At 42.7% G+C, this 118,462-nt stretch overlaps 1 protein-coding gene across 3 annotated transcripts; it reads right to left on the bottom strand.

Annotated features, from left to right (window-relative positions):
• Positions 1–8,855: 8,855 nt before the first annotated feature.
• ATG10 (autophagy related 10) lies at positions 8,856–113,315 on the bottom strand. 3 transcript variants are annotated; one of them, XM_075271350.1, is made up of 9 exons: positions 113,271–113,315; positions 92,291–92,421; positions 79,242–79,355; positions 49,952–50,090; positions 31,002–31,099; positions 11,694–11,782; positions 11,442–11,531; positions 9,725–9,764; positions 8,856–9,498 (listed from the first exon to the last, which is right to left on the bottom strand). In XM_075271350.1, the coding sequence occupies exons 2-7, from the start codon at positions 92,408–92,410 to the stop codon at positions 11,444–11,446; spliced, it is 648 nt and encodes a 215-aa protein (XP_075127451.1). In that variant the 5' UTR covers positions 92,411–92,421; positions 113,271–113,315; the 3' UTR covers positions 8,856–9,498; positions 9,725–9,764; positions 11,442–11,443. The 3 variants fall into 3 exon arrangements, with proteins under 3 accessions (XP_075127451.1, XP_075127462.1, XP_075127443.1); XM_075271361.1 differs by having other exon boundaries at positions 9,729–9,764; XM_075271342.1 differs by lacking the exon at positions 9,725–9,764.
• Between the last annotated feature and the right edge of the window lie 5,147 nt (positions 113,316–118,462).

Here is a 118,462-nt window from a genome sequence, read left to right as displayed (position 1 = left end):
TGCTATTTAGACCCATATAGGATAGACTCATGACAGGACCCCACAAAATCATGTTTTGGTTTTTTTTTTAAATTGATCATCTTACACCACATATCTTGAACTATGTTGACCTAGGAAGAAAAGTGAAGTCAGACATCAATTGGTTTCAGCATAATCTTCTCCTAATTGTTTGCTCCTATGTGTTCTCCTAATATTCTGCCTCATTAAGGCCAAGTGTCCCATGTGATGTTCCTCTGACATACAATATCAACAACACTCATTTTATTATAAAATTCTATGACCGGTACTTTTACTTTTCTGTTTATCTTGATCCTCTGAGTTTTTAAGGGAAAAAAAATCTATAAAAAAAAGATATATTATAATTGAGCCAAATAACAAATTCAGCCATGCTTTAAGGCTACAGCTGGTGTGAATATCATGTTTACAGTACTTCTAGGAAATGTAAAGCCCAATTGTAATGTATTTTGTGCCAAAATTTCTAGCATGCGTCAGCTTTTAGATTCAGTCCATTTGGGTTTAATTTGTAAATGTTTGATTAACCAATCACGACAAATAAATTGTAATGACTATGTCTGCATGACCCGGCCGTCTCCATGAGAACATCTGTTCCACTTCATTTGGGTTGTAGCCATTGTCAGCTGGTATTTTGGGATTGGCCGAGCTGTATTAGTGGCCTCCTCTATCGCCAGCCATCAACACGCAGCAGAGTGACAAACAATACTGGAGATATAGTATGAGCGGTGCGTCCGACATGACATGTTTCTCCAGTCTAACATCTGATTTCCCCGGAGTTGATCTCAGATGTAGACGGAAGACTTACGGGTTTGTCAGACTACATTTTGGCCTGCAATCTTGGAATGAACAATAGGGTAATGTTAGGATATGTACAAAATGTGCAGAAACTAACTGGTGAAATGTGGATGCAGCCTTATAGAAGAGAAGCAATAGAAGAAAACACTGGAAGTGCCTGTTATTCTACAATGGTAAACAATATCCAAAGGAAATTAGATTATTAATTCCAAATGTTCTGGCAAGATACCGACCTGGGCTTTGCCAAAACAACATTGGCAAACGATTGAAGCCCCATGAATAGAAAGCAGCCTAATAGCTTAATGTAATATAGTGTGTTTATAGCTAAGAATATGAATAGGAGTCAAAATGTAAGAATGGATTACAGGGCCAAAGATCAATAAAATGTTTAAAAGGATACTACACAAGTTATTGTCCATAAGACACTACCGTACATTGTTTTCTGCATAAACACCCAAGGTAAACAAGTAATGCAATCTGTAATAAGCATAAAGAAGAAATGGAATGAAATATATTAGTTGGGAACTAAGTTTTACAATTGCCCTTCACAAGTTCCAGAAAAAAATTCCATGCGGAATAAAGAATGTGCCGCAGATTTTCATTTAAAATCCATAACATATTTATTATTGCCTTGGATTCTGCATGGGAAAATTACAGTAAGAAGAGAGGTCCGTGTGTGGATCTGCTGGCCAGTCTGTACTATCTGCGGATTGCTGATGATGATTTTCTAACAATATAAATAAACATTGCAGATTATCCATTCAGTGTGAACATACCCTGGGGCAGATAGATGATATTACCCTATAGTGGACAGCAGACAGACAGAATCAGTATGTTGTGGAAATCTATTTTAGAAGCAGCAGCACAGCCAGCCTTGCACATGAGTTGCACCGGTGTAACAGGCCAGAGTATACCCTCAGGCCAGACTATACCCGGGGTTAACGTGGCCTAGGCTAGATTATACTCCGGGTATATTTTGGCCTAGGCCAAATTATGCCCCGGGGTGTAAAATATCCTAGGCCAAAGTATACCCCACCAGGCCAGATTATACCCCCCCGGCCAAACTGTAACAGGCCAGAGTATACCATCAGGCCAGACTATAACCAGGGTTAAATTGGCCTAGGCCACTTTAACCCCAGATTCCATGTTAGATAGGTATAATCTGGCCCGGAGGGGTGTAGTTTGGCCTAGGCTATTTTACACCCCGGGGTATAGTTTGGCCTAGGCCAGTTTATACCCAGTTATAGTTTGGCCTAGGCCAGTTTGTACCCCGGGGTATATTCTGGTCTAGGCCAAATAATACCCGGGGTTAATCTGGGACAGGGTTACTCTGGTCTGTTACACCGGATCTACAGCAACATAATGAATGGTAAAACATTTTAAAAAATACTATTTAGCAAGTTGTTTAAGGTCCTGAGCTTGCAACCCAGGACAGCTACTGAAAAAATAAATCATAGAATACAATTTTAATAGGAAATTGCATGGCTCAACTCCTACCCAAATGGTACTTGGCTTGAGACCCACAAAGGAAGCAAAAAAAATAAAATAAGAGTAAGGGTTAATTCACATTGAGTTTTTTGGCGAGGATTTTGATGCTGAATCCACCTCAAAATTCGTCTCAAAAAAAGCAGAAAAAGGAACCCATTGAAGTCAAGGGGAGGCTTTTTTTTCATCACTGAAATTCCACACCAAATTCCTCACCATTTTCCTCCGTGTGAATGGACCCTTACAGTTTACATAGCCTTTAGGGTGCAGGAAAATGGTGCTGAATTTGGTGTGGAATCCGTGTCAGATTCAGCGCTGAAAAAAAAGCCTCCCATTGACTTCAATGGATTCCTTTTTCTGTTAAGGAACCCTTAAGGCCTTGTGGAAACGTCTTTTGAGCATGATAGACCCCAAAATGGAAGAGACATCAATGCTGCCCAAAAAATACACAGTGGCAACGCAACGCAGTTTCTCCCTCAATGCTTTTCACAGAAAGTTTGCAGAGGTTTCCTTTATAGACTTTCTGCTTCAATTACACCTGTAGGGGAAACCATCAGCATTTCCGTAGGTATAACTGACATTCTGCGATTTCTAAAACCGTAATGGTTTTGTAAACCACAGCGTGTCTGCTGCACGATTTTACCGCACTGTAAGGATGGGACTCGCTAGAATCCCATGCACTACACAGTGACTGTAAAACGATGTGGAAAAATCCATGTGACGTCCTGAACTTAAACTGGTCTAAACATATATTTTTTAGTATAAAATAGCTGCAAATATTTTCATAGCAAAATACAGTAGATTGTCTTGAAACCCTCATGTATAAATATACACATTTTAATATTTTGTGCACACGGTATCCCCCATTGCATATTAGTTGAGTTAAACCACCATTTATTCAGTTCCTGGAGGCCGGAGGCTGGATAGAATCTAGTACTTAGTAGGGATAGAGGACTATGCCTTAGCACCACCCCTGCCATGCTTGATGGATGGACGATGTGGTATGCTTTCGATATTTTGTAGTAACGTCTCTGTATTTGTACATCCAGGAAGGCGTTTCTTGATTATAGACTTTGACAATGATATACCTCCTTTAGGATGTTTCTGGCTAGACTACATGTTCTGATGGGGTTTCCCAGGTCATTTGGTGTTGCAGAGAACACTGTACATTTCTTCTTTTTAAGAATCGAGACATTTTTGATGTTTTTATTCTCTTTATGAAAAGTTTGCTTTGTTCAGTCTGATAGCGGCCTCCCACATTTGGTCCACATAACAATTCCCATAAACTGTTCACAAATGCAAATTTAAAGGAATTTTCCTAGATTATATTTTAATGTCTGCAGCAGGGAAGGGTTAAAAAATAAAAATGCAATGGCAGCTGCATCCTCCCCTTTGTTCCTGTGGTGGGTCAACCGTTGCCTCCGCCGCTCTGTCTGTGTATAGTGTTGAGATCACACTAATGGAATGATAGTAGCAAACACTGAACTCAGCAGTATACAGCTGAGAGCGCTACAGCGGTCCCATCGATGTAACATCACTACTTCAGCCGCCCTATATACAGACAAATTTATAATCCTGGGCAATCCCTCTAACATTTCAGACCTTTATCTCCCTAATCTGAGGCAACTGGCCATACAGGTATTAAAACTGCTCATCAGTCATCTGTTCAATTACTTTGGAGACTGTGAATGTATAAAAATGGCTGCAAAGGAGTCTGTCATGCCCCAAACCCCAAACCAGAATTAGTGACACATAGGTGCCTGTAGTAGCAGCAGAAACACACCTCTGTAACATCCATGAATAATACAGAGATAATCATTATTTTATGGACACGTCAATCAGCCGGCAAGTGCATGAGGGACGGGGTCTGATCAGCCAGATTTGCCTACAGACAGCTATGTAATTCATAACTAAAGGAATTAAGCAGCAATTCTAGATGAAAGCCTTATCATTATCAACTGCCTTGGCAAATCTAGTCTGCCCCCATTATACTTGGAGGGTGATTTGTGTATCCATAAAAAGCTTCCCATGTTTATTACCACAAAAATATGTTTATGCTCCTATTAAAGATACCTACACAGCACTATTATTGATTTGAGAGCAGTTAGGTCAGTCAGACTCCCTTTACACCCCTTGAATTTAAGCTGAAGACACTTTAGACAATACTCATTTGCAAACTGAAATAATAGAATTATGTTCTACAAATTTACTGTTCACTCTTTTGTTACTAAGGAAGTCTGTCCATAAATACATTCCCTTCCATCTTGCTTATTTTAGTGAGTGTAGAGGGCTGTTCTTTTCTCTCTTCACACAGTGAATGGAGAGGGGAGGGGTTGATTCTTCTCTCAGCCTGAACAGATATATCTGCTAACTATTGTTGTATAGAAAAGACTGAGGATTCTGAAAATCTCACAATGTAAGAAAAGTCTTCTGTGTATCAGTATCTACTTCTGGCTGTTATAATAAATGCAATACTAAATATGTTATGGATGTGGTTACAGATGGGATATTAGTCACAAAAAACAGCAGCTTTACTGACTGTGCTCAAAGATTGATTTTTTTCTTGTATTTTATCTGCTTGGATGCATGTACAGTATTTGCCCTGTATTTGCAGTCCAGTGTTGTAGGACTTTTAGTTACTTGGCTATTAGTTTGCAATTGTACAGTTATTCCTGGCAGAACAGTATTAGTAATAGGCAGGAGAGGGGGCAGACCTACTGTACATACCCTCAGCCTGAGCCAGAGATATAAAATGTGTTTCAGCCATAATGTGATTATTAGCAGCAGAACTGATAGGTCATAATGTATGAAAGCATATACAGTCATAGAACCAGCAACAACTTGTCATGAAAACTCAGGTACCCTTTAAGTGAATGGGGCAGTTCTGCAGTTCTCTGTACAGCTGAGTGGCTAGGAGATCAATTATGCATAAAAAAAAAAAAACTATGTTCTACAGTTCAACCTTAGCTATGCGCCTCTTCATAACTAGGATTGGTGGGGGGTCCTAGAGTGACAACTACTACTGTGGCATGTCCTAGTGTAGCTATATACAGTATAATCTCTTTATAAAGTGGAAGCAACCTTTGCAATCTGTAACGTATATATTATACTTACTTTGCTGTAGCCACATGCCAAAAATCTGTGTGATCATTACGGCTAATCATTGCCTCAATGCTGTTGCCTGCATGTACGGCATTAGAGTATGACTACAGACATGGATGTAAGAGCATATCCTCTCTATAGCAAAGTAACCTAAGCCTATCTACGGCCTCTGGCACGGTGGCACTGGAGCAGTGGGAGATTAAACACATAGTTGCATATTATACATTTCAGAGCTAAAGCAATGAAGGAGTAAAGATTCATGAATCTGTAACATGAGCCATTAATAATGGACCTTTTTTCCAGATATTTCACTGACACGTCCACAAAATGCAGGAAACTAGAGGGATGACAGAAGCTCCTGCTTGCACAGAAGCGGTAATCTGACATGTCGATCTACACACGCCTGCCAAGATATACAGGACCTTGCAATGAAATACTTTATTTTGACATAAAGTAACTTTTTCGTGATGAAAATTTCTGAATTGGCCTCTGGAAATGAAACATGGGCACAGTCCCAATGACCTCAGACTCCTGGAGAGCACCTGGGATTTTTTCTTTCGTGAATTTCATTAAGCTTCAGTTTTTGGCTTCCAAGTATAATGCTGCAGATTTAATTATCACAGAATGGCGCTTCTGATTTGCTGCCAATCAGTTCTGCATTTAGACGCCTGTAATAGGCACCATAGCTTCTAGTGTTTCAAAGGAGGCTGAGGGAATGTAGTCATGCCGAGCGACTAAGAAGACACAAATACATTAATGGGGTTGTCCGGTTCTTTTCCATTGATGATCTATCCTCACAATAGTTCTTCAATAAGAGGTCATTGGGGGCCAAAAACTTGGCACCCCCTCTGATTCACTGTCTGAAGGGACTGCGAGCAGTGTGACCTCTTCACCCACTGTCACCCACCTTCACCCATCATTCATTGTCTTTTTAATGGCGGCTGTGCAAAGTCATTACAGCCTTGTCCAATTCAGTTCTATGGACTTAGGGCTCGTTCACATCTACGTTGTCCTCTCCGTTGTGCAGGTTTCCGTTTCCTGCATAAAACAGAGCAGGAGATGGAAACCTGCAGGAGTCTTTCTCACCCATTCAATTGAATGGGTGAGAAAGCTGTCCGGCCGTGAGCGGCGGTGAGCGTTTTGCGCTCTCCGCTGCGAAACCGGGTTTTTTAATCCGGACACAGAGTCGGACATGCAGTACTCTGTGTCCAGATTAAAAAATCCGGTTTCGTGGCGGAGAGCGCAAAACGCTCACCACCACTCACGGCCGGACTCGGTCTGTGCTTTGCGTCTTCTGGCATGCAGAAGACGGAAAGCACAGAACGGAAGGCTGAACGCAGGTGTGAACCTAGCGTAAGACTGTAAATACATTGCATGGTGACTATGAATCAAATGGCGCAGTATATAAACGTTGAACATGTGATGAGAATTGCACAAGCACTACAGGTTCTTCTTACAGATGACCCATCTTAAGGATAGGTGATTGATTAAAATTATCTGAATAAGTTCTTTAAAGGGAGTCTATCACTGCCCCCAGCTACTTCAAATCGTTCCTATAGTGCAGTAGATGTAGTTAGCAGAATAAAATTATGCCTTTCTTATGTTTCACAGCCCCAGGAATGCAGAGAAAAAGCACTTTTATTTTTTATTCAAATGAGGAGCTTGGAGCACGGGGAGTTTTTTTTTTTCTTTTTCTGGGCACTGCTGCATCATCACTAAACATGCCCATCCTGCATTCAGCTCATCCCAGGATTGACTCAAACTGCCCAGGGGGTGGAGCTGGATACAGGATGGACATGTTTAGTGATGATGCAGCAGTACCCAGAAATAGAAGAAACCTCCCCCTATGCTCCAAAATCCTCATTTGAATAAAGAATAAAAGTGCTTATTCCCTGTATCCCTGGGGCTGTGAAACATAGGAAAGGTATTGTTTTTATTCTGTAAACAGCATGTATGACACTTTGGGAGCAACTTAAAGGGGTTCTATCAGCAAAATCATGCTGATAGAGCCCCACATATGCGTGCATAGCCTTTAAAAAGGCTATTCAGGCATTGGAAATGTTATATTAAATTACCCCCCCCCCCCCCCCCGGTTTAAAATAATAACCTAAAAAAGAATGTGCTCTACTTACCGAACGTGCACTCTGGGCGGGCATTCAGGGTGTGTCTTCATCTTCATCCCCGCCTCTTCTTCCTCCGATGTCCTCCAGTCCCGTCTTCCTCCAGTGCTCGCGAACGGCCAGTGATAGCCGGGGCGCATGCGCAGTAGCCGTAGTAGAAGCCGCATGCTACTGCGCATGCGCCCAGGCCGTTTTTTCATACCAGTGTCCGCGAGCGAAGCTGGAAGAAGACGGGACCGGAGGACATCGGAGGAAGAAGAGGTGTGGAGGAAGATGAAGACACACCCTGAATGCCCGCCCAGTGTGCACGATCCGTAAGTAGAGCACATTCTTTTTTAGGTTATTTTTTTAAAACGGGGGGGTGGGGTAGTTTAATATAACATTACCGATGCCTGAATAGCCTTTCTAAAGGCTATGCACGCATATGTGGGGCTCTATCAGCATGATTTTGCTGATAGAGCCCCTTTAAAGTAGCCGATGGCAGTGATAGACTCCCTATACAGGGGTTAATTTGAGATTAGAAAACAATGTAGGGAAGTTTATGGTATTCAAGTTGATGTAGCTGAGATGCAATGTCAGATACAACCTTTGAACAAAACTGGTGCTGTTTCTGGAAAATGATTGGCCCTGAATGAAGGGAGAATACTGTAAATGTATATATTTAACGCCGTAAACCCCTTGTAGGAGGGAGATTTCACACTTCCAACATGCATTAGCGAAACCTGAATTGTTTAATGAAAAACTATTTAAAAAATCCATCCCATACATAGCTGTGAAAGTAGACAAACAGGATATTATCAAACTGTCACTCAGCACCCTATGAACACAGTGTAGCTTCACGCACTGTGGCGGTGCCAGGTATTGCAGCTCTTTGAGTTTAGTCTCATTTAAGTGAATATAGATGAGGGAAGAGCCTTCCAAAAGTGAATTAAGGAGGTGGGACAACATCATAGGCACCCAAGACTCACTGACGCTGGGTTCACACCAGCGTCCGGGTCTCCGTTATCAGGTTTTCGTCTTCTACATGCAGAAGACGGAAACTTGTCATGCCGAGTCCGTCCGTGAGCGCTGGTGAGCGTTTTATGCTCTCCATGGCGAAACCGTTTTTTTTAAACCGGACACAGAGTACTGGATGTCCGACTGTGTCTGGTTAAAAAAAAATGGTTTCGCCGCAGAGAGCATAAAACGCTCACTGGCGCTCACGGCCGGACACTTTTCAAACCCATTCAAATGAATGGGTTTGAAAGATGCTGGCAGGTTTCCGTCTTCTGCCCTGTTTTGTGCAGGAAACGGAAGCCTGCCGAACGGAGTCCTGGGCGCAGATGTGAACGAGCCCTTATGTGCGTCGGTAGCATAGACTAACCCATCTGTTCTGATGCCACACATTACAGGAGAATTGATGAAAATGTTAATTCTGGACACTTTCCTTAAGAGGTCTTATGGAGTCAATGCCTTACAAGGTCAGAGCTGTTTCAGTGGCACAAGGGAGATCTAGAGAATACTTTAGGCAGGTGGTTTTAATGTTATGGCTGATTGGTGTAGGAGTGGTTTAGTGAGAACTCAACGCTGATTCAGCCTGGACTTCTAGCAACTTTGTGTCGAGCACATAAACAAAGGACAGACTGGATCCTCTTTCGGTGAATATTATATTAAGTTTTTGAGCTTGTACCGTCTTTTACCACTACTCCGACCTTCACTGATGTAAAGTCACCAGATGGTCATAAACCGTAAGAAACCAAGCTGGCTCCACCATTTACTGCATTTTCATTTCATCAGCAGTTATTTTTATGTAACCTTCTTCTCTTATGTTACATTTCAACAAAAGCCTTTCTTCACAAAAACTTCTGTGATTCTTGTTGTAATAAATTGGTTCTCTAAAAAAAAAACTTGAAAAGATCCATCAGTAACCATTGTACTCCATTTGAAGGCAGCCTATGATCCAGAAGAGAACACAGCACATGAAAAGAGTCATCCAGGAGACCTGTAAAAAAAATGAGACAATCGTATTTTCCACCAAAACATAGTCATCTTCTTAACCTCATCACTTTACTTAGGATAAGTCAACAGTAAATCAGCAAGGGATTGGCATCCAGGTTTTTTTGTAGTTTGTTAAGTCCTATACAAGTGATTGGGAAAGACCAGCAAAATAAGCCACAAACACTATACATGGTGTGACTGGTATTTAAGGAAGAGGCCACAGCTCTCACCTACATGTGATCAACAGGATCCAATCTGATATTGATGTCCCTAAGGAAAGATCATCAAAATACACATTATTAAGTTATTAAATTGATAAATTCATATATATATATATATATATATATATATATATATATATATGATAAGATAAACCTGTAATAGTCCCACAGTGGGGAAATTTCAGAGTATATATATATATATATATATATATATATATATATATATATATATATATAAAATGTAAATGTAAATTATATGCATTATAATGTATTTAAAGGGGATTTCGGGGCAAACAAAGGTTTATTTTTATTTTTTAAAAAAGGTCTGTAAGTGCTGTTAATGGGTTGATACATTTACTCAAATAACTTTTGCAGTGTTTTGAGTGATTTCTGGGTGTCTCGGGGAGCTCCTGGTATCTTCTGCATTTGTTTACATAGGTTCAGCTTCCTTCTATGTAACTTCCACACTAACCTTTCTAACCTCTCCCCCCTCCTGTCTCCCTCCCAAGTACCCCCTCCCTGTCTCTCTAGCTATCCCTCTAATAGCTCTTCCCAACTATCTCATCCGTGCCCCCACATCGTCATACCTTATCTTCCTTCCACTCTTACTACTGCGGGATGGCCCACCCTTCTTTCCTGACTGCTGGCACGTGCTATAGACCCAGCACTGCTCTGTAGCCGATGATCCACCTCTACTGTGCAGGCATGGGAGAGGCATCAGGGACCTGTGCAGTAGAGGTGAATTATCGGCTACAGAGCAGCTCTGGGTTTATAACACGTGCCAACAGTCAGAAAAGAAGGATAAGCTGTCATGCAGGAAAAAGCCTGGAAGAAAGAGGATAGGTAAGTATGATGGAGTGGATGGGGGAAGTAGTAGTGACGCTCCGTTTCCAGAAACTGGAAAAGGATTGTCACTGGCTAACCAGAAAATTTCCCTGGACGGTTACATAACCACCCCAGGAATATGGATAAATATACATTTTTGAACAAGTCTATTATTTAGAAAGTATGTGTGTGTGTGGGGGGGGGGGGGGGTTGTTTAGATTAGTGTAGGGATTTAATTTTATCCGGGACAGCCCCTTTAATGTAACCCCTTATGGGTTCAGCTAACTTAGTCTAGGTTCACACCTTCATCCGTTCATGGATTATGTTCCGAAACCGCTTGAAAAAAGGAGAGGGAAAAGCCCTGCAAGCAGGACTTTTCTCTCCACATTTTTCGGACGGAAACCCGATGGACCCCTTTATTAGTCTATGGGGTCTGTGGGTTTCCGAGGCAAACTGCTTTTTAAGTGGACTGGGTTTCAGTTTTTCGGGTCCCCAAGCAGAGCTGAAGAACAGAGACCTAAACACAGTGGTCCTTCCAATCACTTACTATAGACACCATTATATAACCATAATATCTAGAGGAATAAGTGCCATTGTAGCAAATGTCAGCAGAATCCCACTGGAAACGGCCGGGGCACATTCCCATGATGTACATTTATGGTGCTATATTCTTACTACATATCTAGAGTGTCTGAAATGTAAGGATTAAACAAGTCTTTGCGGATTGTGTACTTGCTTTAGGTACTAAAAATACCCATGTAGAAGTGTAAAAAAACCCTGTACATTGTATTACGAAAATTAGTACAAAGTTAGTAACAAGTCAAGTTCAAACACTAGAATGTGACAGGTTCTCTTTACTATCCTAGCCAGAACTGTGCAGAGTTAAATAGAACAGATTTACCTTCACACCGTTTTTCCGTAACTCAGTGGTAAAGACAAACCAACCACAGGTCCTACTGTACTAAGCCACGTAGTGATGTAATTCCCTTCTCTGAAAACAAAGCAGCAGCCATTAGTATATTACTGGTATTGTCATTTACTGTGATATATTGTAGAATGCACATAGATAACGGTATTAACATTGATGACTATAAAAACATTGGGATATGAAGAATGGGTATATCCCCTATAGAATGTGAAATGTTGCTCTCACCTGCCTGTGCCCCCTTGAATAGATGACATGAATTCATTGGTTCGACAAGGATGAAGTACAAAAAATGGTTGACCAAGAATCGGATGCTCCTAAAGGTAAAAGAGACATTCATGGATGATAACGTCTGAAATACCGCCATTCAATAACTGAGAAAGCAGGAGGGGGAGGATAAAATAAAATGTTCTGTAGACACATTGGTCTCAGAAGATAAAGTAACTTCACACACAGAAGAGATCTCATTGAATAAATAAGATGTATGCAGATTTCCAGGAGATCCCTGTATTTGTAGTTCTTGGGTCTCCCAGTCTTTTGGACCCCCATCAATCCAACATTAAACATGCTCTTCAGCGACTAGATATGCCCCATTAAAGGGAGTCTGTCACCAGGATGAAGCTTATTGGGACTTTACATTACATTACATTGCATTGTACAATCCCTATACTTGTATAACAGGCTGCGAGCACTGATCACTGTATACTTGCCAGGTCTCCGTTGTATAATACAGCCTGATCATATTTAAAGGTGTTGTCTCAACTCAAGGATACTATTTAAACTGATAGCTTATGTAAATGAAGATTTTTCCTAAATATATTGCTTTATGTGGCCTTATTCCTCCCATTGTTTATACAGCGTTGTTATAACCATGGACCTATAGGACAAGTGATGTCACTTACTCACTGCCCTTGCAGGTAGGACAATCGTTCAGCTAATTGCAGGTTGCTGATAAAGTCTGTTACCTCTCTATGTAAACACACAGATAACACTGAGCTCATTCTGCACAAGCATGTGCATATTATCTGATCTGCAAAATCACGGCAGCAAAATAACGCCGCGTCTACGATCCTCACTCCCATTGAAATGAATGGGAGCTTTTGCGGAGCGCAATCTGCCGAGACGTGTATACGTGCCAGATTGCACTCCACTTTCCTCCGTGTGAACTCACCCTTAGAGAGGTGAGACTCAACTGAATGTAAGACATTTTTTCCCATGAAAATATGTGCCTCTGTTGCTGAGATATTTATTCATTTTACTATATGCAAATGATCAATCTGGAGCACAGAGTGTGGCTTCATTGCTCCAAACTTCTACACTCCACACAGCGCTAATACACCCTGCTTCTCTCTTCCCTTCTATGAGTGCCAGGGCCAGGAAGCTATGCTGAAATATCACCTGGTCCTGTGTTCTTATCTTTAAACTTAGTGTATGGGGGGCAACACGGTGGCTCAGTGGTTAGCACTGCAGCCTTGCAGTGCTCAAGTCCTGGGTGCAAGGAGTTTATATGTTCTCCCCGTGTTTGTGTGGATTTCATCCCATTCTATAAAAGACATACGATAGGAAAAAAATGTACATTGTGATCCCTATATGGGGCTCACAATCTACATTAAAAAAAAAAACCTCAGTGTATGGGTAAGTTCACACATTGTTAGGTGTCGAGGAATTTGGTTAGGAAAAAATCCACTTCAGTAATTAGGAAATGGTGGAGCGTTTTTTGAGGTGTTTTTAGCTTTTGGTCTTCTTCCTCCAGCACAGTGTATGGACCTTGGAAAAACTTCTAGCAGTTTTTGATGCGGTCAAAAAATGCATCAAAAACCGTGAGGATGTTTTTCCGCCTTCCATTGACTCCTGTTGTTTTTTTCAGGTGGAGTCCACCTGAAGAAAGGTGATGTCACTTCTTTTTGTCGCTAGTGGAAAAAAAATCTAGCAGAACCCATTGAAATCAATGGGAGGCTTTATTTTCAGCGTGGAAAATTCCACACCAAATTCCTCACCATTTTCCTCCGTGTGAATGGACCCTTATATTTCTTATCCAATAAGAAATTGCAACTGGTCTTATATTCGGGAGATGTCTTACTTTCGGGGAAACACAGTATTATATCCTTAACCCCTTCCAGCTGATGCCACTTTTTGACTTCCTGACCAAGCTCGATTTTTCAAAACTGACATGTGTCACTTTATGTGGCAATAACTTTGGAACGCTTTAACTTACCAAAGTGATTTTGAGATTGTTTTTCGTAACACATTGTACTTCATGTAAGTAGTAAATTTTGGTTCATATGTTTTGTGTTTAATTATGAAAAAGTAGGAAATTTGGTGGAAATTTTGAAAAATATGCATTTTATAAAGTTTGATATAATGTACATTACATACAGATAGTCAGACCGCCAAAATTATATCATAAATCTCATGTTCCAGATCTCTGCTTTATGTCGGCATCAAACTTTAGACACCCTTTTATTTTTTACGGACATTAGAAGGTTTACAAGTGAAACAACAATATTAAAATTTTCAATAAATTTCTAAACCCCATTTTTTAAGGTACTAATCCAGTTATGAAGGGGTTTTGAAAGAGCCTTGTTTTAAACACCCCCATAAAGCACCCCATTTTCAAAACTGCACCCCTTAAATAAGCCAAAACAACATATACCTAGTATTTCAACCCTATAAGTGCTTAACAGGAATGACGCTAGGTTCACAGTTGCGTTCAGCACTCCATTCTGTGGTTTCCGTCTTCTACATGCAAGAATACAGAAACCACAGACCGGGTCCAGCCGTGAGCGGCGGTGAGCGTTTTATGCTCTCTGCTGCGAAACCGTTTTTTAAAATCCGGACACAGAGTACTGCATGTCCGACTCTGTGTCCGGATTAAAAAAGCCCGTTTCGCGGCGGAGAGCATAAAACGCTCACCGCCGCTCATGGCCGGACAGCTTTCTCACCCATTCAAATGAATGCGTGAGAAAGAATCCTGCAGGTTTCCATCTCCTGCTCTGTTTTATGCAGGAAACGGAAACCTGCATAACGGACACCTGGGCGCAGATGTGAACGAGCCCTTAATACAAAAAGGAGGTGAAATTTTCAAATTTGATTTTATTTTACTAATATTTTTGTTTAGCCCTAGAATTTGCACATTCACAAGGGGTTAAAGGAGAAAACGCATCCCACAATTTGTTAGGCAAGTTCTCCCGACTACCATACTACCCCACTTGTGGGTGTAAACTAATATATGGACGCACAGCGAGACGCAGAAGGGAAGGCGTGCAAGGAGCTTTTAGAGGGCAGATCTGGCTGTGATCAGTTTCAGGAACCATGTCGCATTTACAAAGCCCTTGAGGTGTCAAAACAGTGGAAACCTCTAGAAAGTGACCCCACATTGAAAACTGCACCCCTCAAAGAATTTATCAAGTGATGTAGTGAGCATTAGTAACCCCGAAGTGAATGTGTAAGCTGTGCAGAGTAAATTGGGTACACCAAATCCCATTCTATTTTCACTAGCTCCTATGACAAGGACGGGGAAGAGGGGCATTCTGGGGGGATCAGCGCTGCTGTATTATCTCTCATAAGCTCTAAATATGGGGTGTCCCCTGAAAACACCCGCACAGCTTATACATTTCCTTCTAGTCGGAGCCACTTATGTCCTAATTATTTGGTGACTTTTGGTGTTTTTGTCTTCACATTGTACAAGCTAGATTATTTTTATTTTCTGGCAATGTGGCCATATGAGGGCTTGGTGTTTGCAGTATTAGGTTAACACCCGCGATCGGACCTGGTTCCGACCGCGGGTGTTACAAGGCATTGTCAGCCGTATGTTACGGCTGACACTCGCAAGGCATTGTGCGCACACAGATTCTGTGTGCGCACCATGCAGCCGTTGTAGTACTACGGCGGTTTGCGGGAAGTCCTTCCGGCAGCGCCGTACTATTACGGCGGATGTCAGGAAGGGGTTAAAGTGTTTATCCAGTTTCTTCAAATTTATGCCCTATCTATTGCCCCTTTCCGGTGTGAGCAGCAGGGCTCACTGGGCTTACTTTGAATCAGTGGCATAACTACCGCCGTAGCAGCAGAGGCAGCTGCCACAGAGCCTGGGACATTAGGGGCCCTGTGACAGCCGCTACCGCTGCTAACATTATACTTGGGGATACTTGGGGGTCTTTTCGGACCCCCGAGTATAATGATCTGTGGCCCAGGAGAAGTAAGAAACATAAAAAACACTGTTACTTACCTCTCCACGATCCGGGCAGGCTTTGGCCTAGTCATCTGATGTCTCATGACCCCGGCCTGCGTCCCGGGTCATGTGACGTCTGACGTCATTGAAGATGGACTACTTCGGAGGCCGACAGCGTAGGAGCCGGGAGATAGGTGAGTAACAGAGTTTTTTTTATGTTTTTCTCCCCTTGGGTCTCCGATTATTATACTCTAGAGTCTGAAAAGACCCAGAGTATAATAGTTGTTTATGGGTGTCCACAGTAGGGCATAATACTGTGTGCAGGGGCCACTATGGGACATAATACTGTGTGCAGGGGCTACTATTGGGCATAATACTGTGTGAAGGGGCCACTATGGGGTACGATACTGTGTACAGGGGCCACTAAGGGACATAATACTGTGTGCAGGGGCCACTATGGGGCATAATAGAGCACACAGGAATGCGTAGGAGGGGTCGGTCGAGGTCTTCAGCGTCGGTGTTGGTCGGGGGGGGGGAGTCATGTCAAAAGCTCGCCACGGGCCCCGCCATTCTTAGTTACGCCACTGCTTTGAATAGTGGTCATAGTGACTACTACGATTGTCCCATAGATTTGAATAGCAGGGCTTGAAACCTCCAATGCGCCCATACTCACCTACCACAAGAGAGAGGGTCCATGTCCCCCATGAGAATAAAGCGATGGTCACACATGCAAATTGCAGCTTCATTAAACCAAGACTGATAATGATAGCTGAACACTCAGATATCTATGTCACTCCATTTAAATAAAGAACAAGTGACCCCAATTCTCCTGATTAATGGGGGTCCCAGTGGTAGGACCACAGTGATCAGTCACTTATTTCCTAGTCTATGAATGTTATGGTAGGACAACCGCCTTAAAGAAATGTTCACAAGCTTGGTAACTGTCCGTTGACTATATAGGCCTTGGTCGGCAATACGATGACTATATAGGCCTTAGTGGTCAGCAATTAACTCTGGAAGGACATACCATTACATGCAGAGTTATTAATAGACAGACATCCCATAGAGAAAACACTGTCCCGACTACTGAACATATGTATACTGTATATGGCGCTTCCCATAGGCCGAATTCTTTTGCTACTTAGCAAATTTCTCATGAGTGGTGTGACTCCTAGCAGTCAGATGTGGATAGAGGGTAACTTGTTGTCACCGGAATGCCCCTTTAAGTTCTTAGCAGGCTAACCTTCTATCAGCGGTGCATGTGAATGTGGTATTATATAACCTCTCACATTCTCAGCCAGAAAACAGCAAGGCATAGTGTTAAACATTCACTACAACTGCAGACTCCACATTCAATTACAATGCAGTTAGTCTGCGAGCAAATCCCTGGCCAAATCAAGGAGGAAATCAAAGTAAATGCTGTAGATTATCTACAAAATCTGCAGCAGACTTGCTTATGACAAAACCTTAGCATGTGAACATGTCCTAAATTGAAGACATTTCTAAAAATTCCAGCCGATTGCTCTGTGCAGTCATGAGTGGATGCCGCCACTAGAGGACAGAATTGTTCCATGCTGAGAACTCGTCATTGTACTGTGGGGAGATTAAAGAAAAAAGAGCATTTATCTGGATCTTCTTTATAAACTGGAAAAAACATGACGTAAACTACAATTACATTAACCCCTTGGTGACAGCCTGTTCTCAGCTTTAAGGATGAAGCCATTTTTTGTGTTTTTCTGTCATTTCATAGCAACGTCCTTTATTTTTCTGTCAATCTACCCCTATAAGGGCTTGTTTTTTGTGGGATAAATAGCATGTAAGGGCACTATTTTGGGGGTACACAGATTTCAATGATTAACTTTTTTTAACTCTTCCTGGAAGGGAATAGGAAAAAAAACAAGCATTGTAATGTTATAATGTGTGCCGTTCACCGTGTGGATTCATGAACCTATTAGACTTATTAACTAAAGAATTCTACAATTTTTAGTTACAATACATGAATGCTAATAAATTATGATGTATCCATCAAGGTCTGTTACGCAAATGGCATATGTGATCGAGGTTTTCACTCTTAATAAAGTCAACATTTATGTATCCAATTCTTCTCGGATCTGTTATTTAAATCCATGTGAGCTTCTGCCCATATAAACATGAACCCTACCTAAAGCGAAACAGTCTACAGCAGTGACCCAACTACAACACATCGGAACAATGATGCACCATGGACCACAACCTTCTACTCAACCATGGTCAAAGCCTGAAGCTGTCACGTAACTGATATAGGCCATAAGCTGTCTATACATGTAAATCCATATGTGGTATAAATTTATATAAAAAACCTATAAATGTGCTCCCACCAATAGATACCATATATCACAGATACAACTCCCATCCATCCCTGATTCAGAAGGACAGTCCAGGACTCTAGGTCCTGTCCCGCTGTCCAGGTCGGTGGGAGGTATGTCCTTAGGCACAATGTAGTGACGTCACTTACATTGCACCTGCAACTCCTTGAATGCTCCGGACCAGAAACGGCTGACAGCACAGCAAGGGAACAGGGAAAGGTGAGTATTAGAGGGTTTTTTAAAGTTTGATTGTTACCAGGAAAGGGACATAATGGGGGCATGGGGGAAACTGCAGAGAAGTTTTAAACCATGAGTTAGCTGGAGGGGGAAATTAAACCATGGGGGTATCTGGAGGGGGAAATTAAATTGTGGGTGTGGCTAGAAGAGGGAATTAAACTGTGGGGCAGCTCGGGTGGAAAATGAAACTATGGGGTCAGCTAGAGTGGAGGCATTGAACTGGGGGCAACTGGAAGGGAAGTTAAACTTGGGGCAATTGGGGGAATTAAATTGGGGGGCAGATGGAGGGGGACATTAAAATGTAGGGGTAGCTGGAGGGAGACATTATGCTGTGGGGGAAGCTGGAGGGTGCCACACATTCTGCCCTTCTTCGTGCCCTTTGAAAGTTGGGATGTATGTAGAATGAAGGTCATGGCTATTTTGTCCTTGCTTGTACATCCTGGGTTTGGCTCTTTATTGTGATGTGAGCCTTTTGTATTTAACCCGAGGTGTTACTGGGATGTATTTTACAGCAGTAAGTCAGTCTGAACTTGCACATACATATTTGTTTACTGTCTTGTACTACAAAGGGATAAACTTGTGATTGTAGAACTGTATATTCCATACATTAACTGCTACATTTTAGGGATAAGCACAACCTTCTACTTTATCTTTTTACTGTTTTTATTTGAATATGCCAGCCCCAATAACATAAAACCAAACAAGAGGAAGATGAGACTCCACGGACTGTTATACCCCAAACCACCCGCCCCAACTCACCCCACCCCACCTCCCCATATAGTGGTCACCAACTAAGAGGAAGATGAGACTCCACAGACTGTTATACCCCAAACCACCCGCCCCAACTCACCCCACCCCACCTCCCCATATAGTGGTCACCAACTAAGAGGAAGATGAGACTCCACGGACTGTTATACCCCAAACCACCCGCCCCAACTCACCCCACCCCACCTCCCCATATAGTGGTCACCAACTAAGAGGAAGATGAGACTCCACAGACTGTTATACCCCAAACCACCCGCCCCAACTCACCCCACCCCACCTCCCCATATAGAGGTCACCAACTAAGAGGAAGATGAGACTCTACGGACTGTTATACCCCAAACCACCTGCCCCACCCCACCTCCCCATATAGCGGTCACCAACTAAGAGGAAGTTGAGACTCCATGGACTGTTATAGCCCAAATCAGCCACCCCCCACACCCCCCATACTCTCCCCCTCGACTCCAACTCCCCCCCCCACCCCACCCCACACACACACACTTTGCTAGCTTTGGCAATGCCAAATACCCATTCGGACGTGCCAATAAAGCCTATTTGATTTGATTTGATTTGAAAGAGGGTGGCGGCAGAGCCCCACTTCTGATAATGTGACTTGTGGTTGGGAAGAGGCTGAAACCCCCAGGTCCGTGATCAAGAGTTCACTTGATCAGGTAAGTGAATATAAACTCCCCGCACAACCCCTTCAATTGTATTTATCTATGATATATGGTTTTTATTGTGTACTGGTGAGGGCACATTTATATGTGTTTCTGTAGCTTGGGTGGTACATCCCGGTAAAACAGTGGGAATTTTCAGTGAAATTGTAGAAATTTATATAAAAGTAGTATTCTTTACAGGATGGCTTCATATATGGAATGTTTGTTTTTGACTCACATATTGGTAGGTACATAATATTAGAGAAAGGTAATGTCTATAAAATAAGAAGTTTACTCATTCATATGCCATGTAGAGTAGAGATGGCAATGCTGATCCTCCAGATATTCATGAGTTTCTTGTTAATCAGCATCTAAATGTAAATCTGAAAATGATCCCCAGTTGGACTTTTTTATCATATTTTTGCAGCAATAACTTCAGATGTTGAAAAAAAGTATTTGCTTTGCTCGTCATCAGATTTTTCCAGAATCATCAGGCAGCTCATCATGTTCCTGGGAAGCAGCGGTAAGTACTTACCAAAAGTGGTCTAAAGGACAACCGGTGAGTACTCAAGACACATTGATAAGTATGGGGTGCAAAGGCTATTCTATGACAAATTACTGTGAAAGTTAACACTCCACATCACCCAAGTTCGCTATTAATAGTGCTCATTCTGAACACAATAGGGATGATTTACCATGGGGAATATCATATGCTAGTCTTATAAGCAGCCATGTCAGAGTGAAATGAGCTAAAACAACACCCACATCTAAGGTGTCCATACACCAGAAATTGAAATCTACGCCAGCCACTAAACCATTATTTGCACCTGTAAATTTGTTGGGATGTGACACCCCCAAAACCCCCCTGCCCACTTTTAACAAAAGTGACTAGTGCCGAGATATGGGGGAAGGTCTCATTTATGGCCATGCTCTAAAAATTGCTACTTTTTAAATGGTCATTTTATATATTATACATTGCTAAATATCCTATTACACATCTGAGTGGTATGTTTTGCTGCCTACAGCCACTGCTATGTCAATCTGAAATATAAGTTCAGTAACAATAGGTCTGGCAGCCATGTTTAAAGTCCCAACATCTGCTGCACATGGAATCGAATGTAAGATATTGCATTAAAGGGTCCTAAAAGCATAGTTCTATTTTAACACCTTAAAGGGGTTGTCCAGTTTCAGACCAATAGTAACAGTCCAATGTTTTTGTTTGTATAATAAGAAGTTATACTATTTTTCAATATGCATTCTGTATCAATTGCTCATAGGTTTCTGGATCTCTGCTTTTTCATTGTTTACGTTCAGTGGATAAAAAAATCAGTCTATGGTCATGTGCTATACAGTCCATGGCCATGTGATATACAGTCCATGGCCATGTGATATACAGTCCATGGCCATGTGATATACAGTCCATGGCCATGTGATATACAGTCCATGGCCATGTGATATACAGTCCATAGTCATGTGATATACAGTCCATAGTCATGTGATATACAGTCCATGGCCATGTGATATACAGTCCATGGCCATGTGATATACAGTCCATGGTCATGTGATATACAGTTCATGGTCATGTGATATATAGTCCATGGTCATGTGATGAACACACAGGTGCACAGTATGTTCTAGTCATAGCTCAGTAATTAGACATCTGCCTGGTAACAAGATGTGTGTCCAACACATGAGCATGGACTGTACATCACATGACCATGGACTGTACATCATATGACCATGGACTGTATATTACATGACCATGGACTGTACATCACATTACCATGGACTGAATATATCATATGACCATGGACTGTACATCACATTACCATGGACTGCATATCATATGACCATGGACTGTATATCACATGACCATGGACTGTATATCACATGACCATGGACTGTATATCACATGACCATGGACTGTATATCACATGACCATGGACTGTATATCACATGATCATGGACTGGACTGATTTTTAACCACTAGGAGTAAGCAGAATGAATGACAATGAGCAGAGATTTAGAATACCATAAAGAGTTGATACAGAAGGTATATTGAAAGTGGACACCCCTTTTAATGCAGATACTCCTATGTTAATAGGTCAATGGTAACAATAAAGAATAGAACGCCATAATACAGATGATGAAGGAACCCAATAGTACAGAAGTAGTGACAGCAGTCTGGATAGAGGGAAGTATGTCAGGAGATGGCTGAGCACTAATAAATCTATATCCACTCTAACCAGCGCTGCGATGTGCCTGCAATGATGCTCTGCTCTAGTTCAACAAAAGCAATGAGTTATTTGCTTGCCTGTGGGAAATTTATGACCTACAAAAACTATGTTCTGCTATCTGATCTGTTTTCTTCTCTGTCACATTCTTATGATTTATAATAATAGGCATCAAAATAAAGAAGCAAATAAAGAATCAGCGTAAGGTGAAAACATGACTGACATAAACGACACAATGTGTCCAGAAGAATAACAAAGACACCTGATTTATCAGGCAGCGCGAGTGACACGAATGAAACACCACTGTCACTTTCTCTCGCGGATCGGGGATATTTAACAAGACACGCAGTCACATTTGCTGATTCCTCACTTCTGCCCATCACTACTGCCTATTAGGCTATAATGTAGCAGTTACACCTCTATTACCCTCTTCTACCTGGGTGTTTAGCTCAAACTTTTTATTTATTCTGCATCTTTTTTGTACCTTTAAAGGGAACCAGTCTCCAAACAATATAGGATAATCTATAGGCAGCGTGTTATATAGCAAGGGGAGCTCAGCAGACCGCCATATCATTTTTTGGGAAAAGATTGTGTATAACTTGTCACTGAGGTCTTTTGCTTTATCTATGCTCAGAAACAATCATCTAGTCATGGGGTCTGTTCTATCAGTGTCCCTATAAGCCCAGTTATATACAGAGAGCTGTGAATTACTAAGTAGGACATCCCCATTACTAGATGGCTGTCTCTATTCATACAAAGGGCAAACCTTCGCCACTAGACTATACATTAATCTGCTCAGATTCTCCTGCTCTATAACATGCTGTCTGCAGACTTGCATGTTTTAATTAGGTCGCCTTTAAAGCGGTTGTCCAGGCAAAAATGTTATTTTTTAAATAGGCTGGGGGAGGTGAAAATTTAAAAAACAAACAAAAAAAACATACCTTTCTCTGGTGCTCCGGTGCCTCCCGAGCGCTTTCCATTTATGCCGGTTCGTTGTTGTCTTCCAGCAGAAGTCCCCGCCACACATAACCACTGAGGCCAATCAGTGGCCTCAGCAAAGGAAACGTGACGCCACTACCTGTGGCATCCTGGGTCCGTTCCTGAAGCTGCTGAATTGGCCTAAGCAGTCATATGACTGCTGAGGCCAATAAGCGTCTTCAGAAGAAGGGATCCGAGATGTCACAGCCGTTGAGGAGTGTCGCTACAATAAGACAGCTGAGCAGCAGGACTGGGCCACATTGGGAAGACACCAGAGCACTAGGAACAGCCATCTTTAACCTTTGATTCCCTTCTTCCTTTACTTACCTTGGTCACTTTCCTCTGCACCCATGTCCTTATTATACACAATTGCCTTAAACTGAACACCATATTGCATGTGTGGTCTGACTAATGATTTGCATAGAGGCAAAACTATATCCTTATCATGAGCATCTAATCCCCTCCACTGTATTACAATATCATTCTCTATGTTCACTATGCTACAGAGCTTATTATCATTGGCTAAGGCTGCATTCACACTGAGTAACGCTGGCGTTTTTTGTGCTTATTTTTGCACATAGCGCCGCATATACACGGCGTTAACGCGGCGCTATGTGCAAAAATAAGCACAAAAAACGCCAGCGTTACTCAGTGTGAATGCAGCCTAATGTGGAGAGTGTACCCTGAAAACTCTCTACCAGGTCAATAAGAATTTTAAAAAAAGAGGGCCAAGTACTGGCCCCTATGGCACCCCACTAGTGTATCATTAATAACCATCCTTTGTTTCCTATCCATGGCCCATTTGTTAACCAATATACACATATTCCTATTGTATATGCCAGCCTTCTATATGGTACAGTCATCAAAAGCCTGTAAGAAGTCAGAATATCCACAGACTCTCCGGATTCAGTAGAACTGACCGCTTCATAGAAGCTGACCAGATTAGTCTGTCTGGACTGATGTCATATAACCCCATGCTGATATTGTCTTATGAGGTTATTATCATTGCGATCCTGTTCAGGTAGGATTCATCTGAATGATATCATTTACTGTATATACTCGAGTATAAGCCGACCCGAATATAAGCCGAGGTCCCTAATTTTACCACAAAAAACTGGGAAAACTTATTGACTCAAGTATAAACCTTGGGGGGAAGGGGGGGGGGTTGCTGGGTGCTGGGGAAGGGGAGGGGGTGTTTTGGTTGTCTGTCTGCCCCTTCCCTGAGCTTGAGGACTGAGTTTTTTTTCCCCCACTTGGAATTCAGTCTGGCTGAATATAGGGTATCTGCAGTGCTCCTATTAACCCCTTCCTGACAAAACAGGAGCACTGCAGATCCCCTATATTCTGTAGACCGGGCACTTTCAGACACAGGATACCTAATGTGTATGTGTCTCAAAGTCATTTTCTACTTTTATATGTATTCTAGGGAAAGGAGGGATTTACAACTTTTATTTACTTTATTTATTTATTTTTTTTAAAGCTTGTTTTTTTCCCCCACTATTGTATGGGAGATTCTATACATTACTATTGTGGCTGGTCATAGACTCCCCCCCCCCCCCAAAAAAAAAAAAAAAAGAAAGAAAAAGGCTGCCAGGTCTCTGCTGTATTATACAGCAGACCCGCTGCTAATACCCGCAATCAGTGTCTGCTCTGTTCGCAGGCATTAAAGCCCCCGATTCCTCGATCATAGCTAATCGAGGTGCCATTTTGACAGTGGTCCCATTCCTATGACTGCCAGGAACCTATTGAAGCAACTTGTCATACAAATACTGATATTTTGCCATGCATTATTATGCAATTTGAATAAAAAGTGATCAAAACAATAGACATTCCCCAAAATGTTATGACTAAAAAGTACATCAGGTCCTGCAAAAAAGCCATCCTATGCATCCCTGTACACGGAAATATAAAAAAGTTACGGATGGCAGAGTATGGCAACTTGAAAAAAAAATTACAATACTTTTTTGCAAAGTTTTAAATTTCTGTTAAAGGGATTAAAATGTAAATAAAATGTATACTAAAAATGTGGAGTCATACCAAAACATAGAATACAGTTCCCGTGTTTTTTATTTTCTTGCAGAGCCTGTAGGAAAGATGCACAAATGCACTTTTTCTCCAATTCCACCCCACAGAATAATAAAAGGTACCCAGTACTAACATTGCCTTGTTTTGCCCCTTCCACTTTCTCTCTTCTCCTATGCCCATTCTATTCCTATTCTTATTATTCTTCCCTTTCCTCCGGGTTGTTGACTATTAGTTTCTTGTATGTGCATTTAGTACCTATTATGTTTGCATTTTCTCTGTTGCTTTCCTGTTTTGTACAGGATGCAATGTATGTGCTTTCTTTTTCTACCATTATAAAGAACAATTTGTCCTGTAAACATTAAGCCCTCATATGGCTCTGTGAACAGAAAAATTGAAAAAAGTTGTGAGGTTTGGAAGGCCGGGAGTCAAAAACAAAAATCAAAAAAATGTCACTGGCAGAAAGGGGTTAAGATTTGTGTTTATTAATTGAAAAAAAATGCAAAATAAAAAAAAATCTAGAGAATTGTATGCACTGACACCTCCTTCAGCCACATCAATGCAAAAATAATATGCACAGAGTTATACAATCCAGAATACTGCAAAAACAATTTGCCCGGTCCTTGAGCCCAAGATGGTTTTAAGGGATTAAATTAAACAAAAAATAACCAGTAAAAACACCTCCAGTGTCTACAATTTCTACATTGTCTATTTTCAGCTGTATTTCTTTGATTTTTTTTATTATCTATGCTAGATTAATAATTGGCTATTATGGGCGACTGCTCCGTTCTCTTTTCTACTCTTTGAGTCTGTGAGAATCTGGATCTTTTCTTAATAATTTTTCCTGAAGACAATTACAAAACTGTCGTCTGATATCAAGAAATAAATGTGCTTAAAATGCTTAAAATTCATTCCAGTTCCCGTAGCTTGTCCTCCTTACTGGGCCTTTTAATAGACATGCTGGAGAAGTTATACTGGTAGAACACAACAGACTGTGCAGGGAAGTGAATCGGGGAAATTACAAGTGTTTGCCTATGCTACCATCTGCTGTTCATGTCACTGCATCTCCATCTTGTAGCCCAAATGCCTGATGCTTCTGTAGAGTACAGGTGCTTAATACTGCACACATTCTGCAGAAACGGATTCCGAGCAAAACACACAATGGAAACTACTCCTGTAATACTACGGCCGGGAAATGAATGGCTAGCTGTTAGGCTGGGTTCAAACGGGAGTTTTTTGGACTGAATGTGGTCCAAAAAAACGGCTAGCCGCAACTGGATGCCAGTGCAGTGCATACAGTGCACCAGCATCCAGCCGCAGCACTCCACTCCGGTTTAGGCCTAAATGATTGGGCCTAGTTGGGAGGGAGTTTCGTGAGGAGGACGTCCACGGCTGAATCCTCCTGAAGAAAGGGCATCTCACTTAATTTTCCTGCGAGTGGGAACAAACTGCTCGCGGAAAAAGGAAATGACCAGCTCACATTGATTTCAATGGGAGGCGGTTTTTTGAACCGCATTCTGACGTAGATTTTGCATCAAAATCCGGCCCAAAAAGCCCATACATAGCTATCTGTGGTGAGATAATGTCTCCAATGACCAGACATAGTAAGGGTCCATTCACACGGAGTAACGTGCCACGTGATCTGGCACGTATACGGCGTGTGAGACTTTGGACGCCGTAAAAGCTCCCATTGATTTCAATGAGAGCCTGGATCGTATACACCGCGTTATTTTGCGTTACTCCGCGTGAATGGACCCTAATATCGCACACATGGTGCTTTATAGTACTTAAAGCAAGATTTTCTTCCGAAAACAGCACTACAATGGTTGTGTCTGGGATTGCAACTTATCTCCACTGACATGAAAAGGGATGAGTTGCAATAACAAAAACAACCTTCATATGGCGCAGCCATCTTTGTTTTTTTTGTTTTTATATTGTTGTTTAGACATGTTTTATCTGCAAAACGTCTAAAAAATAGTCAAACATTCTTATATTCAATATTCAAATATACGTGGATCCGTTTGGGATTCCGTTCGTGGGGTCCACTTGAAGACTCCACGAACTGAAACCTAATCCCGTTAAAAAAAAGTGGTAACCCGTGGAAACTAGATTATAGACATACACTATAATGGGGTCCGCCCGCTTTTGCTTGCAGGACTTTTCTCTCCACATTTTTTAAGAGGAATGATGGATGTGCAACGAGTGCATGTGTGAACCAAGCAATAGAAATATATATGTTTTTTATTATTTTTACAACTGGAGTCAAAAGTATTTGAGGAATCAGGACAGCATTAGGCCAGAAGACATCCCAAATGTTCATAGAGCAAAATCCAGCGACAGCTTTGAGAACACTGAGAGCTTGGCATGTATCCTCTGTGTGAACAGGAACACTGCTGTGTTTCTGCAGACCTTGTGATTCTACCATTGTCAGTGAAGATCTTTGCTTGTGTTTGCTGACGCTGCTGTAAGGCTATGTTCACACAGCGGAATTTGCATTCCATATGTGAACATTACGCGTGGCATTCTGCTCCGGATTAGGCCCAAATGAATGGCCTAATCGCGAGGGATCCTCGCGCTGTGGAATCTGGGGCAAGAACTGTCATCTCGCTTCTTTTTTCCGCTACTAGTGCAGCAACCCGGCAGAGGGGATCGAAGAGTGCGGAATACGGTGACACAGGCTGTGCCACCTGCTAGGCCTGGTGTGCTACTCTCACACTCCAAATCCTACACGAGGTTGTGCAGCAAATGGGGAATCCTGCAGTTCTTGTCTGTCCCCTGGGCACTCCCAGTTGGAGAGGAGACCTCTCGATACTGAGCTGTGTGGATATTGTTCAGGGGGGTGCCCTGATGGTGATGCAGGTACGACTCAGGAGTCCAGCGGTTGAAGGATAAACCAAATAACTTTTATTGAACAATGCCAACAGATGTTCCAGCAGCCTTGCAGGATGGTTACAGCATACAGTTCAGCGTACAAAGTCTGAATCTTAAGAGTTTAGCCACGGTAATATAGACACTGAAGTACTTGATGTACTTTTCTCCTCTTCTCCGCTCGTACCACTGCCTAACTAAGCAGATAGGCGAATGTAAGGGGCAATGGGTCCTGAGCCTCCACAGTACCTCTGCAGCTCCTAATGACACGGACAACAATGTCTCTCGGGAACTCCCAAAGTTCTCTTTGATCTCTAGCTTCTAGGATGAGTTCTCTGGCTGTCTCGCTCAGCAAGGTGACTGATGCTAGAGCTGGACTTCTGGACTTTCCTACCACTGGATTAATTGCCGAGCTTCGTAACCACTTGACTATCCGCTGAACCTCTAAACCGCCGGACTAACTCTCCTACAGCTGCTAGAGAATATAAACCCTTTCCTTAAACTTGAAAAACTATGGCCTGTGATTGGTCAAGAGGTAGTGTGTATGCATACAAACAACAACAAGATGCAAAGATAAGTGCAAATATACAAGGGAAAAAACACATGTTTAGCAATTGACATTAAACATGGAGGACAAGACAAACAAGACAACCCTGAGGTACATGTAACAAACACAAGACATATAGCAGCATTGCTCTGGGATGCTGCACTAGCTAGTGGAAAAAATAAGCAAGCGTCTTCCATTGAAGTCAAAGGGAGCCGGTTTTGGCAGTGGATTTTGAGGTGGATTCCAAGTCATAATCCTCTGCCAAAAAACTCAGTGCGAACTGACCCTAAAACTACTGCCAAACTGCAGTTCTTCTGTACATGAAACTACCTCCAGTAAAGTGTCCACTGACACTAGGTTCACATCTGCATCGTGGTGTTCGTTGTTCTGATCTATTAGAGAACCAGAACAATGGCAGGGTGGACCACTAAAACAGTGGACAGATATACCTCCTAACTTTTATGGTATTCGTCGGATGAAAAAAATTGGAGTTACAGCACTTTTTATGTCCTGCGTTTTTCGATGGACACTGCGATGGAGTCTCCAAACGGGGCCTCTGACACAGATGTGAACTTCGTCTTATACAGTAAACTTCTGAATAGATGGGTGCTCGCCCATTACATTGGCGCACTTCAAATGTGCAATCGGAACAAAGTGTGAACTTTCCCTACTATGACCCAAATTACGATTATTTAACGTTCCGAGCTCCCCCTCTTCCTATTTATAATAGACGTTTCTTCTCTCGTTAAAAATCATCAGATTAACGAATTTTCTATAAAACAAGGTTACTTTTATGGGGCTTCGTTCTTTCACAGCACACAGTGGGGCCTTTACTAGGGCTGATACAAGTGTTCTGTATGTGCATTAACAGGATAATCATTCTCATGGTAGACATCACACTTCAGCATGTGCAGCACCGCTTCATGAAGAGTGTCAAGTATTTCACAGCAGAACCAACGCCTGTAAATCCCTTATATTTCCTCTTTACATTTCCCTGGACTCGCACATTTTATTGTTCTTCTAAATAGCACAGTGGTCTTGGACGCCAAATGCACTTGTTCTCAGGAAATACTACAATCCGAAGACAAACAAAATAATTGGAAGTTTGGGTGGAATTTTTTGCAATATAATTTGGTGATTTATAGAGTATTCTTCATAAGGACAAGGCCTTTTAGATTTCTAAATCTTCCACATGCACTAACAACACAGCTGTCGAGGACAAGATAGCCATAAGGGGTCTTTTTTCATGAGAAAGTTGTAAATTTTAATGAAATTGCTTTGGGGCAAAAACAATGCATCAAGTGTCAACCACTAACACACCCTAGACCTTTATGGATGTTTTACATGAAGCCATAAGCACCAGGTGTATTACAGCAATAAGTACTGTGTGACCTCCACTGCCGCCTCTAGACGGTGCTGCGCGTTATGTCACAATGCTGAAAAACTTTTTCAGCGTCGGGTACAGCGAGCCTTGGAGGTGGCAAGGGAGGAAGGCTTGGACGGGAGCGTGGATGGGTGAGTACATTATTGGCCACTATATTTTACAATGATACAATAGGTAGTAGCCTAACATTTAACTGTGGGGGCCAAGAGAAGAGGGAGGGGATCAAATCCTGTGTTGGGGACAAGAAAAAAGAGGGCCATATACTGTGTTGGGGGCCCAAAAAATGGGTCATATACTGTTTGGAGGCCAAGAAAAAAATGGGTAATATACTGTGTGTGGTCCAAAAAAGGGTGCTATATAATGTGTGGGAGCCACAAAACAGGTGGGCCATATATTGTATGGGGCCAAAAAAGGGGCCATATTATGTATTAGGGATAGTAAAGGAGGTGTTATACTTTGTGGGCCAGTAAAGGGATGGTTATAGAATGGGGGTGTCAGTAAAGGGGATTTTTTTGGTCAATAAATAGAGGAGCCCATCGTGCAACCAAAGATGGCATTATTTATTTATTTTTTTGGGAGGGAGCTTTCTATATTTTACCTAGATAGATGTAGAAATGCTAGATTCACCCCTGAATATACGGGCTTGTTTTTGTACGATGAACTATATTTTCCTATGGCATAATTTGGGGAAACATGTGAACATACCCTAAGGCTGGAAGCTAGCCTATGAGACTCAGAATAGGTTACAGCTGAAGGTAGAACTTTAATAACTGACAATGCATTGGCACCCCGCAATCCTATTAAGACACTTAAAAACACCTGGTGTTGCAGCTGTGGCCTATAGGAGGTTACATAGCTACACTTGGTGTTATCACTACTCACAGCCTTTGCACCATGATCTCATCTGTACAGTATATTGCTACTGACATCCAATGATGATGCAGGATCCATCATTATGTTGTAATAGTATGACATTGAGTGCTACACAATACACAATACAACATCATACATAGTCTGTTGGATAATTGGGATTCTATGGATCTGTTAATCATATGGCCCGGGAGCTTTCCCAGTGCATATGGATAATAGTTTTAAAAAATGTAGTTTGAAAGTAGCGTAAGAAAAACTGTACACAATAGGCCATGCTGAGACTCAGCTGTGTACAGTGCAGCACCCTGTAGTACTTCTTTTTTTACCCATTCATTTCAATAGGTAAAAAAAGTCCCAATAATCCAACCTGTGAAAAAATAGAGCACTCTCTAGATTCCACATGGCCGACGTTCTCAGTCTTGTGAATAGGGACTTAAGAAGACAGAAAAAAACTGTTAGTCTTACTTGTTGAGTAATAGTTTCCCATGGTCCGTGCAGAAGCCGAGGTTTATAGCTGTCATGTACCCTGTCCCATATTGCATTTAGTGTTAGGGGTGTTCCATCTACAATAAACAAAAACATAACATATAACAAAAAAACAATAGTAGGGTTTATGAGACAACTACATAGGAAAACCTGGACTTGTTTATATTAAAACTACTAATGGTACTCAGTGTAAATGTGCCCATATGGTTAAATAGGACCTTTCACCACTTTTGGGCACATGCAGTGTTATATACTGCTGGAAAGCTGACAGTGCGCTGAATTCAGCGCACTGTCGGCTTTCCCGATCTGTGCCCGGTGTAAAGAGCTTACGGTGCCGGTACCGTAGCGCTTTACAGTCAGAAGGGCGTTTCTGACCATTAGCCAGGAACGTCCTTCTGCCTCGCGGCGCCAATCACGCTGTGCTGTGGAGCGGGGAGGAACGCCCCCTCCCTCTGCTCACACAGCTCGTCCATAGACGAGCATTATCAGGAGCGGGAGGGGGGAGTTCCTCCCCGCTCCACAGCACAGCGCGATTGGCGCCGCGAGGCAGAAGGACGTTCCTGGCTAATGGTCAGAAACGCCCTTCTGACCATAGAGCACTACGGTACCGGCACCGTAAGCTCTTTACACCGGGCACAGATCGGGAAAGCCGACAGTGCGCTGAATTCAGCGCACTGTCAGCTTTCCAGCAGTATATAACACTGCATGTGCCCAAAAGTGGTGAAAGGTCCTCTTTAAAACATACTGGGAAATAGAGACACACATAATACATTCATGTTAGACTTCACTGACAAACTATACAGCACTGAAGTAAACTTCATATACAGCCGATCTTGGGACTTGAAGAAGCTTATTTAGTATAGGCCCCCCTGTTCCCAAGGAATGATGCAATGTTCTGAAAAAAATTGTAGCCAAAATATTTTCTAACAAAGCAACTGTGTAAAAAGTCTTGATTAAACATATACCATTTTGTGTCCACAGCTACATGGCAGAACTATGTGTGTACAAGGGATCAGAGGACAGACAAAGCCTGTGTATACTGACTGCACACTTATTCTCTTCCTTAATCACTTCAGGATTGGACCAATTTGTGGTTCAGGACCAGACACATTTTCGGGTTTTTTGTATGTGCGGTTTTGAGGACTGTAACATTTTTATCATTTGCATTATTCAACTAATTTCTGCTTCTTTTGTCGGTGACACATAGGGCTTTATCTTTATGTTGTTTTTATTTTTACATGTTTTTTCTTTTTTTATATCCAGGAAAATATGAAAATTTTTTATATGTTTTTTGTTTAATAGCACATAGTGTTACTAAAAAACTTTTTAAGGCTAGGGCCCCATGGGCTGTAAACTCTGCGCCGCGGGAAAAAAAATTGCGATGTTTTACAGTAACTGCAAAGTGGATGGGTTTCTTGTGAATCGCATGCCCACTTTTGTGGTAAAAACTGCAGCACACACACGCCATGATTTCCAAAACGGGCCCAGTTTTGGAAATCGCAGCATCTCAATTATATCTATAGAAACGCCAGCAGCTTCCCCATAGATATAATTGTAACAGAAAGTTCCTGGTGGAAAACTCTGCAAACTTTTTTTTAAAGCGCTGCGGGAAGAACCGCATCTTAAAAGACCCTTGGGGATATCTGATCACTGTTTTTCTTGGTGGGGGAGGCTGATTTCCCCTGTATCTGGAGATGATAAAATTAGCCCCAGTTGCAGGAGGAATACAGCCTACTGCTCATAACTACAGAACTGATATGTGTCCCAGCAACTTTAACAGACTCTGTTACCAGCAGATCATGTGACTACAGGGTCAGAGGGGTGCCACATCATGGCGGCTCCCATAGCCCTTTATACAGTGCTCTTTGAATGTTGTGTACACAGTGAATGGGAAGGCAGGGACAGTAATAGATTGTCCCTGCCTTCTCTAGGGAAGCTCCCATTTCTGCAGCTGCATGATCTTGTGCAGCTGCTTAAAACTGCAACGACATACTGGTACAAGCGTCCATGAATTGAAAAAATCCAGCATCTATTCCTTTATATAAAACGTAACTTTTATTATGAAAAAGTTTTCCAGAGCATAAGCCGCTCCATAAAATCAAATACAAGTATGCATGATGGCAGAGATGAAATGACGTCTGACTGACGCGTTTCGGGGCGTTATTGTAGCCCCTTAATCATAGCCTTAATCAGTAGATATACTGGTACATCCTTACTGAACAAGAGTGCTACTTCTTGACATATATAGTCTATGGTGGTTAAAGGGAAAAAAAGGCAAAAAAAGATCTGTTAGTGCTATTAATGGATTAATAAGTACACTTAAATACTTTTAGCAGTGTTTTGAGTGATTTCTAGCTTTCTCTGGGAACTCCTGGTATCCTCTGCATTTGTTTACATGGGTAGCTTCTTGCTCTCTTAGGGCCCCTTCATACGGAATATATGCTCGCTGATTCTGAACGTGTAACACGTTCCGAATCAGCGGCGTTAAAACAGATCCCATTGCTTTCTATGGGAGCCGGCATACGTGTGCTCCCTATAGAAATGAATGGGCTGTGATACACGCATATCGTATTGAAAGCAATAGGGAAAAAAGCAGCCCATTCATTTGTATGGGGAGTGCATGTATGCTGACTCCCATAGAAAGCAATGGGATCTGTTTTAACGCCACTGATTCGGAACGTGTTACACCTTCAGAATCAGCAAGCGTATACTCTGTGTGAAGGAGCCCTTATCCTACAACTACCATGATGCATTGCTCTTCACTTAGATCCCCTTCTCACTCCCTCCTTCCCTTCCTCTCTCACACCTTCTACTTGTTTCCCTAGCTAGCTCATGGACTATTAGCCCCACCTAACTAACAAACTCAGCCTGTTATGTCAGTCCAGGTAGCTGCAACGGGGCTAAGGAATAGCAGTAGGAAATCTCGCCCTGCAATACTCCCACTAGCTATCCCGGTCCCTGCCTCACGGGTGTGGGTCGGCTGTTCTCAGGCTAAGCCTGACCCCGACGGCTCCTCTCTCACTGATACCGTAGGCCTAGAGGGAAGTGGGAGAAGGAATGCCCTATAAGATCTCTAGGGACTGGAGACTAAAAGGGGGTCACCGCTAACGAACAAGTGAAGCTGCTACTGACAGGGACTGACAAGGGTGTGCGCTGACTAACAACACAAGCAGCACACAGGAAATATGTGGGAAAGGATTCCCCCAAACCAATATGGGAAGGAACTTTACACTAGGAAACAAACACAGGGAAACTGAGTAGAAATCAAAGGATAAGGCAATTCACTCACACAGTCAATTATACACAGAGGGAGGATTGGTGAACACAGAAGGGAAAACACACACACCAACTTGTTCACCCAAAACCTCCCAAAAACCAACCACGGAACTTCCTCTATCCCAGATAACCACCTACTCCTCCTGCTAAGGCCTAGCTCTGCAAAAGCGACACTCAGCACAGAACCATGGGAGGCATGGGTTTAAATACAGAGTAGAGACCACTCCTCCCAGGTGCAAATGGGAGGACAGACTAATCAACCAGGAAATAAAGCTGCCTACCAGCAGTGCGCGCGTGCAAGTCAGAAGGTGTGCACCAATACTCACGACAGGACAACCCCGCAGCGCCAGGATGCCACCCCAGACACTGCGCAGCCAAAAACTCCCCAGGTAAGAAAAATAGAAAGTAATGAACCTAAATACTCCTAACACAGCCCACCCCATTATACTTACCTGTCTTCCTGTCCTGGAGATCACTTTCTTCTGTGCACTCCGGATTTATTGCGCAATTGTGGGAGGCCGAAGCCTACTCAATAGAGCTGGAGTACCAGCATACCGGCTCTATTGCGCAGGTAACAGCAGAAGTGAAGGAAGTGATGTTTCATTCCCAGAAGATTATGACATGTAGACAGGTAAGTATGATGGGGTGTGCGGGTAGAAGGGGAGTGGGTTAGTATTGATGACTTTCCATTTCTGTTTTACATGACCGCCCTGGCGATCTGGGCAAATATCTATTTTTTTTTTATAAAGTAAGTTAGAAGTTAGCTGAGGGGAGGGGGTTTAGTTTAGTAGTAAGACAATGGAGACAAATTGACATAAATATGTATATCTCTAACTATAGAGAAAGGCATGTAGCTAAAGGCTCATGGACGTAGTGACAGGAGTTCAACTTGGGCCTTCTGTCCTTGTTATCACACCCCAATCCTCAACTTTCTCCCAATGCGCACCTGTCTATCCCTGCTCAACAACAAGACAGTGAGTGTGGTAGAAGCTCGGCCCAGAAGAGTGCATAGAATTTTGCAAGGCTATTTATACCCTCTGCATTACCAGTGTGACAGCTTTTGTGGGAGTGTTTCTTTACAGCAACGCTAGACATGGCCATGATGCAGTCAGGATATGGATAAAAAACTTGTCGCCAAGTCAACTGCTACTGACTTCTATTAGATCTTAAACAATTGATTGCTTATTGGGAGTCTGTCAGCAGTAGATAGGTTATAAACGTAATCCTAGTCCCTATACAATAAAGGAGCTTTCAGCTGAACGCGCTATGAACTAGACAGCAATATCTCTTAGCAGCATGCCTAGGGCATGGGAACCTGGAACAGCATTATTATACATGTAACTCCTCTGAGCTCCTCAATCTCATTTAGTTTAGGAACAGGAAGCTATTCCGTATTAGGGCTGAACGAACGTCTTACTTATATATACTATTGTCTGGATTTCTGGCATGGCCAAGAAACTAAGTGAAGAGTTGCAAAAGGCCACAAGCCTATATAATCACAATGCCATATTATATGAATGAGTATGTGGGTCGACAACTATAGGATTCTACTAGAGTTGCTTTCAGTGTAAAGTGAGGTCTGGACCCCCGGTATAGGGACAAGTTGCAGCTGTGACCAATATAGCTAAGCCCCTTGGTTACAAACAGAATATTTGTAAGCAACACTATTTGCAAACATGCTTCTTTATTTTTTTAAAAAAAACTGCATTGAAGCAGTCAAAAATTTTCAAGTTTAACTTGGAGGTAAATAAAATTTTATTTCTGTTTCCCATTGTTATTAGGTTGGAAAATATTGTATTGCTGCAGAGAGAAACTAATATTTTTTGCATCAGCAGATACTCATTAAACAGGACCCCTTCAGCTCTCCTGAATGTTTTAGTAAAGACTTACATACTGCATATTACAACAGAAGAAAAAGAAATAACCCTCTGTGTTGTGCCCATCCTATTATTTGTCCTAGGAATTTATGAAAAAATTAAGAAATGAGTGTTACCAGTTGAGGACATTTCCCTACACTCACACAATTCATACAATATAATACAACTACTGCCAGGTATTCCATGAACCATTGGAGGCTTTTACTATTGTATGGGTATTTTCACATGCAACACATCAGTTGCAAATATTTCTTGCATGATAATCTGTATGGAGATGTTTTAGTGGCAAGTGCATGGATTTCTCCAAGCTCCTTTTAAATGAAAGGAACAGTCGCAGAAATTTTTATAGAAATATGTTGTATTATAATACATATAGGGTTTGATTACATACATACATACCATACATATAGTGTTTATTCATACAGCATGTATACATAGGGCTAAATCCAAAACACATTCCTGCCCTCTTATTAGCTGTAAAACACCATATAACAGTGTACAGGGAAAACATCCACTCACATCATTGCATATTTTAGACAGTGAGACAAAACTAGAAAACTCCGGCAGTGACTCATGCAAACAGGGGAGGAATATACAAATACCATGCAAACCGTGACCTTGCTAGATGAAACCCATAGCGCCGCTGTAACAGTAACAGCATTAACCTGTATACTGCTGCGGCTCATTGCATTATGTATATTGTGGAGCATATTGTGTTCTATGGAAAGCCTTCATTCTGAGTCTATGACAATTTGTATTTGCGTTTCTATGTTATCAAATAACTGATTTGATTCAGACCCAATTAGACAAGCACCTGTAATAACAAGACGCTGGAAGGAGCTCGCAGCAAATGTTCCGTTTCACTGAAACTTGGTGTATTCTTTGGCCTCCAGATGTCTATAATTAAATATATGTGTAAACATTAATGTTCTGCAGCTTCCACTGGGAGTCTCACATGCCACACTGGCAAGGTGTAAGCTGGAGAGAAGCAAAGTTGCTCAGCTGTATGAAGCAGGCGGCAAGCAGGCACGAAGGAACATTTGTTGCAGTGCACAGTAAGGGGAGCTGTTGGCACACCGGAGAGACTCAGGCGCTTCTTCGCCTCATCTATACAATTCAGGCCTAGATACAAGCAGTCATGTTTCAACACCTCCGACTCCCAGATGCTGACAAGCTAAACAAGTTGTTTTGTCTCTGGGAGCTTTTCGGTGGTGATTAACTGCTTACAGTGAATACTAATTAAATGAAGGACTCCCAGGTTCATGGAATTTGTGTTTTCGGGGGTTTTTACCATTTTTATTATTTATTCGGTGTTTTCAGAAACGTCTAAATAATACAGAAGCTTCTTTAAATTTTGTTGCTACTGCACCCAAATTAGTGTTTAGTCTACAGATTCTGGTGGTCAATTCTTCAGGTCCTTCTTTGAATATTCAATTTTAGGTTCCGGAATAATTTTACTGATTTTTCCAGCTTGTTTTTGTTGCGGAAGGCCACAAAGAAATGAAATAACAGATATTAGGAATGTATCTTCTAGTAGATTCAGACAGGAACAGGTGCGGTACAAGTAAAACTGAGAAAATACTACAACCATATGTTAGATCATTTATGAAGGCGTCGGATGATACACGAACAAGGCAAATGAGGACTCGTGATAAGCTTGGATGTAATTTGCCTATTTTTGCATCTTCAGTGTCTGTCTTCCAGGGAGCTTATAGATACATGATTCTAGATAGGAAAGTCTGTGCAGGATAGGAAATACTAATTCTCATGGATTTATCTAGCTTAGGAAGGACAAAGCGTTTCTTGCCGTATAGAAGCTAGTGTACCTTCATTATGGCAGCTGTAAGGATGCGCTGCATTTTCTAATACAAAGACATAATGAAATTAGGGGCAGAATACAATCCCCTGCACACACATAAGAAACGGATGTATTTCGTGTGCACAGGGTAACACCATAAATCACCATAAATCATCAAATTACTTTCGGAGCATTATGTAATGTCCTACCATCAGGGTCTGACACAATAATGGACCTCAACAGTCCAGTAGAAGAAAACCCAAACTCAAAGATCTATTTCTTATTGGTGGATTAAACCTTGAGGATAGGTTTTGTGTTCTTCTTTCTCTATATACCGTATATACTTGAGTATAAGCTGAGTTTTTCAGTTTTTGTGCTGAAAAAGCCCCCCTCGGCTTATACTCCAGTTAAGCAAAAAAAAAAATTTTTTTTTTTTTTTTTTTTGGGGGGGGGGGTAATATGACTAGCTGCAATAGTAATGTATAGAATCTCCCATAAAATAGTGAAAAAAGGAAGCTTTAAAAAATATAATAAAAAAATAAGATAAATAAAAGTTCTAAATTACTCTTTTCCCTAGAATACATATAAAATTAAAAAATGACTCTGAAACACATACACATTAGGTATCCCTGTGTATGAAAGTGCCCGGTCTACTGAATATAGGGGATCTGCAGTGCTCCTGTTCCAAGGGTGAACCATGGCTTTCTGCCGCCTGAAGCAGACGTCAGAAAGCCGCCCCCCCCCCAGGAGGGGGCGGGGCTGCGCACAAGGGGGCGGGGCTGAGCAGAGGGGGCTAGGTCGAGCGGAGCGAGCGTCTTTAGCAGGCAGAGAGCAGGCACAGAGAGGACCTGCTCTCTGCCTGAGAATGAGGGGCGGCCGTTGGAGCAGCGCTGCTCCGGCGGCCTCCCCAATCCACCGCTCAGTGACGGTGACCCTAAGCCAGTCCAGGACAGCTTGTCCTGGACTGGCTTAGGTCAGCAAAAATGCCGCCCTACCTGTGGCCCTGGCATAGCGCCGCCTGAAGCGGTCGCTTCAGGTCGCCTCATGGGAGGTGCGGCGCTGTCCTGTTCCATCGGGAAGGGGTTAATAGGAGCACTGCAGATCCCCTATATTCAGCCAGGCTGAATTCCAAGTGGGAGAAAAAAAACAGTCCTCAAGCTCAGGGAAGGGGCAGACAACCAAAACACCCCCTCCCCTTTCCCAGCACCCAGCAACTACTGCACCCAAAAAATCCAACCATTTTAATTTTTGAAGTTTTCCAGTAGCTGCTGCATTTCCCCCCCTCGGCTTATACTCGAGTCAATAAGTTTTCCCAATTTTTGTGGTAAAATTAGGGGCCTCGGCTTATATTCGGGTTGGCTTATACTCGAGTATATATAGTAATAATAAAACTAAAAACAAAGAAATATTTCTTTAACCATATAGAAACTCCAACATGGTGAGCTAAACTAAGGCAGGGGATATATATAGTCTTTATGTAAGCTTTATGAACCAGGATTGGATCCATACTGAAGGAAAATCTGAGACTACTATTCTCATTGTGCTTTTAAGGTTAAGGCCCCACGATGCAGAAACACAGCTTTCTTTGTTGCAGATTTTGTTGTTAGGAGTATTTAGGTTCTTTACTTTCTATTTTTCTTACCTGGGGAGTTTTTGGCTGCGCAGTGTCTGGGGTGGCATCCTGACGCTGCGGGGTTGTCCTGTCGTGAGTATTGGTGCACACCTACTGACTTGCACGTGCGCACTGATGGTAGGCAGCTTTATCTCCTGGTTGATTAGTCTGTCCTCCCATTTGCACCTGGGAGGAGTGGTCTCTACTCTGTATTTAAACCCATGCCTCCCATGGTTCTGTGCTGAGTGTCGCTTTTGCAGAGCTAGGCCTTAGCAGGAGGAGTAGGTGGTTATCTTGGATAGAGGAAGTTCCGTGGTTGGTTTTTGGGAGGTTTGGGTGAACGAGTTGGTTTGTGTGTTTTCCCTTCTGTGTTCACCAATCCTCCCTCTGTGTATAATTGACTGTGTGAGTGAATTGCCTTATCCTTTGATTTCTACTCAGTTTCCCTGTGTTTGTTTCCTAGTGTAAGGTTCCTTCCCATATTGGTTTGGGGGAATCCTTTCCCACATGTTTCCTGTGTGCTGCTTGTGTTGTTAGTCAGCGCACACCCTTGTCAGTCCCTGTCAGTAGCAGCTTCACTTGTTCATTAGGGGTGACCCCCTTTAGTCTCCAGTCCCTAGAGATCTTATAGGGCATTCCTTCTCCCACTTCCCTCTAGGCCTACGGTATCAGTGAGAGAGGAGCTGTCGGGGTCAGGCTTAGCCTGAGTACAGCCGACCCACACCCGTGAGGCAGGGACCGGGATAGCTAGTGGGAGTAGTGCAGGGCGAGATTCCCTACTGCTATCCCTTAGCCCCGTTGCAGCTACCTGGACTGACATAACAGTACACTCAGCCGGTAAAAAAAAAAAAAAAAAAAAAAAAAGGTTCGTTTGCATTATGACGGACCTGAAACAGTTGTACCAGGCGGTGCAGCAGATTTCCACTGAGATGGAGGGGATCAAGCTACGAATGGATGCCATCCAAGCTTCTGGCGTATCTCAAGTACAGCAGTTGGCTCAACACACAGCCTCTCAGGTGGAGGGCATACAGAGGCAGGTGAGTAGCGCCCCTGTGGGTCGGCCTCTGGAGCCAAAAGTCAGCTTACCTGAACCCTTCCGAGGTAAGAGGTCAGATTTTTTCCGATTTCAAAAGGACTGTCTTTTGTATTTCCGGCTACGGCCGTTTTCCTCCGGTTCTGAGGTACAGAGAGTTGGGATTATTATTACTTTATTGAGAGATGATCCCCTCATCTGGGCACATTCGTTACCAGCCGACTCAGCTTGCTTACTAACAGTAGAGGCGTTTTTCTCCACAATGGGGTTACTGTATGACGACCCAGACAGGGTACGCACGGCTGAGTATAACCTACGACGTGTGGTGCAAGGGGATCACGCTATAGAGAAATATTGCACAGAGTTTCGTAGGTGGGCAGCAGAAGTACACTGGAATGACCCCGCTCTACTTAGTCAGTTTGAGACAGGGCTCTCAGAACAGGTTAAAGACCATCTAGTTTCTCACCCTGTTCCGGGAGATCTAGATGAGGCCATGCAGCTGGCAATTAGAGTTGGACGGCGCCTCCGGGAGCGTGGAGACAAGAGTCCTGGGGGGCTTAGCCCTCCTCAATTCTCTGTTTTTAGAGAGGACCCGGGGGACCAACCCATGCAGATTGGGGCCACTGTGCGAAGTGCTAGACCCAAGAGTGAAGGGTCCCGCACAGTACGCTGTTTTGTGTGTGGAGGGATGGGACATGTAGCAAGGGTATGCCCCTCCAGAGAATGGTTCGCCAAGGAGAGTAATAACCCCAGGTCTATTGAGGGTAAAGGGAGAAAACCTACTAAGGAGGGAGGTGTGCATATTTCCTGTACTCAGACTGCCGGGTTGACCCTTGAAGGATGGGTAAATGGGCAGAAGTGCCGGATTTTGGTTGATTGTGGTTCGGCAGTCAACCTTATTGACTCAGAGTTTTGTGAGCAATTAAGGGTGAGTCCTTTGGTCTTGGAGTCTCAGATACCGGTGTGGGCTATTGATAAGACCCCTCTACAGCAAGCTGTCATCTCCAAACAGGTGGAGGGTTTGGAGTTTATTGTGGGTGGCCACAGGGAAGAGATTGACTTGTTCTTGTTGTCTAAGTTACCAGCACAAGTAGTTTTGGGGTGGCCCTGGCTGAAGCAGCATAACCCTATTATCAACTGGGAGACCGAGTCAGTAGTTTCTTGGGGGCAGGGGTGTAATGGTCGATGTCTGCCCATATCCGTTATGTCTTTGTCTATAGACAATTTGCCTCAAGAAATATGTGAGTTCAGGGAGGTCTTTGAGGAAAGGGCAGCCAAGACATTACCACCACATCGCACCTATGATTGCTCGATTAAATTTATACCAAATGCAGTGTTACCCAAGACAAGGTTGTACAATCTCACTATTCCGGAGAGGGAGACGCTCAAAGAGTATATTGAGGGGAGTCTAGACGTGGGGCATATTCGCCCATCTAAGTCCCCAGTAGCAGTGGGGTTTTTCTTTGTAAAGAAGAAAGATGGAGGGTTGCGCCCTTGTTTGGATTTTAGGGAGATTAACAAAATCACGGTGCGGAATCCCTATCCCATTCCGTTGATCTCGGATCTATTCAGCCAGATTACGGGAGCCCGCTGGTTTAGTAAAATAGATTTACGTGGGGCGTATAACTTGCTGAGAATCAAGAAGGGGGATGAGTGGAAAACAGCGTTTAACACACCCCTAGGACACTTTGAGAATCTTGTGATGCCTTTCGGTCTAACCAATGCGCCTGCGTTTTTTCAGAATTTTATTAATGATGTACTAAGTGCCGTCATAGGGAGGGGGGTTGTGGTCTATCTGGACGATATACTCATTTACACCCCGGATTTGGAGACTCATTGGGAGAGAGTGAGAGATGTTTTAGATCTCCTGAGGGTTAACCAATTAAGTGCTAAGCTGGAGAAATGTGTGTTCGCGGTCAATAAATTATGTTTCCTTGGCTATATCCTATCGGACAAGGGGTTCGAGATGGACCCTGAGAAGGTCAGGGCAGTCTTGGAGTGGCCGCGACCCGAGAACCTAAAGGCGGTCCAACGGTTCTTGGGGTTCTCCAACTATTATCGCCAGTTTATCAAGGGATTTTCTGAGGTTGTGAAACCTATCTCGGACTTGACTAAGAAGGGGGCTGACTGTGCTAAGTGGTCGCCAGAGGTGCTAGCTGCGTTTGAAGAACTGAAGAAGCGATTCTCGTCCGCTCCCATTTTGAGACAGCCGGATGAGAGGTTGGCCTTCCGAGTGGAGGTGGATGCCTCCTCGGTGGGGGTGGGAGCAGTACTTTCTCAGGAGTTCGAGGAGGGTACGCATCCCTGTGCCTTCTTTTCTAAGAAATTCTCTGCCTCTGAACGGAATTATGACATCGGAGATAGGGAACTACTAGCAATAAAACTAGCGTTCGAACATTGGCGTCATTTCCTGGAGGGGGCCAGAAGGCCAGTCCAGGTATTTACTGACCACAAGAATTTGATTTATCTTGGGTCGGCGAAGAGATTAAATGCACGGCAGGCCAGATGGGCTCTATTTTTTGCGCGGTTCCATTTTAACGTGACTTATGTGCCGGGTTCAAAGAATGTTAAGGCTGATGCTTTATCCCGGTATATGTCGACTGAGGAGGAACGAGAGATGCCTGCCACTATCCTTGGGGATGGAGTGGTGGTAGCAGTATTGGGCGCGAAATTGGAGAAGCCCTTGATCGAAGCGCAACACACTGCACCTTCCAAGATACCTAGAAACAAGCTTTTTGTCCCAACTACTCTCCGACAAAGTCTCCTGAGGGAGTGTCATGAGTCGGTTCTTGCTGGTCACCCGGGGGTTTCAGAGACCATGAGATTGGTGTCTAGGAATTTTTGGTGGCCAGGGTGGAGTAGGGATGTCTTGCAGTTTGTTCAAAATTGTTCGGTCTGTGCAAGAGCCAAGGCGTCGCATACCCGTCCCCACGGTCTTCTACATCCATTGGAACCTCCTAAGGCACCTTGGACTCATCTGTCTATGGATTTCATCACGGGCCTTCCGGTGTCTAAGGGTTTCACGGTCATTTGGGTAGTCGTTGACCGCTTCACGAAAATGTGCCATTTGATCCCGTTTTCCAGGCTGCCATGTGCCAAGACACTATCAGAAGCGTTTATTAAAGAAATTGTAAGGTTGCATGGTCTTCCTGAGGAGATCGTTTCGGACAGGGGACCGCAATTTGTGTCTAAATTCTGGCGGGCTTTTTGCAGCAGGTTGGGAGTTACACTGTCGTTTTCCTCCGGGTTTCACCCAGAGTCTAACGGACAAACAGAGAGGAAGAATCAGGATGTGGAACAGTTTTTGAGGTGTTTTGTTCGAGAGAACCAGAATAATTGGGCTGCCTTTCTCCCCCTGGCAGAATTTTCCCTAAACAACCATGATTCCAATGCCACAGGTACCACACCTTTTTTTTGCTCCGGTGGTAGACATCCTGTATTCGGAGTATTTTCTTCCATTTCTTCCCCAGTTCCGGAGGAGGAGCAATTTTCTAAAAAGCTGCAAGGGGTATGGTCCCGTATCCGAGAGAATCTGGTGCGGGCGTCGCACCAGGCTAAGGTCCAGGCGGATCGGAAGAGAGGAGAGTTGCAGTTCTTCCCTGGTGAGATGGTTTGGTTGTCCACCAAGAATATCAGGTTGAAGGTTCCTAGCAAGAAGCTGGGTCCCAGGTTTGTGGGTCCTTTTAAGATCATCAAGATGGTAAATGAAGTGGCGGCGCAGCTGCAACTACCTAAAAGGTGGAAGATAAACCGGGTCTTCCATGTCTCCTTGTTAAAGAAGGCCAAGAAGGGAACGTCTCCAGTTAAGGTTCCACCAGTTTCTGAGTCCGGGGAGTATGAGATATCCCGAGTTCTGGATAGCAAATATGTTCGGGGGAAGCTACGGTATCTGGTGGCATGGAAGGGATACGGTCCTGAGGATAATTCTTGGGTCCTGGAGTCGGATATGTCAGCCCCCAGACTCGTGGAGAAATTCCACAAGGAGTTCCCGAAGAAGGATGCTCCTAGAGAATCCGGAGTCTTCTCCTTGAGGGGAGGATCCTGTTAGGAGTATTTAGGTTCTTTACTTTCTATTTTTCTTACCTGGGGAGTTTTTGGCTGCGCAGTGTCTGGGGTGGCATCCTGGCGCTGCGGGGTTGTCCTGTCGTGGGTATTGGTGCACACCTTCTGACTTGCACGCGCGCACTGCTGGTAGGCAGCTTTATTTCCTGGTTGATTAGTCTGTCCTCCCATTTTCACCTGGGAGGAGTGGTCTCTACTCTGTATTTAAACCCATGCCTCCCATGGTTCTGTGCTGAGTGTCGCTTTTACAGAGCTAGGCCTTAGCAGGAGGAGTAGGTGGTGTTCTGGGATAGAGGAAGTTCCGTGGTTGGTTTTTTGGGAGGTTTGGGTTAACGAGTTGGTTTGTGTGTTTTCCCTTCTGTGTTCACCAATCCTCCCTCTGTGTATAATTGACTGTGTGAGTGAATTGCCTTATCCTTTGATTTCTACTCAGTTTCCCTGTGTTTGTTTCCTAGTGTAAGGTTCCTTCCCATATTGGTTTGGGGGAATCCTTTCCCACATTTTTCCTGTGTGCTGCTTGTGTTGTTAGTCAGCGCACACCCTTGTCAGTCCCTGTCAGTAGCAGCTTCACTTGTTCGTTAGGGGTGACCCCCTTTAGTCTCCAGTCCCTAGAGGTCTTATAGGGCATTCCTTCTCCCACTTCCCTCTAGGCCTACGGAATCAGTGAGAGAGGAGCTGTCGGGGTCAGGCTTAGCCTGAGTACAGCCGACCCACACCCGTGAGGCAGGGACCGGGATAGCTAGTGGGAGTAGTGCAGGGCGTTCTAAAAACTTCTCACCAGTATGTATTCCTACATTACCGCGGCTGCTGGTGGCAATTCCTCCCCCTTCACCCAGGTCCATGCTGTACACTGCTGTCTATAGTTATGCCATGGTATATACCCCTCACTTCCAAACAAACATGTGGATAGAATACGATCACAAAAACGGACTGGTTTTTGTCCCAGACGTCAATGGAGAGCAAACCATCTACATGTGGTTATTCTACACCAAGAGTCCATACTCTCTGGCACCTGAGCTGAGATTGGCATTTCAGACATATTTTCTTGGCACAGGGCTCTTATATTTAAAACGCTGCTGCTCCAGGTAACCCCTCTCTCTCGTATGTAGACAGAATTGGAGGCGAAGAAGCAATAAGGGAAAAAACATGATACATGGCGTCCTAGTGTCCCGGCGGTGAGCTAACCTAGTCAGACGGCAATAATTACCTGTTTAATACGTTTTTGTAACATGGAGCAGATGCAAAAGTAACGTATTATATGAACATACTGAACATACTAAAGTAGGCGTTTGTTCAGTTCAACATGGGTGGCTAGATTTGTATAGGGGTATACAATAAAAAAAAAAAGTGGTATGCTCTGCACCCACAAAAGGTGGCTTATTGAAGATCACTCTAAGTATTATCCTCAGTCAAAAATCCTATTTACCAGCGAAGAATCATCTTTGCACTAAAAAGGTCATGGACGAGGATTGCATTGAAATGGAAGTTTAAACAACCAGTTCATTGGTTACAGTGTGAATTATACAATTTTCATGTAGGGGGTCAACTTCCTTACGGATATTGCATGGCACACTGACTGCTTCATCTTTAAAGGGGTTGTCCCATCTCAAGGATCCTATCTATAGTTTATGTGAATTTAAGACTTTTCCTAAATACATTGCTTCATCAAAACTGCTTTGTTTGTTTGTTTATTCACTTCATTGTTTACACTGCTTTTCCATAACCACGGACCTGGGGATGATCTTATCTCTTTGCCCAGGACAAGTGATCCCTGCTCTCAGGAGAAGCTGAGTGCTCAGGACTCAGAACAGCTTGTATTTCTGAGCTGTTTATCTCCCAGATATCAGTCTGCTGATTAAATTTTGCTGATAAGGGCTGAGACAGGGAGTATGTTACCTCTTTATGTAACACAGACCTAAAACAGAGTTTATTGTAAGCTGTCTCTTGTTCCTGTAGCACGTAAATTTGGGATTCTCATCACCTATCAAATCCAGCTCTGCTACATCAGGTTCATATTGTGTATCTTGTAGTGATACTGTGCTAATTTATTTACACCCATCCCTCATTACTGACTGCAAACATGTACTGATATGAAGAGAGATAGCAGAGCTGGCTTTGTCTGGGAGACAGCAAGTGAAACCCTGCCCACCAATGTACTGAGAAAACCAAGAAGTGAACAGAGCATATAGCAAGCAGGTTGGTGAACAAGCCTGTTGGGAACACCCCTTCAACTTTTTTTTAAAATTTCGGCACACCGTACATAAAAAGTTGCTGATCCCTACTCTACACTATAAGACCCCTTAAATATTTATCATATCATTATAATATACAGCACAGTCATACTTTAATGCAAAGAGTGAGATATATTTATTTCCATAAGAACTCTCTGTGCCTCCATGAGCTCTCATCTAAATGACGGTCATCTTTTGTGTTGTCTTTCGCTCCTCCTGCCAGCGGAGAGTTAAGACTTTGAAAAGAACAGTAACTATAGCATTAAAATGCCAACAGAGGTAATCTGAATAGTGATCATGACCTGCGCTGTCATTGAAAGCAAGCTGCTTCTTAATGGCACGTACTGGGGAAATTATTAGTGTGATATCGCTCAGGGCTGCTTGAAAACAGGTGATGGGTTTAACCTGAATTAGAAAAACTCTTAGGGAGACGGTAACATGCATTTTACCAAATTACCTCCATCAGAATTCTCTCATTTTTTATTCCAGGCCTTTCAAAAGCCATAATATTTTTTATTTTTCCAATGACAGAACCATCAATGGAAGCCATTTTTTCAGGAGAAATTCTAACCCATAAGGATAGCATTTAATATTCCTTACAATGTACTGGGAAGTTAGAAAATAATGCCGAAGGGGGTGGAAAAAGAATGAAAGAAAGATGTGAATACTGTGATGTGAATACTGAATGCAGATGAGACCCGGGCCTTACCTAAATTCTGCAGGTCAGCACGATTACCGCTATACCATATTTATACAGTTTAGGTTGGGTTATAGTTTAACATCATAAAAAAATTCAAAACTTTGGAAAAAAACTTTTTTGTTGGAGTTTCCATGTTCACCTGTAACTTTTTATATTTTTATTTATGGGGTTATATACGATGTACATTTATTTATATCATGTTAGTACACACAGCCCAGGGCATTTTAGGGTAAACTTGTCCTGTCGACTATGGCAATTTCCTACACTGCGCTCTTTGCCTTGGATTAGAGTCATCTTTATCAATTCTCACCCATGCCTTCTATCTTATTTATTTGCATCCTTTACAGAATTTTAGTATTCTGTGTATATTAGCCCTAAGGTCTACACCCTTTCTAATATTTATTTATTAAAAGTTAACTGTTATACGGTTTAATTTTGATGAATTAATTACCCATTTTAGGTAAATGTCTGATGTTTTGATTGCTTTTTTATTAAATTTTTTTGGGAGCCAAAGCAGGGAAAAAAACAGCAGTTCGGCCATTTTGATTTTTTCCCTCCTACGACATTCACCATATGGGAAAAACTCTTTTATATGTTTGAAGTTCTGGCATTTTGAGATGCAGAGGTATCAAATTTTTATGTTTGGTAATTTTATTTAAGAACTAAGTAAAAAAGGGGGTTAATTTTGATTTTCACTGTATTATTACCCTCCCCCTTGGAGGCTTGAACCTAGGGGAAGTCTATGGGAGATTCATAGTGTACCTATTGAGGCTTGTCACTGGCAATCCTCAGTAGTTACATTCTTATAACAGGCTTTGGACCCTTCATATAGCTCCTGACTATCATGGATACCACTGGGCGCCTGTTGTGATCTCACTGTCCACGATCAGAGTTGTAGGCATTACTGCCAAGTCTCCACTGTATACGATGTTATACCATATTTATGTTCTCCCGACTATTATTATGGCAGATGTTGGGAAAGGTTAAAGACCACCATAAGCCTGAAACGTAAGCAATGAATTTGTGTCTTGTGAAGATGGATTTTATGGACGTTTGACTAAAGTCTCAGGATTTTACATAAAAAGGGTTGGCCAGGAATTTTTAATTTATGTCCTGTGTTAGTATAGGCAATAAATATATAATCATGGGGGTTTCAATAGCAGCCCCATGGTGGCAACTGCACACAGTATTATGCCCCATTGTGGACACCCAAGAACAATTATAACACTCTGGAGTCTTTTCAGAAACCAGAATATAATAATTGGAGGCTCCTAAGTATACAAACATATAAACACTTACCTCTCCTTGGCTCTGGTGCACTCCCTGCAGATGGTAGCCATCTTCAATGATGTACGAGACGTTATGTGAGCAGAGGTTTGCGTCATGATGCATGATGCAAGCCCCGGCCCACGTGATGTCTGGGACATCACCAATTAGACATGAAGCCTTCTAGAGCCAAGAGAGGTAAGTATCAGTGTTTTTTATGTTCCCTCACCTCTCCTGGCCCTCCAATCATTATACTCGTGTGTCTCAAAAGACCTCGAGTATAATGATAGCAGTGCTGTGGGGTTTATGGGCCCAGGGCCTCACTTACTTATCCCCTGCTCCTGCTCACAGCCTCCACAGAAAGGGGAAGCACCGGTGGCTGTGAGCAGGAGCAAGGATTGGTAAGTAAATAGGGCCCATTACCTGCTGGAGTTATTCCACCAGTAACGGCCTATTAAAAAAAAATCTGAAGCAGTAGTGGCTACCGCTGGGCCCCCTAATGTCCCACGCCTTGTGGCAGCCACTACCACTGCTACCCCGGTAGTTACACCCCTGTCTATAGTAAAAGACATAAGTAGCACAGACACACAATCTATGGATAATACAGTAGATCGAGTAATGTGGATTAGTGACATCTGGGATAAGTTTTCCCTTCTTTTTTCTATTACGTTTTGTAATTAAACAATAATGAAAACATCTTAAAGGTGAGCTCTGCCATATGAATATAGCTGGTGCTGCCTACCTGGGGTAACAGTGAAGATGTCAAGTCACAATGATGATACTAATGAGGGACTGTCCTTAGGTTAATGGTAATTCCTTCATTACCCGTCAGAAAAATATTACACCAGCTGTTAGTTTACATGTAGGTTAATATGATGCATAATTAATGTGATGAATTAATATAGAAGGTATATAGGAAAATGACATTATTTTTAATTATACAATGCATATTCTTTAGTTGCAAAAATTTGCCTTTAAGCAACCAATGATGGAATGATCTTCAAGCTGGTAAAGCTCCAGTGAATGGTGCCCTACTGGCTCATGGTACTACTGGTAGTGGTGCAGATATCTTACCTAAGAAGCTTGCTCTAAAGTACAGGACCGGTGCCTGATAGCTGATGGAATACAGAACATGATATTCATAGAGAATGACTTCAGACTGCAGAGCTCCTTCTGGTAGGACACAATGGTCATCTTCTTTTTCATGGTTCCCCTGGAAAAATAAATTAACAAAAACGAATAACAATATTTTGAGCATTCAGAGAATTTCTCTACCATTTTACAGTAAACTAGGTTTACACTAGAGTTGGGCTCCTAGACATTCGGGTCTGCCAAGACTGGCGGACCCCATTGACTATAATGGGGTCCACCAGGCATCTGCCATTTTAAAACTGAAAGCGGTGGAGAATAATGTCCTCCATGCAGGACTTTTCTACGGTTTTGTGTCTCCAACAGATATTGCAACACAGATGTGAACCCTGCCTTTGGCTATGATCACATTTCCATTAGGAATCTCCATAAGAATAGAAAAGCTAAAATCAGCATCAGGGATGAATCATATGATGGACACAAACAGATCCTGATGGACACCATTGATTATAATGGGGTCTGTTGGGGTTTCATTAGGTGTCTGCAATCTGCCGGCTAAAAAAGTAGGACATAGGACTTTCTCATATGGGATTTTTTGATTGAAATGGAAACTAATGGAAACTACAATGCAAATGTGAACATTATCTTAAACTCCAATTTAACTGATTTTTTTTTTTCTATGGTGTAGAAATAATTAATTAGTAAATGAATTATCAATAAAAAAACAAAACATAATAATAGTTAATTATTAATAATCTACACATTGTACAGTGTTGCTAAAAAAAATGGTGAGACTAGATTTCCACCATGGCAAATCCATTACTAGCCATTAATATACCTAAACTGTATCCATATATTTGGCTGGTATTCTTTATAAGGAGCAGGTGACCACACTTTCCAATTTGCATACATTGGGGGAATTTACTATTTCCTCTATGCCAAAAAACTAGAGTAACTAAGGAGCATCTTTGGCGCACAGCCCTTTTTGGTGACACTTTCTTCTTTCTGCAACACCTTTACCAATTTTTATCAGAAATGGATGGCACTGGGAGAGGATGAAGGAGGTCCAGGGAGGCCCTGGAAGTCAAATTCACTCTAATTCCTGCCAAAAAAATGGGCGTAGTGTTCAGTTCTGATGCACAAGATTTCCCGAAGCGTGCCACAATTATTAAGAGTCCGGCGCCTCTGGTGGATTAAAGACTGGTATAAGAAAAGCCTATCTTAATACTCCCCACCTTCCCCATCCCCAGTATGGTTGGGGCATACGTGATCAAATAAAGGGATAAAACCACCTTTCCTTACATGTATTACTACTGTATATAGAGAAGACTGCAGGGGTTACACGTCCTCCATGCACAAAGTCATGTCCCCTTTTGTTATTGCTCTGGTGGATCTACGACTGGATCTGAAAAGATGATGATAGATGTATTTTTACACTGGTTTTGTTTTTGTCCTTCCTATAATGCTTCTATCTGAGTTTTTCTGAAAGATGAGGTCTTTTAGAGATGTTTCAGTGCATATTTCTGAAGATTAAAGAGAGGAACGGATGGTATTTTTTGTATATTTTCTATATTTAGCGCTCCCTTAAGGACAAGAGAGGTCACTGAAAGATAAAAATTAGAATGTTCCGGTATCAACCAACTCATTTCTAACCTTCAAATTCTGGATACATCCTTTTGGTTGCTATGACTATTACCACTGATTCTCCACTCATTTTCTGATATTTCCCCCTTGTACGTCATTTCTCCTTTATAATGAGTGCGATATAGTAAATGAGATATTTACAGTCATTAATTTATTGTACCATCATATATTTAGACCAAATTACATTATAACGTATAGCTAAGGTATGTATAAGTAACTTATTGTATAGTACACAGTAATTGTATAAGCTGTAGCGATATGCCATGATGGTCTATGGACCGGTGGCTCTTTGACACGTGTGCACAGCAATAAAGTGTAAACTGCAATAATAAAGAAGAATCTGCTGCTGACCCTCTATCCCAAACCCATCATTAATACAGTCATTTCGCTCTGCAGGTTACAAGCAGATATCATTGGAAGCCGACGCAAGGAACAGCCAACGGATTTAACTCAACGCCCGCAGAAGGACCTGGGAACAGAACTACTGATGACATAGTCAGTGCACACCCTGCATACAACTGTATTTATTCCTGATAGATCTCTCATATTATATTAATTTACCTTCTCGTGACATAAGGTATTAGCTTCTACCACTAGTATGGATGCAAATCCAGATCTAAAACCTATGGACCTTCATCAAAGAAATCCTGTGCTTTGGCAACGTGCTGATCATTTTTATGGATAGTAGGGCTTAGCAGAGCACTTTTAAAAGTGACCCCTCGTACCCTGAACAGGGGTATGGTTGAGCGAGCGCCATTTTAAACTTTATCTGTAACCTTAGGACATGTATACAGCTGAATACAGTGCAGAGCAGGAAGCCAATGGTATAAGTTGGTGCAATGCAGTAACATCATCAAGCTTTCATGTACATGCCCTGAAGCGTATGTAAAGCCCTATTCAAATTTGCGTTTGGGTTTCTGTTCAGGGAGTCCACTTGGGATTACCTGGGAAACCCGCAGACCCCATAAACTATAATGGGGTCCGTGTGGTTTCTGCACAAACATCCAAAGTGAAAAGTCCTGCAAGCAGCACTTTTCTCTCCGCATGTTTTGTGCGGAAACCACATGGACCCCATTATAGTCTATGGAGTACAGGTTTTCTGAAGGACACCACTTTTTAATGCGTATAGGTTTCCATTCAGGGGGTCCCCAAGCAGACTCTGTGAACACAGATGTGAACCGGGCCTCACATTCTGAGACTGAATCAGTTGCAAAATCCACGGCAAGATCAAGCAGGATGCTTATTTTTGTGTCCTGCGTCAATCTCTACCTCCCCTTGAAAATAATGGAGGCAGATTTGGTGTTGATTTTTAAGCAGAATCCAGGTCCCAACATTCAGACCTCATTCCAAAAGAATCCAGAATCCTCAGCTATGTTCATTGTAGGAAAGGGATTGAGAGTTAGTTTTACTATTTTATCGGGGCACTATTGCTATATAAGTCAGAAAAAGGTGCACTCCCTCAGCCGTGAAACAGAAATGGGGTACACCCGAATGCAACTCCCATGTCAGAAGCAGCCATGTGTCATGGATGGTCATACATAATGAACATAGCTGCTTTCTGATCAAAAGTGCAGCCTCAAGTCTAGTAAAGACCATGTGCATACGAGGATAACTTGTTATTAGGGACTCACTCACATTGAGGGACTCACACATTGCATAACGGACTACATTAATTTCTGTGTGGACAGCACGGTACCAACTAGGAAGGTGAGGTGTTTCTCCAATAACAAACCATGGATTAACTCTGAGATTAAAACTCTCCTCAAGCAAAAAAAGAGAATTTTTAGGTCTGGGGACAAAGATGGCCTGGGGGCGGTTCAGAAACAGCTGAGACAATTGATCAGGGAAGGGAAAGCCAACTACAGACGGAAGATGGAGCTACAGATGGGGGAGGGTAGAATCTCTGAGGTGTGGGACAGCCTTAAGGCAATTTCAGGACACAAGGAAAAGACAAGGCACCGAACAGTAGGGGACAGGAAGTGGCTTAACGAGCTTAATCTATTCTTCAATAGATTCGACTCCAAGCAAATGCTCCCTCCACCAGCATGTCAGCTAACCGCCCTCCCCTCACACACCAAGACCCAACCCCCACCGACCTGCGGTCAACTGCAATCTGACTATCTGATCCTGCAGGAGTCTCAGGTGTGTAAGGAAATGAAGAATATTAGAGCGAACAAAGCGGGGGGACCTGATGGTATAAGCGCAAGAGTTCTTAAAATGTGCAGTGACCAGCTGTGTGGTATTATAACGCACATGTACAATATGAGCCTGAAGCTGGGGGTGGTACCTCAACTGTGGAAAACATCTTGCGTGGTACCAGTCCCAAAGAAACCCAACCCGATGGGCTACAATGACTACCGACCTGTAGCACTGACATCACACCTAATGAAGGTCCTAGAGAGACTGGTCCTGACACACCTACGCCCCCTAGTGAGCTCCGCTCTGGACCCCCTCCAGTTTGCCTACCGGCCAGGCATTGGGGTAGATGACGCCATCATCCACCTTCTTCACAGAGCTCTCTCTCACCTGGAGAAACCCGGGAACACTGTGAGAATAATGTTCTTTGATTTCTCCAGTGCGTTCAACACCATTCAGCCAGGGCTACTGAGGGAGAAGCTGAACCTTGGTGGTGTGGACCATCACCTGTCCAACTGGATCCTAGACTACCTGACAAACCGCCCTCAGTATGTGAGAGCCCAGGACTGTGTGTCTGACACTGTGATCTGTAGTACGGGGGCACCACAAGGTACAGTTCTGGCCCATTCCTCTTCACACTGTACACTGCTGACTTCAGGCACAACTCATCCAGCTGTTACTTACAGAAGTACTCCGATGACTCTGCTATAGTCGGCCTTATCACTGATGGCGATGATAGGGAATACAGAGACTTAAACCGGGATTTTGTTGAATGGTGCCAGCAGAACCAGCTCAGGATTAATGCTGGGAAGACCAAGGAGATGGTGGTGGACTTTAGTAAACGGAGAGGTGCTCCGACCCCGGTGGAGATCCAAGGAACATGTATTGAGATAGTCAGGACCTATAAGTACCTGGGCGTGCTCCTCAATAATAAACTAGACTGGGCTGATCACCTGGAGGCGCTGCACAGAAAGGGCCACAGCAGACTCTACCTGCTCAGGAGGCTGAGGGCCTTCGGAGTCCAGGGGACACTTCTTAGGGCCTTCTTCAACTCTGTGGTTGCCTCAGCCATCTTTTTCGGTGTGGCCTGCTGGGGAAGCAGTATATCAACCAGGGACAGAAATAGACTTGACAGGCTGATCAGGAGGGCCAGCTCTGTCCTGGGGAGCCCCTTGGACCCAGTACAGGTGGTGGGTGACAGAAGGATACTGTCTGTGGTGACCTCCATGCGGGGGAACAAATCCCACCCCATGTATGGGACCCTGATGGGACTTGGCAGCACTGTAAGCGACCGTCTGCTTCACCCCAAGTGTGAGAAGGAGCGCTATCGCAGGTCCTTCCTTCCAACCGCGACCAGGCTGTATAATCTACATCAGACCAAACGAAGAGCTCTCCGCACAGAGAACTAATGATTATGAGGATGACCATGAGGTCTTCCTCTTTCTCTTCTGTTTTTCCTTAGCTGCCATGGACTCCTAGTATATCTTCTCTTCTCAGCTTATCTGTGTCTACGTCTGTAACATATTACTCTGTATTATCCTGTATCTGTATTACTATGCTGCTGTAACACGCTGAAATTTCCCCAAGGTGGGACTATTAAAGGATTATCTTATCTTATCTTATTACAAGTTTTAGACATATTTCAGATATTTATTCTCGAACATCATCTTTGAGACCTGTCCCCACAAATACTAGAGCTTTAAATAAATGATATTGTCCTTATTTTGGGATCAGTTGGTTATGTAAGATCTACTCTTTTGGACAATTTAGTACACAGCAGGTAAGCGCCTGGGATAGCAGCAGACATAGTTATACAGGAAGCAGCAGGACAGCAGAGATAAATGGGCTGAACAATGCAAAGTTTATATAGAGGATGGGGACAAGATAGAAAACCGAAGAATCAAACATATATGGGTAACAACAACTCGACAGACATGAGTCACTGTCTGTGCCGGAAAACCAAAACGAAAATACAAGGTGAATGACTCTGATCAGAGAAGAGATCATCAGCCTACCACCTACCACTATATGGACACTGCACAATGGGAATATTGGTCTTTCAGGTGTTTTCTCATTAGTAACTGAACGGTGGTATTATTCAGTCCATGTATGGCGGTACTACAGTAAGTGGTCACAATGGTAAGGTATTTTTTGGCTCTCATACAGTGGTATTACATGGTATTGTATGATTGTATTACCAATTATTACAATATCATATCTAAATTATTTTATGGGTTTGTGATCTTTGAGACTTGAGCAATGCCCCATCCATAAATGTGGAAGAGAAGAGATGGTGCCACTCCAACAGAAAAGGGTATACAGATTTGTTAGAATCTAGTTGTAATGTTGTGTGGTCACACAACTGCACCGCTACCATCATACAGCCACTACATTGAACTATAAATGGAGAAGTAAAATCCTGGAATGTTTCTGCAACACAAGATATAACACTACTAGTATCAATGATATGGTGATTGGAAGAAACTGTGCAATATATCTAAGCAGAGAGGAATGCCTCTTTCTCTCTCCCCAAGGAGTGACGATACCCCCCTTACCCTGTCTAAGCCTCTCACCTCTACCAAGTTAGTCTTCTCTACATCGAGCTGACGAGATGCGATAACATCGAAACGGTCGTCCTCGATTGAGAGACTATACCTGGTAATAATGCCAGCATCATTGCAAAACAAAGGCCTTTTGGAAGGTCGAGCATGATCTTAAAGGGTGCAGCCTTTATTGGGCTATTTTCACTGAGATTCTGTCTTCCTAATTACATCAGGGAAGACAGGCTTGCACATTCCAGTGAGCACCCTCTATTGGTTTGCAACACTGAGGCACCTGACTTCCTAATTACATCATGGAAGACAGCTTTGCATATTCTTCCCATGGTCCCTTGCAAAGTGGAGTGCTAAAGGCTTAATAAGTCTCCACACACCTATATGGTGGTTTCTCCCCAAGGAGTGACGATACCCCCCTTACCCTGTCAAAGCCTCTCACCTCTACCAGGTTAGTCTTCTCTACATCAAGCTGACAAGATGCAATAACATCGAAATGGCCGTCCTCGATTGAGAGACTATACCTGGTAATAATCCCAGCATCATTGCAAAACAAAGGCCGCTTGGAAGGTCTAGCATGATGTTAAAGGGAGCAGCCTTTATTGGGCTATTTTCACTGAGATTCTCTCTTCCTAATTACATCAGGGAAGACAGGCTGGCATATTCCAGTGAGCTCCCTCTATTGGTTTGCAACACTGAGGCACCTGACTTCCTAATTACATCATGGAAGACAGATTTTACATATTCTTCCCATAGTTTCTTTCTCCTCTTATCAGGTTGTTTCTCTGCTCCCACTCCCTATGGTAAGATGACTTTCACTGTCAAAATCACGGCTCTATAGGTTTTAAGAATAATATAATAATAATACATTTTATTAATATAGCGCCAACATATTCCGCAGCGCTGTACAATTTGTAGGGTTAAAATACAGACAGATACATTACAAAGAGAATCATTTCACACAATGGGACTGAGGGCCCTGCTCGCAAGAGCTTACAATCTATGAGGTAGAGGGGGTGACACAGGAGGTAGCAGGGGCGGTATTACTTATACAGGGGTCAGACACTTCTGCAATAGAGGTGACTGTCATTACACAAACATAAAACTTTATGAATAGAAAATACAAAACATTCAGCTCACCAATCCATATCAAAGTTCATCTGGGAGACACGAACACGGACGGACTTGTACCAAAATATGTAGAGAACAGCAGCAAAAGTTCAGCTCACCAGAAGAACCAGTTTCCAATCCGAAGTAATATTAAAATCTGTTTCAATCTTTATTCAAAATTCATAATAAAATTGTGAAGTAGTTCCAAAGCATTAGCCTACGCGTTTCGGTGCGACCGCACCTTACTCACCTAACTGGAGATGTTTTTGAGGTGGAGGTGACATGAACGTGCAAGTGATTCAACATGAGGGGTGAAGGAAAGGTTTGCGTCAAACATAACCCCAAGGCAGCGGGCCTGCTGCCTAGGAGTTATAGTAAGGCCTGAGACTGCAATGGATATATCAGGGACAGATCTATTAGATGGTGGAAACAGTAATAGTTCAGTCTTAGAGAGATTTAGTTTCAGATAGAGAGAGGACATGATATTTGAGACAGCAGAGAGACAGTCACTGGTGTTCTGTATGAGTGCAGGGGTGATGTCACGGGAAGATGTGTATAATTGGGTGTCATCAGCATAAAGATGGTACCTGAAGCCAAATCTGGCAATGGTTTGTCCAATGGGGGCTGTGTAGAGAGAGAAGAGCAGGGGGCCTAGGACCGAGCCCTGAGGAACCCCAACAGCAAGGGAAAGAGGGAAGGTCTGTAGGGCACATGACTCAAATAATTCATCTCTACAGAGGTCTATGGAGAGAAGAAATGGAAGAACTGAGCAAGATGAGAGTCTATCCCTATAGCTGTCTATCACAACCGAAGTGTTTGGTACATTGATACAAGTAAGTAATCTCTACATATATCCTTGATGTTCTTGGAGCAGTTTCTTAGCTAAAGAGCAGATTCTTCTCTACTTACTGTGTACAGTTTATGGTAGTTACTCTCCACCCATCAGTTCAGAGAGGACTCAAAATTACAAATATAACATGCAATAGGGGTAGGCAGCTAAAAACCACCGAATATTAATCATATAATAACCAGAAATAATATTACTTCTTATGTATATACATGGTTAAATGTAAATGACAGGTCTGCTTTGAACATATGTTGCTACCAAGCAGGGTCCTGCTTATGGGATATAAAACTGGTTTCCTTTCAAAATGCAAGTCTTCCTGATTTCTTACTACAACATAAAATACAGGAATAAAATAAAGATATAAAGCTATTTTAGCCTTGTAATTTGCCTGATCCTCACAATTTAAATTACATGTTAATGCTGCAAATTATCAAGTATTTTCTCAGCATTACTTTGAGCTGTACCCAATGGGTTGTATAGCCCCCTATTTACCACTCTAGCATGCTCACAGACTAAACAAGCCCAAGGTCAGCCATGATCACTCATTGCAGCAATGACCTCCCGCACGCTCTACAATTTTGTTCTTTCTCGCAGTCAAGAGCGCTCTTAAAATCAGTTCACAATGGTATCAAGATGATCTGAATTGTATCCAAGGAAAACAAAACACATTTATCCTCCTTCTTGAAATGCCAATTGAAAGAAGACAGTTTTAGAAGATTGGTAGAGGTCAGCTTAGGGTAAATTTAATCATAAACTCAAGTGATGATTGCTAAGGACATTTAATATGTTTCTTTAAAAAAAAAGTCAAGATTTCTGTCGCACAGAAGCAGGCGGCACACTTACCATTATGGAACAAGAAAGTGAGAATAATTCTGAATAGTTTTAGTGGTGTTTTTTGGATACAAGATGGATTGTGTATGCTGGTAGAATTACATTCTGTTACAACACCCATGGATGTATTCATATGACAATAACAGGATAATCCTGGTCCTCTGTGCACTATATACGGTATATACTCTCATTAGTCATATAAACAGTGTCTAAATAGCATTGATTATTTAATGACAATGGCACCCGTCAAGTGAAGTCTTCTGTTGAAGCTGATGTATTGGAATTCAGAAAAACTATGACTAGACAATGATTTTAGTAGCGGTAGAGCCGTGCTCGTACAAAAACTCAGAGCATCATAATTCACTACGATGCTATGACTTCAGTTCAGATGACTGCAGTGGATTTGGGAAATACATCTGTCACACAGACAATGTTTCTCAGCCTAAATCTGCATGTTCCAGAATGGAAGCAGAAGATTGATTTCTCTGAGGTATCATTAGAATATGTTAGAAAAAGAACTTAACAGATCTGACATGTTGCCTCTAAAATGGAAACAATGCTACTTGTACGACCGGAGCCACTTACAGATGGGTCCACTCCAATGAATAAGGACTATGTCTTATGTAACCAATACAACATCGCAACATGGGAGCAAAACTCATGCCTGGCTGTAATCCCTGACATAAGACCTGACTGGGCTGCCACACACTGACACACATAGGATGCTACTTTGTCATCCAATATTGTGAAATCATGTTGTCTTGAAATGCTTGCAATCTCAAGAGACAAGTATCTGAACTATTGAGGGGTGAACCTTGCGAGATTCCTTTTTTGTCAATATTTGACTTCACGTTTTATTTCAGACCAAACCAGAAGTGCTGTTACTATGCTGATATCTCTTCAAACTCCAGAATATAATAAATGGAGGCCAGTGGAGGTGTAGAAGAACTAAAATCACTCAGACTACCTTTTCCAGGTGGCGTCTTTCTCAACGTCTCACAGCCTGTTCTATGATATTAGCAATGTCATGATGATTGGGCCAAAGTATAATAATGATACATGGATGGTGAACATGCCAAATTTTTGAACATCTCTATTCTGGACATATCCAGCAAAGAAAGAGGGCACATCTGCGCCCCCAGCTATACAACAGAAGAGCATATATTAACTTTAACCTAGTGATATAAAACATGCAAAAATGTTGGATTTTATTAGATTAAATCAATAAGCCTCATAGCAAACAAAAAAATGCATGTACACGACTTTCTGGGAAAATACAATAAACAGATCCAACAAAATAATCTTAAATCTGATGCCATGTACAATTCTAGCCAAGTGATATGACTCATGTAGCAAAGAACAATGCCTTGACTCCTTGTCTTCATGTGCTGGATCTTTTCAAAGTAAAGTACAAAATAATATGGCTATGTACTGCAGAAACCTCCAGCAACCGACTGCACGTGCTCTGTAACAAGAACCTTAAATGGACACCTATTCAACAAACTTTGTATATATGAGAAATTTTGTAGTACCTTATAAGAGCAAACTGCTTTTTTCTCCACATATCAGGTTTTTTTCCTATTCTTTCTCCCTGCTAAATTCATATTTTCTGAAAATCTCTGCTGAAAACACATACATATAAGCCAATAACAAAAATGTTTTCACTGATGACTCTGCTTTATATCGCAATTGTGATCTGGGTGTCATATGAAAGCTGACAATCTTATCTTTCATATGACACCAAAAGTGAGAACCAACGTGTAGCTCTATGAGAGAAACAAGGGAAGGGGTTCAGGATATCACTAGAGATGAGCGAACACTGTTCGGATCAGCCGACCCAAACAGCATGCTCCCATAGAAATGAATGGAAGCACCTGTGACACCGGCCGGCCGCCGGCAAAGTCAGCGTCACAGGTGCTTCCATTCATTTCCATGGGAGCGTGCTGTTCGGACGGCTGATCCGAACAGTGTTCGCTCATCTCTAGATATCACAAGGAAGCAAAATGAGTTAATAAAGTAAATTACAACATTTCTTAAAGACACAAATACTGCCAGAAAGTTGTTCAAACGTTTAGTTACACTTCAATTACAAAGACTACAGGTCACTGAAGTACCAAATTACAGCCATGTATAGAAGTTAATGGAGGGGGAAGAGGGGCTGAGTGAGAAAGGAGAAGACACACACAAAGAAGCTGCTGGAGCTAATGGTAAGTTTCCTATCTCACCCTAAGTGCTTTATTTTTATTACAGCAGTTTAGGAGACATCATACCAGCTAGTCTTAAGTGAAAAATAGCAATAGAGTCTACAGAGAGGAAAACAGATGAAAATGCAAAATACTGTATAAATCAATATCAGTGTTATTCCTCATGTACACACATTGTACTATTGATTTATGCAAAGATTGTCGAAAGGTTAGCGACTATCTAATATATTCTCTTTATAGGCTATGTCATCTGTCAATACACAATTATGGCAGATCCATTTTATATGTCATAAATTTCTCATCAGTGTTATGTTCCCTATTCTCAGCAGATTACTCCCACACTTCTGATCTTTCTCATTGAACTCTATTGAGATACATAAATAGGTGAGCTTACTTAGCTGTTTTTAATTTCACGACAAGGATCGGGATGTGGCTAACTCAGCTCCATGAGCTAGGAACTGGACACTGTCACTGTTTATTGGGGTCCCCGACTCATAATATATTTATGGCACCTCAATTGTGAACATATTCACTTTGAAAAAAAACCCTATATTAATGTCTGATCAGCAGGGGTTCTTACCTATGCCACTCCTAACTGCTGAGCTAGCTCTGCCCTCAATGCTTGAGCGACGTCGCTCATTTAGTCACACTTTGTCTGCAGTGAATGGTGGTTATTTGGAACAGGAAGCAAAGCCCCAGAAAGAGAAGAAACATCCCTAAACCCCTTTTCAGCTAACTTGCATAAGAATAAAACATGGATTTTTATGAAAATGGAGCTGCAATGCTGAATATGAAAGGCATCTTTGGAAAGTATAGAAGTCGTCATACAAGGTACTGTCATTAGTTTGATACTAATTTTCTTGCTGTCAGACTCCCTTTAAAGACAAAAAAATGAAACGAAATTCCATTATGTGTATGGATGTCATAGGCATATAACTGGTTTGTCCAGTGTCTGGTGAGGAAGCACAGTATACATTGCAGTGTGGATGCAGATGGTCTGAGATGATGCTCCTTGCCTCCCTTTGTCCCCTATCAAATACCATATTGGATATTGATGTAGACAGCACTTGCTGAAGCTTGAGTCAGTCTTGGAGCTGATAATTTAGTTATTCTATGTACAGTATTTTTCAGTTTGATATAATTATAATTGATAGGAATGTACACCGCACTTGTAGCTTAGGCATATGGTCCACTCCCACATGTCCACAGATCTACCTAAGCATATGTCAGCTACGATATTCTGATAAATATGAACAGAAAGACACCTGCTAAATGAGAGGGAGAAATGAAATGATTGATCGATCGTGTCAGGCAAACACTGAAAATAGACAGGAATAAACAATGTGACTGATGTAATACTTCCACAGAAAATATATTGATTTATATTTGGATACTAGTTTCAATATCATCTCCTGTAGTGCTGTACATTGCAGTGCAAAATAAGGACAAAAGTGTAGTACAAGTTCATGTATACATAGACATCAATGGGGAGAGGAGAATAAGCCACTGTCAGGTTCTTCAGGCAGCCTCTTATTAACTACAGCAGCAACAGATCGGGCACATTGAAATCCATATAAATGGGCACCTTTATTAACAAAATCACTATTATTTGCACTAGCCAATATTATAACCATATACAAAGGACGGTGATCTGTTTGTGTGTGCGCCTCTGACAACAATAAAACCACCAAGAATGGTGACTCTGTAAAGACACAAAAATTCCAAGGATGTGCCCTCAGTGAGAGACTGTCTATAACCACCAAGCTAGTTGCCTTTTGTAAGGTAGGGTTCACACTACTGTTGGATTCCATTCAAAAGGTGTCCGTTTAAAAAAAACAACAAAAAAACGGACACTTATCATAACGGGCACAAACGGACATTAACTGATGGCTATCAGTTACTGTCCGTTACAAGTCTGTTCCCCATAGACTTCAATGTTAAATAAAATAATGGACACTTGCTGTCCGTTTTTTCAAACGGACAGGAAAGTCCTCCATGAAGAATTTTTTTGTCCGCTTGAAAAAACAGACATGGGTGTAAATGGACAAAAACGGACACAAGATAAAATCCCATTGAAATAAATGGAAATTTCAGACGGTTCAGCTAGTGTCCGTTGCTAAAATCTTGTACAGACAATAGCTACGGACACTGCTGACGTAATCCAACGTAAACCAGCTGCTGTTTGTAAGATGGTAACCACATGTGAAACCTGTGTAAAAACTTATCTGATAATCTGACATGTCCCCCTGAATTTCTGCACAAATCTCAAGTGGAGTCCCAAAATACACCATTTTACAATAATCCTGGAAAAAAATGACCCCCATGCATATATGTGGAAAATCCCTTTAAGGCTGGGGCCCAATGTTTTGATAACACCGCAATTTGGCCGCAGCGTTTTACAGTACCTGCGAAGTGGATGGGATTCTGGCTAATTCCATCCACATATTGCAGAAAAATATCCGCAACGGAAATGCTGTGATTTCAAAAACCGTTGTATTTTTGTAAATCGTGGCATGTCAAATATACCTATGGGAATGCTGGCGTTTAATAAGGACCTGTCAGAGCGATACAAGTTGCATGGGTACTGGAGATTGTACCTCTGTACTGGAGCTTGTACCTCTGTGACACATTCTTTTTTAGCAGAAGTCCACATAGGTTTCTCTGCACACCACTGCAAAACTGCACAGAATGCGCTGGTATTTCCTCTGTATTCTCAGCGAGTATCCCGGTGCTTTCAGCCATTACATTGCAAATGGTTAAAGCTGAGGTAAAAACCAACAACATAAATTGACATGCTGAAGGTAGAAAACCTGCAGTGTATTGTAGGTCAATTTGCCCTGCAAGTTCTTAGCAGATTGGTGAAATCTCATCCACTATGCTGCAACAGTACATCGCAGCAGGTAAGTCGCTGGTGAGTCCGCATCCACTAATCTGCTTCTACTAGGTCTCATGTGGACGCGGCCTTACTATACTGCTTTATTTTTTATTATATATACACTAGCCACAGCAAACTGATCACAAACATCCATCTAACGCTGAATGTTCCAAGTACCTTTCCAATTCCTCCCAGATGGGAGCACAGAATGATTTCACCGAGTAAAAGGGTTTGTAGACATCATCATTTTACTTTACTCCTGCGCCTCAGCTTTGTGACATGTCCTTTCATAAACTCTAAAAACACATTACGTCTCAAGTTACTTTGGACGTGAAACAGGGCATGCCTCCCTCTATGGCACTGAAAGAGTTACACAGCGGAGAAGTATTCTCAGTATAACCAAAACCATAAACTTGTGATGTAACCAGTGCCCGACAGCTGAGAGCACATTTTTAGAGCTTTTTTTTATATATTTTTTTTGCATTACAGTCCTCTTCATCCAACACTAAATTTATCAAAGAACAAATACAAGTCCTACCAGGCCACACAAATAAAGTTATCTCTTGTTATCAGGAGTGTGTGGCTGCCTCTTCATGTGCCTATAAGTTATGCACCATAATGGCTAAAAATGTATTGCTGCAGTCTATTTATATACAGTCCTATAAAAAAGTTTGGGCACCCCTATTAATCTTAATCATTTTTAGTTCTAAATATTTTGGTGTTTGCAACAGTCATTTCAGTTTGATATATCTAATAACTGATGGACACAGTAATATTTCAGGATTGAAATGAGGTTTATTGTACTAACAGAAAATGTGCAATATGCATTAAACCAAAATTTGACCAGTGCAAAAGTATGGGCACCTCAACAGAAAAGTGACATTAATATTTAGTAGATCCTCCTTTTGCAAAGATAACAGCCTCTAGTCGCTTCCTGTAGCTTTTAATCAGTTCCTGGATCCTGGATGAAGGTATTTTGGACAATTCCTCTTTACAAAATAATTCAAGTTCAGTTAAGTCTGATGGTCGCCGAGCATGGACAGCCCGCTCTCAAATGATCTGAAAACAAAGATTGTTCAACATAGTTGTTCAGGGGAAGGATACAAAAAGTTGTCTCAGAGATTTAACCTGTCAGTTTCCACTGTGAGGAACATAGTAAGGAAATGGAAGACCACAGGGACAGTTCTTGTTAAGCCCAGAAGTGGCAGGCCAAGAAAAATATCAGAAAGGCAGAGAAGAAGAATGGTGAGAAGAGTCCAGGACAATCCACAGACCACCTCCAAAGAGCTGCAGCATCATCTTGCTGCAGATGGTGTCACTGCATCGGTCAACAATACAGCGCACTTTGCACAAGGAGAAGCTGTATGGGAGAGTGATGAGAAAGAAGCCGTTTCTGCAAGCACGCCACAAACAGAGTCGCCTGAGGTATGCAAAAGCACATTTGGAGAAGGCAGCTTCATTTTGGAAGAAGGTCCTGTGGACTGATGAAACAAAGATTGAGTTGTTTGGTCATACAAAAAGGCGTTATGCATGGTGTCCAAAAAAACAGCATTCCAAGAAAAACACTTGCTACCCAATGTAAAATTTGGTGGAGGTTCCATCATGCTTTGGGGCTTTATGGCCAATGCCGGCACCGGGAATCTTGTTAAAGTTGAGGGTCACATGGATTCCACTCAGTATCAGCAGATTCTTGAGAATAATGTTCAAGAATCAGTGACGAAGTTGAAGTTACGCCGGGGATGGATATTTCAGCAAGACAATGATCCAAAACACCGCTCTAAATCGACTCAGGCATTCATGCAGAGGAACAATTACAATGTTCTGGAATGGCCATCCCAGTCCCCAGACCTGAATATCATTGAACATCTGTGGGATGATTTGATGCTCGGCGACCATCAAACTTAACTGAACTTGAATTGTTTTGTAAAGAGGAATGGTCCAAAATACCTTCATCCAGGATCCAGGAACTGATTAAAAGCTACAGGAAGCGACTAGAGGCTGTTATCTTTGCAAAAGCAGGATCTACTAAATATTAATGTCACTTTTCTGTTGAGGTGCCCATACTTTTGCACCAGTCAAATTTTGGTTTAATGCATATTGCACATTTTCTGTTAGTACAATAAACCTCATTTCAATCCTGAAATATTACTGTGTCCATCAGTTATTAGATATATCAAACTGAAATGGCTGCTGCAAACACCAAAATATTTAGAACTAAAAATGATTAAGATTAATAGGGGTGCCCAAACTTTTTCATAGGACTGTACTATTGCTTGTAGCATGAATAGTTACACTAGTACAGGGCTTCTACGTCCTTGGACACTTATATCATAATAAATCCATGGGGTTTACCGGTCACAAAGTGATGACATACCACTATCACTTACTGATTTGGTGCTTGGACCCACGTCTAGCCCTCAAGCTACGATCAGAGGTGGAGTTGGTAGGCCAAACCAAAAAAAACAACTCCTCTATTTTCCACAACCCGACTCCGACTCCTTCCTAAATGGCTGACAGCCATGGTCAGTCAGAAGCAGTAAAGATCCTCTAATTCATTAAATAGCTGGTTATTGAATTCCTATGAAAGTTACTATACATCTAATTAATTAATTAAACAATATAAATAACTGAATCATATCATTCAAAATAATTCAAATTATTTTGAAGCCAGGGACGGAATTAGTAACTTTTTCCCCCCGACTCCGACTTTACCCAAAAAGAGAACTGACTTTGATTCCACAGCTCCATTTTGGAGGATATATCTAGCCTAGGCAATCCTATCTATGTGTAAGGCCTGGGCCATTCCGTTACCCTCTCTACATGAAAAATGCGTAGAGAAAATTTCTACAAGCGGCACTTTTCTCTCCGCATTTTTCATGCGGAAACCACATGGACGCCATTATATCCTATGAGGTCTGAGAGTTTCCTTACGTAACTGCCTTTTAATGCAGATTAGGTTTCCATTTGGAGGGTCCGCAAGCAGACTCCCTGAATGGAAAACCATGCGCAGATGTGAACTGGGCCTAAAAAAATTGTATATCTCAATAGAAACATAAACCTCCTGACCACAATGGCTCCTTTTGCCAGAAACAGGTAAACCCTAGGCTAAGTTGACATACAGTACCAGGAAGGTCACTAGTGCGCCCAGTCCTTTGTCCTAGTGATCAGGAAGGTCCTGGTGACTGAACCCCCAATGATCAGTAAGCAATGACATATTCTAGTGATCATAACTCACCACAAAATAAAAAATGTATTCCTTCTAGGAGAATTGCACATATTTGGCAATATTAAAGCAAATTCCCAGCTATAAGAAGTATTGAAAAAGAATATACTAATAAAGCAAACAAATCTTTTTTTCATATAAAGCTTAACCTTAATTTACATTTTTCCCTGTGAAGATCTGTCAACTCTCCTGACATGTCTGTTATAGTAACAATTATATTCATCATACTAACAACTATGAAGCATATACTCCTACTAGAAATGTATGAATAAATTGACAAATGGGCATTACCAATTGGCTATGTGTCCCTCCACATTCTGACAGTATCCTATTAGTGCTGACAGTGCTCGATTTTGTAGAGACACACTCTTTTGACAAGTGGAATGGTAACACTTGGTAATCAATTTATTCATACACTTCCAGGAAGAGTAACAGAGGAATGACACAATGCAGAGTTATTTCTTACATAGATCTGCCAGGAGTGGCGACAGCTCCTCTTTTAAGGCTAGTGTGCAACACTGGCACATAGTGATACTAAATCCTTTTTAGAGCTACATAGAGCCCACATAGAGCTCACAATGTACATTTTTCCCTATCAGTATGTCTTTTGGAATATGGGATGGAAATCCATGCAAACACGGGGAGAACATACAAACTCCATGCAGATGGTTTTTTTGCCCTTGGTGGGATTTGAACACCAGGACCCAGCGCTGCAAGGCTGCAGTGCTAACTACTGAGCCACCGTGTGGACCCCATAGTGATACTAAATCCTGACATGGCGTACAGGGGGTACAAAATTCCCATGGACAAGCTTAACCCAAGCAATAATACCAAGAGCAATATATTTATATAATTCTCACCTGACAAAACAAAGCATTTCCTCTTTATTGCTATCCTAAAGGCATTCCATAAGAGAAAGTCCCAGAGAGGAAGAGTTATGTATAATAATTGTGAATGGATGTGTTGAAAGACACTGGCACTGCTTCCAAGGATTTGCTGAAAGAGTCTTTTCTTACCCTGCTTGTCAATACATGTCTCAAACACCAGTGTGAATTCTTTATCATATAGCAAGCTAGTCCTTAGCTCTGCTTTCTATTTAGCACTTCTGCTAGAATGATAAAAAAGACAGCAAGAGACAAAAATTACAATTTTCATGTATGATGTATGAAGGTTAACTGCAGCTTGTATGGCACGTCAGGCAGAACTGTAGAGTCCAATCGTAAATAGGAGGCTCAACTATGGAAATAACATGGCAACAACTTCCAGCTGACCACTATGCTGAGCTTTTACCAACTAGTATCTAATGGGGTAGACTGGCCGGTTAACCTAGGACAGTGCAATATTCCTCTCTTAGTCTAAGAGGGTTATCTATTAGATCCCCTGCCCTCCAATGCTGCCTATCCATTGTTCCTCTTCCAAAATAACACATCTGCCTGGTAATGAGCTGTACACCTGTATGTCCATCACATGACCATGGACTGTACATCATATGACCATGGACTGTATATCACATGACCATGGACTGTACATTACATGACCATAGACTGTATATCACATGACCATGGAGTGCACATCACATGACCATGGACTGTACATCACATGACCATGGACTGTACATTACATGACCATAGACTGTATATCACATGACCATGGAGTGCACATCACATGACCATGGACTGTATATCACATGACCATGGAGTGCACATCACATGACCATGGACTGTACATCACATGACCATGGACTGTACATCACATGACCGTGGACTGTATATCACATGACCATAGACTGTACATCACATGACCGTGGACTGTACATCACATGACCGTGGACTGTATATCACATGACCATAGACTGTACATCACATGACCGTGGACTGTACATCACATGACCGTGGACTGTATATCACATGACCATAGACTGTATATCACATGACCGTGGATTGTATCTTACATGAACATTTACTGTATATAACATGACCATGGACTGTATATCACATAACCTTGGACTGTCCATCACATGACTATGGACTGTATATCACATGACCGTGGACTGTATATTACAGGACCGTTTACTGTATATCACATGACCATAGACTGTACATCACATGACCATGGAGTGCACATCACATGACCGTGGACTGTATATCACATGACCATAGACTGTTTATTACATGACCGTTTACTGTATATTACATGACCATGGACTGTATATTACATAACCATGGACTGTCCATCACATGACCATGGACTGATTTTTATTCACTGGAATTAAGCAGAATGAATGACATCAAGCAGAGATCTAGAAAACCGTGAAGAATTGATATAGTAACTATATTGGAACATTGTATTACTTTTTATTATACAAACAATAACATAATAACAATAACTCAATATTGTTATGAAAGTGGCCAACCCCTACACCTTGCACCACATGTATTGATTGTTTTTGACACTTTTTGCACCTGGATAGACAAGGGATCATGGCTGAGTGTAAATAGGACATGACTTGCCAAGAAATCAGTGGTGTAAAGTTACACTAGAGTGTGTAAAGCTGCACCAGATTTATTATCCCGCATCAGCCAATGTGATCAATCTGCTGCATTTCTAGACTGTTTAGTCTACGTTTATACTAACTAAATATTAGACAGTGTTAGTAAATAAGCCTTAGTGACTTTAAGGAGAACATCAGTGCAATACAGATTATCTTTAGGGATCTGTTAGCCGAGCTAAGAAAAACAAGCCAGCATTGGGTATGGTGTACGCCCCGCACCCATAATTTTCACTACGCTCCCCCCCACCATGCTGATTATGTTATACAGAGTTAAAATAAGAAACAGAGATGTGCAATACAATCCGGATTCTTGTAAGGAGTCCAGTGAAAGATATACATTTTGCTTTTGCTTTTCCTCACATGAAAATGTCACAGAGAATGACTCACAGTCTCCGGGGAAAGAAATGTAACCGTAGAAATCCTTACAGTCCAAAAATGATGTGGGAAATGGATTTTCAAGAAAGCAAAAAACAGAACCCTATGAATCATTCATGAAGATGGTCTCAGCATTTCGGCATTTTTGGCATTTTGGATTTGGTATTTGAAGGTTACCATGTTGTCTTCTGTAGAACTGTCATTGGTTATGTGGTTAGTAGAGATGAGCGAACACTGTTCGGATCAGCTGATCCGAACAGCACGCTACCATAGAAATGAATGGAAGCACCTGTGACGCTGACTTTGCTGGCGGCCAGCCGGCGTCACAGGTGCTTCCATTCATTTCTATGGGAGCGTGCTGTTCGGATCGGCTGATCCGAACAGCGTTCGCTCATCTCTAGTGGTTAGTTGTGCCAATACAAAACACACATGACATGTATCCCAGTGTATACTGCTCTCACCTCACTGTACATTACAGAAGTCTCTCTATATGATTCTGCTATTTCTTATATGGCATGTAAATTCTGCAGAATAAACCCAAGAAATCTGCTGCATGTGAATATTTCCATAGGAAAGATGTGTTCTGCTGTTTGGTGCTATATCTGTGAGGTTCTATATTTTTACCTTGAAGCAATACTTCTAGTTCAGTATACTATACATGCATACTATAATAACTGACTCCATATCTCAGTGAGAGAAAACCTATTTGTACTTCTATATGAAACTGGAGGCACATGGTATAGGCCAGTGATGGCAAACATTTTAGAGTCCGAGTGCCCAAACTGCAACCTAAAGCCCACTAATTTATCACAAAGTGCCAACATGGCAATTGTGCGGATACAAAATTTTAGACAATTACAGACGGTCTGTAATAATATCACTTGTCTTCTATAAAACAGATATTGTGTGATAAAAATAGTGAAGGACCCCTACACAATACAATCTGCTCCACAGTGGCCCATACACAGTGCAATTTGCTCCATTGTGGGCCTCACACAGTACATTCTGCTGCAAAGTGGCCGCCACACAGTATAATCTGTTATACAGTGGCCCCACACACAGTAAAATTTGCTCCACAGTGGGCCCCACACAGTATAATCTGTTCCTCAGATGGGTGTCCACAGAGAGGGCTGTGAGTGGTACCTCTGGCACACGTGCCATAGGTTCGCCATCACGGGTATAGGCCATAGATTTCCATGTGTACTTGCATAAAAGGTTTATGGGGTTATGCACATGCTAATATTGATGGCCTATACTTGGGATAATATGATACCCTTAACCCCTACAGATAATCTGCTCTGAGACAGTGGCAGCTTTAGGTACTCCAGCACTGCCCCAATAAATTATATGGGTTATGGGTATACAAGTTGTACCTAAAGCCGACACTACACTTTGTATGGCAATTGAGCTACGCTGTCCTGGAGTTAGATCCGTACAGATGTAAAACTGATGGACTATCAATATTAGAATATGGATAAGCCCTCATATAGTATGTGTCAATTTTAATATTATAGCAGTTTTATAACACAGTTTTAGATGGACAAAAACTATAGAGCTCCTATATAGGAGTTTAGGATTATGATTGTAACCTTGTTTGCCTGTGATTTCACACAGATGTTTTTGGAGATTATCCAATACAAATACAACAGGAAACCGGTTGTGGCATGTACCAAATGAATCCATATTTACAATGGAATTCTGACCTAGATCTCAATCTATACAGCCCCAAAAGAAGCTCAAATAGACAATATGAGGCTCAATACTAGGAGGCATTGCTGTATCCATACACTATGATTTGACCACCACGTGCGAACTCTGCGTGTATCCATGCACATAGCTGTTTGTTCTATGATTTCAATGGGATTGCCTTAAAAAACACCTTTCACCACTTCCACCATCTCCAACTCCTCTAATTCCAGCGCTGATCAATCATTTCCATTTCAGCACTCTATATCTGTCTCTCTAGCCAAGTGGGAGATCCCTCTCTGTCTGCTCTAGGCTAGGATCCTATTTGAGAAGTGGACAACACACCTACAGTAAAAATTACATCTACTAAAAAAAAAATAGAAAACCCCCCAAATCCTGTTCCCCTGAGTTACCAGATCCCTGCTGGTCTCCACTTCCTAGTCCCTTTCAAAATAAAGGAAGTGACCGATCAGCTAATCACTAGCTAAGGAAAGTTTCCACTCAGTCCCTAGAACTAGAAGGTATAGACCAGCAGGGGAACAAGGATCAAGGAGGATTTTCTTTTTACACCATGACAAACTTTTTTCTAAATAATTTTATCAGCCAGACAACCCCTTGGAATAGATTATTTGATCAATCACTTTCCCTACTTATCCATATAAATACACAGGTAACAAGGTCTAGTCCTGGACATCTCAGCCACAGCTAAGAGAACAGTCTTCAGTAATTCATCTTCTGTGTCTCAGCTTCTCTGTTTCATACATCCATCCTGGACATCATCATGGATTCATCCTCTGAGGACTGGTTGTACAGTCATTACCCCGTCTCATTCAGTAGAAAAGAAAACAATTTCAGATGGAACATTACAGCAAGATACTGATGAAGAAACATGACTCATGTCCTCATATTTGTATTGATTGACTGTCACTACCGAGAACTGCTCGTGTCTCACTCCAAGTTAATCTAAGAAACATCAATAGAAAATGTGAAACTAACAGATATATGTCTGCAGTTTTACATCAGGTTATGCTCTGGTGCGCCTGCTACAAACATGTCTTGTCCAGAAGTACGGCAATATGTCATTATTCACTGTATGATGGGTTATATTAACTTACCATGTGCATCAACATTTAGGATAATGGTTTCCATCAAGAACAGTGATGTACAATGCATTGAATAAGTATCTACCCTTCACAAAGTCCTTATGTTTCGCAAATGTCTGAATTCAGTTTTTGTAGTTATTTATACTTTGTATCAGTAATTTTCATGTTGTTACAAAATGCTGGAAATTTTAAGACAAGGAATGTAAATCTGCACTTCGTGTTTTTAAAGGGAATATGTCACCTATATGAATTTATAATAATTAAAACAAGATACATGTGAAGTTTCAGGATGACAATGAAAAATCTGTAATGGAGCCCCTACATATTATTCTAATAGGAATAGTGGCATATGTCATGTTGTGGAGGGAATATTGGGACCCCCCCTCCCCCTTCTCCGTAGGGTCCAGGTTGTAGTAGTGACTGCTAACTCTGAACTTCTTATGGCTACACCCCCCTGACAATTAATTATGGAGGGATCCTGTGTCTGTCTGTCTGTCTATCTATCTATCTCATCCATTATACTAATACTGTCTGTCTAAGCAAACTGTTGGAAATTGATCTCCACAGAACAGGAAATATCAGTTTATTATCAAAAATAAAATAAAATAAAATAAAAAAATCACAAAAAATTCTTGAAAATATGTTGAACATAAAACTTGATACAAACATAGGTAATTTCCTGCTGACATATACTGGTAAAGTAAAATAACATTTTTTGGGGGGGCTTTTCTAAATGAATATACTCTTGTTGCTGGCAGAGGGATGACAAAGGGATCAGACAAAGATCTAAACAGCTAGAATCAGAGTCTTCTATCATAGCGGTTAAGTTTTGGAGGGTGGTTGTTGATCACAGTCAACCTTCAACAGGCGAAGGACCATGCAGAGCTTCTGAGCCACAAATTATCACCATCATATAGAATTATGTAATCAAATTTAGCCTTAATGGTAAGTACAGTGTTGGCCAAAAGTATTGGCACCCTGCAATTCTGTCAGATAATACATACTTTCTTCCAGAAAATGATAGCAAGCACAAATTCTTTGGTATTATTATTATCTTCATTTAATTTGTCTTCAATGGAAAACCACAAAAAAAATTGTCAAAAAGCCAAATTGGATATAATTCCACAGCAAACATAAAAAAGGGGGTGGACAAAAGTATTGACACTGTTTGAAAAATCATGTGATGCTTCTCTAATTCGTGTAATTAACAGCACCTGTTACTTACCTGAGGCACCTAACAGGTGGTGGCAATAACTAAATCACACTTGCAGCCAGTTGAAATGGATTAAAGTTGACTCAACCTGTGTCCTTGTGTGTACCACATTGAGCATGGAGAAAAGAAAGAAGACCAAAGAACTGTCTGAGGACTTGAGAAGCAAAATTGTGAGGAAGCATGAGCAATCTCAAGGCTACAAGTCCATCTCCAAAGACCTGAATGTTCCTGTGTCTACCGTGCGCAGTGTCATCAAGAAGTGTAAAGCCCATGGCACTGTGGCTAACCTCCCTAGATGTGGACGGAAAAGAATAATTGACAAGAGATTTCAACGCAAGTTTGTTCGGATGGTGGATAAAGAACCTTGACTAACAGCCAAACAAGTTCAAGCTACCCTGCAGTCCGAGGGTACAACAGTGTCAACCCGTACTATCCGTCGGTGTCTGAATGAAAAGGGACTGTATGGTAGGATACCCAGGAAGACCCCACTTCTTACCCAGAGACATAAAAAAGCCAGGCTGGAGTTTGCCAAAACTTACCTGAGAAAGCCAAAAACGTTTTGGAAGAATGTTCTCTGGTCAGATGAGACAAAAGTAGGAAAAGGCATCAACATAGAGTTTACAGGAAAAAAAGAGGCCTTCAAAGAAAAGAACACGGTCCCTACAGTCAAACATGGCGGAGGTTCCCTGATGTTTTCGGGTTGCTTTGCTGCCTCTGGCACTGGACTGCTTGACCGTGTGCATGGCATTATGGAGTCTGAAGACTACCAACACATTTTGCAGCATAATGTAGGGCCCAGTGTGAGAAAGCTGGGTCTCCCTCAGAGGTCATGGGTCTTCCAGCAGGACAATGACCCAAAACACACTTCAAAAAGCACTAGAAAATGGTTTGAGAGAAAGCACTGGAGACTTCTAAAGTGGCCAGCAATGAGTCCAGACCTGAATCCCATAGAACACCTGTGGAGAGATATCTTGATGGCAGTTTGGAGAAGGCCCCCTTCACATCTCAGGGACCTGGAGCAGTTTGCCAAAGAAGAATGGTCTAAAATTCCAGCAGAGCATTGTAAGAAACTCATTGATGGTTACCGGGAGCGGTTGTGCTACCAAGCATTAGGCTGAGGGTGCCAATACTTTTGTCCGGCCCATTTTTGGAGTTTTGTGTAAAATGATCAATGATTTGACTTTTTTTTTTTTCATTCTCTTTTGTGTTTTTTTTTAATTGCAAGCAAAATAAATGAAGATATTAATACCAGTTTGTGCTTGCAATCATTTTCTGGAAGAAACTGAGTATTATCTGACAGAATTGCAGGGGTGCCAATACTTTTGGCCAACACTGTAACTATAGCCTAACTTCACAGTACACTGATGCCTTCAGTGCCCCATACATCGTATAATGGTCCACTCAATCAGTGGCGTAACTATAGTCTTGTGGGCCCCGATGCAATATTTTGTCTGGGGCCCCCTATCTCATCACTAAAGTGAATTGTTAATAGTGATAGTTACAGGTGCTAAGGAGTTTAATCAACCTTAGTGTGGTTAGGGTGATCTGTGGGTCTCCTTGGCTTATGGGCCAGATGCAAGCCGCAATCTCAGTACTGATGCCAGTGATTATGGTCCACCTAAGGCTCCTGGGCCCCAATGCAACTGCACCCTCTGCACCCTCTACAGTTATCACCACCCCCTCAATGCCCCCACACAACATACAATGACCGCCAGTGCCTTCGCACCCAGTTTGTTGTCCCCCATAGTGTTCCCACGCACAGTAATGTCCCTGCTTCTTCTCTGCTATGGGGTCTACTGTGACAGAAACACTCGCCTCCTGGAGTAGAGAAGAAATGGGGGGCAGAGTGGTGTGTAATGAATCAAATTATCCCTCACTTTCTGGTGTATCTAGAACAACAATGAGCAAGTCCATAATCTCACTGCACTTCTAAACTGCTGGGATAAGTTTGCTAAGGTTGGCACACTGTCCAAAGAAAAAGACAGGTTCCTGTGTTTGTGTACAGGCATTCATCCTTACTGAGCAGGAGGGGATTGAGAGAGCAAGCCACTGTGTACACCCCAAGGACTGCATACCGCTGGTTGAGAAACTACATTATATAATCCAGAGAATAGGGTTTAAAGGGGTATTCCCATCACGCTTGTTCACCAACCTGCAGGCTCTGTGTTCTCTTCACTTCCTGGTTTTCTCGGTACATTGGTGGGTGGGGTTTCACTTGCTCTGCTATCTGCTATGTTTTCAGTTAGTAATGAGGGATTGGTTGTAAATGCATTACCACAGTATGAAGCTGATGTAGAAGCTGATGTAGCAGAGCTGGATTTGAGTCAGTTTGCATTACATACAAAGGTACCGGACTCCCTATCTCATCCAAATTCAAAATCCTGGAGCTCTCAACTCCCCCCTCCCCTATCTGAGGAGCTCCGTTACTTGTCTGTGGCAGAGACATACACAGCTCAGAGCTGCTCCCAGCACTCGGACCCACCCCTTGCCCCCCCCCCCCCCAAGAGCGGGCAGATACATCACTTGGGGACTGAGCAGATAAGCTCAGCACAGCCCTGTGGTCATAGAAACACATGTAAACAATGAAGTGAATAAATTAAGATAGCGGCCAAACAAAGCAGTTTTGATAAAGCAATGTATATAGAAAAAGTCTTAAATCCACATAAACTAGCACTATGGATAGGATGCTTTTGATGGGACAACCCCTTTAAGGGTCTGCAGTTTCATGGAATAATCTGTTAGCCCCTGCTGGTCTGTGTCTCCATTTCTGATCATGAACTCACAATGGCTCCCACCACTCACTGTCCTTGGTGCTAATACAATATACAGCACCAGACTGCTGAGGCTAGTAACTAGCAGGCCATGGCCTGTACAGCAGGAAAATAAACTAAAATTTGGCAGAGGAGTTAACAGGTAAGTACAGCTTGCTTTTTATTTTATAACATTTCTTGCAGCTAGTTTAATTTTTTTTCCCAACCGTGTCCCATTTCTATATCCTATTATATGTTCCTGTATGTGATTTCAGTAAATATGTATTAAGTTGAAATAAACTATAATAGTAGTAAATGATACATAAACAGAGTCTAATTGCAAAGTAGGCTTTGTGTGCTCATTTTATTAATAAAGGTAATATCACAGCACGGACTACATGCCAACTCTTAACATTTGCTAATGGAACACTTAGCGGCGGAGCCCTGCTCTTGGCTGCACAGCCATACTTTTATGTTCAGTTCCAGCTAGTGAACAGTTTATTTGTTAGCAATCCATAACAAAACCTATTCCAGTGACACAGATAATCAGCTCGGTAAGGTCACCATGCTACAAAATGTGGATAAAGGGAAATATTTTCAGGTCAGAAAAGTCAGCATTTTAAGCTCTCCCTCCAGCTCCCTTGTAAATATGCTTTGATTTACTTATTGTTGTCACTGTCAATCAAACATATTCTTTTGGGGGAATGTAACAGAATTTGAGGAGAGATCAAAGTCAGAGTCAAAGGGAGATCATTGCTTCCAACCTCAGAGGACACACTGAGAAGCAGGGAGGGAAAGGATGACACATTCCCATTGCAGCGACGTCTATCTAATGTTTATACAACAGAACGCACAAGAGCACAAGCAACAAGCAATTACGGACACGCGTAAAATCTGATAAAGAAGATACAGATGTGAGTAGTATATGACTCCCACATAGTCTGATAGAAGCTAAATATTACTACTGATCTAAAAGTGAACTCTACCGACCAATACAATGCTGGATATTTCTGCTCAGCAGAGACATAACTTGAAGCTTCTGGGCCCCAATGCAAAACACGTAATGGGGCCCCCAGTAACCATGTGCTATCTATAATACTAGTTATATTGTAAAGAGGCCTATGCTCTCTAGAACCTCTAGAGCCCGGTAGCGCTTGCTACCTGTAACATCTCTGCCTGTTCGGGTCTCTGCACCATCCTCTGCTTGCATGCTGCAGCGCAGGAGGCGTGTGCAGTTTGATAGTTTGCTTAGAGTTTTTGGTTGCACTGTGTGAACACGGCTCTAGTTCTGTAATTGAATTTGCACCACACTCGTCTTCTGCCCTTGTTGCCTCTGTCCATTAAGTGGTTAATTTTTGCCTTGCACTATGATTGTCAGCCTGCCTTCCTATCAGGTTCTGGGCGGGTTCTTCCTTCCTATTTAGTCTTGGCTCACATTCGCACTGGTGCTTGCTATTGCCTTGTGCATACTTGCTTTTTTCTGTCGCTGTTATTACTTGTATTCTTATCCTTGACCTCTGGCTTTCTCTACTGACTATTCTTTTGGACTCCGTTTTGGCACTGCATTGCTCGACTGTTACCGAACCCTGGCTAGCTGACCTCCCATTGTTGTTGTTCGTTTTGTCTGCGTTTTGTGTATCACCTATACAGGAAGGGACTGTCTTCGAGTTGCCGCCTATTACGTAGGATAGGGCCTGGCAATAGGAAGGGACAGTGGGGAGTGTCAGCTTAGGGCTCACTGTCTGTTGTGCTCCGCCCCAGGGTTTCCAGCAGCTACTGAGGAATTACTGTCCTAGCAATTCCATAACACTACCTCTGCCGTATAGCTATGTCCCATATTGAATTAAAAAGAGGTATCAAACCAATGCAGTTTTATAAAACTAGGGGTGTCCCAGAGGCCATGGATTCAGATACTTTCAGGCCTACATCTTTTATTCCAATCTTACTACAACGAGTCTATACCACTTAGAGACTTTAAAACTTAAAGGGGTCCTCTGAGGTCTAAACATTGATGGGGTATCAAAAAGTCTCTGCTTTTTATACCAATGGTGTCACTGTTTACATATGGCTGTGTCTAGAATTGCAGCTCAGCCTAACTCACTATAGCTGACATTTATTCCTCTTTGAATAGTGGTGGGATCTCACAGTAATGAGTAATGATGAATCCTGACTCACCTCCGCAATAATGGTGGATGATTTCTCATCTTCCTGCTCATTCTTCTTCCCATGATCTGATTCAATAGCTCTTGTTTGGTAGCAAGTCTTACTCAGATATCCTTCCTCACCACCCTGTATTCAAAACACCAACAACATGGGTCACAAATATGTCCATATATATTTGGCAATAATATTCACGTCAGTATATAGTTGCACATAAATAATACATGACAGATGAATCTTCAAGAGAATCTTTCAGCACCTCTACCAATTCTAGTTCTTAGGTCCCACTCCACTGATTCCAGCACTGTTGGAATTTTCTCTCTAGCCCCCACTGTTCCTGAGCAAGAAGCTCAGGTACTTTTGGTGTCTGATGTGATATTTAACGGAGTTGTCCAACCTAAAATGTCATCTATTAATTAGGCTGGGGGAGGTGGAAAAAATAAAAGAAAACCATTCTCATCTCTGGCACCTACCCACATGGTCTGATTCTGCAGCTCTGTTGTTGTCTCCCGGCCGAAGTACCCTCCCCACGTGACAGCTGAGGCCAATCAGTGGCCTCAAGAAGGGAACTGGAGATGTCACAGTTTCTTTCTGGAGGCCGTTGAGGCCACTGATTGGTTTCAGCAGTCACCGCTAAGGCCAATCAGCAGACTCAGTGGAAGGGATTCGGAATGTCACAGCCAGTAAAAAATTAATCAACAAGAAGGCAGCTGACTGTAGCATTGGGACTTATGTGTCTAGGGATACAGTAGACTGGAGTGGTGAAGTTAGGGTCCCAACCCGTATCATTCAGTGTAAAGAGAAACTTCACGTCTTTTTTGCAGTGTCAAAAAACGAAAAAATTTTATTTCATAAAGCCAGTAAAGTCAGTAAACGTTTTCGGTCCCTTGGACCTTCATCAGACTCTGATTCTTGGAGGGCAAAGGTATTCCTTTATGAGCCAGTATTGAACAATGTAGCCACAGTCAAGCCTCCTGGAGACCAGACCAAGCCCGCATTAATGAAGTATAAACAGTTGGAAGCCGTGTACTTGCGCAAAAGAAATGCCTATGGCAGTAGAATGGCGCTATTCTACTGCCATAGGCATTTCTTTTGCGCAAGTACACGGCTTCCAACTGTTTATACTTCATTAATGCGGGCTTGGTCTGGTCTCCAGGAGGCTTGACTGTGGCTACATTGTTCAATACTGGCTCATAAAGGAATACCTTTGCCCTCCAAGAATCAGAGTCTGATGAAGGTCCAAGGGACCGAAAACGTTTACTGACTTTACTGGCTTTATGAAATAAAATTTTTTCGTTTTTTGACACTGCAAAAAAGACGTGAAGTTTCTCTTTACATTGGGACTTATGTGGTACAATGCATTATAATAGCTGTCTTTTAATGACAGGCCTTCTATTAGGCCATGCCTTCGGCACGGCCCAATAGGAATGTACATAAACAGCCTTCGGTGGCCTTAAATTGGCCCCTGGCCATTTAAAAGCATCTGACCCCATGCATTCTTGTTTATCTAAGGGGCTAAATGACCAGGATCAGTAAGGTGACAATCAGCATGCCCATGTGACTGCTAAAACCCAATCACAGGCCTCAGCGGTGACCCAAAGTGTGTGACGTCACTGAAGAAGCAGAGAGAGAACAGTTGACGATGTAAGGAGGCCCAAAAGAGGTAAAGAATGGGGAGTAAGAATGTTTTTTATTATTTTGTATAACTCCCCTGGGCCTCCACCTATTATACTCTGGGGTCTGAAGAGGTTCACCCATCTCTGGATATGCCCAAGCTGATATAGATCATAGGTCCCTCAGACCATCTTTATGAAAAGGAGTTATTCAGATATACCATAACAAGGTGAACTGTATACAGTAAGAAACAATATACCCCCTTCTATTAAGAATGTTAATATCTCTGGGGACTTCTAATATTTTTACAATTTACAGTAAGGAATACATTGTGTGGATATTCCATATACACATACCAATGCACTCAGTTTTTAGGTATGTCCCCTCTTCTACAAAGGATAGTTAGCTAAACATTCCTTCCCTCTGTATAAAGTTTACTGTAGATCAAATAGTTACATGCAAAAATATCAGTAAAACAGAAGTCATTCATTCTGATATTATTTACCCAAATAAAGGTCATATAAAGCCACACAAGATAAAAACGGCAAAACATCTTCATCCTTGGAGCCAGTATGTTCCCAAACAACCTAAGAAATCAAAACTCTACAAAGCCAACAAAACTGCAGAGTTCATGGGTCCAGATAATTCTTATACCCAGTACAACATTGCCGGGCTCTAAAGTATCTCTACTATTAAAGAGGTATTCAGACCACAAATAGATATGGCATACCTACAAAAACATACATTTTCCACTCTATTTAGCAATCCAAAGCATCCCTGGATATACAGTGACACTTCCCCCCCAAAAAACCCACCTTGACCATTTCAGATCCATTAAATCCTGCGTATACTGGTCGGGTTTTTTGAGCCTTTGCCATTTTGGTGTATGGTACCCTCCACGACGAATAGAGAACACTTTGGTAATGTAGTGTGTGCTAACGTATTCTACTTGACCCCAATATGCAGGGCTGGCCAGTGTAAAGGGCTAGTTTACCCACATTTTAGCAGTAAAATTCCCAAGACTATTGGCTGGACTCTACAAACAATCAAATCTTCCTTAAATCTGTAGAATTGTAAATGCAATGTTATTACAATTACAGTTCATTACAGCTATAATAACAGAACACAAGGGTTCATCTTTGTGGACACCCATTGATCTTGCACAGCAGTGCTCCCAATTAAGTTGACCCCATTAGCGTAAAGTGATGGCATATCCTAATTATTTTCTTTCATTTTATGAGATGGTAATGCCAACTTATTTGTCAGAAAAGTATATATTTAGACTTCAGCCAGTTTAGTAATCTCATGTGGCCGATAGCAGTCTTGCCCAACTCTTCCATACATATTCATGCTTAGTTTGGCCAAGTGGTTCATGTGTACTGACCAGGAGGTGGAAGCAACTGACAGACTCCTTCCTGAGAACAAAAGGAAATCCGGGTGCTCAATCCTTTTCTGCCCTTGGAGAAGAGTCAGAATGCCCCCATATACATTACATGGTTGGCCAGTCCCTTCTAGTTTGATAGGTTTGGTCAATATGTATATCCAACTTTATACGGTCAATAAGAATTAATGCTATATCACCTCACAGAGATGAGGCGAGGCATTGGTGGTGGTGTACCTTATTTGTGTGTGTTATTATTTGTGTATTTGTATGTATAGTGTTACTACCATTACTACTTCCAGCAGTTACAATAGAGATGTCTTTAAGTCACCTACCCTATAATAATAATGAATGAATATTCCGCAACATATTCTGCAGCGCTGTACAATTTGTAGGGTTCAAATACAGACAGAAAGATACATTACAAATAATGTTATTTCACACAATGTGACTGAGGGCCCTGCTCGCAAGAGCTTACAATCTATGAGGTAGAGAGGGTGATGCAAGATGTAGCCGGGGCGGCATTGCTTATACAAACTATTTTGTAATAGAGGTGACTGCCATTACACAAACATAAAACTTTATGAGCCGTCACCAGTCGTGTCCTTTAACATGTGAATGGAGCTTGGACATATAAAGTTAGCCTGAAATGGCATCATATCATGTGGGGTAATATGGGAGCAGGAGCAGAGGAGGGTTAAATTTGGGGGATTCTAATTATAGTACGGAAGGGTTTACATTAGAAATTGTGATAGGCCTGTCTGAAAAGATGTGTCTTTATTTTGCGCTTGAAGCTGTAGAAATTGGTAGTTAATTTGATTGTCCGGGATAGAGCATTCCAGAGAAGTGGTGCAACTCGGGAGAAGTCTTGTATACGAGCGTGAGAAGTTCTGATAATAGAGGATGCAAGTCTTAGGTCATTGAGTGAACAGAGAGCACGGGTTGGGCGGTAGACAGAGATGAGGGAGGAGATGTAGGGAGGTGCAGCATTATGGAGAGCCTTGTGGATGAGGGTGATAAGTTTATATTGTATTCTGTAATGAATAGGCAGCCAATGTAGCGACTGGCATAGACCAGTTGCATCGCTGTAGCGTCTAGACTGATAGATGAGCCTGGACACTGCATTCAGAATAGACCGTAGAGGGGAGAATTTAGTAAGGGGAAGACCGATTAGTAAGGAGTTACAGTAGTCAAGGCAAGAATGAATCAGAGAGACAATAAGTGTCTTTAGTGTATCTCTGGTAAGGAAACGGTGTATTCTGGAGATGTTTTAGAGGTGGAGGTGACATGAGCGTGTGAGTGATTCAATATTTGGGGTGAAGGAAAGGTCTGAGTCAAACATAACCCTGAGGCAGCGGGCATGCTGCCTAGGAGTTATAGTAAGGCCTGAGACTACAATGGATATATCAGGGACAGATCTATTAGATGGTGGATACAGTAGTAGTTCAGTCTTAGAGAGATTTAGTTTCAGATAGAGCGAGGACATGATATTTGAGACAGCAGAAAGACAGTCACTGGTGTTCTGTATTAGTGTAGAGGTAATAATAATAATAATAATAATAATAATAATAATAATAATTAGAGGACTCTACTCATCATGCCCCAATCTATACAACAAAGATGAAAAGTAAGCTGTAGAAAGCATAAAAATACAGTTAGACCCTTAAATATTTCTATAGTGATACAATCTTCAGGATTTGAAATGAAACAACAATGATACAATTAAAGTATAGGCTTTTAGGTTTAATGCAAAGGATTGGATAAAAATATCCTGTGAAATATTTAGGAATTACAACCATTTTTCTACAAAGCCTCCTCAGTTAAGGGACTCTAAAGTAACTGGACAAATTAACATTACCAGAAATATAATGGTCATTTTTAATACTTTATAGAGAATCTGCTGTGGGCAATGACTGCCTGAAGTCTGGAACCCATGGACATCACTAAATGTTGGTCTCATCCTATGTAATGCTTTAACAGGCCTTTACTGTAGCGGTCTTCATTTGCTGCCTCTTTGTCTTAAAAAAAACTTCAGTTTTTTGGGTCATTATTTGTCTGTACTGTGAAGCGCCATCCAGTCAACCTTTCTGCATTTGGTTGAATCTGAGCAGAAAGCATACCCCTGTACACTTCGGAATTCATCCGGCTGCTTCTGCCACATCATCAAATAAACACTAGTGACCTCATGCTATTGGAAATCATTCTTGCCCATGCCATCACACTGACTCCACCATATTTGACAGAGAATGTTTTGTGCTTTGGTTCATGAGCCGTTCCAAGCCTTCTCCAAACTTTCTTCCTCCCATCATTCTGGTATAGGTTGATCTTAGTTTCAGCTGTCCAAAGAATGCTGTTCCAGGATCTGGGCTGGCTTCTTCAGATTTTTTTTTTTTTTTGGCAAAGTCTAATCTTGCCTTTTATTTTTGAGATTGAATAATGGTTTTTACCTTGTGATGAATCCTCTTTATTTGCTTTCAAGAAGTCTTGACTTTATAGTAGACTTAGATACTGATAGAGTTACCTCCTGGAGAGTGTTCTTTACTTGGGTGGATGTCGTGAAGAGGTATTTCATCACCATGTAAAGGATTGTGTAGTCATCCACTACTGTTGTCTTCCGTGGATGTCCAGGCCTTTTTGAGTCCCTGAGCTCACCAGTGCACCAGTGACTACCCTCAAATTAAAACTGAGAATCTACACCTTACATCCATACTGATTATATAACTGTATCTTGAATATGTTTTGGCAAAGAGCGAAAATGCCGAAACTTTTGTCACTGTGTCAAATATTTCTGGATCTAACTATATATTTATAAAACAGCCTGATCCGAACGAAACGTAATTTTTGGAGAAAACAATCCTCTTAAGTTTCCTACACATCTATTACATTATAATCTGTGCGATAATCATATATGACAAAATTACATAACTATCGCCACCTAACTGACCTTTATATATATATATGAAAATGTGAATGTCCCTATTATGGGAGTAAACTGTGCCACGCACATCCAAGTGCCTAGTCATTCTCTTTCCAATGAAGACAGGAGAAAAGGAGCAGATTAAATCGGCCACAGCAGCAGTTTTATTTAAAATAACAAATAAAGAGCATTTAAAATTGCCAACACATTCAAATAACCAAACAATATCCTATTCCCTTAAACGCCCTATGTGTTTATCAGACTATCTGACGTTAGAGGTCCTTGAAGCCCCAAAACATTATGGTCCCAATGACCAATTCCAATCCCATGGCACGACTGAGTATTACCCCCAGCCGTTCCACTAGCTCGGGGGCTCTATTTGTGATGTCTCTCTGGTGCTCATCCTCTATCCACCTCCCAAATCTGTCCACATTTCCTAATGGCCATGGGGAGTCCAGCCCCTCCCATGGGCCCCCCCCCATCCCAACCATTTTCATACACCTCCAACTCCGAGGACCCCCCCGCCACAGCTACTGCGACAGTCTCCCCCTACCACCAAATAGAACCGAAAATAATAAGGGTGGGTGGTGGTCTTTTCTGTATCCCACTTCTTCCTGACTGGTGGGAATCTTCCCTTCTCTTTCTTTATATCCCCCCTTCTTTAACCCCTCCCCTTCTCTCTCCTTCTCTAACGGCTGCCTATCCTTAACTCTTTCCACCCCTATGATCTCTCTCAGCATCCCTGTCATGAGGCCTACCTCCTATGGCTGTGCCTCATAGTCCGGCCTTCCTAGATTGTGACAAATTGGGATTCAGTCGGGAAAATATTTGTCAAAAGTTAAAAAGCTGACCGATCAGAGATGTTTCGAAATGTTCCCATAATCCTAATGTACTGAAAGCAAATTGCATATTGATAATAATAGCATATATACAGCAGTACAAGCATGTCTGGTGTATTTAGATGCTGGCAGATGGAAGTCAGTCCTGTCATTGTGAAGCATTGATTTAACATTTTCAGACTGAAAATTTCATGCACTTTAGCCTCTAACTGGCTATTTCAGACAATATTTACGGCTAGGACCGGTCAAGTCATAGTTGCCATGGCAGCGAGTTTTCCAGGGCCTCGCCACAGAATGGTTAAGCAGAAAACGGCGTACAACGCAAAGAATTTCATTTCCAGTGTAATATGTACTAGCGCTTTCTTTTACTATGACTTGCCATACAACTGAATATTTTTCTAAATGATATAAATGACATCAATCAAACCATATAATATATTGTTAATCCACCATCTGATAATGGAGCGGTTTGGAGTCCAGTAAATTCTTACAAGACAGAACTGGCAGATAATTTAATATCACATTGAGACGGCCATATTCTATTTCATCTATTTTAGATTAATGAATTAACCCCTTCCAGCCACAGCTTTTAGTTTTTGTACTGTTTGAGTCAAATGAAGTTTTATGTTTTGTGGGACAAACGTTACTTCATAATGGCACTGGCATCATTTAATACCATTCTGGTCAATGTACTGGGAGCTGGAAAAAAAATTCAGAATTGGGTGTAACTCGAAAAAAAAGCACAATTGTGCCATCTTCTTATGGATTTTGTTTGTATGGCTTTCACTATGTGGCAAGAATAGGATGGCATAGGTCATCGATATGTGATCGGTCGGAGTCCCAAGGCCAGGACCTTAGCTGACAGGAGAGTGCTGCACAGAGCTGTACATATAATAGGGGCTTTAATTTCATATTGACATAGGTATTGGCATAGGTCATCGATATGTGATCGGTGGGAGTCCCAAGGCTAGGTCCTTAGCTGATTGGAGAGTACTGCACAGAGCTGTATATGTAATAGCAGATGCAATTGATACTGACATAGATAGTGGCATAGGTCAGTGATGGCAAACCTTTTAGAGACCAAGTGCCCAAAATGCAACCTAAAACCCTAAAGCTACTAATATATAAAAAGTGCCAGCACAGCGATTTAACCTTAAAGGGATTGTCCCATCACAAGGATCCTATCTATACTGCTTGTTAATGTGAATGTAAGACTTTTCCTAAATACATTGCTTCAGCAAAACTGCTTTGTTTGTCCACTATCTTACTTTATTCATTTTTTTTTTGACACATCCCTTGACTTATCTGGTCATAAGTCAAGTGATGTATCTGCTGCTCTGAGGGGGGAGGGAGGAGGGGCTAAGTGCACGGGAGCGAGCCTGGGGGGGGGGGTAGTTTACTCTTTGGGGGGAAGGGGCCGCCAATACAGACCTGGCATCCGCTGTAATGGAGAGGCGGATGCCGGGGAGTGTAGACGCCGGCACAGATGCCTGCAACATTGCTATGCTTCTGCCCTGCATGAAGCCAGCAGCGGCAGGAGCGATGCTGCTATTCCGGGGGGGGGGGGGGGAGCGGAATAACAGCATCGCTTCTGCCGCTGCTGGCGTCATGCAGGGTAGGAGCATAGCGATGTTGCAGGCATCTGTGCCGGCGTCTACACTCCCCGGCATCCGCCTCTCTATTACAGCGGATGCCAGGTCTGTATTCACATATGCAAAGCCAAGCGGCGAGATGCCGCTGGCCCTGCGTGCATGCTCATAGACCAGTCTAGCCTTCACAATGCGAATACAGACCCGGCATCCGCTGTAATAGAGAGAGGCGGATGCCGGGTCTGTATTCGCATTGTGAAGTCTAGACTGGTCTATGAGCATGCACGCAGGGCCGGCGGCATCTCGCCGCTGGCTTTGCATATGTAACCCCGCCCACCAATGACGCAACAAAGCTGGAAGAAAGAAGAATTTACAGCAACGAAGACTGGTGAGTATGCGACGTGGGACAACCCCTTTAATACTGTGTGGATCCACAATTGCGGACAGTTACGGATGGCTTTCAATGATACAAAACAACTTTGTACTGAAAGGTAATAGTTTGCATTTGGCATTATTTTGAGTAATTAAAGGGCTTTTCCTAACTTGCCTGCTCATGGAATGGAACTTAGCTGCTCTGTACTATGTGACCAATGAATGTGACTCATCGTGAGTACCTCGGCCTCTTCACACCATATATTGACTAATGTTCCAGGTGTCTGAGCCCTACTGACTACATTCTGATGACCTGTTCTAAGGATGGGTCATCAGCATGGATGATCTCGAGGTTAAGGATTTCAAATTTTTGGGAATCTGATTGAACATAATATTGCAACCAGCTAACAAAAGTCTTGATAGGCTGCAATTAACACCTTTTAGCCCCCAGGGTAGCCACATAGAGACACAAATAGGATAGTAAGCATATCTCTTTGTATTAAGTTATCACTAAAATCACTTTGCTTTTAGAAAAGTCTATTAACTTGTGATATCCATATCTGGGCATGTCCAGCCATGAGGACAGGTAAAGAAGGACACGCCTGTATGGTATAGCAGGGCATTATGTACAGCGACTGTCCTGATAACACCTTTGAAAGAATTTAACTCCACACACAATACCTGTTTATTTTACCCTTGGTGGCTCCCCCTCCCCATTACTCACATCAATCTAGTTAGGAATAGTAGCACTTTGGTAATAGACGTGTATAAGAGCGTTGCAGAACCTTTCTTTTAACAACAGAGTGTTTACAGGACAAGGAATGCGAAGAGCACATTTGTAGTAAATTGTAGATTTTTGAGAAATGTAACCATGGAGACACGGAAAATAAACAAGTTTACATCCAAAATCTATTGAAACATAAAATCTATGGTTGCTGCTGGCCATTCAGACAGAAAATTAAAGCTGCTTGTTAAAGGGAACCTGTCAGTAGATTCATGCTGCCCTAACCATGGGCAGAGCGAACTATAGACAGGTTCCTGCATTGCAATGAACTGTTAACTCTGAAATGATGTGGACTTTGTTGAATTGGTTTTGTGAAAAATGGAATCCTTAACTCCAAGTGTGGATGCATACCTTGTTTCTTCGAAAATAAGACCTACCCCAAAAATATACCCTAGCATGAATTTTCAGGATTGAAATATAAGCTCCAAAAATAAGCCCTAGTTACAGTTCATTCATCAAGTGTCCAGGTAGCTATACATGTAAAAAAAAAATAAATAGAATACAGCAGGACGGATACAGTAGAACCTTCATCAAGGAAGACAGACACCCTCAAAAGAATCGGACACTGATTTTAATGGAGCTATCTGTACAAGATGGCGCTAGTGAGATAGTTCTCCACAACAAAGGGTTGACTATCGGTAGTGTTGGGCTCTCGCACACAGATTGGGTAGTCCCACTGGCATCACTCCGTTGCGGCAGCTTTTGGCCACGAGGGGGATCCAACCACTACACTTGATTGCAGTGGAATGCTGCTGCAATGGCACGGGACCTGACAGTGGCATGCCTTTGACTGGCGTGATACAGATCTGTGTGTGACAATCCATCCACCACTGGTACTGTGTTTCCCCGAAAATAAGACAGTGTCTTATATTAAATTGTCGTCCTAAATATAGGACCTGTCTTATGTTCGGGGAACGTCTTATGACAATCGGCAGTCATGCCGGCACGTCCTTAGCAGAGCGTCAGCATGACTGTTGTAGGTAGTGTAGGGGAGGGGGGGAGGGTATCATACTTACCTTTCCCATCTTCATAGTAGTGCTGGTGCTGCTTTTCGTCCCGACAGTGGTGGGCGGGACTTAGCGAGCGTTCGGGGGGGGGCTTAGCGGGCCTTTCGTGGGCGGGGCTTAGCGATCCTCACTTCACTGACACAGCAGCCGGTTGGATGCTGTACTTTGTGCTCCGTGTGCACAGGAAAGCCGACTGCTGCCTCTTCTGTATGGCGGCTGCTGCCTCTGCCTCTGGGATGAGCTGGGAGAGCTCATCCTACAGCAGCAGGGACAGTGGACACAACAGCAGAGGTGGCAGCCGGATTTCCTGTGCACACCGAGCACATAGCTCAGTGTTCAGTCGGCTGCAAAGATTTTTGGGCATGCCTTATTTTAGGGGGGTGCCTTATATTAGGCAATTCAACGACCCCCCCCCCCCCCTTTATGAATATAAAGGGTTCTGGTAAGTGCCATCCCCTGAAAAAAAGCCCTAACCCATCTTTTGGAACATTATTTTCAGAGAAACACAGAACCCTCGTAGCAGCGTCAACCAGGACTTTTGCAATCAGTTAAACTGCTGGAGCACAATATCTTACCAGAGAAGACAGCAAAAACCAATCAAAAGTCATAAAAAAAATATTTTTCCAATGACTTTTCACTGGTTTTTGTTGTCTTCTATGATAACATATCACACTGTAAGAATTATGTAAGTCCAGATTAACTGTGTTACCTCTTTATGTATAATGTTTTCTATTAAAGGGGCTCTATCATTGCATTGAGATACTCAGGACCTATAAGTATCTGGGTGTGCTCCTCAATAATAAACTAGACTGGGCTGATCACCTGAAGGCGCTGCACAGAAAGGGCGACAGCAAACTCTACCTGCTCAGGAGGCTGAGGGCCTTTGGAGTCCAGGGGCCACTTCTTAGGGCCTTTTTCAACTCAGTGGTTGCTTCAGCCATCTTTTTCGGTGTGGCCTGCTGGGGGAGCAGTATATCAACCAGGGACAGAAATAGACTTGACAGGCTGATCAGAAGGGCCAGCTCTGTCCTGGGGAGCCCCTTGGACCCAGTACAGGTGGTGGGTGACAGAAGGATACTGTCTGTGGTTACCTCCATGCGGGAGAACAAATCCCACCCCATGATGGGGTAAATAACTGTCTGCTTCACCCCAAGTGTGAGAAGGAGCGCTATCGCAAGTCCTTCCTTCCAACCACGATCAGGCTACATCAGACCAAGCGAAGCTCACTCCATACAGAAAACTAATGATTATGATTATGAAGTCTTCCTTCTTTCTTCTTCTGTTCCTTAGCTGCTATGGACTCCTAGTATATCTTCTCTTCTCAGCATATGTGTATCTACTTCTGTAATATATTACTGTGTATTATCCTGTATCTGTATTACTATGCTGCTGTAACATACTGAAATTTCCCCACTGTGGGAATATTAAAGGATTATTTTGCTGTATGAGCCCCACATATGCGTGAATAGCCTTTAAAAAGGCCATTCAGGCACCGCTAATGTTATTTTACATTATTTTAAAATAATACCCTAAAAACGAATATGTACGACGTCATCTTCTGGCACGCCTTCCTCTTCTTTCAGCGACGCCCTCTAGTCCTAGCTCTTCCCCGGCTTCATCGTCCTCTTCTTCTGGCGGGATTGGTTCAAATACCACGTGTGCGTTGTAGCGCTCCCTCTGGGTGTACGGGGAGGGGGGGGAATGAGCTACTGAGCATGCTCAGTATGCTCAGTTCCCCTTAGAACTACACAAGCGTACCGCGTATGCGCAGTACGCTCACAAGCTGCCATTGAGAAAAATGGCGCCGGAGCGTCCTCTTCTTCCAGCGGGATTGAACCAATCCCACCGGAAGAAGAGGACGATGAAGCCGGGGAAGAGCTAGGACCAGAGGGCGTCACTGCAACAAGAAAGAAGAGGAAGGCGTTCCAGAAGATGACGCCGGACAGTGCACAACCACCCACTGTGCATGATAAGTATAATTGGTATATTCGCTTTTAGGGAATTATTTTAAAACGGGGGGAGGGGGGGGTGTTAAAATAACATTAGCAGTGCCTGAATAGTCTTTTTAAAGGCTATTCACGCATATGTGGGGCTCATACAGCATAATTTTGCTTATAGAGCCCCTTTAAGTATAATGTACATGTAGTAAATGTGAACAGGCCTATTGGATTGCTAAAATAAAAAATTACACCCCTCTTAGCCCAAATATAGTGATCTATATCCCCATCTTTTGTATGTCCATTACTTGGTCTATATGCCTTTATGTAACATTTCTGTACACTGGTGCTTTGCAAAAGAGGAAAAAGTAAAGGAGAATATAAAAATATATATATATCTTCTTTAGAGTAGGTCACTCTAAAATGTGATTTTTTTTAAAAAAAAATTCCTCTTGATGCATAGGCTGTAAAATATTTAGAGTAGCTGTTACCCAGTGAGCAGCTAGGCAAGACAAAAGTGACCCACAATGAAAATAAAATCATCTTTGTATAGTCATTCCATTGAAATCTACAGCACACACGTGAAATTAGATTATGTAGAGCGGTGACTCAGACTGACATTACCTGAACTTGCTTCCACTCCCAGCCATCCCCAATATCTTGAGAGTGTTTCAAAAATTCCAAGCAGAAGTATCTAAATTTCTCATCTCCGAGGATCAAATTATTTCCACTTTCAGAATCCATTTTCTAGAAACCTATAGACACAGGGAAAAAAAAGCAGATCATGGAGATCAAATTTAAGTTGTAGAACTGGAATATTCTGGTTACAATATATTTTCCTGTTTTCCCCGTTTTTACAAAACCCACAGAATGACTATATAATATGGAATGTGTTATGTCAAACTTAAATGACAACATCTGGAGTCAGGTCTTTACAGAGAGAAAACATTCCTTCCCGGTCAAAATTAACATCATTACAAGATTATATTGACAAAAATACACTACTTTTGCTCAAGGAACACAGCAGAAAATTCCTGAATGTACAGAGATCTGACAGTCTTCATTGAAGATTTTCAAAGTACTGAAACCTCAGATCATGAGACAAAAATATCACCAGTGATGTAGAATTCAAGGACCAGACCTACAGTGGAGTCGAAGTAGATCTTTAGGAGAAAAGCCCATGTTTCATCTGTACATTTTTATACCATAACCAACAACATTTTCCCTAAGGTTTAACATTTATATAAAAAGAGCCTCATACAGGAATGGAAAGCTTATGTTAAAACAAAGAAAAACATTAAAAGGGGTTTCCAAGAATTTGTAACTTATAGTCTACTAGCCTCTGCCCGCGACTTTGTCTGCGGCTTGTTGGCGTTGATGATCCACCTACAGTCCTATGAAAAAGTTTGGGCACCCCTATTAATCTTAATCATTTTTAGTTCTAAATATTTTGGTGTTTGCAGCGGCCATTTCAGTTTGATATCTCTAATAACTGATGGACACAGTAATATTTCAGGATTGAAATGAGGTTTATTGTACTAACAGAAAATGTGCAATATGCATTAAACCAAAATTTGACCGGTGCAAAAGTATGGGCACCCTTATCATTTTATTGATTTGAATACTCCTAACTACTTTTTACTGACTTACTGAAGCACAAAATTGGTTTTGTAACCTCACTGAGCTTTGAACTTCATAGCCAGATCTATCCAATCATGAAAAAAGGTATTTATGGTGGCCAATTGCAAGTTGTTCCCCTATTTGAATCTCCTCTGAAGAGTGGCATCATGGGCTACTCAAAACAACTCTCAAATTATCTGAAAACAGATCATTCAACATAGTTGTTCAGGGGAAGGATACACAAAGTTGTCTCAGAGATTTAACCTGTCAGTTTCCACTGTGAGGAACATAGTAAGGAGATGGAAGATCACAGGGACAGTTCTTGTTAAGCCCAGAAGTGGCAGGCCAAGAAAAATATCAGAAAGGCAGAGAAGAAGAATGGTGAGAACAGTCAAGGACAATCCACAGACCATCTCCAAAGAGCTGCAGCATTATCTTGCTGCAGATGGTGTCACTGTGCATCGGTCAACAATAGAGCGCACTTTGCACAAGGAGAAGCTGTATGGGAGAGTGATGAGAAAGAAGCCGTTTCTGCAAGCACGCCACAAACAGAGTCGCCTGAGGTATGAAAAAGCACATTTGGACAAGGCAGCTTCATTTCGGAAGAAGGTCCTGTGGACTGATGAAACAAAGATTTAGTTGTTTGGTCATACAAAAAGGTGTTATGCATGGCATCCAAAAAAACAGCATTCCAAGAAAAACACTTGCTATCCACTGTAAAATTTGGTGGAGGTTCCATCATGCTTTGGGGCTGTGTGGCCAATGCCGGCACCGGGAATCTTGTTAAAGTTGAGGGTCGCATGGATTCCACTCAGTATCAGCAGATTCTTGAGAATAATGTTCAAGAATCAGTGACGAAGTTGAAGTTACGCCGGGGATGGATATTTCAGCAAGACAATGATCCAAAACACCGCTCCAAATCGACTCAGGCATTCATGCAGAGGAACAATTACAATGTTCTGGAATGGCCATCCCAATCCCCAGACCTGAATATCATTGAACATTTGTGGGATGATTTGAAGCGGGCTGTCCATGCTCGGCGACCATCAAACTTAACTGAACTTGAATTGTTTTGTAAAGAGGAATGGTCCAAAATACCTTCATCCAGGATCCAGGAACTGATTAAAAGCTACAGGAAGTGACTAGAGGCTGTTATCTTTGCAAAAGGAGGATCTACTAAATATTAAGGTCACTTATCTGTTGAGGTGCCCATACTTTTGCACCGGTCAAATTTTGGTTTAATGCATATTGCACATTTTCTGTTAGTACAATAAACCTCATTGCAATCCTGAAATATTACTGTGTCCATTAGTTATTAGAGATATCAAACTGAAATGGCCGCTGCAAACACCAAAATATTTAGAACTAAAAATGATTAAGATTAATAGGGGTGCCCAAACTTTTTCATAGGACTGTATATTCAGCAAATTGCTGCCATCGATGGTTTGCCTGTTCTGGCATTTCAGCAGCTCTCAAACTATCCTGCTGCTGAACTTGTTCCTAACACTGTGCCTGTGATTGTTCAGGCATCTCAGCAGCTTTCTGGGACACCATATAATGAATGTGTTGATTATCCGCCTGCTTCGGCATTTCGATAGCTGTCAAGCTGACCTGCCGCTGAACTCGTTCCTCGCGCTGTGCCCGTGATTGTTCCAGCATCTCAACAGCTCACTGGGACGCCATATAATGAGTGTGTTGTTGGCGTCGATGATCCCCCTCAGCTCTACTTGAGGAGAATTCTGTTGACTTCTGACTACGTTCATAGCTCTCGTTGTTTGTGACAAATTACATTTTATTTTTGCAGGCATGTTTAAAATTGGCAAACTGCCAATTTGGATTAAAGGTGTTTGCCCATGTCAGTTTGTCAGCACTGCCTGGAGCAGATAAGATCATATGCAAATGCATGTACACAAAGGACTGAAGGTTAGCTGAGTGTTTACACACTGAGATAACAGCTCTGGCTTTATCAGAAGCTGAGATAAGGCTTCTACAGGAGCAGTGTAATATAGTATGTGAACATAAATTTATAACAGTCGTGAAGCCATGTCATTTACTGGGATAAAAAGTAGCCTGTGTTTTGATTGAAGTTACAAACTATGTGCCGAATTTCATTAAATCCGTTCAGCCGTTTTTGAGTGATTGACTAACAAACATCCAAACACACAAACATCCCAACACACAAACTTTCATATTTATAATATTAGTAGGATACTATGGGAGCTGAGCTGCAGTACTGATCCCTAGCCACTACACATGGATCAGAGTCAACTCCTTCCAGTTCCATGTTGGGTATAATACAGGCATCAGAAGTGTACAGCTGATCCATATGAGGCTTCCTGCTGGACCTCCCACCAATCCTAAGGATAGGCCATAAATTGAAAATTCCTGTACAACCCATTTATTTTCTTATTAGGTTATATTTACAAGCTTTGAAGCTTTGTTTTACATGCTATGAATTAATTTATGCAAGACCCATTCAGATGAACTGGACTGTTGTATATCTCTAATGCCAACAGTACAAAACTACCACACAATTGATTAATAAAACATAATAAATTTTATTAATACCTACTAAAACAGTAGAATCACATGACATATATGAGAGACAATTACATAATACAATTCTATTGCTATAAGCAAGTGGGGGTAGACAAAACTACATGGTACCAACTAGCCGGTAATAGGTAGAAAACAGATGGCCAATAACAGTTACATGAAGTAGGAATGGTCCTGGATAAGAACAACAATATATAATAATGTATGGTGCAGGATGCACCTAACCATAAACAGCAGTGTGACAAAGCCAGGAACCCAGTATCTCCTAGGTGGTATAACAATACAGTGTTGCCATCTTACCTACCAACAAGAAAGGAAACGCCCGACGCGCATTTCACCTGCACATAGGCAGGCTTCGTCAGAACATATCTCTAATGCCAGTAGAACACGGCCGTGTGCTGGCCACTGAGATTGAATGGCAAAGCCAAGCACAACCAACACACAGATGTTATCCATGTGCCACCCGTGCACCGGTCGTGCTTCCACAGCCCCAGTCATTCAATGAATAGGAGCCACAGTATTCTGGTCGCAAAACCAGACAAGAATGTCACCTGTCCTGACTTTTCTGACCCCGACTGTCGGGCGTTGGCTGACAGAAATGACTGGGCCAGTGTGCAAGGGGCCTAATAAGGGATGGATTCTGCCTCAAATCATCTCCAAATTCTGTCTGCACCCCATGGTTTTCAATGGGAGACAGTAATGGTCACTATCTTTTCATTATGATGAAAAAAGAAGCATCCCACTCAATGTTACCAGGATTTCCGCAGCTGCACAATCTGCGTGGCAGGCCACATAACTGATCAGCATTATTGTATATTAGCTATACACCAAGGGGTTCATCAAGTATGGTTTTTGAGGAGGAATCGAAGGAAGACTGTCTCAAATTCTTCTGTCCCAAATCCAAATATAACATTGAAGAGGTTGTCCAGGATGAAAAGGTACATACACATCTTTCTGGTGCTTCCCTGCCTTGGTCCAATCCTACTGCTCTGGTGTCTTCTTTGCCGGACATTCTTGCTGGTCCATTCCCTTAGGCCGCAGATTGGCCTCAGCGATCATGTGACCACTTAGCCCAATCAGCGGCCTAAGGAAAAAACCCTGAGATGTCACAGGAAGAAAAGAAGACAATAGTGCGGCAGGTTCAGACCATGCTAGTCGACACCAGAGCATCGCGGATAGGCGAATATGTTTTATTTCCCACCTTCCCCGGCCTAATTAAATAACAAAATGTGATCCTAGACAGATGGAGGAGCAATCGATGCTCCACTATTGTGAGGTGGCCAAATGGTACATGATTTTGAATGCAATACCTCAGTTTTATCAGCAAAATTGTGCAACCGCTGGCCACTTCAGGTGGGCATCTAATGCTTCAGTTTAATCTACAAAATTGGACCACCATATGTAAGTTTGATTTTGGCCACAAAAGACTGCCATTCCGTCACTTCTGATCCTTAGTCTTGCTTCAGACTGCTATTAACAAGCCCTCATACTGGTGCCACAAATCCCATCCTGACAGCAGGTCTAATGACTCATGGATCCCAATAATTCTGAGAATTTTCAGGACAAGATTTGCGTCCATAATATGAAAATTAAATGCAGGCACATTATGAATATCTGAAGAAGGCCTTAGTTACAGTGACAAGAAGGTGTAAACCCTGAAAAATTGTAATAGTTTTCATATCTGTGGATAGTTTTCTACAATGTACCAACCAGGCTGGCAAAGTATGTAAGCCAATACATTTTGAATTGTCTAGAGTAAGAGCTCAGGACAGGAGACATACTGCCTAAACCAGGTACATTGTAATAAAATCTCATGCAATAGAAAAAAACCTTGATTTGCGCATTTTGATGTTTTTACTCCCTTGGGGGGTTTAAAAGAATAAACTGGAACACACCTTTAATAGAAATATCAGATTGTAGAATAAAAGAACCAGAAAAGTGGGGAAAGAAGCATTTTAGTACTATTGATTTATGCAAAGTTTTTATTTTAATTTAGTGACCTAGAAGTTTGAATCCAACCCCCGGAAGAAGACACGTGAAGAGCCCATTCCAGCAGAAGATGGAGGAGGCGCTGGAGATTTCTCTCACACAATTGGGGACGCCCCCAGTGTTGCGAGAGAACTCATTTAAATACCGGCAAAATCCGGGATTTCTACGGAACGGCAGTGCGGAGAAGACATCTAAAGGTAGGAGACGAATAGCCTTTCTTAAGGCTATTCCTATGGGTTAGCGAGAAAAAAAATGATTTTAATGGTAGAATCCCTTTAAGTAGTCACTAATGTAACAAACTTTGCATAAATGAAAAGTATAAGTTATTAGAAAAAGGCTTCTTTCTGCTCTTATCAGGCCATTTCCTTGTACCTCATCTTTGTTAAAGTGACTGAGATAACACATCCAGGAGATAAAGTGGGAAAGCCAGGCTTAGTCTGATGCTGGAGTTAACAGAAGCTTTCTGTCACTACCAATACACTTTATTCAGTAATGCTTTATATATGTCCTGCATGGTCATAGGGCTCTAAGTGAAACAATGTTATGGAGCAGATTCTCCTCTCTTTACTGTGTGCAGTATATGGCAGCTAGTGTCTACCTAGCCGCCCAGGAAAAAATACAAGTTCCACATACAGCCATGCAGAGGGAAAAACTGCTAACAATATAATGACCAAAAATAGTGTTACTTCTCGGTTACACACACATAACAGCTTATTCTGAAAGGCCAAACGAAATGACAGGTATGCTTTAAGTTCTTCATTAAACCTCTTACACTGTATATCTAGTTTCTAAGTCTTCATATCCTGGGTTAATATTCTGTTGGCTGTGTTGAGTTATGGTCTTATTTTACGCTATTCTCACTTTTCAATGACAGCTATGGAACAAATTACTACTATAAAATGAGCGATCACAGTTCTTATTCATATGAGAGTGTGATACAGGTCACAAAGGGCATAATAGTCACATACACATCAAGAAGTTAACTACCTTATATCAGGCAGTCAGAAACTGTCACACCGCAATACAAAGACAATTATCTTAACATGTCTTCAGCAGATCTCTTCAAATCCATAAGGCTACAAGTTTAAGCTTTTAAGGCAGAGAAAATCTTACAGGATTTTTAAAACATACCTTACATTGAGAAGCGCTCCGTGATCACTGGACGTAAGTAATGTTCGCTTATTCTCATTTAATTATATTATTTTGTTCTTTCTCTCTAATAATCACCTGATCCTGAATACACTGTTAGGCTCAGACACTACATTGCAGAAAAGCTCATTATTTTGTTGCAGGTTTTGCTGCATTTTTTTTTTTTTAGCCAAAGCCAGGAGTGGATTTAACAGAAGGGAAACATCTAAGAACTTCCATTATATTTTCTGTTGCTTTTCAACCCACTTACTGACTTTGGCTCAAAATGCAAACCAAAACCTGTAACATAGAATGTTGCATTTCCCCAAAGTGGGCCTTGGCCTTAAAGGGTTTTCCAGACAGAAAATCCTAATGATTTAATGTATCCTTAGGATAAGTCATCAATATCAGACCAGAGGCATTCTGACATCCGGTACCTCCACTGATCAGCTAGTCACAGCGACCACTGGAACATACACAGAAAACGGAGCTAGAAGCAACTGCCTTCATTCTCTGTGTGGTGGCCAAACCAAGGCAGTTCAGCTCCCATCCAAGTGAAATGCTCTCAAGTGCTTCCTAGGATAGGTCATCAATAGCTTTACCCTGGAAAACCCGCTTAAAGGAGCTATGCCACTAATGTCACTTAACCCCTAACCATAGGGGATAAGTGCCTAACATAATGAATAAGTACTTAATAAGTGTCCAATCATAGGAACCCCATCAGTCAGGAGAAGTGGGTCCACTTCCCATAAGTGTTCCAAGTAAGTAGATCAGTGATCTGCTTGTGTGGCTGTATTCACTTCTATGGGACTCATTGAAACTGCCTTCTCAGAAGACACATGCAAATAAATGGTATAGAACAGGGGTCCTCAAACTGCGGCCCGCCAAGCACTTCTGTCTGGCCCCGCCGACAATGCCAGCAGGCGTGCATTTATAATGAAGCTCCTGGGGAGCTCGGGCCAGGCCATGGAGCGCACTTCACTTTACCTATTGGAGGGCACCGCTCCCGATGTCTGTGCGACCTGCTCTGCCTCCGGCCCACTGTTTAAAAAGTTTGAGGACACCTGGTATAGAACATTCAAGAGAACTCTAAGGCCCCCATTCTCCTAACTCAGGGGTGCTCAAACTATGACCCGCGGGTCATATGCGACCTGCCAAGGACATTGGTCCAGCCCTCCGCATGTGGCCATCACTCACTGTACCGGATTCCCCGTTAGTGAGCTTTTGCTGCTTTCAGCTGTATGTGCACGTACAACTGAAAGCTGTCAGTGTCGGCAGCGGTGCGCGCTACCACGTCATACACTGCCTGCAGAGTGTGTGTGCTCTGAAAAGCATATAATACTGTGTGTGTGTGGGAGGGGGTTTACTGAGGAGCATATAATACTGTGTGTAGGGGGGAGGGGCATACTGAGAAGTATATATTACAATGTGAGGGATGTACTGAGGAGCATATAATACTGTATGTGTGTATGTGTGTGTGTACTGAGGAGCAGATAACACTGTGTGGGTGGGGGCAGACTGAGGAGCTTATAATACTGTGTGTGGGGAGACATACTGTGGAGCATATAATATTGTGGGGGGGGAGACCTGCTGTGGAGCGTATAATATTGTGGGGTGAGCCACTGTGGAGCATATATTCCTACATTTTTTTAAACTATATTTCGGCCCTCCAGTGGTCTAAGGGACAGTGAACTGGCCCCCTGTTTGAAAGGTTTGAGGATCCCTATCCTAACTGTTGGAGATACCAGTGGTCAGACCCATTGTCTATCATCTAAAGAGGCAATAAGTGTCATCGTATGACCATTTCAAAATAGCCTAATCAACCAAACCTCACCAACCTTGGGGCCACCTCACACTTTAAAGGGTACCTATCATTTTCATAGACTTCTGTCATGTCACATTAAAATTACATCTCATGACAAGACATGAGATCTGGAGGGCTGAACTGTCTGAAATTGGTTTGGCGAATAAAATCTCTAAAACCTAGCATAATACTGGATATATTTTGCAAATTGATTGACACCAGACACATTTCCCTTTTGCCACCTTCTGGCTGGTGAGTGCACACCAATAACTGACAAAAAAAATTCTACATGGCTTTAACAAATTGGACCATTGCTTAACCCTTAAGTACTATCATCTAGTCTATCATAATGATTTGTGTATGATAGTGGTATATAATAGATGGTAAATGATAGTGGTGTATCATGGTAAATATTACGGTTTTATTTGTACAGGACAACTGTGTGGGGGCCACTGGGGGGCATTATACAGTATAAGTGTCACTGTGGACTATTACACTTTGTGGTGGCCTGTGGGGAGCATTATACTGTGTGGGAGCCATTATATTGTTTAGAGGACAGTAAGAGGGCATGATGATGCTGAAAGATGAATTTTGAAATGTGCTGGGTGGGGGCAGTTGGGTGGACAGTATAAGATGGGGTAGCTTTGAGCGTGCCTTCATACATTGAAATTTTGATGCAGTTTTTGGTGAGGTTTTCTAATATTGCAAGTGAATCAAATTTATTCAACATGTTTCAGCTTGAAAAACTACATAAAAAATTATTTGTTAGGGCTATCCCAAGGAATTTTTTTTTCCAAGGGTGCCACTTACCTGAAAAGGATGGGAAATTCTGGTGATTCTGGTGTCTGAGCTGAAAAACCAGACAAAACCAGTAAAGGATTGGCGCTGTTTCTAGAAGAGAGGAACAAATTTTTTTCCATCTCATTAAAACCCTTTATGGTAGTATATCTGATAAGATGGCAAACGGCAGCATTAGGATAAGGCCACATACATTCGACCATGTACGTGTGCCGGGCCGTGATTGAACGGCGTATCTATAATAACTGTTTGCTGCCCGTGCTTCTGTGGCCCCAATTATTAAGGGCAGTGAGCACGGTCCACAAAACAGGCAAGAATATCTGGTCCTGAGTTTTGCTGACAGACCCATACACTGGACCGTGAAAATATATGGTCATGTGTATGGTACCAAAGAGATTAATGGGCTAGTGTGCTTGCTGTGAAAAACATGGCTAATACACTGCCTGTGCACATAGTTGTGTGCATGAGTCCTAATTATGTGGATTTTCCTGTCTGCGTAGAGTAAACGTCCCATTCCAGATGTTGGGAAACAGATGGGTCAGATGTCTTGGACATCAACTTACCCTATTCTTTGTACTCATAGGAGATAAACCAATACTAGTGGTGCCTGAGATCAGCTTATTCCTCCATTTCCCTTTTGAGAACCTATGCACACTTAACCTATCTGAGCACGCATCTGTAGGGGGACTGAAAGGCAGGGGCGGATCCAGGGCCGGGCGAGCCGGGCAACCGCCCGGGGCCCCGCGCTTAGCGGGGCCCCGCGGCGCGGCCGGGACCTAACAAAATGGTCCCGGTCGGCATGTCCCGACTCCAACTGAGCTCAGCGTTAAAGCAGGAGCTGAGCTCACAGCTCCTGCTTTAAACGCCTATGTATTTCAGCTCATCGGCGGTAGGACGCCGATGAGCTGAATGCATAGGCGTTTAAAGCCGGAGCTGTCACAGCTCAGCTCCTGCTTTAACGCTGAGCTCCGGGTCTCTGGCATTTGTAGCCGCGATGTGATGACGTCATCACATCGCGGCTACAATATGTGTATGAGGGAGAGAGCTGCGAGGGAACGAGGAATGGTGAGTGTGTGTGTGTGTGTGTGAGAGAGAACGTGAGAACGGCATGACACTGGGGCAGATGAAGGGGGAGAACGTCATGACACTGGGGCAGATGGAGGGGGGGAGAGAACAGCATGACACTGGGGCAGATGGAGGGGGGAGAATGGCATGACACTGGGGCAGATGAAGGGGGGAAGAACAGCATGACACTGGGGCAGATGGAGGGGGGAGAATGGCATGACACTGGGGCAGATGGAGGGGGGGACAGCATGACACTGGGGCAGATGGAGGGGGGAGAATGGCATGACACTGGGGCAGATGGAGGGAGGGGACAGCATGACACTGGGGCAGATGAAGGGGGGAGAATGGCATGACATTGGGGCAGATGGAGGGGGGAGAATGGCATGACACTGGGGCAGATGGAGGGGGGAGAATGGCATGGCACTGGGGCAGATGAAGGGGGGAAGAACAGCATGACACTGGGGCAGATGGAGGGGGGAGAATGGCATGACACTGGGGCAGATGGAGGGGGGAGAATGGCATGACACTGGAGCAGATGGAGGGGGGAGAATGGCATGACACTGGGGCAGATGAAGGGGGGAAGAACAGCATGACACTGGGGCAGATGGAGGGGGGAGAATGGCATGACACTGGGGCAGATGGAGGGGGGAGAATGGCATGACACTGGAGCAGATTTAACGCTGAGCTCCGGGCCTCTGGCATTTGTAGCCGCGATGTGATGACGTCATCACATCGCGGCTACAATATGTGTATGAGGGAGCGAGCTGCGAGGGAACGAGGAATGGTGAGTGTGTGAGAGAGAACGTGAGAACGGCATGACACTGGGGCAGATGAAGGGGGAGAACGGCATGACACTGGGGCAGATGAAGGGGGGGAGAGAACAGCATGACACTGGGGCAGATGGAGGGGGGAGAATGGCATGACACTGGGGCAGATGAAGGGGGGAAGAACAGCATGACACTGGGGCAGATGGAGGGGGGAGAATGGCATGACACTGGGGCAGATGGAGGGGGGGACAGCATGACACTGGGGCAGATGGAGGGGGGAGAATGGCATGACACTGGGGCAGATGGAGGGAGGGGACAGCATGACACTGGGGCAGATGAAGGGGGGAGAATGGCATGACATTGGGGCAGATGGAGGGGGGAGAATGGCATGACACTGGGGCAGATGGAGGGGGGAGAATGGCATGGCACTGGGGCAGATGAAGGGGGGAAGAACAGCATGACACTGGGGCAGATGGAGGGGGGAGAATGGCATGACACTGGGGCAGATGGAGGGGGGAGAATGGCATGACACTGGAGCAGATGGAGGGGGGAGAATGGCATGACACTGGGGCAGATGAAGGGGGGAAGAACAGCATGACACTGGGGCAGATGGAGGGGGGAGAATGGCATGACACTGGGGCAGATGGAGGGGGGAGAATGGCATGACACTGGAGCAGATTTAACGCTGAGCTCCGGGCCTCTGGCATTTGTAGCCGCGATGTGATGACGTCATCACATCGCGGCTACAATATGTGTATGAGGGAGCGAGCTGCGAGGGAACGAGGAATGGTGAGTGTGTGTGTGTGTGTGAGAGAGAACGTGAGAACGGCATGACACTGGGGCAGATGAAGGGGGAGAACGGCATGACACTGGGGCAGATGAAGGGGGGAGAGAACAGCATGACACTGGGGCAGATGGAGGGGGGAGAATGGCATGACACTGGAGCAGATGGAGGGGGGAGAATGGCATGACACTGGGGCAGATGAAGGGGGGAAGAACAGCATGACACTGGGGCAGATGGAGGGGGGAGAATGGCATGACACTGGGGCAGATAGAGGGAGAGAGAACAGCATGACACTGGGGCAGATGGAGGGGGGAGAATGGCATGACACTGGGGCAGATGAAGGGGGGAAGAACAGAATTACACTAGGGCAGATGAAGGGGGGAGAATGGCATGGCACTGGGGCAGATGAAGGGGGGAAGAACAGCATGACACTGGGGCAGATGGAGGGGGGAGAACGGCATGACACTGGGGCAGATGGAGGGGGGAGAACGGCATGACACTGGGGTAGATGGAGGGGGGAGAACGGCATGACACTGGGGCAGATGGAGGGGGGGAGAACAGCATGACACTGGGGCAGATGAAGGGGGGGAGAACAGCATGACACTGGGGCAGATGGAGGGGGAGAACGGCATGACACTGGGGCAGATGAAGGGGGGGAGAACAGCATGACACTGGGGCAGATGGAGGGGGAGAACGGCATGACACTAGGGCAGATGAAGGGGGGAGGGGGAATGGCATGACATTAGGGCAGATGAAGGGGGAGAATGGCATGACATTGGGGCAGAGACGGGGGGGAAATGAAACTGTGGGCAGATAAAGGGGGAGAATGGCATGAAACTGGGGACAGAGATAGAGGGGGGGGACATGAAACTAGGGGTAGATGAAGGGTGTATATGAAAATGGGAGGGAGATATAATTTACGGGTGACTGTAGGAGGATTATACTGTGTGGAATCACATGAAAATTGAATGAGAATGGGTGGAGTCAACATAAAAGTGGGCGTGGCCTAATTTGTTGCGGCGCGTGGCTCGCGACGCACGTTTTGTTCCCTCTTTCTAGTCTTCAACAGTTGGGAAGTACAGGTTAGAAGTGCGAGACCCCCAGTAAGTAGGGCCCCGCCAAAGTCAATTGCCCAGGGCCCCGCAAACCCTGGATCCGCCACTGCTGAAAGGGATAACGAAAAGGTCAGTCAATAAGGTATAAGGTAGAAGGCCACCTATCAAAAAGTAAATTATCAGCCCAAAAACCAATATAAGCAATAAAGAATATACATTAGCAGATAAAGTGTCTGTAGTACATCAAGTATACTATTAGAATGGCGCCAGGTTGGTGCACTACTATCCTGTGCCTGCAGTAATAACTACAACCACAGCCACCAGTACTGACGTCCCCCCTTACCGCCTGACACTGGGGTTGCACGCAGCCAGTATTCATTATTGTAAGCGGATTTTGACACCTGCCGTGCAGTTTACCTGCATATCAGACAGGCACATTTGCTTGGATTTATGACTGATATTCCCAGTGGTACATTCACAGTGTTGACAGCTGTAGGACTCGTGTGAACAAGCACTAAGGCTGTCACAAAACAGAATTTCCTTCAATGGTAACAGCAAGACTTTAATATCATTGGTCAAAGGCCTAAACCCAGAGGATAAGGAAAGATTAATGTGACATTTGCAATAGTTTCATGTTCTGTCGCTTTAACAAGGCCAATAACTATGATGGTAGAACGAGGAAAACCTGACACTAAAAGGAGCCGGTCACAAAACGGGATCAGTTAACAATAGCTAGCAATAATATTGAAGAAGACATAATGAACTTCAGTTAATCATCATTGTTTCCTGCTTTATGGGCTCACTCCAGCTTTCTGAATGCCATGACTTTGCAGTTCTGTGACGGATCTGCAGCCTCAGCATATACAGTACAGTGAATGCAGAACTCTGCTCCTTTGTCAAATAGCGTAATTCTGCCACCAAAGCAAAAGATGCAGCATCTTAATCCCGAAACGCGTCTCTCACCAATGTAAAACATGGCAGTAACATAGAACATGCGATTTTTGCCCCACTAATGAAATACACAAATTTATCTATAATTCCATAAAATATTCCAAGCACTAACAACCACAATATTGCCAAGATAGGTCAGATTTTTTTTTTTATTAATATGTAATATAATATAGCATTCCGATTGTGAATGCTACACTTTTGTTTTTGTTTATCTTTTTGTAGAAAACTTTAGTTTTTATTGTTAGGCTTTTACATTTTAGGCTTTTTTCATATATTTTTACGATCACCTCAGGGTTTTTAACACAAATAGCCTATAGTCAGACGGCCGTAGGTGAAAATGGATAAGGGGTCCCTGTTTACACAGATCCTAGATACAATGCAGGGTATAGAGAGATCCGTGAAAACGGACAAAAATAGAACATGACCTATATATTGACAGTCTGTTACAAAAGACTATCAAAATAGTCACAGAGAATGTGACGGCCGATAAAAAATGTGAATATGGGGTTAAAACGCATATTCTCATATGTATGGCAAACCTAGTTGCCATGGCATCCCATTAGCATGACATGGGAGTGCTAGTTTGGTGACAGAAAGAACACCGTTTCGATGCTGAGGTCAAATAGTGAGGCATATAAGGGGTTAAAAGAATAAAAAGTTATATTTATTATTATTAATAATAATAATAATAATTAATATAAAAAAATTGCAAAACTAAGAGTAGCTAATACATGCAGCTCTTGAGATGTAATGTAAACAGGGCCCTCAAACTCAGTCTAGTCAAGTATAAATGTGTTTGTTTTTTTATGTAGATTGTTTGCCCCATATAGGGGTCACAATGTACATATTTTTACCAGTATGTCTTTGTAGTATGGGAGGAAATCCACGCAAACACAGGGAGAACATACAAACTCCTTGCAGATGTTGTTCCTGGCGGGATTCGAACCCAGGACTCCAGTGCTGCAAGGTTGCAGTGCTAACCACTGAGCCACCATGTTGTCCCTATATGTGCTTGTTTGTCATGCGGTTAGAGCCCTTTCATATGGCCGCCTTCGGATGGACAAATACCGTACCTATGTTGACAATATTCCAGGGCTACCACAGTTCCTGTGAACTGAACTTCCAGGATCATATCTGATTTATGATGTTGTGAGCCTCAGAACTACCACAGCTCTGCTGTCCTGCATTCACACAATGAGTACAGTTTAGGAGCCACTGTCAAGACAGGAAATACAACTGACAGAAACCGTATTTCTCTGCCCAAATACAGACATGTGAACGGCCCTTATGAAGTCACAGCTATTAATAGAACTCTGTACCTTACATCACTTATACAAAACCATTCCATAACTCCAGTCTTGATCTGTTTTAGCAAAAAATAGAAAAAAATAGAAAAAAGCGCAGAGCACTCACCAAAAAACGGGTTCTTTAAAAGCAGAAGGCTTTATTTCATCTTTTTAAAAAACATCCAGTGCATAGGGATAGAGTAGATGGTATTACAAACGGATCAAGCGACGAACGTTTCGTGCATAAAACATTTGTCGCTTGATCCGTTTGTTATACCATCTACTCTATCCTTATGCACTGGATGTTTTTTTTAAAAAAATGCCTTGTGTTCCAGCCTACACAACCTTATATACTGTATATGACATCAGCACTGTAATGTTTCCACCTACTACTATCTAGTGGTTAGCAGGCTGTCAGGTGGCGCCAGAAAGTCACAGTGACTCACAAGACACGTCTCTTCTGTATTTGTGCTGTGCAATACACGTGGTGATGGCCATTTTTGTTCATCCGAAATGAATCCCCATTGATTTCGTTTAGTTAAAATCCAAACAATTTTGAATATTTGTGTCGAAGTTCATGAGGGAATCTGTGCAATCTCTAATCCTGATACATGTACCAGCTGACAGAGATAAGGATACTGAGCTTGTATATACTCATGGTTTTGGCTAATTTATTTGTGACAAACAACAGCAGCCTCATGCACTCAACCAACTGGGCAACCCAAGGCTCTTCCGAGGGGATTCCATTATTCTGTTCCACAGGTCCTATCCTTGTGAAAATGGATCGGGACGGAATCCCTCACAGAAATTAATGGTGCATGGAAGGAACGTGCATGATACTCAGATGTCATCCAAGTGTCTTCTGTTAAAATAATCAGACCCTACTTGTCCTGCACACTCGGCTGCATGTGACCTAAGGCTATGTTCAGTTCATTGCCTCAGCTACCGTTTTTCTTCTCTATTATATGAGCAGAACAAAAGAAATAAAAGAAGTTGGATATTTAAAGTGACAAAAACCTACAGAAACCAGGAGATCCCATTGATCGTAATGGGGCTCCTAGGCTTCAATTCCATTAACATTCCAGTGTCATTTTCATTTTGCTGTGCAAAAAAGTCCACTATACATGACTTTTTGTCCACAATTTTTAATGAATCCTGCGATAGAGACTCCTAATGGAGCCCAGACGCACATGTGATCTTGGCCTTTGACGCGCACTCCACCTATACCAAGCAATAGGATACTGTACACCCATCAATACTGTCAGGGTCTGGGGTTGCTAGGTGGGGTGGCATAGACACACAAGTCCAGTTTCTTTAGTCCAAAACAATAGTAGAGTTTATTTTCACTCAAAAAGGTAGTGCGGCAACAAAAGGAAACGATACAAAAATAAATCCCTGCCCGGCTAGGCTGTAACTAAACATAGAATAGGTTACCTCACCTAGAATAACAGAAATCAAAACCAAGTTGAATAATTCAGGACACAGCTCCAAAAATATGACCTCTCTTTTTGGCACTCCATCCAAGCTCTGCCCAAAGTCTGCTGTTGGAGCTGACTTTTTAAGCCTCCTTGATGAGCAGACTCTCTGCAGCTGAGTCGCTGCCGGAACATCTCCAAAGTGTGGACTGGAGGGGGGTGGAATGATAGATCCCACTACCAAACTACTTGTCATTCCTAAAAATCCAGCCCAATACGGAGCATTTACCAAAATACTCAGCAGACGAAAGTTGTCTGCTGAGAACAAACATTCCTTCTGGAGTTTTCTCATCTCACCCACCTGAGTAGTCTGGGTGATGATGGTGTACGCCCCCTCCATTACCTCACCAGCCATCGGCTTACAATACCAACAAATACTTTGTAACTACTACCAAAAACTATGGTACACATTTACTAATACTAATACAGTCCTATGAAAAAGTTTGGGCACCCCTATTAATCTTAATAATTTTTAGTTCTAAATATTTTGGTATTTGCAACAGCCATTTCAGTTTGATATATCTAATAACTGATGGACACAGTAATATTTCAGGATTGAAATGAGGTTTATTGTACTAACAGAAAATGTGCAATATGCATTAAACCAAAATTTGACCGGTGAAAAGTATGGGCACCTCAACAGAAAAGTGACATTAATATTTAGTAGATCCTCCTTTTGCAAAGATAACAGCCTCTAGTCGCTTCCTGTAGCTTTTAATCAGTTCCTGGATCCTGGATAAAGGTATTTTGGACAAACAATTCAAGTTCAGTTAAGTTAGATGGTCGCCGAGCATGGACAGCCCGCTTCAAATCATCCCACAGATGTTCAATGATATTCAGGTCTGGGGACTGGGATGGCCATTCCAGAACATTGTAATTGTTCCTCTGCATGAATGCCTGAGGATTTGGAGCGGTGTTTTGGATCATTGTCTTGCTGAAATATCCATCCCCGGCGTAACTTCAACTTCGTCACTGATTCTTGAACATTATTCTCAAGAATCTGCTGATACTGAGTGGAATCCATGCGACTCTCAACTTTAACAAGATTCCCGATGCCGGCATTGGCCACACAGCCCCAAAGCATGATGGAACCTCCACCAAATTTTACAGTGGGTAGCATGTGTTTTTCTTGGAATGCTGTTTCTTTTTGGACGCCATGCATAACGCCTTTTTTTATAACCAAACAACTCAATTTTTGTTTCCAAAATGAAGCTGCCTTGTCCAAATGTGCTTTTTCATACCTCAGGCAACTCTATTTGTGGCATACGTGCAGAAACGGCTTCTTTCTCATCACTCTCCCATACAGCTTCTATTTGTGCAAAGTGCGCTGTATAGTTGACCGATGCACAGTGACACCATCTGCAGCAAGATGATGCTGCAGCTCTTTGGAGGTGGTCTGTGGATTGTCCTTGACTGTTCTCACCATTCTTCTTCTCTGCCTTTCTGATATTTTTCTTGGCCTGCCACTTCTCGGCTTAACAAGAACTGTCCCTGTGGTCTTCCATTTCCTTACTATGTTCCTCACAGTGGAAACTGACAGGTTAAATCTCTGAGACAACGTTTTGTATCCTTCCCCTGAACAACTATGTTGAACAATCTTTGTTTTCAGATCATTTGAGAGCGGGCTGTCCATGTTCGGCGACCATCAAACTTAACTGAACTTGAATTGTTTTGTAGAAAGAAATGGTCCAAAATACCTTCATCCAGGATCCAGGAACTGATTAAAAGCTACAGGAAGCGACTAGAGGCTGTTATCTTTGCAAAAGGAGGATGTACTAAATATTAATGTCACTTTTCTGTTGAGGTGCCCATATTTTTGCACCGGTCAAATTTTGGTTTAATGCATATTGCGCATTTTCTGTTAGTACAATAAACCTCATTTCAATCCTGAAATATTACTGTGTCCATCAGTTATTAGATATATCAAACTGAAATGGCTGTTGCAAACACCAAAATATTTAGAACTAAAAATGATTAAGATTAATAGGGGTGCCCAAACTTTTTCATAGGACTGTATATAGAATAAAGTATATGCTTTGTGCAGGCAGTCACATGTTGCACCACATGTATTACTGTGGGTCACACTCTATGAAGGATTGGGTGGCTCTTGCATGAAATGATACAGGGTTTTTATACTGACTGCCAGATTGGAGTAGGGAAGAAGTTTTTTTCCCTGAAATGGGGCAATTGACATGGCCTCATGGGGTTTTTTTGCCTTCCCCTGGATCAACACTGCAGGGGATTGTAGTGTTTTAGGTTGGACTTGATGGACTGATGTCTTCATCCAACCTCATCAACTATGTAACGGCTTATGGGTCCTCATGCAAAAGCTCAGCTTGGGCCTCTTCCACAAGTTCTCCTTACAACTGTTAACCACATTCTATTTGTACATTTTAACAGCATTTAATTTCCCTTTGTTTCCCTATCTCGGTTCAGACCTACATGAACACTTGTTCACAACATGTCTGTACACACAAGCTTCCCATCAATGCTGCTACACAATAATTGTGCTCCCGTGTGTGTTACAGCCTCCCCCACTGAATCTGTTCTTGACTATACACTGACCAACTACAACATCTGGCATTAAAGGTTAATTTTCTCTTTTCTGACAGTGGATGGTGGTGTATCATAAATCTTCACCTGTCTCATTAAAAAACATCAGAGGGCAGTTATGATACATTTAAGTTGCACAGACTGCCAGTCATCAAGGAAAATTAGAGAGAACATCATAGAAATGTAATCATCCTTAGGATACATGCTTTCTGAATGTAGCTCATCCATGGTTCAACAGCACATGGATGACAACCGGGTGGCACCCGTGTCTCCACAACCCCTTTCACTTTTATCTGGGAGCAAAATGGACAGATATACGACATATTGCCATAGCAATGAATGGGTCAGTGTGAAAAACATGGCTAGCACACTTATAAAATACAAGGTTGTGTGCGTTATGTCTTAGGGGGCATTCACATGGAGGAAGTGCAGAAAAAAAAAGCTTCCCATTGACTTCAATGGGTCCTGTTTTCCACGCAGAAACCATTGAAATCAATGGGAAAAATGCAGTCAAAGGGAGGCTTTTTATTCTGCGCTGATTCGCCAACTTCCTCCATGTGAATACCGCCTTAATGTGGCTAGGATGACCTCTGGACCCTACAGGATTATGGGCCTGGTAAAGCTGTGACCACTGCAACCCCTATACTTACACCAGTGACACCTACTTTTGAACAGAGAATAAAAATTGTTGATTTTTGCATGCAGTCATGTTTTTGACACAAAAACATAACAAATTTGTCCGAGACAAAAATGGTGCAAAAAAGCAAGAAAATCAGCACACTAACTTTATTAAGTGTGGACAGGATAGTGCAGAATTCTACTCTCAGCTGATGATATAAGATCCATATATAATCCATATATAAATACAATACTGTAGATAGTGTGTAGAGTTGAATTGTCTTAGCCCATCTGTCAGCAACAAGTAGGCAGAACAGCGATGCTCTAAGTCAGGGGTAGGGAACCTTTGGCTCTCCAGCTGCTGTGAAACTACAACTCCCAACATGCTCCATTCACTTCCATGGGAGTTCCAAGAACAGCAGAGCAAGTATGCATGCTGGGAGTTGTAGTTTTGCAACAGCTGGAGAGCCGTACGTTCCCTACCCCTGCTCTAAGTCCTCATGCACACGGCGTCCTTGTGTTAGACATATTTTTCACGGCTAGCACACTGACTCATTCAATTCTGTGGCCCCATACACGCAACTGTGTATTTTCATGGTCTGGTGTATGGGGCCATGAGCAAAACTCAGGACAGGCCTTATTCCTTTCCGTATTACAGGCCATGCTCAATGGCCCCAATGAATGATGAAATCCAATGTGCCCTCCATGCTGTTCAATCACGGCCTGGCGACACGCTCACGGTCGTGGGTATGTCACCTAAGTGTTAACACAGTACTGCTGCAATATGTTTGTATTTGTATTGACTATTAGTTTGATTATATATATTATATATACAAATGTAGCAGAGCTAACCCGAACTGTTACATTCAGTTAATCTGCTGCAGCACAATATCTTATCCCAGGAGACAACAACAGAACGGAAAAGTCATTGGAAAAACATTTTTCAATGACTTTTCATTGGCTTTTGTTGTCTTCTGTGATAAGATTTTGCAACAGTTCAGGTTACATCTGTTTATACATCATACATTCAGCAATATCTACAATATGTACCTATATATTTTTGTGAATATACCAAAATATATGTGTTTCTAAAGGTATGTTCAGAGACTGACATCCGGCACGTTCCCTCTGCAGAAACACATAAACACAACTCACATGTCTTCCTGCTCTATCAGGCCTCTCCCAGCAGCCCTTGCTCCACGCTACCGTAATACACTGCATATAGCAGCCTGTTCACATTACCACAATGTTTAGACTATGAACTCTCATCCTCCATGAGCTGCATGAGTTAGCACGGAGAGCTCGCATGCACACCATTGTTTCGATGTAATTGAGAAATGTGCAGGTGAAATATTTTGTTTTCTCACAATATGTTTTTGTGGAAAATAAAACATCTGAATATAACCTTTCGGAGGAGCTGGAATACAAGACTGCGTATATGTGCTGTATATATTGCATTGTAATATATCAGTATGCCGGATGGTTCGCCCTTTATTGTCTGGGGATCCTGGCAGGGTAGAAAATCACATTCATTGAAAGCAGCGATGGTGCTGAATTCTGCTATTAGGTATCCGCGCCAGAGATGAAGTATACACTGCTGATCTTTTATTTTTTAATTCCATTTACAGTAAAGAGAATCTGCCATATCTCCCGACATATCTACTTTAGTAAATATCTGTATTTCCATGAAATAACTATTCTGGAGCATTGGTTTTTAGGGCTCTACATTCCTACGTTACAATCATAGCTAGGCTGGGGATACACTATTTTGGCTCCTGTGACCCTGTGACACCTGCACTAATGTAAGTGAATAGGGTTGCATTCCAACGTCAACATACCTCCCAAATTTTGAAGAACCGAAAGAGGAACAAAATGTGCGGCGCGCATAGCGCACCGTGGCAAATTTAGCTCCGTCCACTTTTATGTTGACTCCGCCCATTCTCATTAATTTTTCATGTACTTCCACACAGTATAATCCTCCTACAGTCACCCGTAAATTATATGTCCCCCCCTCTATCTCTCCCCCAGTTTCATATACATCCTTCATCTGCCCCCAGTTTCATGTCCCCTCTATCTCTGTCCCAGATTCATGCCCCCCATCTCTGCCTCAGTTTCATGTCACTCCATCTCTGCCCCCAGATTCATGTCCCCCCATCTCTGCCCCCAGGTTCATATCCCCACAGCTCTGCCCCCAGAATCATGTCCAACCCATCTCTGCCCCCAGTTTCATGTCCCCACCATCTCTGTCCCAGATTCATGCCCCCCATCTCTGCCCCAGTTTCATGTCACTCCATCTCTGCCCCCAGATTCATGTCCCCCCATCTCTGCCCCCAGATTCATGTCCCCACAGCTCTGCCCCCAGAATCATGTCCCCCCATCTCAGCCCCCAGATTCATGTCCCCGCATCTCAGCCCCCAGATTCATGTCCTGCCATCTCTGCCCCAGATTCATGTCCCCACATCTCTGCCCGCAGATTCATGTCCTCCCCATCTATACCTCCAGTGTCATGCCGCCCTCTCCTTCATCTGCCCCCAGATTCATGTCCCCATCTCTTCCCCCAGATTCATGTCCCCCCATCTCTGCTCCCATATTCATGTCCCCCATCTCTGCCCCCAGATTCATGTCCCCACATTTCTGGCCCCAGAATCATGGTACCCCCATCTCTGCCCCCAGATTCATGTCCCCACATCTCTGCCCCCAGAATCATGTCCCCCCATCTCTGCCCCCAGATTCATGTCCACCATCTCTGACCCCAGATTCATGTCCCCACATCTCTGCCTACAGTTTCATGTCCCCCCATCTCTGCCCCCAGTGTCATGCCGTCCTCTCCTTCATCTGCCCCCAGTTTCATGTTCCACCTCAATGTCTACACACAAAAACCACTTACACTCACCTTTTCCTTGCTCCCCCGCCGCTCTGTCCACGTCATCACGTCGCGTCTACACAGCCACTAGCCGGAGTGCAGCGGCAAAGCAAGGAACTGAGCTGTGACAGCTGTGACAGCTCCTTGCTTTAGCCGCGTATGTATTCAACTCAGATCTGCGTCCTCCAGACGCAGATCTGAGTTGAAATCGGGACATACCTCCCTCCAACTGGGACCACGGGACACGTCACCACAATCGTGAATGTCCCGCGGAAATCAGGACGGTTGGGAGGTGTGCATCAATGTTGCCATGATTGTAAATCGATCGATAACTTTATGGCAACATCAGGGTTGCATTGTAACCCCATTCACTTGCATTAGCACAGATGTCGCAGAGGGAATTGGTAATCTTTGGTTTCATGAGAAGAGCTGCTGCCAGAATCACAATGTAGCACCAGCATTATTGATACTAGATATTAATGAATAAATTGACAACTGGGTGTTACCAGTTGGGGGTACTTCAATGCACAGTCTGACCTTCTCCATCCACTGCTGAAAGTATCAAATTGTGTAGTCCCTTTAATAAGGGAAATGGTAAATGTGATAAAAGAATTCCATTCATGTATGTAGTATTAATTAATCATATATATGTATATCTTTAGTGAATGTTTTGTCTATGGTATCAATCTACCTCAGTGCCATGTGTGTCTACAAAGGAGAGGGAGTCAGGGGTACAATGCTCTCTGCCTGGCAAGAAACATCAAACTTATGGTTTTATGGTGTCTTGGTTGAGCAGGAACAGGGTATGATGATTCTGAACTAACCTCAGAGCCCAGTAGCGACAGCTCTCCAAGGCAAATAAAGAAACCCCTCTTTCCCAGGTGCATCTACTGTATTGGGTGCAATTCATGCTCAATTTGCAGACTGAGTGAATGGTGAGTGCAAGACTGAATGAGTGGGGTGAGTAAACCCCTAAGCCGAGTCACGTGGTAGAACAGCCCACACGTGACAGTAACACTCAGTTGTCAACCAATGAATAGATTTTTATAAATACTTAATTGTCCATTTAGCAGACACAAAAACACAAAGCATTTGACTATTTATCCCAAAAAATTCTGCTTTAGACAATGTGTCCATGGATTGTCCGGAGGTAAAGAATACCAACCTTTTATTCTAACAAAGTGTGAAACTTTTCAGTGTATTGGATCTGTGCAAAACACACAACACGTCTGTGTGTTGTCCGTGGTTTTCACACATCCTGAGGCTGAGTTCACGCAGAGTTTTTTGGTCAGGATTTTGAGGCCGAATTCGCCTCAAAATCCTGTCCAAATATGCAGCTCCCATTGAAATCAATGGGAGCCACTGAGATATTTTTTCTGGGAGCCGGCTCCCGGAAAAAAGAACGGACATGCTCATTCTTCAGTCGTGAGTCAGCCTGAAGACACTCCCTCCTCCCGCCTAATCCAGAGCGGAGTGCGCAACTGGATGCTGATGCACTGTACCAGCATCCAGTCGCAGCTACCTGTATTTTGGATCGGAACCTGAAGCGGCCTCCGCTTCAGGTTCCGGACCAAAAAACCCCATGTGAACCCGGCCTTAGTCCTCATTGGGCCTTTCTGGTATACAAAATAGACCAAAGTAGAGCATGTCTTAAGATGTCTACATGGAGCCACTGAAATCGATAGGGCTATGTGTTGTTCATGAGGAACATAGAATATGGCTATGATTCATGGACGTGTGACAAAGGCCTTACAGAGGAATTACACAAGTGGTGACACGTAATGTTAGTAGAGATGAGCGAACAGTGTTCTATCGAACACATGTTCGATCGGATATCAGGGTGTTCGCCATGTTCGAATCGAATCGAACACCGCGTGGTAAAGTGCGCCAAAATTCGATTCCCCTCCCACCTTCCCTGGCGCCTTTTTTGCACCAATAACAGCGCAGGGGAGGTGGGACAGGAACTACGACACTGGGGGCATTGAAAAAAATTGGAAAAAGTCATTGACTGCCGAAATCAGGTGACCTCCATTTTAGACGAATAGTGGATTTCAAATCCGGGTCATATGAGAATGTGAACTTTGTGACTATGAGACAGGGATAGCTGTACAGGCAGGGATAGCTAGGGATAACCTTTATTTAGGGGGGAATGTTATTAAAAATAACTTTTTGGGGCTCTATCGGGTGTGTAATTGTGATTTTTGTGAGATAAACTTTTTCCCATAGGGATGCATTGGCCAGCGCTGATTGGCCGAATTCCGTACTCTGGCCAATCAGTGCTGGCCAATGCATTCTATTAGCTTGATGAAGCAGAGTGTGCACAAGGGTTCAAGCGCACCCTCGGCTCTGATGTAGCAGAGCTGAGGCTGCACAAGGGTTCAAGCGCACCCTCGGCTCTGATGTAGGAGAGCCGAGGGTGCACTTGAACCCTTGTGCACCCTCGGCTCTGCTACATCAGAGCCGAGGGTGCGCTTGAACCCTTGTGCACACTCTGCTTCATCAAGCTAATAGAATGCATTGGCCAGCGCTGATTGGCCAGAGTACGGAATTCGGCCGATCAGCGCTGGCTCTGCTGGAGGAGGCGGAGTCTAAGATCGCTCCACACCAGTCTCCATTCAGGTCCGACCTTAGACTCCGCCTCCTCCAGCAGAGCCAGCGCTGATTGGCCGAATTCCGTACTCTGGCCAATCAGCACTGGCTAATGCATTGTATTGGCGTGATGAAGCAGTGCTGAATGTGTGTGCTTAGCACACACATTCAGCTCTACTTCATCGGGCTAATAGAATGCATTGGCCAGCGCTGATTGGCCAGAGTACGGAATTCGGCCAATCAGCGCTGGCTCTGCTGGAGGAGGCGGAGTCTAAGATCGCTCCACACCAGTCTCCATTCAGGTCCGACCTTAGACTCCGCCTCCTCCAGCAGAGCCAGCGCTGATTGGCCGAATTCCGTACTCTGGCCAATCAGCACTGGCTAATGCATTGTATTGGCGTGATGAAGCAGTGCTGAATGTGTGTGCTTAACACACACATTCAGCTCTACTTCATCGGGCTAATAGAATGCATTGGCCAATCAGCGCTGGCCAATGCATTCTATTAGCGTGAACTGAGTTTGCACAGGGGTTCTAGTGCACCCTCGGCTCTGCTACATCAGATTGCTACATCTGATGTAGCAGTGCCGAGTGTGCATCAGATGTGTAGTTGAGCAAAACTGACTCAGCACTGCTAAGTCTCTGCATTCGCATAGGAATGCATTGGCCAGCCTTCGGCCAATCAGCGCTGGCTCTGCCGGAGGAGGCGGAGTCTAAGGTCGGACCTGAATGGAGACTGGTGTGGAGCGATCTTAGACTCCGCCTCCTCCAGCAGAGCCAGCGCTGATTGGTCGAGTTCCGTACTCTGGCCAATCAGCACTGGCCAATGCATTTCTATGGGGAAAAGTTAGCTTGCGAAAATCGCAAACTGACAGGGATTTCCATGAAATAAAGTGA

This window comes from Leptodactylus fuscus, chromosome 1, assembly GCF_031893055.1.
Source record: "Leptodactylus fuscus isolate aLepFus1 chromosome 1, aLepFus1.hap2, whole genome shotgun sequence".
NCBI classification, from domain to species: domain Eukaryota; kingdom Metazoa; phylum Chordata; class Amphibia; order Anura; family Leptodactylidae; genus Leptodactylus; species Leptodactylus fuscus.
Note: the sequence above shows the minus strand (reverse complement) of the source record. Positions and strands in the feature narration are given on the sequence as shown.

Excerpts from the sequence above, each read along its gene's own strand:
- ATG10 (XM_075271350.1), bottom strand. The coding sequence starts at position 92,410 with ATGGATTCTGAAAGTGGAAATAATTTGATCCTCGGAGATGAGAAATTT. Across the intron at positions 50,091-79,241 it reads CATCCACCATTATTGCGGAG|GGGAACCATGAAAAAGAAGA; the intron begins GTGAGTCAGGAT and ends TTATTTTTCCAG. Across the intron at positions 11,783-31,001 it reads GGGAAACTATTACTCAACAA|GAGCATCCGATTCTTGGTCA; the intron begins GTAAGACTAACA and ends TTTTACCTTTAG.